General features: G+C 44.2%; 3 protein-coding genes across 8 annotated transcripts; 1 reads left to right on the top strand and 2 right to left on the bottom strand.

The window, feature by feature from the left end:
- Window positions 1–5,420: 5,420 nt before the first annotated feature.
- On the bottom strand, window positions 5,421–48,852 carry IL10RB (interleukin 10 receptor subunit beta). 4 transcript variants are annotated; one of them, XM_034948197.3, is made up of 7 exons: window positions 48,302–48,479; window positions 46,323–46,446; window positions 38,085–38,242; window positions 34,926–35,092; window positions 31,602–31,749; window positions 26,523–26,680; window positions 5,421–9,692 (listed from the first exon to the last, which is right to left on the bottom strand). In XM_034948197.3, the coding sequence occupies exons 1-7, from the start codon at window positions 48,348–48,350 to the stop codon at window positions 9,555–9,557; spliced, it is 942 nt and encodes a 313-aa protein (XP_034804088.3). In that variant the 5' UTR covers window positions 48,351–48,479; the 3' UTR covers window positions 5,421–9,554. The 4 variants fall into 4 exon arrangements, with proteins under 4 accessions (XP_034804088.3, XP_008975953.4, XP_003824037.4 ...); XM_008977705.5 differs by lacking the exons at window positions 5,421–9,692; window positions 48,302–48,479 and adding exons at window positions 20,667–21,700; window positions 48,641–48,852; XM_003823989.6 differs by lacking the exon at window positions 5,421–9,692 and adding an exon at window positions 20,667–21,700.
- On the top strand, window positions 48,614–49,239 carry LOC130541119 (uncharacterized). Its single transcript, XM_057300952.2, has 2 exons — window positions 48,614–48,753; window positions 48,914–49,239. The coding sequence occupies exons 1-2, from the start codon at window positions 48,666–48,668 to the stop codon at window positions 49,237–49,239; spliced, it is 414 nt and encodes a 137-aa protein (XP_057156935.2). The 5' UTR covers window positions 48,614–48,665.
- On the bottom strand, window positions 49,122–84,763 carry IFNAR2 (interferon alpha and beta receptor subunit 2). Of its 3 annotated transcripts, none has more exons than XM_034948193.3 (9): window positions 84,081–84,735; window positions 72,819–72,910; window positions 71,103–71,144; window positions 69,743–69,866; window positions 67,927–68,099; window positions 65,957–66,102; window positions 61,967–62,135; window positions 54,070–54,200; window positions 49,122–52,015 (listed from the first exon to the last, which is right to left on the bottom strand). In XM_034948193.3, exons 1-9 carry the CDS (start codon window positions 84,113–84,115, stop codon window positions 51,305–51,307), a joined length of 1,623 nt encoding a protein of 540 aa, XP_034804084.1. In that variant the 5' UTR covers window positions 84,116–84,735; the 3' UTR covers window positions 49,122–51,304. The 3 variants fall into 3 exon arrangements, with proteins under 3 accessions (XP_034804084.1, XP_034804085.1, XP_034804086.1); XM_034948194.3 differs by having other exon boundaries at window positions 84,426–84,735; XM_034948195.3 differs by lacking the exon at window positions 49,122–52,015 and adding an exon at window positions 52,052–52,249 and having other exon boundaries at window positions 84,081–84,763.
- Window positions 84,764–108,534: the final 23,771 nt, after the last annotated feature.

The raw sequence follows: 108,534 nt of genomic DNA, 5'->3' as shown, positions 1-108,534 counted from the left end.
ATCATACAGAGGCATTTCACCGCCCTAAATATCACCTGTGCTCTACCAATTCACCCTCCTTATTTATTTTAATGCTCAAATTGTCCCAGATTTCGCCAGTGGCAGCCACTTCAAGCTGACTCTTTTTCCTTTTGCTAGTATGCTCTTAATTTTTTCGAACACTTCTTTACTTTCTAGCACAAGATGTTCCAAGTTCATCTTATATTTTTCCTGCTCAGCCCTAAAATCAGCCATTTCTTCAAGGGGCCCTGCTTTTTTGTTGTTGTTGTTGTTGTTGATGTTTTTATTGGGGGATGGTATTTAGAAACCAATATATGGGCACTAAAACTTTTTGTTTTAATTAAGGAAGTAAATTACTGTTGAGTATATATTTTATCTTTCCCTTTTTGGCTAACAAAGAAAAAGTCGTTCCTTGGGTATTTCACTTTTTGGAAAAAGACATGTTAGAAACATCTGTGCTTTAGAGCATGTTTCCATATGATTACGTGGCAGATTTCCCACACTGTGAAATTGAACTCTTGTTTCTTCGCATTGTCAGCCGTATTTGCTATACATAGTCCAACACTATTGCTGACTGAGGAATGTATTTTAGTTTGTCATATTGTAGAAAGAAGAACAAGGGGCATGTGGCTTTTTGTCTTTTGCTATTAAGAACCCCCAAAGCAGTTTCTAAACACTGTCACCAATTACGAAATTTTGTAAAGAACCAAAACGAATGAGTATCATATGACTTTAAACACTCTTGGAAAGAAATTGTGGGGGTTTGCTTTTCTGGAAAATGTCTTCCTAATGTGATGGCTTCATACTGTGATTAGCTAATATGTCAAGGCTGCTGTTATCTTATTCACTTGTGTATTAATAGTACTATCTTTAATTTCCAATTTATTTGCAAGAATCTTGTCACATCCATTTTGTGAGCATTAATTTAGTTAAAACTAGCTAACGACCTATAAACACACATCAAGCCAAGTAAATGGCTAGACATAATCGCAAACTCCAAAAGTGTACAAACAGAAGCATCGCTGCGCATTTCCACCTTGTGAGTTTCTCACTCTGTTCTCAAGTGTGTCACACATCACTGAATGTGACAATGTGATGCTCTGGCATTTGGACCAAGTGAAGGTGCTTGTGCTAGGTTATATATCAAATATCAAAAGCTTAATTTATTTCTTATTAAAGAATGTAAATAGAATTTCACTGCACTTCAGTGGACCCTGTAATCCAACGCAAACCCCTAGGGTGGGTGCACCCTGGATTAGAAATCACTGCTTTAGAACCTTCCAGAAGAATAAATTCACTTCTTTCTGGGAGGAGAGGTTGGTAGATGAAAGGAGAAGAGTCCTAGCTGAGTAGCAGCCCAGTGGCACAGACTTTGAGGGTGTACAAACACTAGCTCCAGGATGTTCAGGAAGGAATCTGAGCCGTTCTACTCTGGAATCTCCAGAATGTCTTTCTCCTTGGTGCTTTATCATCCTATACATTTCCTCATCCCAGTAGGCAGGCAATTCAGTAAAAGATAGTAGTGAAGCTGGCACAGTGGCTCACACCTGTAATCCCAGCATTTTGAGAGGCTGCAGCAAGAGGATCACTTGAGCCCAGGAGTTTGAGACCAGCCTGGACAACAAAGTGAGACCCCCATATCTGCAAAAAATACAATTAGTTGGATGAGGTGGCAGAGGCCTGTGGTCCTAGCTACTCAGGAGGCTGAGCCTGGAGAATCGCTTGAACTCCAGGAAGTCAAGGCTACAATGAGCCGTGATCACACCACTGCACTCCAGCCTGGGTGACAGAGTGAGATGCTATTTCAAAATAGTAATAATGATGATGATGAAGCAAATGGTGGGAACACTAAACTAGTTTAGTGGTGAGGGATACACATTGCAGCAGGTGACCTGCAGTAAGAGATGTTTAAGGGGAGGCAGAGTATAAGTAGGAGATAGGAAAAGAAGAGGGAAACAGCATTCTAAATAAAGGGAACAGCGTATTTGAAGGTCTAGTCTGTGTTCACATGGCTTGAGGAAAGATTGAGTGTGGCTGCATGCTCACTGCATACTGAGAAAGATGTCTGTTTTTAAGCAGTAACATGGAAGACAGCCATACGCCTTTTCAAGTGGTAACTAAGTATCTCTTAAACAGAGACTGGCCTACTGGTTAAGAGTCTGAGTTCTGAAGTTGACTTAGGTTGCTATCCCACCTCCATCACTCTGGGATCTTGGGCAAGTTACTTAATCTTTTTTCCTGCTTCCTCATGGGGACTATAACAATATCTATATCATAGTGGTGTGATGAATTTTTAATCAGTTAATGCACACCAAGAGCTTAGTTTAGTGTCTGGCACAGTGTGCTCAGTAATTTTGGCTATTTTTTTCTGACCATCGTGGTTACTGTTTTTCCTACGTCAGGAGGGCTCAGAGGGAAGATCTAGTTTTTCTGGAGAAAACCTGAAGGATCAAATAGCCCCAATGATCAAAACTTCATAGTCTGCAACCTCAATTGAGCTGAAATTAAAAACCTACACTTACTTCACATCTCCACCCTACAGCTTTTCTTCTCATTTTCAACAGATGTTCCTCCACCCAGCTCCTAGTTTCTTGGAAAATACAGTCAACAGATCAGGTTTCAGCTCTCCATCACCAAAACTTCAAACTCACCTGCACCTGCTTCCATTCTGTCTTTCCCTGTCGTTGGGAAGACATCCTTCTTTCAGTCAAATGAAAATCTCTCTGTCTGGTTCCGTGAGCCACCCCTTCATAGGGATGGCTATCTGTTGATTATTTTTACATTTTTTCATGACTTTATCTCCTCTCTTTAGTTTCTTCTCATTAACAGTTACACATTCTCAAGTCTCTCCCAATTTAAAAAGGCGTATATGCTGCATTCACTCCAGAAGCCGTCCTTCCTGTTATTATTCGTAGCCAAATCTGTCTACATTTGTCCACAACTATCTCTGTTTTCTCACTTATGTATTCCTCAGCCCACTGAGCTTATCTTTCTGTCCCGTTTTGCTTATTCTCTTCTCACCCAGATCATCAGCTAATTTCTAGTATTCAGATCTATTAGACATTTTATAGCCTTGATTTTACTTGACTTCTCCATAGCATTTGGTATCTATCATTCCCCACGCTCTTTTTCTCATGATTCCATACTCGTTTGCTGCTACGTCTGTCTTTCTGGCCATTCTTCTCAATCTCCAGGACAACCCACTCCACTGCTTGTGACTTAAATATTAGTGTCCCTCACTGCTTTGTCCTGGCTCATCTTCTTTTCTCATCTCCTATAGTGGTCTCTTCCTCTTCTGTGAGTTCACTGACTGTCATTTATGCTCATGGCTCCCAAATTGGTCTTCAGCCTAGATTTCTTTCCTGATATCCAGATTTTATATCTATCAGCGTATTGGAAAGAGGAGGATGAGCCTTTATTCCCCTAATGATTCTGCTCCTCATTTGAGGAGTCTGGCTCCGTCCCAAAATCTTGTGCGTGATCTTTCAATCCTGACCACAGAAATTACAAAGCTTTGTCTGCCAGGCCTCATGGGGAGAAACTGTCCTCCCCATACCAGACTTGCATGTGCACTACAGTGCACTGCATTTTTCTAGAGGGATTTGTGGTTAAGGACTCAGCTTTCCCACCTCCCACACCACCTCTGGCCAGCCCTGCTCATAAGCGTATCTGCATTCCTGGCCATTCTGTAGGGGAAAAAGGAACACTGGGGTGCTGCTGCCTCTTTTTTGCTTCTTGTTTGCAGTTAATAAAGGCTTGATTGTTATTTTCAGTTCAGCTCATTGTCCTAAATACTACCTGGACACCTGATTGCTTGACACTATTCAGTGGACCCTTTCTATTTGAGGACTTGTGTCTGTCTAGCTGAAGAAAATTTTCATGTATTATTTTTGTGGCTGGGGTTTGGTGAGCTTCTTGGATCGATGGGTTTATAGTTTTCGTCAAGCTTGGAAAACTATTGGCCATTCTTTCAATTTTTTTCTTATCCTCGCTTTACTCTCCTTCAAAATGCACATATATTAGACTCCTTAAAGTTGTGTTCGATGCTATTCTTTCATTTTTTCTTGTCCTTTCCCCTGTGTCTTTCATTTTGAATAGTTTCTATCACTATGTCTTCAATATCACTGCTCTTTTCTTCTACAGTGTCTAATCAGCTATTAATCTGAATTCAGTATATTTTTCATCTCAGACATTGTACTCTTCATCTCTAGAAGTTGGATTTAGTCTTTTAAAAATATATTTCATGTCTTTCCTTAATATACTAATGCTTTCTTTCATCTTCTTGAACATATAAAATATGGTTTCAATAACCGTTTTAATGTCCCAATCTACTAAATCTATCTACTATTTCTATTGATTTACTTTTCTTCTTGTTAAATTAAATTTAGCCTAAAGCTACCTCCTTACATATTTTAAGTTTGGCCTAAAGGCTTCTTTGTACATCATGAACTGTAGCCTACCTAGATGTGTAAACAGACTGTAATTTGCTCTTGTAACAAGTAGCGGAGTCTCAGCCAATCACAGCAGCTGAGTTTTGGCCATTCACAGGTGGCCAGCTGTTTAAGCCAGCTTCAATAAGGCAACAAAACAGCTGTGATCAATCCAGCTATTTCTGTATCTCACTTCTGTTTTCTGTACATCCCTTTCCTTTTTCTGTTTAAAAATGTTATTGACCATGTGGCAGCCCTGAAGTTGCTCTGAACCTATTCTGGGGGCTGCCCAATTTATGAATTGTTCTTTACTAAATTAAACTCTATTGAATTTAATTAGTTTAATTTTTTTTTTAAAAAACACTCTCATTCATTATGGGTTGTATTTTCCTACCTTTTTTCATGGCTAGTAATTTTTTACTGGGTGCCAGACATTATAAATTTTACATTGTTGGGTGCTGGATATTTCTTTATTCCTATAAATATTGCTTGAGTTTTATTCTGGGATCCAGCTAAGCTACTTGGAAATGGTTTGGTACTTTTGAGGCTTGCTTTTGTCAGAGAGGATCAGGCAAGTGTTTGGTGTAAGAGCACATTTGCCCCACTATTGAAGTAATAGCCCCCTGAGTATGCTACCTGATGCTTCATGAATTATGAGATTTTCCACACTGGTTGGAAACTATTTTCAGCCCAGCATGAACCCTGGGGATTTATCCCTTTGCTTTTTTAGCGTGGTTCTTTCTCTGACCTCAAGTTTCCTTACTACACATAGTCTGATCAGTAATTAGCCTAATACTCTTTGCAGCTCTCTGGAGCTTTTTCTCTGTGTGCAGCTCTGTCTTATCTGGTTCTCTACTCCATGAAATCTAGCTGCCCTGGCCTCCTTGGACTCCTAGCTGCGTTTCCTCGACCCACAGGGATATGGAGTCCTTCTCTCTATGCTGAGGCCTAGAAATTCTCTCCAGTAAGTCAGCTTGGGCAATTGTAGAGATCATCTCAATTGTTTCTCTCCTCTTAGGGATCACTGTCCTGAGTTTTTCATTGTCTAATATCTAAAAATATGTATTTTAAATCTTTTGTGCTATTTTGGTTGTTTATTTATAGTTTAAGGCGAAAGAGTAAATCTGCTCCATGTTACTCCATCATGGCCAGAAGCAGAAGTCTCAAACTTGCACCGTGTTTTAAACACTTCCTCCCTTCCATTTTCTTTCTTCTTTCTTCAACTCCTATTAGTAGAAAATTGTACTTCCTGGATTGACCCTTGAGGTCTCCTAATATGTTCTCTCTAGTTTTTAACTCTTTATATTTTTGTCCTTGGTTCTGGAAGATTTACTTGATTTCTAATGAAATATTTATTTCTGTAATTATATGTTTAATTTTTAAAAGCACTTCTTTATTCTGATTTTTTAATATATAGCATCATGTTCTCATTTTATGGATGCACGAATGTGGGATCTTTTAGAATTTGGGTTTCTGTGACATTCTCTTCTGTTCCAATATTCGATTTCTTTAAGAGTCAATTTGTTCTGTTTGTCTTTTTCTTTTATTTTTCTCATTGTCTGGCAATCTTTGAGTATTTTTAAAATATATTTTAAAGGAGACAGCAGGTTGATTTTTTTTAGGTAGCTAGTATTAACAGAGTCTTTCTCAAGAAAATGAAGACATGTGTTTTTGAGGCAGAACTTATCTCTGGAAGCATCCCTGTAGGATAAGTAGGGAAGTAGGGTGTGAGACATTGCAAGATTGTGGACACCAACTGCCAGAATGGTGAACTCTTTCCTTTGGCCTACTGAAGAGTGCAGTAATATTGCCAGGGTGGTTAATTCAATTATTAAGAAGAACAGATCTATAATTTTTTGCCTAAGGGTGACTTAGACAAATGCCTGACTGCCTCAGGAAGGGGAGAGGCAGGCAGCAGAGGAGTGTGGGAAGCTTTTTACCACTGCTATTCTGTTGACTGACTTTTAATTAACCCATTAGTGTTTGGACCTCCTCGTTTTGTTTCCACCTTTCTGTCATACCTGAGTCAAGAACAGCAGCCTTTAGATATTTTTTATTACATAATTCCAGTAGGAAAACAACAACGTTGATCATGCATTCCCAGTAGGTGTATTGTTATTTATCTATAAGCTAAATATGCATATTACTGCACATATTTTTATGCACATCGTAAATCACATACAAAATAAACATTTGAAAAGGATGCCTTTTACAGACATTTAAAAAGGGATTTTAAAGGCTTTTTATGAGATGGGGTCTTGCTCTGTTGCCCAGGCTGGAGTGCAGTGGTGTGATCCTAGCAGTGGTGCAGCCTTAAACTCCTGGGCTCAAGGAATCCTCTCACTCTGTGAGAGGGAGTCTCACTCTGTCACCCAAGCTGGAGTGCAGTGGCACAATCTTGGCTCACTGCAACCTTTGTGTCCCGGGTTCAAGTGATTCTCGTGCCTCAGCCTCCTGAGTGGCTGGGATTACAGGTGCACACCACCATGTTCAGCTACTTTTTGTATTTTTAGTAGGGACAGGATTTCCCCATGTTGGCCAGGCTAGTCACAAACACCTGACCTCAAGTGATTCACCTGTCTCAGCCTCCCAAAGTGCTGGGATTACAGGCATGAACCACTGTGCCTGGCTTAAATCCTTTAAAAAAATATTTGAAAAAGAAAAATAAAAGACTTAATATTTGTTCCCACACCATGTATACTGGTCTTGAGCCCCCAAGACATCTGGTCTGTTCACATCTCTGCCTTCCTGATCACCTCTCTGCTCTCATGAAACCTACCTACTCAGAGTGCTATAACTTGTTGCTTTCTCCCTTTTTTGTTTACCATGTTCATGGAAAGCCCTTATGTGGAAATTAACGGAAAACTGTCTCTGTACCACAGAGAAGATAAAGGGAGATATCCCATTGCAAACTCTGGAAGAATTTTAAGCTTAAATCTGTCCATGAGTGGATGACATGGCTTTTTTGCAGGATTACTGTGGGTCACACAAGTCCTGTAGAGCACCTCTTGTAATGCCAATGACAATGTCAGTTTTTTCTAAGTAAAATTTCTTCACAGAGTTCATGAAAGAGAGAAAAAATCCTGGAAATGTAACACGATGCAGCAGTTATTTAAGCCCAAGTTCAATGCCTTCTAACTAGGATGCATCTTACTAAACATATATTTGATAAACTATAACACAGAAGATAGGATAATGAACAAGATAGACATGGTATCTGTATTAGTCTGCTCAGGCCGCCATAACAAAATACCACAAACTATGTGGCTTAAACAACAGAAATTTATTTTCTCACAGTTCTGCAGGGTGAGAAGTCCAAGATTAAGGTTCTGGCTCATTTGGATCCTGGTGAGGCCTCCCTTCCTGCTCACAGATGGCTACATTCTCACTGTGTCCTCATATGGTGGAGAGAACAAGGTCTCTGCTGTTTCTTCTTATAAGGACACTAATCTCATCGATTCAGGGCCCCACCCTTATGACCTCATTTAACCTTAATTACCTGCTGTAGGCCCTACTTCAAATACAGTCACATTGGGGATTAGGGTTTCAACATGTGAATTTTGGGGGTACACAATTCAGTTGGTAACATTACCTGTCCTCATGAAGTCCACTACAAAACACAGACATTAATAAGCAATGAAACATGTAATGAGAATGAAACATGTAGTAGAGGTAGTAACTCATCTGGAGGACTTAAACTGTTATTCTCTACATACTTTTTGGGACGCAGAAAGCATGCATAAGCAATACACGAAAGCAATGTTTAGGAAAGAGTAAAGCTGCAGAGGTAAACCTGTGGCTTTTGACTTGAAGATAAACCATTTACATTATATGCAGGTCACAATTTTTTTGTTTGTTTTTAGTTCAAAAGGCACTTAAAATCTTGAGCATCATAACTGATATCTTGTTTAGTAGTATAAATTGTTTCTCAGTGAAAGGTAATAAAAGATTATGAACCCACAATAGCAGGTTCTTCTGACTTCTTAATGCAACTGCTAAGACCATAGAATTGTGAGTGTTGGTCATAAGGAGGCAGTGAAGAGCAACTGAAACAAATGTAAACACTTTCTTATCTCCTTGTGATTATTTGGTAAGCTTCTCTGCTGTTTCAGAAAAAAGTCAAAATAAAACACCAACCCAAGTAGGGACTGAGTCCTCATTTGTCAATCCTAGGACCTGGATCACACACTCTCCTCTGGTCTTGCATATGCTGGTGTTATTGGTGATCCATCCATGACGCTTTGAATCTTTCTTACATGTCTATGTACATCAGCCAACATCTCCTAATGATGAACAGCTGCACTTTTGTTGGATGCAAGCCAGAAGTGGCAGATTTGTCTCTGGGACTGCTAAACCACAAACGTGCAAGGGCAACTGGAGTGCAGGTTCCAGCTGTCATAAAGAACCTTTTCAGCTGCTGTTGGGGTTTCAGATCCACTTATCTCTACTGCAATGGGGTACTTTTCTACTCCTGCAAAAATAGAAAGTCACAACAACACAGAAAACTGCAAATTTTGTACTAAATTAACATCTTATGCACCCTTAAAGGCAATGGTTTGCCAACTTTAGTGTTTACTGGAGTCACCCAAGGACCTGTTATAACATAGATGAAAATACAGACCTCTCCCTCACAGTTGCTGAGCCAGTAGGTCTGAGGCGGGGCTGGAGAGTTTGCATTCCTAAGCTTTCATGTGGCGCTGATGCTGCTGGTCTAGGAAACACACTTTGAGAGCCATTGCTTTAAAGAATCTTGATGTTCTTCTTACCCGTAGCTTAGATGATTATATTTCCTACAGTCCCTATTCTTTTTGTGGGATCTTCACATACAATATACTGTATACAGTTTTCCATGTGATTATATTGTATCTACGGGACTGTCAAAAGTTTCTTATTGGTGATGGTAGGACATTTAGAATTTTCTACTTCTATAGATGTCCTCATCAGCAGTTCTTATACCTAGCAATAAAATATTAACTTACTTCATTTAATTTTATAAAATAGCAATCTCATGCTTTTCAGATATAACAATTAATATATGCAAATATGTTACAAATATAGTACAGTTACTATCAAAAGTTGTGAAGTTTAGAATCTTTCAGGACACTTTAACATCCATGAAGTGATTCACTTTGAAGCAAAAGCTCCTATCTGTCTTTTATTCTGATATGTTGGCATCGTGTTTTCCAGAATGAAGAACAAGGTTCCTTTGGGAATTTGTGGGCCAAAGTGTTTCTGAGAAGTGGAAAAATTGATGCCAGAGAGCTGTGAAGAAAGGAAAAGGAAGCCATCAGCTGAGAGGGCACAGTATATATGTATACATAATTTCTGGGAATCTGAAAGGTAGGAAATCCTGGAATGCAATGCAGCTATCAATGAAAGGAACATAGAAGACCTGAACTCTGGGCATGAGTCAGCCATGGATTTACTGAAAGATCCCGGGCATTCATTCACTCATACATCCATGCATTCAACAAATAGATCTTGAGCCATCTATTAAGCACCAAGCACTGTTCTAAGGGCTGGGGATCCAGGAGTGAATGAAATACACAATGTCTGTGCTCTCCTGGAGCCTACAATCTAGTGTGGACAAGGACAAATGTGCGAACAAAAAATATTTGTTGAATTGAATCGAAATATTATGATGTCAAGTAATGCTACATACTATGAAGAAAAAGAAAGAGGGACAAGAGACAGCAAGGGAGAGGGCCTCTCTAAGAAAGAGACACTGGACAAAATGACACAAGGAGAGGGCTGTGTAAATAGAAAGTGTTCCATGCTTAGGGAAGAGCATATGCACAGGCTCTGAGACAGATGTGTCTCTGGCACATCCCAGGCTGTTCCGTGAAAGGGCCCTATATGCAAAAAGGCCCCCAAATGCCAAAGGAGCTGAGAAACCGAAGAACAAGGAAGACAAATTCAGTTTGTCGGTAAAGGGTGGTTTATTGGGGAACTCACAGACAGAAGCAGGGTCTTGGGCAGCTGCAAGACAGAAGGATTTCTCATGGTTACCCTCAGACCCAGAGATTATATACTAGAGGGAAAGAGGGTACATACTCCAAAGAGTCAATGAAAGACCACTGTCCAGAACAGGCAAGACTGCTATGTGCATCATAGCCTGTACTTGGTGTGATAGTATTATGGTTGCTTCGATGTCAAGGCAGGATTTGTAGCGAGTACATGTTCTTACACTAAGGACAGTAAATAAAGTAGGAATCAGGAGGACTTCAGGGACTGGGGTGAATCAGAAGTCAACATGGTGGATTAGCATCCAAGATGCAGTCACGTTTGTCTCCACACAAGCACAGCAAGGAGGCTGAGCCCCTGCAGAATGAGGAGAGAAGGGGTACAGAGGAATGGAGGCCAGGGGAGTAGTCGGTGGGGCCTGCAGCCTCTGGCAAGGATTTGGGCTTTATTCTGGGCCGGATAGGAAGCCATGATGGAGATTTTAGCAGAGGAATGACATGATCTAAATTAGGGAAAGAAGAAGTGGAAGGTTACCAGGCGCTTAGCTCCCTCCTGGCTCCCACAGATGCTAAACTTACCCGATTTTAATAATTTTTACACACTGAAGGGAACCCACACTAAATCGTTGTTTTTAAACAGCTAACAATGTTGTCGGGCTGGGTGTGGTGACTCCCAGCATTTTGGAAAGTCAAGGCAGGAGGATTGCTTGAGCCCAGGAGTTCAAGACCAGCCTGGGCAACAAAGTGAGACCCCATTTCTACAAAGCAAGTAAAAAAAATTATCTGGGCAAGGTGGCATGAACCTGTAGTCCCAGCTACTTGGAAGGCTGAGGCAGGAGGACCGCTGGGTCCCAGTGGGGTCCAGGCTGCAGTGAGCCATGATCGCACCACTGCACTCCAAACAACCCCACCCCCCAAAAACCCAATGATGTAAATTCACATTCTGCTCAGATAACTATTATATCAAAAACTAGAATTTTACAAACTAGGGTTCCTCGAGTATTTAAACAATGATTAAAAATTTAATCAATTAAACTCTTTCAAACTAAAAATGTAATGAAAATTATAAGCCAAACGGATATTTTAAAATGGTTTGAACACCTTACAAATCTGATACACATGAATATAATTGTTACAAAACTTTTCAGTATAAACCTCCAAAAACCTTTTTATAAAAATGTCAATGTTGTGGATCTAAATTTGCTTTGTCACAGTCTCTGTTCTTATATTCTTTTCTCATATTGCTTCCCTGGGTGCTGTAGGCCTTCCATCTGCCCCTCCAGATCCATTCTTCTCTGGGCCTGCCCTGTTCCATGCCCTGGGAGACTTCTTGTATAAAATGCATCAAAAATGGGTGTGGTGGCTCATGCTTGTATTCCCAGCACTTTGGGAGGACGAGGTGGGCAGATCACTTGAGGTCAGATGTCCGAGACCAGCCTGGCTAACATGGTAAAACACTCTACTAAAAATACAAAAATTAGCTGGGTGTGGTCTTGGGTGCCTGTAATCCCAGCTACTTGGGAAGCTGAGGCAGGAGAATCAGTTGCACCTGGGAGGTGGAGATTGCAGTGAGCTGAGATTGTGCCACTGCACTCCAGCCTGGGCAACAGAGCAAGACTCCATATCAAAAAAATATTAAAAATTAAAAAAAAATTAATCAGCAGAGTCCTTTACCCTCTGACTTTGGGTGGGTTCCACCAGTGGGAGGCATCAGCCCAAAATCAGAGGGTGGGGGACAATGAGGTGTGCTCTCTTCCTGCAGGGTCTCCATTAGTGGGCTGTGTGGCTGACCCCTGTGCTCTCCAGGGTAATGGCTCCTCCCCTGCCTCCCAACAGGCCTAGAGCTAGTGAGCTTCCCACTATTGCTACTGTATTGTTTTGTGGTTTCCCTTCACCCTGCCTACGCTGCTACAATAAGCATTATGTAAACATTATGCCTTTCTCAGTTACTCTGTTGGAGTGTGTCATGGGTTTCCCGTTAGGACTCTGACCTATTGATAGGTCATGACCTAGGAAGTCAGAGTGACCTTCGCTTACCAGTGTGGGTGATCAATACAGGTTAACGGTTGAAGGGCCGGGCATGGTGGCTCATGCCTGTAATCCCAGCACTTTGAGAGGCCGAGATGGGAGGATCACTTGAGCTCAGGAGTTTGAGACCCACCTGGGCAACATGGCGAAACCCTGTCTCTATAAAAAGAAAAAAAAATTAGCCTGTCGTGGTGGTGCGCATCGGTAGTTCCTGCTACTCCAGAAGCTGAGGTGGGATAATCACCTGAGCCTGGGGAGATGGAAGCTGCAGTGAGCTGAGATCATGCCACTCCAGCCTGGGTAACAGAGGAAGACTCTATCTCAAAACAACAACAACAAAAACAGTCGAAGACTTAGAACCAGGGATAGGAGATGGTACTTCCTCCCACGAGACCTTATCTACATAGAATAGTAGAATAGGCTCTTTATCTTTTTTGGACAGCCTTTGCTCATTATGTAAGGAACTGTGGAGGTTATTGGCTCTAACCAGCCAGTTTTGCTTTTTTTGTGTCCTTAGTCTTATGATCTTTAGGAAAATAATGCTGTTTGAATGTCTTATCTTGATAGTACAGCCTGAGACAAGACAATGACTAATCACATAGTGTTTGTGATGCCCCCAATAAAAGCCATTTTGTAACTGCTTGTTTGAAGAAGGAACTGGCTTGGTTTAACTGATTACAAAAGTGCTGATCAATTCAGTCAACTGAAACATCAATTTCATGTCTTCCTGGCCATTCAGACCTGCAATGATGAGGCGTCTGCTACTGTAGATCTGGCTCTGTGTATACTTGGGAGCTGGGGAACTCACAAAATCCCCAGGAGAGTGCGCATGCTCAAAGGTAGGGGGCCTTTCAGGGCAGCCCATTTGGGATCCTTGCAAGCTTTCAGGAAAACAGTATCAGTGATGCTCTGTTAGCTGGTGGTGAAGAAAGAACCAGAAGAAAAAGAAACTGCGATTGCACCTTGAGGGACGGTGTGTAATCTCTGGATGGATATTGGCTGGATCAGCGGTAATCCAGCCATCCTGCTGATGGCTCAGCAGGCCGTGTCAGCATGGCTTGTACTTTGCCGGCTGACTTGGTGTTTGAATTTCCCTGCCTTCAGGCTTTGGCTGTTCAACTGGGCTTAGTGTCAATCACTTTTTGATGCATCTTCAGGCTGGGTCCTTTTTTCCTCCAGACTGCTGTGGAAACTAGAAACAGAGCAACAATGCCAACATTCCCCCTGGGAGGGCTCTTCTTCAGCCCCCTTCCTGGCCAACAGCGCTGTGCTGTGCTGTCCCCGCCGTGGCAGAAATGCTCATTGTGCTGGGAAGGAGGAGCCAGCCATCTTGCAGACCCTGCTACTGGCTGGTCACCAAGCTGGGCACCTTGCAGCTTTTCTGTCACTGGTTTTCTAGCGGGCTCTGGCACTGCCCCATCAGCCCTCTGCCTTGTCAGGTGGGCTCACTTTCTCATTCCCCTAGGGAGCTGCTCCATCCTACTCATTTCCTCCCAAGCCCCTCTCTTCCCTCCCTTTGTTGATGACCTATACTTTGCCAGGAACATAGAAGACACCAGGCTTCCTTAACCCCTCACCCCCTTAGTGGGATCACCTGCCTGTCCCTGGCCTGTGTTCTCTCCAGTGACAACCTCGGGAGTATCCCTCCTCCTGCCAAAGGCCAGAGCGGGGGCTGTAGGTCTGGTCACTTCTCTTGTGTCCTTTCCAGGGACATCAGGCCTTCTCTCATGGGTGTCAGCAATGCATCTGTCAAGGGCTCAGCTAATCTGGAGAGAGTGGCTAATTGAAGCAATAAGCCAAAAATGAAAGTAACAGAAACACCTGTAATCCCAGCACTTTGGGAGGCCAAGGTGGCCGGATCACTTGAGGTCAGGAGTTCGATACCAGCCTGGCCAACATAGTGAAACCCCGTCTCTACTAAAAATACAAAAGTTAGCTAGGCATGGTGGCACACAACTATAGTCCCAGCTACTTGGGAGGTTGAGGCAGGAGAATCGCTTGAACCCAGGAGGTGGAGGTTGAAGTGAACTTAGATTGTGCCACTGCACTCCAGCCTGGGCAACAGAGCAAGACTCCGTCTCAAAAAAAAAAAAAAAAAAAGAAAGTAACAGTGAAGCCCTCATCACTCACTGCAGGGGCAGAAGCAAGAGGATTCCACCCTCCCCGCAACAGAGCTCCAGTCAAGAGTCAAGTAATCAGTATAGATGTGGGGGTGAAGGTCATCTCTCTGTTGAGGCTTCTGTAGTTTTATGGACCCGGGAACTAGCGGGAGGGAGAGAGGACAGGGCCAGGAGTAGGAAAGAACTGAGTCAGAGAGGATAACAATGTCTTCGTGGCTCCCCCTTCCCTACTCCCTGAGAATAAGGAGGCCTTAGTTGAGGTGCCTGAAGAAGGCCTTGGGCACACGTGCAAGGCTGGGAACACAGGTGCGCGTAAGAGCATGGCCAGCAGGGGCCTGAGACCTTGACCGCAGCTCCCTCCAGGGACTGCAGTGCACTGGCTATGCCAGTTCTGGTCTGGAGAGGGAGCCTCCCTGTGAGGCCTCCTTGGTACAGCCTTAAAGTTGCCCAGGGTCAGTCCTGAAAAACCAGCCCTGGGATTCTAACTAGGAGCCGGACTCCTCATTTCCTGTCTACAGGCCTCAGGCGACAGTATACAATGGTGGTGTAATATCACTCACCTGAAATATCCCCCCCTCGACTTTCTTCTTGCCCCTTCCAGACACTGTCACACTTCTCTGAGCCCAAAAGCTGTCCTTCTCAAAGGAGTTGGCTACACCTGCTGTCCCAGCTTCTCCACACCCTCCCGTTCACTCCTCAATACCCTGAAGTCTAGACTTTATTGTCATCACTCTGCGGCAACAGGTCTTCCCAAGGTCTCTAGATTAGGCTGAGTTCCCTGGAAACACACTCTGGAAGGAAGATTTGCATGTGGGAAATTCATCTGGAAATGCTCTTGGGGACAACACTTGTAAGGAGTGAGGAAAGTAGGATTGGGCAGAGGGAGAAGTTGGAGATGGATGATGATTCAGAGTTGCCTGAAGTTAACGCAAGGGGGCCCAGCCTTGGCACTCCCGCATGGAGCAGTCATCAGGGAACCCCCAGCTTCCATTTCCCTAGAAATGAAAGAAGTCTCCTGCCTGGCAGAAGGGGCGTGACTTATGCCTGATTGGCAGCTCCCTGGATGAGGAGCAGGGAATCGCTGAAAGTCCACATTGAGCTCCAGCCTCTTGTTTTTAGAACAGTGCCTCACCCTGTTGTTGTTGGATTGAGAACCTCGATTCCCTGTTCGTTGTTGGCTGGAGGAGGCATCCTCAGGTCCTAGCCATGTGACTTCTCCAATATGGCAGCTTGCTTCATGCAAGTGTGCTGTCCAAGAAGGCAACAGACAGAGTCTGCTGGCAAGATGAGAATTACAATCCTATGGAATCTAAGACAGCATCCTGTCACCTGTGTCGCTTTCCATGGGTGGAAGCAGGTCATTGGCACTGTCCACACTCAAGAGGAAGGGATTACTCAAGGGTGTGGCTACCAGGAGGTGGGGATCATGGGTGGCTATCTTAGATGATTGAGTCTGGAGCCAGACCACTTGGATTCAAGTCCTGGCTCTGTCACTTCTTGCCTGCGTGATCTTAGGTAAGTGATTGAACCTCTCTGTGTCATAGTTTCTTTATCTGAAAAATGAGGCAGATAATAGTATCTGCTTAACTGGGTTGCTGTGGGAATTAAATGAAAATGTAAAAGTGCTTAGAACAAGACCTGCACATAGGAAGCAGTAAGTAAGGGTTGGCTATCGCTCCCATCCCATCAGCTCCATAGGGCAGGTGTGCAATGCAACCCTCAGGGGCAGCCCAGTAGCAGGCAGGCCCCAGGCAGAGGCCAAGAGGAGGGGAACTGCAGCTGGCTTGTGTTTCCTGTTTTTATTGAATTGTTTAACCCAATTTAAAGTCTGTCCTTGCCGTGACTCCTCCTGCTCAGAGATATTACTCCCACAGCTTTAACCTTCTGGGTATCTTTTTTATCACAATCCAACAGCAATAAATTTGACCTCGTAAAGTGCCAGCCCAATAGTCAGTGGCTGTTTAATTAAGAGTTCTGATGGGCATGGAAACAAAGACATTGTTTGGTGTCTGCTTGATTCAAACAGGAGTGGTGAGGTGGTCAGGAGACAGAACCATGGACCTGACTCAGGGAGAAAAATCATGTTGAGTCTCTGAGTCTCTAGTTCATAAAATAGACTTTGCTTTTTACTTCCCGTTTGTTTTTTAAGGAAGTTGATTTGCAACAGCATTTTCTGAACTAGAGAGTTCAGGAAACGGGACAGTGATGCAGCATGCCCAGTCATTCTCAGCTAAGTCCCTTGCTGAGAAGAGTAAGATACTAAGTTCCCGTAAAATAAATCCGAATGACCCTCTGCCCATCTTCTTCCCCATTTTAGATACTAAGAAGATATTAGAACTGGTCAGGGTAAAACAACAGAGTCTTTCCTTGCTGGATTAAGTTTCCTGTGGCAGAAGTAACAAATGATCACAAGCTGGGTGGTTTAAAACAACAGAAATTGTCCAAGGAATGTAGCCCAGTAGGTTTCAGCCTTACTTTACCCAGCCCTTCTTCAAGATGGAGTCGCTCTGATTCAACCACCTCTGACAACGGCATCAGCAGATTGAGTGTCTGGTGAGGGCCTGTCCTCATAGGTGGCGCCTTCTCTGTGTCCTCACATGGTGGAAGAGATGGGCAGCTCCTCTTTTATGAGGTCATTAATCCCATTCACCACCTCCTAAAGATTTCTACATACGAATTTTGGAGAGGCACAAACATCCAGACTGTAGCATCCGGATATCCTGTACAGAACATAACTGTTTTCTTTTATTTTGCATATTTGTTTTATTTTTGTTTTTCGCTTGTATATGTTTTATGGTGATTTGTTAACTTACAGCTCTCTGTTTAATCTGCATGTATAATTGTCATGTATCCCAAGAAGGCTTTTGTTTACCTTTTTTTTTTTTTTTGAGATGGAGTTTCCCTCTTGTCACCCAGGCTGGAGTGCAGTGGCATGATCTCGGCTCACTGCAACCTCCGCCTCCCGGGTTCAAACAATTCTTCTGCCTCAGCCTCCTGAGTAGCTGGGATTACAGGCACCTGCTACCACGCCTGGCTAATTTTTTGTATTTTTAGTAGAGACGGGGTATCACCATGTTAACCAGGCTGGTCTCAAACTCCTGACCTCAGGTGATCCACCTGCCTCGGCCTCTCAAAGTGCTGGGATTACAGGGGTGAGCCACCGCACCTAGCCATCATTATTTATTATCCATTAATTCAACAAATATTTCTTTGTACCAGCTACTTAGGATTATCTTATTAGGCACAAAGAAAGGGGTAGCAACTTGGAGAATTGCTTCCCAGGTGGTCAGTGGTGAGCAGCCGAGAAGGCTGAAGTGCATGGGAAGGATGCATTCCTGGGGCACGTTTCCCAGAGACACTCACAACCCCTCAGGAAAGAAATCTTCCTGAGGAAGCACAAGGTGATGAGTGGAGTCAGTTAGCTGGGTATTAAAAGAAAGCGACCCCTTTGAAAGCCAGATAACAGAAGGTCACACCGAAGTGCAGGTAAGCACGTCCTTTCAATCTATCATAACTGCTCTGCTACAGCAGCTGTTCTCCACCTTGACTGCACACTGGAATCACCTAGGAGCTTTAAAAAATGCTGATGCAAAAATCCCTCTGCAGAGAGCTGAAATTCATTGGTCATGGTAAGGCCTGGGCATCCACATTTCTAAAGCTCTCCTGGCGGCCACAGCGTGCAGCTACGGCTGAGACCCATGGTTGTGAGAGGAAGGAACAAAGGTGCCCTGGAGGCTAAACCAGTCTGGGGATGGGTGTGGGAGGTATGTTAGGGGAGGGGCAGGAGCCCCAAAAGGAAGTGAGATATTTTCAACAAGGCGAGGCAGCCAGAAAGAGCGAGGAGGAAGGGTGGAAGGGGGTGAGGATGGCTTACACTGTCTTCCCCTCAGGGAATCTTTCAAACCAACTGGACATATGTTTTCCGCTAGAATGTCTGATTGGTGGCCCACAGATGCTCTGCTGAAACCCCTTCTGGTCCCAGAATTCTTGGACATTTTCCCACAGGTGCAGTTCTTCCCTTAGTCACTTCCTGGTGAAGTGGCATCCTTTGTCTGGGGAAATACCCAAGATTCATTGTCTTATGCTAAGGAAATTGAAGTCACAGACACAGGAAATCGAAGACATGGACACACAAAAACTGGGTTTAACAGTGGAAGTTCAATAGTTGAAAGAAAGAAGAGAGAGCTTCCTTGTGCAGAGGGAGGGGGTGCGAGTGGGTCTGAGTGGGTTTCCGGGTTTGGGGCAAGATACGGTTGGTTTTACAGACGAGCTTGAAGAGGCAGTGTTTGATTTATATAGGGCATAGTGGATTGGTTGGGCCAGCTGTGCCATTTACATAGCCCACAAAGAGGCTGGCCATCCCACCCTAATCTTTTATTCTGCAGATGGGGTCTCTACCTGGCCAGCACCATGACACCTGCACACATGACGACAAAGAGAAGGGAGGAGGAACCTCCATATTGGATGTACCTGGCTTCCAGGTATCCCTTTTCTATTGGCACAGCTGCCGCATTCACCTGTGCAAGCTTCCAGCTTGCTTATCTACGCTTGCAGCTTGATTTTTCAGGCTTGTATCCTAACCACTCATATTTTCCATTCTTTTGTTTCTCTGTACTGTGCCCTGGATAATAACTTCTTTTTTCTTTAAAAAAGTGTAAAAAGATCTTAAAATTCAATTTCAAAAATAATTTTTTATTTTATTATTTATTTATTTATTTTGAGATGGAGTCTCGCTCTGTCACCCAGGCTGGAGTGCAGTGGCATGATCTTGGCTCATTGCAGCCTCCACCTCCTGGGTTCAAGTGATTCTCCTGTCTCAGCCTCCCAAATAGCTGGGATTACAGGTGTGCACCACCACGCCTGGCTAATTTTTGTATGTTTAGTAGAGACGGGGTTTCACCATGTTGTCCAGGCTGGTCTCGAACTCCTGACCTCAGGTGATCCACCTGCCTCAGCCTCCGAAAGTGCTGGGATTACAGGTGTGAGCCACCACACCCGGCCAAATTTTATTTCTATATACATGCAGCAAACATTGAAAAAAGTTTCAAAAAAGCAATCACAGATCTACCCTCCCTATGATGGTTAATTTTATGTGTCAACCAGCTAGACTGATTAGGTAAAATGCGAGTCTTGATGTTGGTGTGAAGGTATTTTTAAAGATGAGATTAACATTTAAATCCGTAGATTTTTGAGTAAAGCAGATTACCCTCCATAATGTGGGTGAGTTTCACTTCTATCACTTGAAGGAAGGCCTTAAGAGAAAAGAAGCCTGAGGTCCCTTGAGGAGGAGTTAATTCTGCCTCCAGACTGCTTTTGCTCAAGCTGAAACATCCACTCTTACCTGGGTCTCTAGCCTGTTGGTCTGCCCTGCAGTTTTTGAACTTGCCAGCCTCCAAAGTTCCTTCAAATAAATCTCTATGTTCAGTCTATTGGTTCTGTTTCTCTGGAGAACCCTAATACCCTTCCTTTTCTCTTTCTTTTCTTTTTTTTCTTTCCTTTCTTTCTTTTTTTTGACAGGGTCTCATTCCATCACCCAGGCAGGGCCGGAGGGCAATGGCATGAACATAGCTCACTGCAGTCTTGACCTCCTGGGCTCAAGCTATCCTCCCACCTCAGCCTCCTGAGTAGCTGGGACTACAGACACATGCCACCATGCCTAATTTTAAAACTTTTTGTAGAGAAGGGGTCTCACCATGTTGCCTGGAATTGTCTCAACTCCTGGGCCCAAGTGATCCTCCCACTTCAGCCTCCCAAAGTTCTGGGATTACAGAAGTGAGCCATTGTACCTGGAGACTCCCTTTTTTGCTCAGTTCTGTGTCTAATCTGTTGTTAAGCCTGTCCCCTGGCTTTTTAAACTTCTACAACTATACTTTTTATTTCTAGTTTTTTTTTTTTTTTTTTTTTTTTTTTTTTTAATAACGGATCTGGCCCTTGACTGCAATTCTAGTTTTTGAAGCTTTAGACTGAGAGCTCCCAGATGACTGAAACCTAGTACCTAACACAGTGCCTGGTCAACAGCAGGCAGGGTCTAGGAAGTACTTGTGGAATGAGTGGACATCAAGATGGCAAACTAGAGCCTTTTTCAGTATCTAACAATGACACACAGGTAGTATCATGAACACATATAGTGCAACACAGAGTAAAACTTTAATGGAGCACCAGCAGCATATAAAACATATATAGGTAGAAAAATAAATTCAAAGTACTGCAAAGAATCCAAAAGTCCGTGTTCTGTGTAGCATTGAGCTGACCACCCTTGAGTTGAGGTCGATTTTCAGATCAGTCCATCCATAATCTGGTAGAATGTTACATCTACCAGATGTAACATCTCCATTCTTATTCCTCATTTTAAGTATTTCTGTTTCTCACAATTTTTTTTTTTTTTTTTTTTGAGATGGAGTCTCACTTTGTCACCCAGGCTGGAGTGCAGTGCCGCTATCTTGGCTCACTGCAACCTCCTCCTCCTCCCGGGTTCATGCAATTCTCCTGCCTCGGGCACTCGAGTAGCTGGGATTATAGGCATGCGCCATCATGCCTAGCTAATTTTTGTATTTTTAGTAGAGACTGGGTTTCACCATGTTGGCCAGGCTGGTCTTGAACTCCTGACCTCAGGTGATCCGCCTGCCTCGACCTCCCAAGGTGCTGGTATTACAGGCGTGAGCCACTGTGCTCGGCCCTCTTTCTCACAATTAAAACATGATCCTATTTTAGTGATATAAAAGGCTGAAAATTACACTCTCAGTGGCCAACTTCTGAAAACATCATGAAAGCCTTTATAAGGCAGTGAGTTCCCAAATGGAGTATTTTTGCCAAGACAGCCTTTAAAATGTAGCTCTCTGGTGGCTAAGTCCAGGGTCTGGGAGTTCTAGATGTGGGGCTGGCTCAGATGGTCTTGGCCCTCGTTTGCCGCCCTGATCCCTCACTGAGGCAGATGTGAGATGGAGTACGTCACTGTGCCCAGCTGAGTGTGTTTCCTTCTCAGAGCCTAGCTTTGGGGCCCCTGCCCAGGCGGGGTCCCGAGGCTGCAGCTGTCACCAGGATTCTGCTTGCCGCTCTCAGAGTCTTCTGCAATGACACTTAGCTTGTCGAAAACATCATTCTCATCCGACAATGGAAAGGAGAAAAACAGAAGTGTGTTATGATGAGGATGGCCCAAAAACTGTGGAGGGAAAGAGGACAGTTAATGATCAATTTCCTCCATTTCTTTTTCTGGGTTTACAAAGATTTTTTCACAGAACTCCTGGCTGGAAAATCTATTTTATTTTATTTATTTATTTTTAATGTTTATTTTATTTTTTTTGAGACAGAGTCTTGCTCTGTCACCCAGGCTGGAGTGTGGTGGCACGATCTTGGCTCACTGCAACCTCCGCCTCTCAGGTTCAAGCAATTCTCCTGCCTCAGTCTCCCAAGTAGCTGAGATTACAGGCATGTGCTACCACGCCCAGCTAATTTTTGTATTTTTAGTACAGATGTGATTTCACCATGTTGGCCAGGCTGGTCTTGAACTCCTGACCTCAGGTGATCCACCCGCCTTGGCCTCCCAAAGTGCTGGGATTACAGGCGTGAGCCACGGTCTCTGGCATCTTTTGATTTATTATTTATTTTTATTTTATTTTTTTACAGGTGGGGATACTCACTGCTATACAAACGAAGATTTTTTTTTTTTTTTTGAGACGGAGTCTCACTCTGTTGTCTGGGCTGGAGTGCAGTGGCACAGTTTTGGCTCACTGCAACCTTTGCCTCCCAGGTTCCAGAGATTCTCCTCCCTCAGCCTCCTGAGTAGCTGGGACTACAGGTGCCCGCCACCATGCCTGGCTAATTTTTGTATTTTTAGTAGAGATGGGGTTTCACCACGTTGGCCAGGCTGGTCTTGAACTCCTGATCTCAGGTGATCCACCTGTCTCAGCCTCCCAAAGTGCCAGGATTACAGGTGTGAGCCACCATGCCCGGCCAATCTTTGGACTTTTTTTTTTTTTTCAGACGGAGTCTTGCTCTGTCACCCAGGCTGGAGTACAGTGGTGCGATCTCAGCTCACTGGAACCTCCACCTCCCGGGTTCACGCCACTCCCCTGCCTCAGCCTCCCGAGTAGCTGGGACTATAGGCGCCCACCACCTTGCCCGGCTAATATTTTGTATTTTTAGTAGAGACAGGGTTTCACAGCGTTAGCTAGGATGGTCTCGATCTCCTGACCTCGTGATCTGCCCACCTCGGCCTCCCAAAATGCTGGGATTACAGGCGTGAGCCACCGCACCCGGCCCAATCTTTGGGCTTTTTAAAAATGTGGCTACTAGCAAATCTAAAACACACATGGCTTGCAATATGCTCTATCAGACAGAGCTGCCTTCTCACTTTTAATAGACACCAACTCTTCTCAGTTTGTGTCACCTGTAGCCAGGGCTCCTTAAGGGCAGGGACCACAGTCTGATAATCCTTGTCTCTCCGGTGCTTTGAACGATGAAGATGCCTCTATACGTTTCCTGAAATCTCTGCTGGTTTCCCACTCTCCATTCTTCATCTTCCTAGGTCCACCAGTGCTCTTAATCTTCACAATTAGACGGAGAACCTTCTGTAAAGCTTTGCATCTTGAACCCTTTCCCTACAGATGGAACCCCTCTTAGTGTCATTTCTACACTCAGCCTTCTGGTATGACTTAATGGAACCTGAGGGTAGCTCCACTACCTCCTGGCATGGACCTGTAGGGATTTTTCCCTTGTGGGTTTTGAGCAGCTGATGGAGGGTGGTGGGGTGCTCCTCTGTTGGGCCAAGAAGGAGGCTGGAGGGAAGGGGAACCTCTCTAAACTTTGGATCCAGTGGATTAATGAGAATGGACTGGAAGCTACTCTGGATTTTCCTGGGATAATGGGGACAGGAGAGATCATCAAAGGAAGGTGTATTAAATCTCAAGGAAGCAGTATCAGCTGAGTCTCCCGGTTGGACACACACACACACACACACACACATGCACACACACACACACACACACACACACACACACACACAAACTGGTGGCTGGCTCAATAGATGAGTGTAGGATGAACCTCCCTAGTGCTTTTTTAACTCAAAGTCTCCATTCCTAGCAAATCTCCCTAAACTCGAAATGATCCTCTGGGTCCTGGTTAATGGATTCTATCATTATGAGTCAAGCTGGAGAAAGTCGTGATGTGAGGACCTCGAACTGCTCCGTAGTTGCCTGGCCCTTCTCCAGCACCCTCCACTCCCGTCTCTGATTTCTCAGATCTTACAGGGACTGGCTCCACGGTCAAGTCTGCAAAGTCTTCTAGCCTTGGAGGTGAGAGCTCATGCCAGCAGGCCCCTCTACCGTTCATTCCGTCTGTTCTTTCCTGTCTGACCAGTTTCTTTGATGGTGAAGCCAGAAGCAAAAATAGCAGGTGAATAATTTTGTTTCCTTTTGGTTCTCAGTTAACACAACACTTTTTACCCAAGCAAAGGGCCCACCCTCATTCTTTGTTCTTCCTGCTGCAGCTGTGGCTTCTCAAAAGCTCATAGAGGATTCTTAGTTCATGCTGGTGCTGCAGTCTCCTTGGTACTTTTTTTTTTTTTGAGATCGAGTCTCGCTCTGTCGCCCAGGCTGGAGTGCGGTGGCGCGATCTCTGCTCACTGCAACCTCAGCCTCCCGGGTTCAAGAGATTCTTGTGCCTCAGCCTCCTGAGTAGCTGGGATTACAGGCGTGGCTAATTTTTGTATTTTTAGTAGAGACAGGGTTTCACCATGTTGGCCAGGCTGGTCTTGAACTTCAGACCTCAAGTGATCTGCCGGCCTTGGCTTCCCAAAGTGCTGGGATTATAGGTGTGAGCCACCATGCTCGGCCTGGCACTCTCTGTAGGGGGTTCTAGTCGCTCTGAAACACTTGCCTATGGTCCTGTGCCCCACTTGCCATCGAGGGTAGATGCAGTGCTATGTTGCCCAGATCCCTTTTGTGGTGGAGGCGCTTGTTCCCCCAGCCTCCAGGAATATCGGAGGCTAAAATGGCTCACAGCTGAGTCCCTTTCTAGGCTGTGCCCTTCCCAGAAGGCAGTTGCCTCGGTCAAGGCTCTGTGCCCTTGCCAGAGGCAGCCTGCATCAGCTAACTGGTGGTGCGGGGACAAGGGCCTGATATTAGCTATCACAACAATACATTAATAGGACCAGACACGCCAAGAAGTGGCAAGGCATTGGTGAGGCACACACACTGTAGAGATTCAGGGACCTGCCACATCTGTGATATTTGAGGGGACCCTTGCAGTGGGGCATGCCAGGACATCCTCTTTAAAGGACCAATTATTGTATCTTGCCCCTCCCACCACTAGGAAGGAAGCATTGTGCTGTGGAGGCCTCAGGGTTCTGGAGGCAGCATGTTCCACGCCTAGGAATACTGATTGTTCCAATATGTTTATCAAACCACACAGGAGGCTGCCGGCAGGGAGGGGCCCCAGGCAGGAAAGGGCCCTGCAGAAGGTATGGGCCGTGCAGCCTGCAGCCCTATGCACACCTCAGGACTGGTATATTACCCACCAGGGACGGCCTGTGAATCCAACCTGGGGAATGTGGGACTTCGCATATCCTTGAAGTGTCTGGGGTGGGAAAAGATGTTGGGTGGAGTTTATGGCAAATCCCAAGAGGAAAATCACAACATAGATACGAGAGTTCTGGGGTCAGGCGGGGCCATCTGCAGCAGATAATTATACTCTGTTTGAAAAAGCAGCTCCTGGGACGCTATGGGGTCCCGGCAGAGACAGAGCTTCTGACGAGGGACGCGAGGTGATGGTGCTGCCCAGAAGTGACCATCATGAGGCCTGAGACCCAGTAGGTCCTGAGATGGGGTCAGAGGGTGCATGTTGGCCACATGCAGGTGGCTCGGACTCCTGTCCCCTCTACCCCTGTCGCACCATGTCTGTGTCTGCTCACATGATGACCATAAAGGGGGATGGGTAATTATGCCTAGCAGAAGTAGGAGGAAAGGCCGGCCTGGTTTCATGGTAAGGTTAGCATGGTGTGTGGGCACACACTGAAAGTGGCCCGCTGCTGCACTTCAGCCCCAATCAGGGAGAAAGTGTCCCCACGGGCGGAGCTTTGGGCCGTGGGTCTGATCATCACCTTTATGTGGAAAGAAAAGCAGCCCAAGATCAGGCCACATGGGATTGGCTGAGGCCTCTGTCGTGGCTGTGTGACAGCTCAACCATGGGATTGGCTGAGGCCTCTGTCGTGGCTGTGTGACAGCTCAACCTCTCTCTGCCACATCTGGCTACCTTCACTCCCTTAGGGTATTATTCCCAAGGATGTTCCCCATCAAGCCTTTTGAATACAAATCTCTATCTTAGAGTCTGCTTCCTGGGAAATGAGACCAAAGTTAGTTCCTTTGGGTCCGGGCTTGGCATCTTTTCATTTTCTAGTGTCAGTGACTATCCAGAGTTTCATTTCTTAGGGCTTCTTCAGTCCTGTTATCATTAGTCAGGTGCATTGTTTCTTCTTCCTAACCCTTTTACAAATAGCCTTCCTAAAGTCCAGGAAACACTACCCAGAATTTCAATCGCTCTCGTATATTCCAAAACTGGAAATGTGCCTTTCCTTCCTCCCATTCTCTTCCTCTGGTGATTTCCTGGCATTTAGCCTCCAGTTTTCTCTTTCTTCCACACTGAGCTCTGTTTTTCGCCTCCTGCCCTAGAACCATCACCTTTGCTCCTCAGGGACCTGGGGCTTTGGGCAGTGAAGGCTGGAGAAGGGGCGATGCCCTAGGTGCAGGGAGGGCTACTGGACAAACCTGCGCCCCTTTCCTCGGGGCTGTTCCTTCACCTCAGACTTCCCTGAAATGGTTACAAGAGAATGGACCAGCACACAAGAGGCGTGTCTCTGTGTGTGTGTGTGTGTGTGTGTGTGTGTTTTCCTGGAAAACATGTTGTCTGGAATTGGGCAGCCCTAACTTGAAAGGAAAGCTCTTTCCGATCAAGGTTTTCAAATCCACATCTCACTCCATCCTACCTACCTCTTTCAGGTGCTGTGGAAGAGAATTCCTAGGGGAGAAGGCGTACTTTGTCTTCTTATAAACGCACCACAGCAAGGCGAAGCAGCCGAGGAGTGCCAGGCAGACCATGAAGACCGAGGCCATGAGGATGACGGCCACCATCCAGGAGGGGACCGTTTCTGCCAGGGGTAATGGGCATGTTACATTCTTGTCACAGGTCAGGTCACAGTGATCCCAAGAGCATTTTAACCATCACAATCCCTGAAAACAGAGCCTGTACGTTTATCTTGGGGGACGTCTCAGAAACAGCAACTGGTTGGAGGACCCAGAGGTTTTTGAAGAGTTTCACCCTTTTCCTATCTTCTCCAAAGTTTGGTTTCTGGAATTATTGCTGATATACATCAAAAGAATAACAAGCAAGAATTCTGATCCACTGTACCCACTACTGGCAGTGTAACAATGGGCCTCCCTGGTCTGGATATAACACTTCTGCCTTGACACAGCAAGTGATACTCCCCTGGACACCTGAGCCTGAGTTAAACACAGGCACCATCTCATTCTATATTGAGAAAAACAGAAACTCTGCATGAACAACTCTATCCAAACCCCTGCACTAAGCCAGGTGTGGTGGCTCACACCTGTAACCCCAGCACTTTGGGAGGCCGAGGTGGGAGGATCGCTTGAGCCCAGGAGTTTGAGACCAGTCTGGGCAACATAGTGAGACCCCTTCTCTACAACAAAAAATTTTTTTAAAAATTAGCTGGGTATGATGGCAGACACCTGTAGTCCCAGCAATTTGAAAGGCTGAGGTGGGAGGGTTGCTTGAGCCTGGGAGGTCGAGGCTGTGATAGTGAGCTATGATTGTACCACTGCACTCCAAACTGGGCGACAGAGTGAAACCCCGCCTCAAAAACCAAAACCAAAGCCAAAACAAACAAACAAACCCCTGCACTAAGAGACTTGGCCAAACCCCAGCATAGCTTCTAGCAGGCCAAGGCCACATCCTTGAGACGACCCAACCCCCTTGAATTCCTGTCTGGAAAAACCCAAGGCTGCCTAAGGAACTTACCATTTGTTCTTCCCAGCCCCTGATGAGAGGCCCTGACCTCTCTTTCGGAGAGCATTTATTAAAAAGGGCTTATAGTGGTGAATCCTTCCTCTGTCCCTTTGAGACATGTATGTATCTCCCACAACGCAGGGATATTTTTCTCAACGATCTGCGAGCCATCCTTTTGAAATCATCAGGAAGTACAGGGCCTCTGTCTCCCTGTCTCTGTGGGAGGGTAGAAGACTAGCCTTGATAAACGCCGGTTCACAGACACAGAGGGCCTCACGGCACCATCCCCTTAGCTGATTTAAAATTTTTTTCACTTCCCTGATTCTGCTCAACTCCCCATGCATTCTTTCTTTCTACTCCCTCATTCTCCTTTTATTTATTTTCATTTTTGAGATAGAGTCTTGTTCTGTTGTCCAGGCTGGAGAACAGTAGTGCAAACACAGCTCACTGCAGCCTCGACTTCCAGGACTCAAGTGATCCTCCCACCTCAGCCTCCTGGGTACCTGGGACTACAAGCATGTGTCACCATGCCCAGCTAATTTTTAAAATATTTTATAGAGATGGGGGGGGTCCCACTATTTTGGCCAGGCTGGTCTCGAACTCCTGGGCTCAAGCGATCCTCCTGCCTTAGCCTCCCAAAGTGCTGGGATTACAGGCATGAGCCACTGCACCCGGCCCTCGTTCTCCCTTTAAAACACCTCTGAGTAAATGGAACTCGGCCCTTTTCCCAACTCCAGTCATTACTGAATAAAATGTTTTGACTGCTTTAACTAGTGTCCTGCTTTGCTTATCTTTGACAGAGTCCAGGATGTCACCTGGGTTGCTCGTGGTCCCAGCTCCCCTTGTTCGGCTCCAGGTCCCTCCTCCAGCTGCCCTGGCCACCTGATTTCTCTGTGCCCATCCCCTGCCAACCAGCACCGCCCTCATGAGCAGAGCATTTGGCTCTGAGAGGGGCCAAGAGAACAAACACTGCCCATGAAGAGCATGTCGTTTTAAAGGGACACAGGGATCAAAGAGCCCTGACACAGCACATGACCCTGGAGCTACAGCAAGTGCAGTCACCTGCTGGCACGACATGGTGCTTGTCACAGTGCATGGCTCACAGCGGACACTCCTTAAACGTCTGAGGGATAGAAGTGGCATCTGTATGAGGGAAGCGGCTGGAAGGACCTGAGCACTTGTGCCGCCCCCAACCCCATGGCCCTCGTTCTCTTGTGTTTTCATTCCCGCAGGCAGCCTCCCATCTCCCCAGCTCCTGTCCTTGCGGGTTTCAGCACTCCTTATCCCAGTTCTTGGTTCTTGTTTGTTTCATGCACCGGAGCCCAGAAGCGGTGCCGTCTGGCCCACACTTCCAGCATGTTCAGCTCAAACATGTGAGTCTGCTCTTGGTGATTCCAGGGTTATACGGCAGTGAGCTGGCTGGAGCGGCCCAGTCCACACCACAGCTGGACACGTGAGGTCTCCTTGGGATTTGACATCCCAGGTCTTGAGAAAGTTCCAGGCTCCTACTCATCCATCCATCCTTCCATTAATATTTTGGTAGTTCTCTAATTTGGCGCCCAGAGACTCATTCAAACAGGGATCCATGGGCCTGCCCTGTTATTTTATTTTGGGTAATGAACCTCTGGGGCAGTGCTTGGGTCTCCTGGTGTCTCAAACTGGGGCATCTTAGCATCTTAAACAAGGACACATCTGGGTGATGGTGACATGATTCAAGGAATGCTTTTGTTACTCACCCCAGATGGAGAGTTCCACAGGGGGAAGGAGAGAGGACCCTGCTCTGCACAGGTTGTGAACTGTGGGAGAATCTACTAATCTACATCCTCTGTGTAAAGTTCTCTAACTTGTTTCAGATTCATCTGACCACACCATGAGGCAGACTACTCTTTCCTGTTTTATCCACAGGGACATGGTGCCTCAGTTTACCTATGGAATTAATCTATAGGTAGTAAGTTACAGGAAACATAACCTGGGCTTAGATGAGCCTGTGTTCTGGTTGATCCTTTTCATTTACTAGCATTTGGGCAAGTTACTTAACCTCTCTGTTTTAGGCTGTTTTTGCACTGCTATAAAGAAATAACTAAAACTGGATGGCTGGGCATGGTGGCTCATACCTGTAACCCCAGCATTTTGGGAGGCTGAGGTGGGTGGATCACTTGAGGTCAGGAGTTCGAGACCAGCCTGGCCAATACGGCGAAACCCCACTCTCTACTAAAAATAAAAAGATTAGCTGGGTGTGGTGGTGGGCACTGTAATCCCAGCTATTCAGGAGGCTGAGGCAGGAGAATTGCTTGAACCCAGGAGGCGGAGGTTGTGCCAAGATCGAGCCACTGCACTCCGGCCTAGGCAACAGAGTGAGACTCCGTCCAAAAAACAAATAAACAGATAACTAAAACTGGGTAATTTATAAAGAAAAGAGGATTAATTAGCTCATGATTCTGCAGGCTGTACAGGAAGCATAGCGGTATCTGTTTCTGGGGAAGCCTCTAGAAGCTCCCAATCATGGTGGAAAGCTAAGTGGGGGCAAGAGAGAGCAAGATGCCACATACTTTTAAACCGCCAGATCTCGCAGGAAGTCACTCACTATCGGGAGGACAGCACCAAGGGGATGGTGCTAAGCCATTCATGAGAAATCGGCCCCCATGATCCAATCACCTCCCACCAGGCGCCACCTCCAGCACTGGGGATTACATTTCAGCGTGAGATCTGGATGAGGGCAACATCCAAAGTGTATCACTCTCTGAACCTTCATGTTCTAGTTTGTAAAATGGGAGAAGATCCTTCTAATGCTCTCATTGAAAACTTGTGGGATTTAAATGGGATAGGTGTGTTTTAAGAAAAAATGAAAATGGTGTTTGATGAAAGCAGGTTTTCAATGGCTCATACCCTTTTGTTTTGTAAAATGTTTGGATTTTGTCAGTTCATGGGTGATTATTGGTATTCGCAAGCTATTTGAAATGTTTTCTTTTCTTTTCTTTTTTTTTTTTTGAGGCAGGGTCTCACTCTTATTGCTTAGGCTGGAGGGCAGTGGCATGATCTCAGCTCACTGCAGCCTCTGCCTCCTGGGTTCAAACGATTCTCCCACCTCAGCCTCCCAAGTAGCTGGGATTACAGGTGTGCGCCACCACACCTGGCTAAATTTTGCATTTTTAGTAGAGACAGGATTTTGCCATGTTGGCCAGGCTGGTCTCAAACTCCTGACCTCAGGTGATCCGCCCGCCTCGGCCTCTCAAAGTGTTGGGATTACAGGCGTGAGCCACCACGTCCGGCAGACATGTTTTTCTTTTTGATCAAACTGCATGCCGCATGCCATGTTTCACCCTTCCATTGTCTGAGCTTGCTGAACCCTTCACCAACATCTTTAAATTGTAGGAAGGCCTGCTGTTCGCATGCAGACACCTGGGCCACAGTTTTCACCAACACGCAACTGCAATGTGTCTGCACATAAATCTGCAGTGTTTAGGCCCATGGGAACCTTCTCTCTTTCCTTCTCCCGTTCCTTCCTCCAAGCTAGAAGTGGTCCATATGGTGTGTGAAGGACTGTGTTGACATCCTGGATTCCTGCATATAAGGGGCCCTGAATCAGGCAGCACTGGCTGAAGACGGTGGTCAGATTTCCTGACACTTGCTTCCCATCACGTGTCGGCAGGGGCTGGAGATGTGCTGCCTGGGGAGGAAAGACCTTTGGGGTATGTGACAGGGCTTGAGCTCTGCTGGTGGTCTTGGGAGGACTGATGAGCCTTGCTTTAGGGAGCCTGGGATGGTAGAATAAGTACTGCCAAGGGGGGCTCATGGAGGCAGACCTCGCTCCACCAGACAGAAAAGGTTTCTAGCAACTCCTTTGATCTAAGAGTGAATGAGCTGCCTCAGAAGCGGGTGTGGTCTCCTTCCTAGCATGAAGCTGAGCAGTCAGGGCTGAGAGATAATGTCAGGGCGATAGATTTCTGAACTGAGCTGGAATTTGAGTTGGCTGCAATCATGTCTAGGGCAGGTGTCTATAAAGCTGTTTAGGATGCTTAGCGGAGGTGCATCTCAGGGCTTACCGTCATGGGTTGTTTGCTCACAGACAGGCTCACTCCATTCCCCAGCTTTGTTCCGATCAGGAAGAAACCCTCGAACTTGAACACAATAAGTTGTCCATGGCTCCAGGTTTCTGAGGACCTCAAAGTCATACTGGGGAGTAATTTGAAACTAGTAATGGAGACAAAAATAAGAACATGACTAAGCAGTGGAAGGGCACCACCTTTTTTTTTTTTCACATTTATCAGTGATAATAGCCGTTTTAGACTTAAAATAGGAAGGAGCAGGTAGCAGGTGCTCCTCTCAGTTCAGGGACCCTGAGGCCATTCAGGGGGTGCATCAAGGACTGACAGTGGTGCCCACAAACCATTTTGGTTCCCGAATTCTCCAGCTTAAATGACACACAAGCCATCACTTCTTTTTTAAAAAAGATAAAGCAGGCCGGGTGTGTTGGCTCGTGCCTGTAATCACAGCACTTTGGGAGACTGAGGAGTTTGAGACCAGCCTAGTCAACATGGCAAAACCCCATCTCTACTAAATATACAAAAAATTAACCGGGCGTGGTGGCGCACGATAATCGCTTGAACTTGGGAGGTGGAAGTTGCAGTGAGCCGGGATCACCCCACACTGCACTCCAGCCTCGGTGACAGAGCGAGACTTTGTCTCAGAAATAAAGAAAAAAGTAAATAAATAAATAAAATAAACTGGTCTTTTAATTATTATTATTTTTGAGATGGAGTTTCACTCTTGTCGTCCAGGCTGGAGTGCAGTGGCACGATCATGGCTCACTGCAACCTCCGTTGCCAGGCTCAAGCAATTCTCCTGCCTCAGCCTCCCGAGTAGCTGAGAATACAGGTGCACACTACCACACTCAGCTAATTTTTTTTGTATTTTTGTAGAGATGGGGTTTTGTCATGTTGGCCAGGCTTGTCTGGAACTCCTGACCTCAGGTGATCTTCCCACCTTGGCCTCTCAAAGTGCTGGGATTACAGGTGTGAGCCACCACACCCAGTCGCAATTGGTTATTTCTTTTTTGGGGTTGGGGTTGTTGACAGCATGCCTATATTCCTTTACTGCATGAGGAGCTAAGCCCATGGAGGTCAATAATTGGATTAGACTTATGGAATATATGAAGAAAATGGTTTAACTTCTAATAAGTAAATTAAAAGACCAAAAGCAAATCAAAGCAACAACTGAAAAAAATGGCGGGCTTGCAGTTCCAGAAGTCCAGGGCCTCTAAAACCTTACAGTGCAAATTTTTTCAAAGATTAAACTCAGAGGCAAGCAGGTAAGGTGGTGGCATAGTAGTAGAGGGACCTTCTCAATCCCTGCTGGGGCTTTTTCTGCCCTTTCACGTCTGGGCAACTTCTGGTTTTATCTTCTCACTTTCTCCCAACAGGAAGAAAGAATTCTCAAAAGCCCTTCATGCTGTGAGTTTAGGGACCTAGTCTGGCACCGCCTCAGGAATCTCTACATTCTAGAGGGGAACCATATAAGCCTGTATCGATACAAAAATTAGCGGGGTGTGGTGGCAGGTGCCTGTAATCGCAGCTACTTGGGAGGCTGAGGCAGGAGAATTGCTTGAACCCAGGAGGCGGAGGTTGCAGTAAGCTGAGATTGCACCGCTGCTTTCCAGCCTGGGCAACGACAGACTGTGACTCTGCCTCAAAAAAACCCCCAAAAAGCCTGTATTGGTGGCATCACAGGCACCTGTGAGAGTAGCAGTGCAGCAGGCAGCCTTTCCACACTCGGTAAGTCACACAGAAGGTTGCCACACAACTGGCCGAAGAGAGAGGACAAATGTGTAACCAGATGCCCATGTTGTGGGCATGTGTGAGAAAAGAAGCTAAACAGTAAGTGGAGTTTGCATTCACACTTGCCTCAGGAGGCACCTGACCCTGCTTACTGTAAAACTAGATCCTTAATTGAGGTCTGTTGCTAGCTCCCGGAGGGGAGCAATCTGCTCTTATCTTTATACCCCAGGGCTTAGCAGAGATGCCTGCATTTGATCAGTGATTGTGAGTATCAGAATTCATATGCTGAAACTTAACTGTCACTATGATAGGACTCAGAGGTGGAGGCTTTCAGAAGTGATTAAATAATGAGGGCAGAGCCTTCCTGAATGCCATTGGTGACCTTAGAAAAGAGCAGCAAGGGAGCTGTTTACATCCTTGCCCTTTGCCTTCCACCATCTAGGAGGCAGAGCACGCCAGTGCTCACCAGACACTGAATCTGCTGGTGCCTTGATCTTGGACTTCCCAGCCTGCAGAACTGTGAGAAATAAATTTCTAGTGTTTATAAGTTACCTAGTCTGTGGTATTTTGTTGTGGCAGCAGGAATGGACTTAAGACACTGCATCATTTAATGGAATATTTTTTGGGGAAAAAAATTAACTTGAGATTTTTTGGGCTATGCAGTGTGTGTATATAAATTTAACTACATCATTCCTAAGATAATAAACATGGGTGATCCCTTCTTCCCAAACACTTTGAGAATTAAGTGGTAAAGTCAACATTTAATGTGGAAGGGATAACATATATGTAATATGACATACATAACATATATATGTCAGTTTAGGACCATGAATGGCATTCAGCTCAGAAGCATTAGGTATCAGAATAAACCTTGACCAAGGATGAATAAAAATAACCTTAACATGTTTAGCAAAGAGGAAGGAAACCTCATGTACTGATGTACTGACCATATATACATCATTCCAGGCAATGGGATGAGTTTATATTTTCTATTATTTCATTAAATTCCCCAACAATCTTATGAAGTAGGTTATTATCCTTGTTTTATTAATAAAGTAAGTTATTATGCCCATTTTGCAGACTTGAGGAGGCTGGGGTCAAGAAAGTGACCAATGGCACATGGTGGCACGGGTGATATTCCGATCAGATCTTTTGACTCCAAGCCCATGTTTTTAAAGAAATTGTCCCCTGAAGAATAGAGCAACAAGGGGCTGTCTTGACCACGGATGTCCCTGATTTGCGGTGTGTGTGGGACACAGGGGTTGATGTCATGGGACAGTTGTCAATTTGCTGATCACCTAATTCAGCCAGCTCCAAGTTCCCTTAGCTAACTCTGACTCAACTGTGCCTTCCCCTGCAACTGCCCTTCGGGGGGGGAAAGGTCTGCTGTCACTGTGCAGACTTTGTCCTGAAAGTCTGCTCTACACATATCCCTTAGGAGTCTGGGAAGCTTGAGCCAGAGATACCAGTAACCCCTCAGTCTGGGAAGCTCTTGGCTTACAGAGGACCAGTCCATAAGGTGCTGCCACCTTGCAAGATTCTGTAAAGAATATGAAAGCCTACTACCTCTGAAATGCAATTAGCCAACCTTACCTTTTCATCAGTACCGTTTTTCCAGTATTGCACATTATAAGTCCATGAGTTATACACATTCTTCATAGTCCAAGTTTCGTATTCATTCTCAATTTTAGGGGCTAAGAAACGCATATGTAAAGAATCAGCAAGTACTTCTACTTGCATTCCAGGGGGTCCAATAATGGCTAAGCAGAAGAACAAGCAAAATGACAATCAAAAATCACATTTTAAAAACTTCAACATTAATTTTTCATAACCATGCAGAACAATTAGTCCACGGAAGTACACTGCTTTGATATACTATTGTCATGACATTGATTGACATGGCTAAGAAGGATAGTTGGATTTAGTTTCTTTTAAAAAATCTGATAATCTTTGTCTTTCTTAATGAAGTTTAGTCCACTTATGTTTATTGTGGTTTCTGATACATTTGGAATTATTCCAGCTACATTATTTTGTATTTTCTATAAGGATTTCTTTTTAAATTTCTATTTTATGTTTTTGGTGTCTTCTCCTCTTTTATTCCTGCTTTTTGTTGGCTTGAATTTTATTTCCTTTTTCAGGATGGAAGCTACAGATGGCATCTCTATTATTTTTAGTGGCCACCTTTACATGTTTAACATATATAATTAACCATATATATTTCCAACAATGTCTAAAGCTGTTTCCCTTCTGAATGCTCTTTTACTAGATATTCATGTGGCTGGCTCCTTCACTTCATTTGGGTCTCTGCTCAAATGCTACTTCCTCAGAGAGACTGTATCTTACCATTCTATGTAGAAGCGCAGCTCCCATTACTTTCTGTCCTATTGCCTTGCTTCAGTCTTCTTAAGAACCATAGTCACTACCTGTCATGTAATATGTATCTATTTATTTATTATCTGTATTCCTGATTAGCACATATATGCTCCATGAGGTATTTTGTCTCGTTCATTGTTGTAGCTTCAGTGCTCAGAATGCAGCTGTTACACAGATGTACTCAATAATAACTATAGAATGATTCATAAATGGTTCCAGGCAATCATGGTGTTTGAGTTATGTCCTGTATTCTTCTTTGGCTGCTGTTACTTTTTCAGGGCTGTTAATGGACCTGCTTCTATCATTCTAAAGTGCTCGTCTGAAAACCAGACAAGAAAACTTGTTGGAATACTTTGCCAAAGCAAGTATAAATAGGTTATGCATGATGCCTGGAAACACTTTCCTATCACTAAAATACATAGACTTCAAGAGGCAAATCTCCAATATTGGGTAGTAGTTGCTAAGAGCACAGAAGCAAGAGCCTGGGTCTGAATCCTTGCTCAGCCACTCATGACCTGTATGACTTTTTGACAAGCTGCTTAACCGTGTTGTACCTAGGCTCTAAAGGGAACTTCCGTGGATGGGAGCTAACAGAATTTGGGACAACTTAGGACCTGGTAAGCCAGTTAGCAATTATAGGAGCAAAAACTTGTACTTTTAACTATTGTGAAACTTACTTTTCCGTTCATCTTTCCTTTGTTTTTGTAAAGGTACCATTAGAAAATATAATCTAACTTTGATAATTTATGATTCCAAAAGTAAGACGTTTTTACCCAGGCTTGGGATGGAATTGGGAAAGGGAAGAAAGGCATCCTAGCCTCATTCTCTACCAGGGAGGATGTAACTGTGGGGGTCATGGGGGTCCAGAGCAGGGACTGGCATAAAGACCACTCCCCATATAGAGACAGTTCTTTTTTTGAGATAAGACTTCACTCTGGTCACCCAGGCTGCTGGAGTGCAGTGGTGTGATAATGGCTCACTGCAGCCTTGAATTCCCAGGCTCAGGTGACTCTCCCACCTCACCTCCCAAGTAGCTGGGAGTACAAGCACACTCCACCATGCCTGGCTAATTTTTTTTTTTTTTTTTTTTTGGTATTTTTTTTGTTTTTTGTAGAGACAGGGTTTCACCATGTTGCCCAGGCTGGTCTTAAATTCCTGGGCTCAAGGACAAGCGTGGTGGTTCATGTCTGTAATCCCAGCACTTTGGGAGGCTGAGGCAGGTGGATCACTTAAGGTCAGGAGTTCAAGACCAGCCTGGCCAACATGGTGAGACCCCGTCTCTACTAAAATTACAAAAAAATTTAGCTGGGCATAGTGACAGGCACTTGAAGTCCCAGCTACTCAGGAGGCTGAGGCACAAGAATCATTTGAACCCTGGAGGCAGTTTGCAGTGATCTGAGATTGCGCCACTGCACTTCAGCCTGGGTGTCAGAGTGAGACTTTGTCTCAGAAAAAAAAAAAAAAAAAGAAAGAAAGAAAAAAAGAAAATTCCTGGGCTCAAGTGATCCACCACCTCAGCCTCCCAAAGTGTTGGGATTATAGACGTGAGCCACCATGCCTAGCCAGAGACAATTCTTTTAGTGCTTTTCTCTATGTGAGTTTTGAAGGGCTGTATGTGAATTTTGTGAATCAGGTTCTTTTAACCTCTAATCTTCTTTACTCTCTCAATTGCTAATATATGGTTTAATTAGTTTTCAATTCCTGATATTCTAAATATGCTCATCTCATATTTAGGGGACTCTGGTGGTCACCATGATCCTCCAAATCTAACCTGGGAACAATATATATATATTTTTTTGAGACCAAGTCTCACTCTATTGCCCAGGCTGGTGTGCAGTGGCGTGATCTCGGCTCACTGCAATCTCCGCCCAACCTGGGAACAATTTTTGATGCTGACCAACCAGTCTGACCCAACCCACCTGCCATCAGCCCTATCCCTCCCTCTGTCCTTCGCTCTGGGCAAGCTGGCTGTCTGCATCAGATTTTCCATCTCTACACCTGCCTTCATTCTTTTGCCTATCACGTTATATTTCTTTGTTTAAGTCATAATTCCATACTGACTTTCTCCCAGAAAATTCACCACAAGAATCCTTCCAGAACTTCTCCTCAACAGCACGGGCCCCAACATAGTCACATCCTTGAGGCATTGAAGGTGTTAGATTTATATTTAATTGTTGCATTGATGATATGCCTATCTTTTTCTGTCTCTCCCATGAATTCTTTAGGGATACAACTCTCTTTATTATATTCCTTAAGCTCCTTGTGCAAGGCCATCCATTTGTGGGCCCTCAAAGAATTCTTGTTGATGGACCAACCAATGTGGAAAAAAACAAGGCAAGATGATGACATTACAAAAAAAGGGAAAACAAAATGGCTTACTGTCATCCACAGGACAGAAGGTGATGTTTACCCAGTCTGAATGCTCATCTGCAAATTCAGCCCTGACTCTCAAGGTGTGGTCACCATACTTGGAAAGACTTGAGAAATCACATTCCGTCAAGGTAGTATTCATGCATTTATCTTGGAATATCCTATAACTACACAATCAAAAAGATAGGTCAATCAGGAGAGTTCTAGCTTCAGTCTCCCTGAGGCTGACTGGTACTTAATTTGGAGGGGTGGGGCGCAGGAGTGGAAACTGTGTTAAACATAGAAATACGTGTCTTCAAAACAGAACTTCTCAGAGACTTGAACATCTTAATGACTACGTGCCTCTCCAAGGGGTTGAGTATTCAGCATACTTGACCAAGAAAGCTTGCTTCCTTGATTACGTATTTTTGAAAACAGGGGCATGTGATTTATGAGACATTGATTTACAAAAATTTACCAAAATAAAGATATTACAATGATTTTCAATAAAGTCATGTGCTGCATAATGACATTTCGGTAGATGACAGACCACATATACAACGGTGATGCCCTAAGATAATGATACTGTATTTTTACTGTACCTTTTCTATGTTTAAATACATTTAGATGTACACATACCTCATTTTATTGTGATTTGCTTTACTGTACTTCACAGATATTGCATTTTACAAATCGAAGGTCTGCAGCAACCCTGCATTGAGCAAGTCTATTGGTGCCATTTTTCCAACAGCACATGCTCACTTCATGTCTTTATGTCACATTTTGGTAATTCTCGCAATATTTCAAAACTTTTCATCATGATTATATGTGTTATGGTGATCTGTGATCAGTGATCTTTGATGTTACTGTTGTAATTGTTTTGGGGTACCATGAACCACACCTATATAAGACAGTGAAATTAATCAATAGATGTTGTGAGTGTTCTGACTTCTCCACCCACTGGCCACTCTCCTGCCTCTCTCCTTCTCCTCGGGCATCCCTATTCCAAAAGCTGCAAAGGATTAAGCTTAGTGAGGAAGGCATATTGCAGGCCACAACAGGCCCCTTGGGCCAAACAGTTAGCCAAGTTGTGAATGCAAAGGAAAAGTTGTTGAAGGAAATTTAAAGTGCTACTCCAGTGAACACATTAATAATAAGAAAGTAAAACAGCCTTATTGATAATATGCAGAAAGTCTCAGTGGTCTGGATAGAAGATCAAACCAGCCACACCATTCCCTTAAGCCAAAGTCTAATCCACAGCAAGACCCTAACACTCCAATTCTGTGAAGGCTTAAAGAGGTGAGGAAGCTGCAGAAGAAAAGTTGGGGCTGGGTGTGGTGGCTCACGCCTGTAATCCCAGCACTTTGTGAGGCTGAGGTGGGCGGATCATCAGGTCAGGAGTTCAAGACCAGCCTGACCAACATGGTGAAACCCCCATCTCTACTAAAAATACAAAAAAATTAGCCGGGCTTGGTGGCATGCACCTGTAATCTCAGCTACTCAGGAGGCTGAGGCAGGAGAATCACTTGAACCCGGGAGGCAGAGGTTGCAATAAGCCGAGATTGTGTCACTGTATTCCAGCTTGGGCAACAGAGCGAGACTCCATCTCAAAAAAAAAAAAAAAAAAAGAAAAGTTGGAAGTTAGCAGAGGTTGGTTCATAAGGTTTAAGGACAGAAGCCATCTCCATAATATAAAAGTGCAAGGTGAAGCAGCAAGTGCCGATGTAGAAGCTGCAGCAAGTTATCCAGAAGATCTAGCTAAAATCTAGCTAAAATGATGAAGGTGGATACTCTAAACAACAGATTTTTAATGTAGATGAAACAATCTTCTATTAAGATGTCATCTAGGACTTTCATAGTTACAGAGGAGAAGTCAATGCCTGGCTTCAAAGCTTCAAAGAACAGGCTGACTCTTGTTAAGGGCTAATGTAGCTGGTGACTTTAAGTTGAAGCCAACACTGGATTACCATTTTGAAAATCAGAGAGCTCTTAAGAATTATGCCAAATCTACTCTGCCTGTGCTCTACAAATGGAGCAACAAAGCCTGGAGGACGGCACATCTGTTTACAGCATGGTTTACTGAATATTTTAAGCCCAGCATTAAGACCTACTGCTCAGGATAAAAAGTTTTCTCTCAAAATATTACCTCTCATTGACAATGTACCTGGTTCCCCAAGAACTCTGATGGAGATTTAAAAGGAAATTAATGCTGTTTTCATGCCTGCTAACACAACATCCATTCTGTAGCCCATGGGTCAAGGAGTTATTTCGACTTTCAAATCTTATTATTTAAGAAATATATTTTGAAGCTGGGCACAGTGGCTCATGCCTGTAATCTGAGCACTTTGGGAGGCCAAGGCGGGCAAATCACTTGAGGTCAGGAGTTCGAGACCAGCCTGGCCAACATGGTGAAACCCTGACTTTACTAAAAAAAAAAATACAAAAATTAGCCTGGTGTGGTGTCACTACTTGGGAAGCTGAGGCAGGAGAATCACTTGAACCTGGGAGGTGGAGGCAGCAGTGATCTGAGATCATACCACTGCACTTCAGCCTGGGCAACAGACTGAGACTCCATCTTAAAAAATAAAATAAAATGAGATAAAATAAAATAAAGAAATATATTTTGTAAAGTTATAGCTGCCATAGATAGTGATTTCTCTGATGGATCTGGGCAAGGTAAATTGAAAACCTCCCAGAAAGGATTCACCATTCAAAATGCCATTAAGAACATTGGTGATTCATAGGAGGAGGTCAAAATATAACATTAACAGGGGTTTGGAAGAAGCTGATTCCAACCCTCATAGATTACTTTAAGGGGTTCAAGACTTCAGTGGAGGAAGTAACTGCAGATGTGGTGAAAACAGCAAGATAACTAGAATTAGAAGCGGAACCCGAAGATGCGACTGAATTGCTCCAATCTCATGATAAAAGTTGAACAGATGAAGAGTTGTTTCTAATGAGTGAGCAAAGAAAGTGGTTTCTTGAGATGGAATTTATTCCTGGTGAAGATGCTATGAACATTGTTGAAATGACAACAAAGGATTTAGAATATTACGTAAACTTAGTTGATAGCAGGGTTTGAAAGGATTCCAATTTTGAAAGTTCTTCTGTGAGTAAAATGCTACCGAACAGCATCTCATGCTACAGAGAAATCTGTCATGAAAGGAAGAGTTAATTGATGCAGCAGACTTCATTGTCATCTTATTTCAAGAAATTGTCACAGTCACTGCAACTCAGCAACCACTACCCTGATCAGTCAGCAGCCATCCATATCAAGGCAAGATGCTCCACGAGCAAAAGGATTATGACTTGCTGAAGGCTCTGATGATTGCTAGCATTTTTCAGCAAGTAAATATTTTAAAATTAAGCTGTGCACATTTTTTTAGACATAATGCTATCGCACACTTAATGGACTACAGTATAAACATAATTTTTAGATGCACCAGGAAACAAAAAAATTCATGTGACTCACTCTATTGTGGTTTTAGCTTTATTGTGTTAGTCTGGAACCAAAACTGCCTTATCTCTGTGATATGCCTGTATACAAATACCATTGTGTTACGATTGCCTACAGCACTCAGTACAGTAACATGCTGTACAGGTTTACAGCCTGGGGCAATAGGCTAAACCACATAGCCTAGGTGTATACGAGGCTACACCATCTAGGTTTGTGCAAGTACACTGCATGACGTTCACACAGCAAAACTGTCTAATGATGCATTTCTCAGAATCTACCCCAGTTGTTAAGTGACCCGTGACTGTCCTGTCCTATAAATGACTATCATTGCAATTACTCTGGAAAAATTATAAAACAATTCATCAGTCTCAGTCAGAACACCAGCCCCGACAGCAACCGCTAAAGGGAACATGACAGAAAGTGAAGTGGAAGAAAAGAGATGACATTTGGACATGCCTGTTGGATGCTAGGGAAATACAATCTCCTGAATCTAAGCTCGCAACAGCCAAGGAGGTGTAATTGGCTCCACGTGATCAAAGGAAGCCCAGGCTCTCATCCTGCAAAAAGTGAGGAGCTGGCCCGGCTCAGTGGCTCACGCCTATAATCCCAGCACTCTGGGAGGCCGAGGCAGAGGATCACTTGAGCCCAGGAGTTTGAGAACAGCCTGGACAACGTGGTGAGTCCTTGTCTCTATAAAAAATAAAAAAATTATTTGGGTATGGTGGCATGCGCCTGTAGTCCCAGCTACTCAGTAGGCTAAGGAGGGAAGCTCGCTTGAGCCTGGGAGGTGGAGGCTGCAGTGAGGCGTGATTGCACCACTGCACTCCAGCCTGGGCAACAGAGTGACACTGTCTCAAAAAATTTAATTTAATTTAATTTAAAAATTTATAAAATAAAATAAAAAAGTGAGGAGCTATCTGATTGGTCCCCCAAGGCATCTTCTGGTGCCAAAACCAATTTGGTTGCTCCCAGAAGTGATGATGAAAGTGATGGTGATAAAAATAACAACAGCCAACATTTATTAAGTACACAGGGGTCAGGCGTGGAGAGCCTAAGAAATCTGCCCAACTGAACTCAGATCTGTTTGACTTCATAGTCTAAGGTAGCACATCACATCTCACAGCATTCTTAGTGAAACCTAGAAAAATCCCTTGCAAAAAGTAGATAGAGATCATTGGGATCATGCTATTTTTTCACTTAATATACCACAAATATTTGTCAATCAACCATTTCTTCACGGCTGCTTAACATCCCATCATTTGGAAAATCCAGCGGTCATTTCATTAAGGGGGTTTTCTCACATGTGGCCATATTTTTTTTCCTCCCTACCTTCTTTCTTCCCTTCCGCCTTCCTTCTTTCCAACTCAAGTCCAGCTAATTAAAAAAAAAAAATTGTAGAGACAAGGGGCTGCTATGTTGCCCAGGCTGGTCTTGAACTCCTGGCCTCAAATGATTATCCTACCTTGGCCCCCCAAAGTACTGGGATTACTGGCCCATTTCCTTCTTTTAAACTAATGCATCAATTGTCCAGCATGTGCAGTATTTCAAAAGTTGTTTTGCAATAACGTCTTTTTCACTAGGTTTTTTTTTTTTTTTGAGATGGAGTCTCACTCTGTCACCCAGGCTGGAGTGCAATGGTGCAATCTCAGCTTGCTGCAACCTCTGCCTCCTGGGTTCAAGTGATTCTCCTGCCTCAGCCTTCTGAGTAGCTGGGACTACAGGTATGCACCACCATGCCCGGCTAATTTTGTATTTTTAGTAAAGATGGGGTTTTGCCATGTTGGTAAGGCTGGTCTCGAACTCCTGATCTCAGGTGATCCACCCACCTCGGCCTCCCAAAGTGCTGGGATTACGGGCATGAGCCACCGCGCCTGGCCTTCACTAGGTTATTTTTATTGCATGTACAAATACTTCTCCCCGCATTAAATAGGTAATATGACCCATTCCTCATATTTACATCTAATTGTTTTGGATGTTTTTATATTAAAATCACCAGTACATCCTCTGAAGTGCCCCCTGCTCTGGACGCCCTGCCCCAATGCATGCAAACAACAGAGAGTTTGTGCTGTGCAATTGCTCATGCTAAACTCTAAACAACTCTTTTGTAGAGCCACATGAGGCAATCACATCTTTAGGGATCAAATATCTTCCCCAAGGACACGGCCAGCACATATTTTGTTTTCTCCAGCACATGCCATACTCACTCTGTAGTTCCACGCGGGGGAGACCTGGAACCCAGGTGTGGATACCCTCATGAAGTCACTTCATGAAGTCATTGGGATCGCTAACATAAAAGATAAACATGCAAAGCCAAGTGCCTCGACTATAATGGCAAAAAAGCATGGCATGGGCTGGGTGTGGTAGCTCACGCCTGTAATCCCAGCTCTTTGGGAGACTGAGGCAGGTGGATCACTTGAGGCCAGGAGTTCAAGACCAGCTCGGCCAACATGGTGAAACCCCATCTCTGCTAGAAGTACAAAAATCAGTTGGGCACGGTGGCATGCGCTTGTAGTCCCAGCTACTCAGGAGGCTGAGGCAGGAGAATCGCTTGAACCCAGGAGGTGGAGGCTGCAGTGAGCAGAGGTCGTACCACTGCACTCCAGCCTTGGTGACAGAGTGAGACCCTGTCTCAAAGAAAAAAAAAAAAGGCTGGGCGCGGTGGCTCACGCCTGTAATCCCAGCACTTTGGGAAGCCAAGGCGGGTGGATCACGAGGTCAGGAGATCAAGACCATCCTGGGTAACACAGTGAAACAGTGTCTCTACTAAAAAATACAAAAAATTAGCTGGGCGTGGTGGCGGGCGCCTGTAGTCCCAGCTACTCGGGAGGCTGAGGCAGGAGAATGGCGTGAACCCGGGAGGCGGAGGTTGCAGTGAGCTGAGATCGCACCACTGCACTCCAGCCTGGGCAACAGAGCGAGACTCCGTCTCAAAAAAAAAAAAAAGAAAAACAAACAAACAAACCCAAAAGCACAGCACAGAACAAGAAAAACAAACTACAGGGAGACAGACAGACAGAGAAGAAATTTAATTTTCCACAGTAAAATCTCTGTGGCTATTCAGACTGAGTAGAGAAAGCACAGAAAGCAAATGATAAAGCCAATCAGTACTAGAAAATGCACATCAGGAAAAAAATTAATTATAGAGTATGCCCTCCTTCAATCCTTGGGACAGCTGACAGTACTGGACTATGGACTGTAAATTAGATACAAGTATTTTATGAATGTAAAAGTTCCTGAGCTTCTCACTGTACTATGTGATGTAAGAGATTATCCTTGTTCTTGTGAAATACACAGTGAAATATTACAGCACAAAGGGCATGAGAGAGAGAGAGGAAGGGAGAGAATGTGACCAACATTAAAAATTGGTGAACCTGGGCCGGGCGTGGTGGCTCACGCCTGTAATCCCAGCACTTCGGGAAGCCGGGGTGGGTGGATCATGAGGTCAGGAGATAGTGACCATCCTGGCTAACACGGTGAAACCCCGTCTCTACTAAAAATACAAAAAATTAGCTGGGCATGGTGGTGGGAGCCTGTAGTCCCATCTACTCGGGAGGCTGAGGCAGGAGAATGGCGTGAACCTGAGAGGCAGAGGTTGCAGTGAGCCGAGATCGCGCCACTGCACTCCAGCCTGGGTGACAGAGCGAGACTCCGTCTCATAAAAAAAAGAAAAAAAAAAATTGGTGAATCTGATTGTAGGCTATCTGGAAATTCTTTGTATTCTACTTAAAATTTTGAAATGTTCTGTTAGTCTGGAATTATTTTGAACTAAAAGTTAAAAAACAAAAGCCAGCAATGCACAGACGAGGACTATCTTATTCATCTTTCTACTTCTTCTCTGATGTAGCAGGCCTTGGGGATTTTTGTGAAATGACAGCTGGATCTGGGAACAAATTTCCTCCTGCCTCACTGAAGGACTTGTCTATCTTCGTATGTTTCTGAGTCACGTAGAAAGCAGGTGTGTTGGCTTGTCAGCCTTGGGCCTCCTGCTGCTGTTTGCGCCTGGCCTAAAGGTGTGTCACCTGCAGTCCAGCATGTGGCGTATGGTGGCAGGCTGCCAAGGGAGTGCTGGCACTGACTTCCTTCACCAGGCATAGGGAAACACTGACAGGCAGGAGAGGTAGAGGGCGTTCAGATCACCGCTGAGATGACCGTCTAGGGTGACACTCACTCTTCCTTCACAGCCCCTGCTGTTGTCAGAGAATGGGGTTTTTAACAGTCAGTAGCTGTCTTACTTTTAATTTCAGGATGGAACCACGGAGAAACTGAGCACTCATTATGCAAATTATGTGCATCGCGCATGGCACTGGGGCATGATGTTATAATCCATTGGAGGGGAACAGGTGATATATGGTAGCAAGGGGCTTCCTGACCGCTTTGCATATCTCAGTTTCTTGGGTAGCATCCACTCAACATTGTTGACTTCCAGCAATACTACTCATACCTAGAGATGACAGCAGTGGTATTTTTCTTTTAAAATATATCAACTGTGACAAACAAGCTGGGATGGGCACAGCATGAGGTTACCACTATGGCTGATTATATCTACATACGCATGATAAAATGTCTGTATCTGCCAGCAGCCCTGTGATTAACAGTCAAATCGTCAACCATCACAACTAGAAAACCTAAAAGAGAAAAGGTGGCCACGAGAATTTCCCAGACAGAAAAAGCCTGGCAGGGAGGCTCCCTGAGGGTTGTCACAGTCACACGGTGACCGTAGTCAGACTCCCTTCCTCCTGTGGCCCAACCCAGTGACCAGCCCAGGGCTGGCTCCTCCGGTGCGTTCCTGCCAATAGTGAGGCCAGACCCACCTTAGGTACTGAGCTGTGAAAGTCAGTTTCCCTTTGGCAAAAGCAGGTGACTCCCACTGTAGAATGTTCTTGAAATTAACAGAATTCATTCTGACATTTTCGGGAGGTGGTACCATTCCCAATGCTATGAAAATAAGACAAAAACATTTACAACCTTTTTCCTCAAAACAGATGCCCATGAAAAAGCCCACATCCAGCACTTGGTTCTCCTCTATGGCTCCATGTCTTCAAAGGCCACGTGGGTGAGGGAGGGAGAGACAGGCTGGCTGTGCTGAGGAGTCTAGATTTTCTTTGAACAGCCGTGAGGAGAAATTTCTGGAGGGGCAGGAGTAAAATGGGGACAGACAAAGGAGCCTTGGATTTGTGTGGTGGCAGAAAGCTATGAGGGGGTAGGGTGGGCACATGGATTTCAGATATATTTCCAGACGTAAAAACAAACTGGAGACTTCCTGATACATTTGATGCATAAAAGCTGAGGTCAATGTCCATTTTGGGCTTAAGCAGCTGGTGCCCCGATTGGAGCTCAGCTGGGGAACTCACGAGTCCCATTTGAGCTGCATTAGGTTGGAGATGCTGGAGAGAGGCTGAAGTAGGAATGTCAGGGAGACAGCCAGATGAATGAGCCCAGAGGTCACACCAAGAACAGATGTGGGCTAGAGACAGAAATTATTTTCAAACCTTTTAATAGAAAATTCGAAACCTGGCCAGGCATGGTGGCTCGCGCCTGTAATCCCAGCTCTTTGGGAGGCCGAGGAAGGTGAATCACCTGAGGTCAGGAGTTCGAGACCAGCCTGGCCAACATGGCGAAACCCCATCTCCAATAAAAATACAAAAATTAGCCAGGCGTAGTGGCACACACCTGTAATTCCAGCTACTCGGGAGGCTGAGGGAGGAAAATCGCTTGAACCCAGGAGGCGGAGGTGGCAGTGAGGCAAGATCAAGCCACTGCACTCCAGCCTGGGCCACAGCAACAGAGCAAAACGCTGTCTCAAAAAAAAAAAAAAAAAAAAAAGGAAGAAGAAAGAAAGAAAAGAAAATTTGAAACCTACATGCAAGTAGAAAAGTAGAAGACTATAATAAACCACCACCCATCACCCAACTGGTACCAAGAGAGATATAAATGTGCGAGTCATGGGCCTATAGCCCGTGTTTAATGCCAGGGTTTGGCTGAAATCCCCCAAAGGAACAGTGCCAGGGAAGGAGAGAAAAGGCCTTGGGCATCACAATTAGCTACATAGAAACCTGACAGAGCAGGAGGGTCCCAAGCAGAGACAGCCTGACAGGGCGGGAAACCGGAGGGGGATCCCGGAAGGCCAGGGAAGAGTTCATGAGAAAGGAAGGAGGTGACCATGGTGTTATTGGAACCTAGGCAGTCAATTTAGAGGACAGAAAAGGTTTCAATGGATTTAGGTTTAGAAGCCATGGAGCTGGGGCGCTGGGGGACAGAATCCAGATTTCAGGGTGCTCGGGCCTGAACCGGAAGGAGGGGAGGTGCAGCGGGTGATGGGAGGCACATCTGTAGGGAGGGCTGGTACTGAGGGGGCAGACTTGGGGTCAGGGAGGGCTGTCAGGGCACTCGGGGACTGGTGGGGGCCTCCACTTGAAATGATAGTCTCCAGAAGGGTCAGATGACAGCCACGGTGGGATCTTGGGTCTTTTGGGGAAGCTACTTTATTTAGACGCCCGCCAGCAGAGAGCTGCAGGAGGACAGGGAGTCAAAAGACGCCGGGAGTCTCCCCCTGAGTTTAGGGCCCAGACGGTCTGTAATCTGGGCGCGGATGGGGCTTTCTCCTGTTACAGAATCGACGGCAGCAGCAGCCTAGTTGCGTCTCAGCAGCCGGCCGTGGCGTTTGCATCTTCTCTCCCGAGGCCCCGATGGCTCTTAAGTCACTTGCAGGGCGCCCAGAGATGGGATCAGGGGCGGCATCTCGCGGGGCCTCCCGGTTCCCAAGCGCGCCCCCTCCCCGCGGACCCCTCACCTGACACCAGCAGGCAGCCACCCAACCAGCTCCCAAGGCTCCACGCCATGGACGGACGCTGGGGGTTCCGCGGCTTCCTCCAAGCACACGACCCCCGCCCGCGCCCGGGAGAGCTTGTCCGCGGTGGCTTCCGGGAACCAGCGGAGATGGGCGGGGCGGGGTGGGGAGGGGCCGGGCGACCGGGCTCCCACCCCGCTGCAGGCCCCGCCCACCAGCCCGGGTCCGCCCGCGAGGCGCGGGGCACAGGCTTGGCAGATGCACACGAGGAAGAGGAAGGGATCCTCGCAAGCTTTGAAAGGCGCCGTCAAGTCAAATAAATAAATGCCCTACAACACCAACCCAGGACTGAGATCTGGATGCTGGAATGACGGTGGTGGTGGTGGCTTTCAGTATTCCCCAGGTTTTGTCCGGAGCACCGGCACGCCCTCTCTTGAAGTCCGCTCTCCGCACAGGTGAGTTAAAAGCACTTCAGCAGCAAATCCAGTTTGAGGGTCTTCTTTACCCTTCTCCCCAGGGATACACAACACAAAACCAAGTCCTCTTTACGCAAATAACTAGTTTCTTTCAGAGACTACTAAGAAAGCGTTAATTTCCTCTTTTTAACTTGATTAGTGGTTAGACGGGAAAATCCGGAGCTGTCCAGTGTCTTGGGTAATGCACGGCATCGCCTGATGTCTGACGCTAGTCAAGCAGAGGGAAGTGAATGCGCCCTAGGCCCCTGCAGGCCACCAAGAAGAGCTAGAGGGAGTTGGTGCAATCCTAGAGATGCCGGCAGGTGCACCAATCTGTGGCACACGTACGCTCTCCAATGGAAGACAACTCAAGACCACACCAAGTTTGTATTAAAAAAGTACTGTTGTGTTACTTTTTACCAACCTCCAATCATTATACAAAATGTTAAAAAATACACAAACACACACACACACTCACAGCCATAGAGGTTATCGCAAAAGATCAACCCAGAATCTTTCAGAATACGACAGATGCACTGAGAAGGCAGATAAATTGATTCCATATACAAAAGGCCTCTTTCCTATGGAATTTCATTAGATTAAATAAGGTGTTCCCTCCTCACAGCCTCCTTTTGAGCAATCATATAATCTATTTAAAGTCCTTGAACTATAACTTGTATAATTTTTAGTTTTCCCCCTTTGAAGGGGCCTAAGAGAAAGGTTTGAGAAACCAGCTCTTGAGGGGGGCAGGGGTGAGGGGTAAGAAGGTCCTGTGCCTTTCATTCATCCTGGGAGCTTCTCAGGATTGCAGCATTTCCACCTGAGTGTTCATTCTTGTACATTTTCTCATCTTTCTCCTGGGTTCCTAGGATCTTGGAGATTACCTAGTCCAATCCTTTTATTTCAGAAACAAAAAACCTGAGGCTCAGAAAGGCTAAGTCAAATGCCTAGGGTCACACAGGGAAACTGTGGGAGTTGGATCCCTGAGTCCCAGTCCTTAAACTGGTTGCTACATGACATTCTAGAGCCTCTCCCCACCAACCCCCTTTTAAAAGACAGGGTCTGGTTCTGTCACCCAGGCTGAAGTGCAGTGACATGATCTTGGCTCACTGCAACCTCCGCTTCCTGGGCTCAAGCCATTCTCCCACCTCAGCCTCCCAAGTAGCTGGGACAACAGGCACATGCCACTACGCCCAGTTAATTTTTCTAATTTTGTTTTGTAGAGACAGATTTGCCATGTTGCCCAGGCTGGTCTCGAATTACTGGCCTCAAAGCGATACGCCTGCTTAGGCATCCCAAAGTGCTGGGGTTACCGGCAGGAGCAATTGCTCCGGGTCAGACTTCTCTTCCCCCGCCCACACCCCCCCAACCCGGCCTAGATCCACAGGCACTGTAATCACAGCTGACACACTTGACTCGGAATCAGCATAGAGAGCACTCTGAAAATTGTCAAATAGGGTCCCTGAAACTTGTACACCATACTTCTCCTGAAGATCTTGAAGCATCTTTGTGTTTGCTTTTTTTTTTTTAACTTAAAATATGGCATTCAGGTTTTATCCCTCTCCCCGACGCCATGTTTCCTTTCTGTATTAGTCACACACGTGATCCTAAAGTCTGTCTTCCCCACTTTAACTGGGGAGGGCTGGACAAGGTGGAATTCCAATTGCAGGAGACAGGATGTGACATGGGTGAGGTAGGTGCCCAAGGCTCACCGACTGAAACTCCGATGGCTCTTCCCTGTTTCCTTGTGCAGGGCCCCCCTTCTCTCCACTGCTCACCTGGCTCTCCTCCTCCCTTCCTGCCTGCTTTGCAGCTCTTGCTACTATTTTCCTTTTCTTTCCCTGCTCCCACCCTGGCCCAATTTATTTCACAGAAATATCACAGGGCCAGCCAGGCACAGCGGCTCACCCCTGTAATCCCAGCACTTTACGAGGCTGAGGAAGGCAGATCACTTGAGGTCAGGAGTTTGAGACCAGCCTGGCCAACATGGTAAAATCCTGTCTCTACTAAAAATACAAAAATTTGCTAGGCATGGTGGCAGGCGCCTGTAATCCCAGCTACTTGCGAGGGAGGCTGAGGCAGGAGAATCACTTGAACCTGGGAGGCGGATGTTGCAGTGAGCCAAGATCACACCATTGCGCTCCAGCTTGGGCGACAGAACGAGACTCTGTCTCAAAAAAAAAAAAAAAAAAAAAAAAAGAAAGAAAAGAAGTATCATAGGATCCTGGACCACCTCTGAAACCGTGGGGAACCCTGCTCCCTGGTAAACATGATACAGAAACATCCTAAGTGCATTAGTGTAAAGGAAAGGTGCATACGTGCTTCCTTCAAAGTGCACCACTTTGAATATGTAAACAATGTACTGAATGATACTATGGTCCCCATACTGGGAATGTGCATAGGTGATGTCACCTGGAAGAAGGGAACACTCTACAGTTTCCTCCTCCTTCCCTTGGAGAACATTTGCAGACGGTAAGGCAGCAAGTTAGGATGCAGGGACAGAGAACCCTGTAGGTGCTTGTCTGTCCAAGTTCATTCAATAGTTTTGGAGTCATCTCATTATATAACCATCCCCAAGGTCAACATCTGACTCAGAAGTGTCACTTTGATCAGATGGAGCATCTTCGGACCACAGGCCCTCTGAAGAGGGGCTGGGAAAGGTTGGCTGTGTCCCTTCCCCGCTGGCCAGCAAATGGTTTGATTGCACATTATCAGGATCCTCTGGGTCAACCATCTCTTCCAGATGAGACGATAGCATCAGAGGGGCTTCTTCTAAGTCGTCACTGTCCTCGTCATCAAGAACTCTCAAAAACACAGAGTTTAAATCCACATTGAAGGTAATTCTGCCCCCAGACCCCTCCGTGGAGCTGTAGTCCTCTTCGGGAAAAGGGTCCTGGAGTGGACTCTTTCTCCTCTCACAGGGCCCACTCAAGAGTTCCAACTGCTGAGGGCTGTCCTTTGGCATCGTGGGGAGCTCCACATCAACCTCAGGCAGGTCAGGCTCCTCCTCGGACTCCGGGTCTATCAACTGGGATTCTGTAGAGGTGGCAGAGGCCTGACCCAGAGGCCTGACAGTCAGTCCATGCATGGTATAGCCACCGCCACTTGTCCTGGGCGCTGCCTCAGTATCGCTATCACTTTCATCATCATAATTATAATCCCACACTTTCTTCTTTCTGTTGATGTAAATGACCTCCACCATATCCATGGCTTCCAACGGTGGCAGGTTAGGAAATGGCCAGGCTAAAAAGTTATGAAAATTCTTAAAAAAAAAAAAAAAAAAGAGAGAGAGTCCATATCAGCTGTAACTGTTTGCTCTTTATTTTCTACATAATAAAACTTAATCACTGGGGCACAGGGATGCACGCTTGTAATCCCAGCTACTGGGGAAGCTTAGGCAGGACGATTGTTTGAGCTCAGGAGTTTCAGACTGTAGTGCATTATGACTGCGCCTGTGAATAGCCACTGCACTCCAGCCCTTAGCGAGACCTTGCCTCTAAAAAAATAAAAAATAAACTTAATGAGATTGAATGATGATGCAGTTGATGATGATAACAGCAATAATAACAGCTAACAGTTACACCATGCTTACTATATGCTGGGCATGACTCTTGGTGCTTTATATATAATTTACCTTTCCCTTGCAACTGCTCTATGAGGTATGCTTACTATTCTTTTTTTTTTTTTTTTTTGAGACGGAGTCTCGCCCTGTTGCCCAGGCTGGAGTGCAGTAGTGCGGTCTTGGCTCACTGCAACCTCCACCTCCCAGGTTCAAGCAATTCTCTGCCTCAGCCTCCTGAGTAGCTGGGATTACAGGCGCCCGCCACTATGCCCGGCAAATTTTTGTATTTTTAGTAGAGAAGGGGTTTCACCATGTTGGCCAGGCTGGTCTTGAACTCCCGACCTCGTGATCTACCTGTCTTGGCCTCCCAAAGTGCTGGGTTTATACGCGTGGCCACCGCGCCTGGCCAGGCTTACTATTCTTATGCCCACTTTACAGATGAGAAAATGAGGTGCAGAAGTTAAGAAACTTGCTCAAGGTTTGTGACTAGTGAGTGGGAGCAGCTGCCTTTCAAACCAGGCAGGCTGCTGGCCACATAGACTATGTTCTTACTCCTCTTAACTTCCTCTCCTTTGGCTGCTTCTTTATATTTTTAAGATATTTATATATTTTTAGAGCTAGGGTCTCACTCTGTAACCGAAGCTGGAGTGCAGTGGCGCAATCACAGCTCACTGCAGCCTCCACCTCCTGGGCTCAAGCAATCCTCTCACCACATCCTCCTGAGTAGCTGAGACCACAGGCATGTGCCACCACGCCTGGCTAATTTATTTTTATTTTCTCTAAGACAAGGTTTCCTTATATTGCCCAGGCTGGTCTCAAACTCCTGGGCTCAAATGATCCACCCGCCTCAGCCTCCCAAAGTGCTGAGATTACAGGCGTGAGCCACTGTGCCTAGTCCTTTTTAAATCTTTTTATAGGATAAATCCACTTTGAGTATATGTTCCACTGACATAATCCAAAACAAAAAGACGATCCATATAAAAATGTTTATTGTACTATTCATCATGACCAAAGAAAAGAAAAGGAAAAGAAATCCAAATGCCCTTTAGCTGAGAAATGGTTAAATGAAAAATGGTATGTTAATAATAATGAAATTCTACCTGATCATTATAAATTATGTGATGAAGTATAAAAACAAAACAAAACAAAACATTGCTGAGTGCAGTGGCTCACACCTGTAATCCCACAACTTTGGGAGGCCAAGGCAGGTGGATCACTTGAAGTCAGGAGTTCAAGACCAGCCTGGCCAACATAGCAAAACCCCATCTCTACTAAAAATGCAAAAATTAGCCAGGTGTGGTAGCACACGCCTGTAGTCCCAGCTACTTGAGAGGCTGAGGCACGAGAATTGCTTGAGCCTAGGAGGCAGAGGTTACAGTCAGCTGAGATCACGCCACTGTACTCCAGCCTGGGTGACAGAGTGAGACTGTCTCAAAAAAAAAAAAAAAAAAAAAGGAAAGAAAACATAAAATGCACAGATACACTTACAACTGCACATGTATATATATGTAACTAACCTGCACATTGTGCATATGTACCCTAAAACTTAAAAGTATAATAAAAACAAAAACAAAACAAAAACCCTGCAAAATATACATTTATAGATATGGAAAAGAACTCAGAGTGAGAAAGCATTTTGGTGTTTACAGAAAATGAGATTTTCTTCTGTGAAAATATTTATATAAATACAAATTCTTAAGTTAAAATAAAAAACAAAGATAGAAAAAACAAAACAAAACAAAAAAACTACCTACCAAGACTTTGGGGAGGCTGTTTCTTAAGCATATATAACCAATCCATTTCAGTGTCACTATGGTGCTTGTCAAGACCAATGCTATCAAAAACACAGTAATTATTCCTCCTATTTTGGCAGATTCTGCTGATTCTGTTGATGAAAAATTAAATGAGTTTATTTCAAAAAATGCAATAAACAATTGCAGATGGAAATAAATGTACATTGGCCTGGTGTTACAAGATGATCAAGAAACCAAAGATTTGAAAAAAGTTTTATATTGAGAAATACCAGAGACTGGAGAATAATCTAAGTGTGCATTTTTTAAACAATAAAATAGACTTAGCTTTTAAAAGTAAAATTTCCTTCAGTTTATGTTCTATAACTGCACTGTACAGTGGAGTAGCCACTGGCTGCAGCTGGCTGAATTTAAATGATTAAAATTAAACAGAATTAAGAGCTCGGTCTCTCAGTCACATGAAACACATCTCAAACGTTCGGTAGCCACACTGGTTAGCATGCGCTGCGGGCAGGAAGAAGTGGGGAAGGAAAGTTTGCTTGAAAACAACCAACTGGGTCATTCTGAGGCTGGACTTTAGCCACGCTGGGGCCACAAGTCAGGGCTCTGCAGAACCTGCCTTGCTCTATTAACAGTTCCCCTTAGTTTCTCATCAAAATTCCTTTTGGAAAATTTCAGCTTTTTGACTGACCATAGTTATTTTCCTGAAGTGCGACCGGACTGAAAAATCAGTAGTTATATCACTAAGGCTCTCTTGCACTTCCAGAAAGGTCTTCATTAGTATTAATCCTCGAACTACAGCCTCAGGCAAAAATAGATAGAGGGGAGAAAAAAGGAAATCAAAATGGATTATGTACTCTAAGTCTTCCAGAAGGTTAAGGAATGAATAGAAAGAAGTTCAGTAAAAACCCTTGATAGTTCAGTAAAAACACTGTTAGATAGCACAGGGTTCAAGAATCCACTCTCACCTCCATCAAGAGTGTGAAGGATTGGATTGTCATATCAATGACAGTTCCAGAATCAGATCTAGCCACAGAGGCACGCCTTTAGGATACAAAATTCTGACATGTATAGCGTTTACATTCTTGAAAGGGGTACTGTAAACCAAAGTGATTTCACTGGTGAAGGAATGGCATAATACAGAGATTGTGACTCATGTACCCATCCAACTTGCATATAGCAGCTACAAAGCACTCTATGTCCAAACCAAATTGTGTAAATTGTAGTTAATATGCTAGGATAATATTCCTCAATTTGGGGTATTCTCATGAGTCTGAGAATTCTTTAGGAGAACTTAGAATTTTTCTTTGTTTTCAGCTTGATGATAATCTAAAAAATACAAATCTCACTTGGGGTCATGACAATTATACATGCATGCTATTTTTAAATATTCATATTTGAAAAGAGATGAATCCCATCAATGTTCTGACTCAGAAAGGAGAAGCTGTGATTGAATGTTACTGCTGTTAACTATCTTCTTCATGAAAGATGGACCAGATCAACCCATCTTGGGAAGGAGAGACCAGGTCGTGTCTTAAAAATTTGGCCTTGGACAAACCTGTCTGTCTCTGGATTCACTGTGGAGATATTTTAAGCAAAAAATAAGAAACCTCACAAGCAGAGGGCTGAACTGAGCAACGGGGTTGGTAATATCTGATCACAATGATCTTTAATGGAAAAGATAAAGAACTTTATGAAAAGACTGGCGATGACTAACATCAGTCTCTTATAGTTCCTCCTGTACTTACCTCTCTGGAACAAGTAAGACCGCCTCTCCCCTGGGTGACTGCAGTAATCAGCCCAGGGGTCACCTGGCTCCCACTTCAAGGCATGTGGATGTTCCCTTTACATCCCAAGTCAGATCACGGAGAGCAACCTGCTCACAACCCTCTGAGGGCCCCCATCTCTTGCAACGGCTTCTAAGTTCTATGTCATTCAGGCTCCTCCATCTTTTCTGACCCGAACTGTTACTATTCTTCCCTCGTTCAGTTCACTCCTGCCGTGCCGTGCCAGGCATATCCTGCCTCGGGGACTTGGCACTTGCTGAACCCCGCATATGGAACTCCTTCCCCTGATAGGTCTGCATGACTCACTCCCTCACCTTGTGTTTGTTTCCCATTGCCACCGTAACAAATGATGCAAAGTTAGTGTCATAAAACAATATAAATATATTATATTAATAGTTCTGGAGATCAGAAATCCAAAACGGGTTTCACTGGGATAAAAAATATCAAGATGTTGGCGGGACTGAACTCCTTATGGAGGCTCTAGGGGAAAACCCATTTCTTTGCCTTTCCCAGCTTCTAGAGGCCACTTGCATTCCTTTGCTCATGGCCCCCTCCTTCATCCTCACTTTGCGACCTCTGCTGCTGCTGTGAGAGCTCCTTCTCTGCCTCTGAGTCTCCTGCTTCTCTTTTTGTTGAGACACAGTCTTGCTCTGTAGCCCAGGCTGGAGTACAGTGGTACCATCTTGGCTCACTGCAACCTCCACCTCCCAGGTTCAAGAGATTCTCCTGCCTCAGCCTCCCAAGTAGCTGGGACTCCAGACGCATGCCACCACGCCTGGCTAATTTTTGTATTTTTAGTAGAGATGGGGTTTTACCACGTTGGCTAGGCTGAACTCGAACTCCTGACCTCAGGTGATTCACCTGGCTCGGCCCCCCAAAGTGCTGGAATTACAGGCATGAGCCACTGCGCCCAGCCAAGATCTTCAATTTCATCACACCCACAAGCCCCTTTGGCATAGAGGTTAGCCTGTTCACATATCTGGGATTAGGATGTAGACATCTTTGGGGGCCATTATTCTGCTTACCACATCTCCCTTGGGTCTTTATTCAAATGCTACCTTCTCAGGAAGGCCATCTGTGGCCATCTGTGGTGGATGCTGTGGGTGGCCTGCCCATGTCCCCTTTTCCAGTCAGTGCACACCCACTACTGCTGCCGCACGTGTCTGCTGATCTCTCTCAGAGCTGATCCTTCTCTAAGTGAAAGGTGAGGCCAGCTGGACTTCCTGGGTGGAGTGGGGACTTAGGGAACTTTCTTGTCTTACAAGAGGATTGTAAAACACACCAGTCAGGGACTTTCCTGTCTCACAAGAGGATTGTAAAATGCACAAGTCAGCACTCTGTAAAACGCACCAATCAGCACTCTAAAACGCACCAATCAGCGCTCTGTAAAATGCACCAATCAGCAGGATCCTAAAAGTAGCCAATCACGAGGAGGACTGAAAAAAGGGCACTCTGATAGGACAGAAAGGAACATGGGAAGGGACAATAAGGGAATAAAAGCTGGCCACCTCCAGCCAGCAGTGGCAACCCGCTCAGGTCCCCTTCCAGGGTGTGAAAGCTTTGTCCTTTTGCTCTTCACAATAAACCATGCTATTGCTCACTCTTTGGGTCTGTGCCATCTTTAAGAGCTGTTAACACTCACCAGGAAGGTCTGCGGCTCCATTCTTGAAGTCAGTGAGACCACGAACCCATTGGCAGGAACCAACTCCGGACACATAAGGAACTGCCCTTGCCCAAAAGGGGGCTGCCTCATCTGGAGGCCATGCCATAGATCACCACCAGTAACTGACTGGCTGCTGACTTGAGGATACGGTTCACGCTTCCGAGAACCCCTTGGGATCAGGCTCAGCTGAGAGCCACATGCCTGCTTAATTTCTCTCTCCCTGTACCTACCTGTTTCCTCTTTCCCCTTCTCCTAAGATGCCCCCACCAATAAATCACACTTGAATATGAATTCACATCCCAGGCTCTGCTTCTAGCAAATGCAAATAAAGACACTATCCTATTAAAAACAGCAACCTGCTCTCCTCAACCTGACATCCCCCTCACCTCCTTTCCCGCATAATTTTTTTCCATGGTACTTACTTAACATACTGTCTATTTTACATGTTGATCTTGTTTATTCTGTCTCCTACTGCAATGTAAGCTCCACAAGGTGAGAAGTTTTTAATCTGTTTTGTTCACTGCTAAATCCTCAATATCCAGAAAAGAATCTGGCTCATAACAGGCCCCCAATAAACATTTGTCAAATGAATGAATAGAGCTTTTCCTTAGGGCCTTAATATTAATAAAAGAGACAAACAATTAGTTTTAGGGCTTGACAAGGGGAAGGTGTTTCTCCAGATCTCTGGGCTAAAATCCCCCCATATCAGTCTGCCCTAGGATTGGGTCACAGTGCTTACTGCTGAGCCTATGTTAATGCTGGTCTCAGGCTATCCTTCCAAGACCCCTCACCATCCAAACCTGTCTGGTTTCTGAGTTTGGCTGGTTGAGGGCACGTCAGATGGCAAGCAGATAGTGACAGAGGCCACGTTATCTGAACCTATTTGCTTCCTGAGTTTCAAACAAGAATTTGACATCAGGTACAGTATTTGGATAATTAAAGAGAGCGGTACTTGACCTATCTTGGGTAATAATCAAAGAATGAGGGCTGACTTGATGTGCAACATGACGCATTCACGCCAAGTAAAAATGGAATGACCTGAGAGGATGTTGTTACATGAACATCTCTTAGTAGGTGAAATGGAAAAGAGTCAGGGGAGAAAGTGAGTCATCACAGAATTCATCAACCTCCAAGGAGCTTGTGCCTTCTCATCAGCAACACGTTCACCTTGGAACTGGGGACTGAGTTTCAATAAACCACCATCTGTCTGCCAGGTCACTAATTTCAGTTTTTATTGTCTATAAGAGTTTCGTTGGTATGTAAGATCAATGATATAATAAAATATACATATATATCCAGTCTTTGTCCCTAGTTCCTGGAGCAGAGCTTCAAAAACCTGTGGAATTTCCTGAACGTTAGGAGTGTCTTTTGTTAACAAGCCCCTTTTAGGGGCCATATATGAGTTTATGCTTGTGAGGTGATGGGGCAGGGTGTGGATAGCTTCAGGATGAGGGCTGGTCCCTAGAAAAACTAACCACATGATCAGACGGTTGGAACTTCCAGCTCCCCCATTTGACCTCTATCCAAGGAGGGGAGTGGGCTGGAGACTGAGTTCAATCCTGCAGCCAGTAATTTAACCAGTCACACATACATAATGAAATCCAATACAAACTGTGAACACCAAGGGTTGGGGAGTCCCCAAATTCATGAACATATGAATGTACAGAGAGGGTGGTACACCCTGACTCCCCAGGGACAGAAGCTCCTGCACTTGGGACCCTTTCAGACCTTGTCCTGTGCACCTCTTCAATGGCTGTCCATCAATTCCTTTATAATAAAATGGTAATCATAAGCCATAACACTTTCCTGAGTTCTGTGAGTCGTTTTAGCAAATTATCAAACCTAAAGGGAGGTCATGGGAACTCCTGAATTTGTAGCCAAGTCAGATGGAAGTGCAGGGAACCTTGTCACCCATGACTTGTGGCTGGCATCTGAAGTGGGGGCAGGCAGTTTTGTGGGACTGAGCCTTTAACCTGTGGGGTCTGTGCTAACCTGGGGTAGTATCAGAAATGAATGGAATCATTGGACAACTAGTTAGTGTCAGATAGCTGGTGTTAGAACAAAGACATGCACATTTATTTTGGATGTATATTTTTGAAAGAGCTATAGTCAGAATCTATATGCAGTTTTAAGTTTGCCTGTATTTGCTGACATAAAAATAACTTACGCTAAAGGTGTTTGACATGTTTTTTCCTTTAGAACCAGCCTGTGCATCATCTGGTCTTGAGGAACACTACAGAATCAAATCATACTGCCCTGTAGTGAATCCAACACAGAGCACCGTTATGTGCCAGGCAACGTTCCGTGGCTCACTTCATTCACAAGTGACCATATCACTTTGTCAATGAAAAGAGCCAAAGTCAGTAACATACTTGAAGAGATTCAGTCTGAGTCAAATATGAGTGACCAATGGCCCATGACACAGCCCCAGGAGATCCCGAGAACCCTTGGTCAGGGTGCAGCTTGGTTTTACACATTTTAGGGAGACATAAGGCATCAATCAATGCATGTAAGATGTACACTGGTTCAATCTGGAAAGGTGGGACAACTCGAAGTGGGGGGGCTTCCAGGTCATAGGTAGATTCAAAGATTTTCTGATTAAAAACTTGGAATTAATAAAAGGAAGCATCTGGGTTAAGACAAAGGGTTGCGGAGGCCACGGTTCCTATTACGCAGATGAAGCCTCTGGTAGCAGGCTTCAGAGAGAACAGACTGTAAATGTTTCTTACCGGACTTAAAAAAGTGCCAGACTCTTAGTGAATTCTCTCTTGGATCAGGAAGAACACCTGGACTGGGAAGGGGGTTCTTTATAGAAAGCAGATTTTCCCTGCAAGAGACAGCTTTGCAGGGCCATTTCAAAATATGTCAAAGAAATGTATTTTGGGGTAAAACACTTTGGTTTCTTTTAGGGCCTGCTATCCATCATGCTGGTATTAGTGCTACAAAGCATCTTTTTGTCAGTCTTAAGGTTTCTGTTTTAATATTAGTGCTGGCCAGCTGTGCCTGAATTCCAAAGGTAGGAAGGTCCAGTGAGGCACGTCTGGACCACTCATTCCCATCATGGCCTGAACTAGTGTTTCAGGTTTACTTTACTTTACTCGGCCCTTGGCTGAGAGGAGGGATCCATTCAGTTGGTTGGGGGGGCTTAGAATTTTATTTTGGTTTACAACTAAAGTAATTTCTTTATAGATCCTACCTTATTTTTATTCTGGTAAATCAGAACATTAAAGATACTTCCATTGGTGTCAGAGGCATTTGAGTCAGAGCAACTCCATCTTGAGCTGGGTAAAATGGGGCTGGGACCTATCGGGCTGCATTCCCAGACAGTCTAGGCATTGTAACTTACAGGATGAGATAGGGGGTTGGCACAAGATACCGTTGGTAAAGACCTTGCTGATAAAACAGATTGCAGTAAAGCCGGCCAAAACCCACCAAAACCAAGATGGTCGTCCTCACTGCCACACTCTCACCAGCACCATGAGTTTACAAATGCCATGGCAATGTGAGGAAGTTACCCTACATGGTCTAAAAAGGGGAGGCATGAATAATCCACCCCTTGTTTAGCATATCATCAAGAAATAATCATAAAAATGGGCAACCAGCAGCCCTCGGGGCTGCTCTATCTATAGAGTAGTCATTCTTTACTCCTTTACTTTCCTAATAAACTTGCTTTCACTTTACGGACTCGCTCTGAATTCTTTCTTGCGCAAGATCCAAGAACCCTCTCTTGGGGTATGGATTGGGACCTCTTTCCCCTAACATTGCGGTTGGGACATTTAGAAGGGCTTCTTTGAGGGAGACTTGCATAGCTTCTCACTTTTGGTAAAACAGGTGGAAACTTGGCTACTTCCTGAGAAAACAATCAGCAGGGAGTTCCGAGGCTTCATTGTTCTCACTCCAAAGGGGAAGAAGGTTTGGGATCACACTGTTTACTGTTCTGATGTCTGTGTAACAGAAAGGTGTTCAGCCTTCATCAGTGATTTTCTCGTACACCCTGGCAAGGGTTCCTTTCATCTATGAGCGAGAGCTGATGCCAGATCACATCCATGAACTGCACCCAACCTCGCTGCTTCCGCCTTTTCACCCCTTAATGCCACTGTATACCACTGTCTCAAGCAACTCCACCTCTTCTGGCATTTGGCTTCAGCAATGGCCACACAAAGGGCACACAGCGCTGAATTTAATCCTGACTCCCTGAAATAAAAGCGTTTCCATTTCAAGATTTCTGATCTCATCGAGTAGTATCTGATTGTTTTTTGGTATGACAACATAAAAGTGACTCTACCAGATCATACACACGAACCAACAGAAAACATCTCTGTGAGGTGCTTACTGGAAGAAAGACCTTTAGTGCTCCATGAATTCTTTTCAGATTCTTTTCTTTAAATAGGCTTGCCCTCAGAGTAAAAGCATGAATACTCAAAACATGAATTTAAAAAAATGAACATACCTGATTCCTGGCCAGGTGGAAGGAGGGTGCATTTTAAGGGAGACTTTATTACTGCTTGCTCATCACTGTGCTCTAAATAAACAGATACACAGTAGTTCGTGTTTGGAATTAACTTGTCAATGATATAGGTGAAATTTCCACTCAGGTTCCCTTTTATTTCGGGTTTATGCTGTAAACATAAGCAAAAAATCAGTAAGACTGAGAATTTCATTTACAGGCAGGCCTTAATCTCTTTTGGGATTTGTCTTCAAATCTCAAACAGGGTTAGATTTATCACAGGCTTGGTAAGAAAAAGGATTTATAAGTCATCTGGAGCAAGTAATTTATCAGAAAACTACACCTACATGCACTTTTAATATACACCTGCACACATACATATTTTATAACCATGACATCTAGTCTAGCGCCTTCATTTTACAAATGAGATAAAAGTCTTCAAAGACGAATGAAAGTCTCTGTGACGTCATTTTTACAAGATTATCTTCTCTCATGGACAGTGTGTGTCTACTTTACACTTGAGAAAGTGCCTTCATAAACATTAACCCTTTTGACTTTCAAAACAGTCTGCAAAATAGGCATTACCTCCATTCAACGGATGAGAAAACTGTAGCTCAGTGTGGCTAAGTAACTTCTCCAAGGTCACAGAGCTTGTCTGTGACAAAACTGACTGATGTCTAGTTTCTCATCTTCTCCCTTTATCAATAGACAGATATAGATAGATAGATAGATAGATAGATAGATAGATAAGATAGATAGATAGATAGATAGATAGATAGATGGATGGATGGGGTCTCACTCTGTTGCCCAGGCTGGAGTGCAGTGGCATGATCTTGGCTCACTGTAACCTCCACCTCCTGGGTTCAAGAGATTCTCTTGCCTCAGTCTCCTGAGTAGCTGGGATTACAGATGCCTGCCACCATGCCTGGCTAATTTTTGTATTTTTAGCAGAGATGGGGTTTCACCACGTTGGCCACGCTAGTCTTGAACTCCTGACCGCAAGCGATCTGCCTGCCTTGGCCTTCCAAAGTGCTGGGATTACAGGCGTGAGCCACTGTGCCCAGCCATCTCCCTTTAAACACCTTGCCTCTTCTTTCCTGTAGTTGCATTTCACTTCAGAATTTAAAAGATGATATGAAGGCTCTTTCATGAATAATAACTTTTGTATCATGTTTTACAGTTTTTAAAATACATTCTTACTAGCAGTTTAATAAATGAGGATTCCTAGCAGCTCAAATACAGCCTTCAGTAATGATGTTTTTCTGTAAATTTCTGTTTGGGAGGAGGAGTTAGTAAACAAACAAACTTACGACCCAACAAACTAAAAGCTTCCCCTCCAGTGGCCAGCACACAATCTCCTTCCCTGTTTGGAAAAATTCCTTGGAAGAATGAGCTCTCTTCACTGTCTCCAATTTTTCTCCTCCCACTCTTTCTTGAATCTACTCCAACCAGCTCTTTGCCCCTAACTCTATTAAAACTACTTTTATCAAGGACACAATGTTGCTAAATCCAATAGTCAGCCCTCTTCAATTGTCCCATTTACAGCACTGGACTCAGTAGACCACTTTCACCTTCTGGAAAGTTCTTCTCTCAGCTACCGGGACATCACTCTCACCTGCTTCTCTCCCTACCATGCTGGTTGCTCTTTCTCAGTCGATTTTGCTGTTTCTTCCTCATTTGCCAGATCTCCAAATTTTGGAATGTTCCTGGGTTCTGTCACTGGATGTCTTGTCTTCTGAGTGTCTATTCCCAGGTGACCTCATCTGGTCTTAGGGCATTCAACATGCACCAAGAAGCCAGTGACTCCCAGGCTCTCTCTCTAGCTGCGGGTTCTCCCCTGGACAACAGACTGGCACATCCAGCTCCTTCCCCACGTCTCCTCCTAGATTCCTTACGGACACCTGGAATTTAACATGTCCCAAACCCTCTAACCCTATCTAACCCTCACCTGCTTCATTCATCATCTTCCCCATCAGTTAATGGGGAAGTTAGTCTTGCTCCACATGCAAAATATATGCAGAATTATGAGCTGGGCATGGTGGCTCATGCTTCTAATCCCAACACTTTGGGAGGCTGAGGTGGGTGGATCGCCTGAGGTCAGGAGTTCGACACCAGCCTGGCCAACACAGTGAAACCCTGTCTCTACTAAAAATACAAAAAATTATCTGGGTGTGCTGGCGGGTGCCTGTAATCCCAGCTACTAGGGAGGCTGAGGCAGGAGAATGGCTTGAACCCGGGAGGCGGAGGTTGCAGTGAGCCAAGATCGTGCCATTGCAGTCCAGCCTGGGCAACAAGAGCAAAACTCCATCTCAAAAACAAACAAACAAAACCCAAAATATATGCAGAATTTGATGGCTTCTCACTACTCATTACCCCTCTACTATCAAGGTCCAAGCCACCACCATCTGTTGCTTAGATTATACTAGTAGCTTATTTTTTTTTTCTTGATTTAAAGGCTAATTTTCCTTACGAAGAAGATGCCTATTAACTACAGTTTTTCCTCTTATAGAGTAGTCAATATCCTAATAAGCATCAGTCTCTTATTTTAGGAATCATAATCTAAAACACAGAGTTAGTTGCTTATGGGGTGAACACAAACGAGACATGATTGAAACAGATTTAATGACACTCCACATAGTCCTTAGGCCACATAAACTTTTCACCCATTTTTGCTCCTTTTCCTAGAGTACTGATTATAATCCATGTCGATATTAAAAGAAAAATATAATTTGTTACTGCCTCTTAAGTGACTGCCACCCTGGATTGTGTCTTAGTTGGTCTCCTAACTCCCATCTTTGCCCCTGTGGTCTATTTTTAACAGCCCAGCCAGGATGCTCTGTTAAGCCTTGGGTTCCACAGGCTTCCATCACACTCAGAAGACCCAGACCCACAAACTCCTACCAGGTCCAGCCACATTTACCCTCTGACCTCACCTCCTCTTCATCTCCTGCCTGGTCACTCCAGTTCAGCCACCTCTCCCCGCTGTTGCTGAAATACACCGGGCCCACTCCAGCCTCAGAGCCTTTGAACTTCCTGTGCCCTCCGCCTGAAATGCATCTACCCTGATTATCTCTCAGGCTGGTCTCACTTGCAAGGGTTTTATACTTGGCAAAGGGCTCTACAGACATAAGCTGCTGCTACACCGGTGAGAGCAATTTGTCCATTTCCACTTATTCCAGCATTTGGAGGGCTAGGGACAACAAAAATTGAAGATGCAGGGCTGTCTGATACCAGATAACCCTGAGGTTACTGAGAGTCAGGTCCTTTGCAGAAATTAGGAGAGGACAGAACCTGCCAGATAAGCCACTTCCTTACTGTGTGTGAGGGCCAGAGAGGCAGCGACAGATGCCTTTCATGGGTGGCTCAGCTAAACCCTCCTTTTCAAAGAAATCTCTCCAGGGTTCACTGAAATTTGGCTGTACTCTGCATCTCCCTCCCACACCCTCTCTCCTGTGTGTTCCTTGATGTTGTGCATGTGGCTTCTTTTTTTTTTTTTTTTTTTTTGAGACGGAGTCTTGCTCTGTCACCCAGGCTGGAACACAATGGTGCAATCTTGGCTCACTGCAACCTCTGCCTCCTAGGTTCAAGCGATTATCCTGCCTTAGCCTCCGGAGTAGCTAGGATTACAGGTGCCTGCCACCACATCCAGCTAATGTTTGTATTTTTAGTAGAGATGGGGTTTCACCATATTGGCCAGGCTGGTCTCAAACTCCTGACCTTAGATGATCTGCCCGCCTCGGCCTCCCAAAGTGCTGGGATTATAGGCGTGAGCCACCAGGCCCAGCCGTGGCTTATTCTTTTAAAGAACACTGTGCTGCAGGTTTAGATCAATAGTGAATGAACCATAGTGACTTCTTCCCTAAGTCGGACCATACTGAAGCCTGACGTTTTAGTTTTAATTGTTCAACTGCAAATTTCCTTTCAAAAGAGACAGTCAAGTGCATTGATTGCCCACTCAGAACTGTTTTGATCCTAACAGGAGAAGCCACTTACCTTCTTAACAATTCCCTCTGACTGTTCTTCAATGACGAGAGATAAATCAAACTGTAATTCTTCCTCAACAATAGATGGAAATTTCACCATCACATTAATGTGGTTGGTAAAACCAACAATCTCAAACTCTGGTGGTTCAAAAGACACTGTGCAAAAAACAAAAACAGACAGGAATATGTCACAGAGACCATATGTGGCCCACAAAGTCTAAAGTGGTTCTTCTCTGGCCCTGTATAGAAAATCTGCCAAGTCCTGATTTACATCATAATTTTTCATTGCTAATGCTATTCCACTAAGTGACTGTATCATGATTTAACTGATTCACTCTTTTGAACATTTAAATTGTCTCTGATTTTTATTAAAGACTTAATGTATCATGGGATATTCTTGGAACTAAATTTTTGCATTTGTCCTTAATAATTTATTTCTTTTTTTCTCTTTCTCTCTCTCTCTCTCTCTCCCCCTCCCTCCCTCCCCCCCAACTTTCTTTCTTTCTCTCTTTCTTTTTTAATGTAGACATAGGGTTTCCCCATGTTGCTCAGGCTGGTCTCGAACTCCTGAGCTCAAGTGATACACTGGTCTCGGCCTCCCAAAGTGCTGGGATTACAGGTGTGAGCCACTGTGCCTGGCCTTAATAATTTCTTTGGGACAAATTACTAAAGAATTCTGGATTAGAGTAAGCACATGTTAAGGTTTTTAATACATGCTGTCAATTACTTCAGATGGACCATGCCAAAGCACACTCTTTGTATTCCCTCTAAACCTGGATATTTATGTATTTTTCATATTTATCATTTGAGTCATGAAACATATCTCACTGTTACTTTAATATGCGTTCTTTAACAACCCAAATACCATGAACTATAAATTCTGATTTTCTTTCTTTTCTGTGTGTACACACAGATGTCTGTTTATACACATACGTAAACATGCACACAAATCCAGCAAATGTCATATCCGAATTGTTTGCCACAGTGGGATTCAGTTATCCTTACCACTTTGCTAATCATGTATGAGCACGTGCACACCCACATAGCCTACAACAGGAAGCTGAGACCAGATGGTTCTCTTGGAAACTCGTTGTAAAGTGGGAAATTGAAAAAGTAACAGAGCTGGGGCTGTTAACACAGTGCGTTAGGGAACTGACTTGAGTCACAGGGAAAGAAAGAAGGGGTAGGCCTGTTCTTGGGGTCTAGTCTTCTCCTCTGAGCTTTGGGTACTAGGTGCATGCACACTTGGTGTTCACACACAAAAGAACATTGGGTTATAATGAGGGGGTGGAGATGCTGTATTAAGAAAACACTGGGGCCAGGTGTGGTGGCTCATGCTTGTAACCTCAGCACCTTGGGAGGCTGAGGCGGGTGGATCACTTGAGGTCAGGAGTTCGAGACTAGCCTGGCCAACATGGTGAAACATTTCTACTAAAAGTACAAAAAATGAGCCAGGTATGGTGGTGTGTGCTTGTAATCCCAGCTACTCTGGAGGCTGAGGTGGGAGAATCGCTTGAACCTGGAAGGTGGAGGTTGCAGTGAGCGAAGATCGCACCACTGCACTCTAGCCTAGGTGACAGAGTGAAACTCCATCTCAAAAAAAAAAAAAAAAAAAAAAAGAAAGAAAGAAAGAAAGAAAATCCTGGGCCAGAGAGATGAGAACGCTAGATCCAGCCCACCTGAACCTGGCTCCAGACTTCCTGTCAGGCTGTGAAACCGAAAAACAGCAGCTCCTACTGCCTTATACAGGCACGGGGCAAATCTGCAAAGTACAAATTATCATTCCACTTTTCAGATTTAGAAAACCAAGGCTCAGAGAAGCAAAGCAGTCCACGGTTACAGAGCTAGGAAGTGGCAGGGCCAAGAGGTGAGCCCAGCCCCAGGTCTAAAACACCTTTGTAGACCTCCTATTTCATGGAATAGCAAATAATAAAGATCTTGATGATGGGGACGACGTGGAGAAACAGAGATAAAACTCACTGTCTATGGCCAGCCAGAAATTGTGTGAGCAACTGAACAACGTTGTGTTCCCGCTGAATCCTTCTAGGATGGTGACATAGGCCTCGTGTGTGCTTCTCCACTCATCTGTGAGGTCACAAAATGATCTTGTGGTATTTGCACAGTTCTTAACCACCTTCAAATCTTCTGGTTTACTTTGGAAAGAAAAAAATGGAAAAAGGAAATTGTTAGCATTGATGTAATGAGAGTCTATTTTTGGGCACCTTACTTCATTGTTTCCTTTAGGGCTCTGCCCAAACATCATTGTATTAAGTGATCTTCCCCAACCATCTTACTGAAAATGGAACATCTTATGCCCTCCCCACCCCTGCACTTTCAATCCCTCTCTTTTCTTGATTGTAGCATTTACCCACACCTGTCACATTATACCTTTGTTTACTGATGTCTCCATTTACATAATGTCTGCTCCAGGAGGGCAGGGACTTTGGTTCACAGTTGGACCCCCTGGCATGTAGTAGGTGCTCAGTAAAATTTGCCAGAGGAGCCGGGTGCAGTGGCTCACGTCTGTAATCCCAGCACTTTGGGAGGCCAAGGCGGGCAGATCACGAGGTCAGGAGATTGAGACCATCCCGGCTAACATGGTGAAACCCCGTCTCTACTAAAAATACAAAAAATTAGCTGGGCGTGGTGGCGGGCGCCTGTAGTCCCAGCTACTTGGGAGGCTGAGGCAGGAGAATGGCGTGAACCCGGGAGGTGGAGCTTGCAGTGAGCCGAGATCGTACCAGTGCACTCCAGCCTTGGTGACACAGTGAGACTCCGTCTCAAAAAAAAAAAAAAAATTGCCAGATGAGTAAATGAATGAATGAAACTTGGGCCCTCATGGTGGAGGCCTCAGATCTCCCTCCCTCTATGGGACAATTATGAATGCCTTCCCTGAGACCCCCTCCCTCTCTGGCTAAGACTAGATGATCCAGTCCTAAGTCAGACCTGGGCTATTTCAGGGACAATGCAGATATCTCATCTACCAAGCTTCAGTTAGTTGGATGATACATGTGACCACTCAATGCAGAGAAAAACTTTTTAGCAGGCACCGAAGAGAAACTCACAAGAGGTCTCCCACTGGCTCAGTCAATAAGCAGTAGCAGCAGCAGCTCTAGGCCAAAGAAATAACCAACAAAAGGACACTCCAAGGGGCTGCTGGATCAAAGCAATGACTTCTAAGGGTGATTGGTAGGTGTGGGAAGAGAAAAGACAAGCAGGACTCCATCCATTATGTCATGAATCCTTGCAGCAACCCCTCAGCAGAGGCATTAGCTTAGGGGCTGAGGTCCGTGCCAAGTGTCAATCTGGTTAGTGACCAAACCAGACTATGGACCCAGGCCTGTCCCAGACTAGGCCAGGCAGCTTTCTGGTGTCCCACCAGAGTAAAGAAAAGTGAACGTAAACCATCAATACGGTCAATAGACTTTTGGATTCCTGTCCTCAGATAATAGGACTTTTAAACATTCAGACTGACTGAATTAGAGAAATCATTGCCTAACCCATACACAAGAATTATTTTGTATGTGAGGTTCTGACCTGTAGAAATTGGCTTTGATGACACATACAAGCTTTGTCAAAATAGATTTGGATTATTAAAGTATTCAACTGAATTAAAAATGGATGTGTGATGGTGTTTTGTCTTTGGCTTTTTAAGGCTCTGAATAAGAAACGCAGAGAGAAGGAGAGGTAGATAGGAAAAGGGAGAGGGAGAGACAGAGAGAGAGAAAAGATCACCTCTCCCCATATAACAGAACAATAATATGTTTACCAAGAGAAAATGAAATATCAAACCAACCTCATGATTGTATACAGCAATGTATAGTGAGTTGGTACAATGGAGTGGTTTTTTAATTCCCATGATAAGATGGACCGGAAATTTCGCAATGATATCTTGAAAGTGCAAGATTCATCTGTGTAATCTAAAGAGAAGAAGAAAAAGGGCATTGAAATTTGGAATCCACAGTTGTATTCTGGCCACTGTTCAGTCATTTCTTGGGATCTAGAACCCACACCTCTGGCAGATAACCTCTCCAGAGAGCCCTGGTGTCTTGAAAACAGGAAGTCTACAGGACATGGGAAATAAATTAGTAAGTTAATTAACGAGCAACATATTGTCAGGGCAGGCAAGCATGGGAAACAGGAACTATGCACTCTGTAAGGAGAGTCTGGACAGAAGGGCTTCTCCAATGCCCTTGGACTGTCCCTCCATGGTTCACTGGACCAAAATAACCCAGGCCATCCCAGCCCACATGATGCACTTCCTTTCACTCTCCCCTACCCATTCTCCCTCCCCAAGCCGTTCTCTCAACTCTGCTCCCAGCTCCTCCATGAAGTCCTCCTTAAGTAGCTCAGCCCACTGCAAATTTTCCTTCCTCTGGATTCCCCAGCTCACTTATTCCCTGGATCACAGAGAGCAGGGGAGTATAACATGAGCCCAGACTGGCCCTTTCTAAGCATTTAAGCCCCAAAACAATGCTGAAGTAGGCACTATGAAAAGATTCATTTTACAGACTGTGAAACTGAGTTGAATTATACAATGTCATGTAGGTGGGAAGTGGCAGTGATAAATGAGACACTAAAGTCAGACTTGCCAAATTCTGCCTTATATGGTTAAATTTTTAAAGATCACCTAAGTTTCCTGTGGTTAGGACTCAGGCCTTTGTTTCTCAACTGCCAACTCTTCACCCCCAACCAACACTTAGCACAAGGTTGGACACACATTTAATACTTAGTGAAGTTTTGTGGACAGATTTATATACGTAGGAAGAAGTTTAGTTAAAAAAAAATTATTGTCCTTTGTCTGGAATCATCAGGGTGGAAGAATGTAAATTAAAGAGTAAATATTTCTGGGCCATTTTTTATTTGGCACAGTCTGTGTCTCCTCATTCTTTTATTAGTGAGATTATTAAGAGTTTGAATATTCTTTAAAGAAGTTTAAAAATGATCTCTAGTGTTCATTTCTTAGACTAGTTTTGTATCTCTCAAAAAACCAGAGTTAGCTCATTTTAGCTCCTTTTACAGAGAATGAATCCCAATAAAACAGGCAACAGATGTACAATCAGAAATCAAATCTCCCACATTTTATACCTCTGAATGGTTGCCCCAACACTTTCACTCTTATACAAAATTTAGTGAAGCCAAAAAACATCTCTTACCAGGCGAATCATGTGAAATACCAAACACGAGGCTGATATACACTAGAAGGAAGAAAACACATTAGAGAGGCAATAGTTTTATCTGGGCTCAACTTGCAATGATTACTCTAAGTCTGGCATTCTTTAACACACATTTATTGGTATCAGATTGAGACTTTTCTTGTGCCAAAAAAATGCCGACATAGATGGTTTTTACTCTACATTGGTGCCAGCAGCACATGGTGCAAGGACTGTGATCTGAGCTAAAATAAGATCCATTTGGGAGCTGACACTAACAACAATATGTACGGTCCCTGTTCTGCCCTGCTTTTTCCACTTAAAAATATATCTGGGGCCGGGCGTCGTGGCTCACGTCTGTAATCCCAGCACTTTGGGAGGCCGAGGTGGGTGGATCACACAAGGTCAGGATTCGAGATCAGCCTGGCCAACACGGCAAAACCCTGTCTCTACTAAAAATACAAAAAATTAGCTGGGTGTGGTGGTGCACACCTGTAGTCCCAACTACTCGGGAGGCTAAGGCAGGAGAATAGCTCGAACCCAGGAGGCGGAGGCTGCAGTGAGCTGAGATCGCTCACTGCATTCCAGCCTGGGTGACAGAGGGAGACTCTGTCTAAAAAAAAAAAAAAATGGCTGGACACAGTGGCTCATACCTGTAACCCCAGCATTTTGGGAGGCCAAGGCGGTGGATCACTTGAGGTCAGCAATGTGAGACCAGCATGGCCAACATGGTGAAACCTTGTCTCTACTAAAAATACAAAAATTAGCCGGGCGTGGTGGCAGGTGCCTGTAATCCCGTCTACTTGGGAGGCTGAGGCAGGAGAATCGCTTGAACCCAGGAGGTGGAGGCTGCAGTGAGCTGAGCTCACACCCTGCACTCCAGCCTGGGCAACAGAGTGAAACTATGCCTCAAAACACACACACACACACACACACACGCACACGAGATTTTTTTTTTTTTTTTTTTTGAGACAGAGTCTTGCTCTGTCAGGCTGGAGTGCAGTGGCTCGATCTCGGCTCACTGCAAGCTCCGCCTCCTGGGTTCACGCCATTCTCCTGCCTCAGCCTCCCAAGTAGCTGGGACTACAGGTGCCCGCCACCACACCCGCCTAATTTTTTGTATTTTTTAGTAGAGACGGGGTTTCACCATGTTAGCCAGGATGGTCTCAATCTCCTGACCTCATGATCCACCTGCCTCGGCCTCCCAAAGTGCAGGGATTACAGGCGCGAGCCACCGCGCCCGGACACACACGAGATCTTTAACATCAAAGAATTTCCTTGTTTTTATTTAAATACTTGGGCTGGCTGAGGGAATGTCCTCAGAGGCAATTGTCCATCCTAGAAATATTCACAGAATATGAATAAGCATGTTGCTAATTAATCAACTTTAGAGGTAAAAGACAATTATCAAAGATTGGGGAGGAAGAAAGGGTGTTAGGAGAAATTACTCTTCAAATGATGGCGAGGATAGTCCTGATTATTATTGCCTTAAGTCACTCATTTGTTTTCCTAAAATTAACAACAGGACAGGAATCTACATTGAATCTAAACTACTAGTGTAGGTTTCCTATTTGCTTTCCACTTAACTCCTGACACTAGGCAGGGTGGTACTGGGTCCTCTAGTCAGGGAAATGAGTTTGCGACTTCCTGCCAGTGCTCTCAGTGAGGATGGCATCACAGCTTGCTTCTATAAGAGCTAAGATAAAAAGCAGCACTTACCCATGAGAACCAAATTAAGTGATCTGACGATGAAGGCATTCTGGCTCAAAAGCATCTTTGCTATTTTTAGAGTCTTCTCTTGACTTTTACATCTGAAATCAACATTAGGTGATCAAAATTCTGAAGTGTCTAATTAAATTGCAAATATAAAAATGGGAGCAAAGACAAGATAATGAGAGACCTGTAAGGAATAGTAAAATTCCTAGTCATTTACCCCATTTATTCAAGTGAGCCTGGTCTCAGCTTCTGGGCCCAATCCCCTACCTAGTCTGGGAGGAATTTTAAATTTAACTTTTGAACAGGCAACAGTCGTTGGGTTCAACAATTTTAAGCATTCAAAAAAAAAAATTGTGAAAAGTCTTGCTCCCTTTAGAAAACTTCTTTTTCTTTTGTGAATCCTTCAGAGTATCTTCATGTATAAGCAAAAACAAATACATATTCCTAATTTCCCCATCTTTTAGACAAGAGATAGCATGTATAGTCCCTGTTCCACCCTGCTTTTTCCACTTAAAAATATGTTTGGAAGATCTTTCTATCCTTGTTTTTTAAATAGCTGGATACAGTTCTACTCTATAGACACACCATTATTTATATAATTAGTACTCCTACTATAGACATTTGAATTATTTCCAGTCTCTTCTGCAAGGAAATCTCTTTCATTTTGCACATGTGCCAGTTTAAGTGTGGGAAAATTTCCAGAAGTAGAATTGCTAGACAAAGGACATATCAGTTAGGGTTCTGGCAGGAAACAGCTCATTCAAATTAGGATAGACGCTTTTTAAAAAAATAAATTTAAGGGGTACAAGTGCAGTTTTGTTAGATAGATATATTGTATAGTGGTGAAATTTGGGCTTTTAGTGTATCCATCACCTGAATAGTATACATTATACCCATTAAGTAATTTCTCATTCCTTAACTCCCCACACCCAATCCACCCTTCTCAGTCAGTAATGACTATTATTCCATATTATATATGTCAACGTGTGCACATTTTTTATTAATAGCTCCCACTTATAAGAACATGTGGTATTGACTGTTTCTGAGTTGTTTCTCTTAAGATAATGGCCTCCAGTTCCATCCATGTTGCTGCAAAAAACACGATTTCATTCTTTTTTATGGCTGAATATACTGTGTGTATATATATGTAACTTTTTTTTTTTTTGAGACAGGGTCTTGCTGTGTTGCCTAGCCTGGAGTGCAGTGGTGCAATCATGGCTCACTGCAGCCTCAACCTCCCAGGCTCAAGCAATCCTCCCACCTGTCCCCCTAAGTAGCTGAGACTACAGGTATGTGTCATCACACACCGGCTAATTAAAAAAACCTTTTTTTTTGTCGAGATAGGGTCTCACTATGTTGCCCAGGCTGATCTCAAACTCCTGGATTCTCGCCTTGGCCTCCCAAAGTGCTGGGATTACAGATGTGAGCACCACACCTAGCCACATTTTCTTTATCCAATCATTTGTTGATGGATACTTAGGTTGATTCCATATCTTTGCAACTGTGAACAGTGCTGTGTTCTGAGAAATTCATTGTTAGGCTATTTTGTTGTATGAACATCATAGAGTATACTTAGACAAACCTAGATAGCATAGCCAACTACACATCTAGGTTATATGGTATAGACTATTGTTCCTAGGCTATAAATCTGTGCAGCATGGTACTGTGCTGAATACTGCAGGCAGTTGCAACACAGTGGCATTTGTGTATCTGAACATATTTAGACACAGAAAAGGTACAGTAGAAATATGGTATAATCTTATGGGGCTATCGTCATATAAAGGGTCCATCTTTGCCCAAGACATCATTAGGGGTTGCAGGACTATATTTACAAATGTGTGAGAGGGCTGTAGGCAAACCAGAAGGGAGAGTATAGAATCTGCAGCTCACAACATTGAGGCCTGTGACCACTCTGGGGCCCAGAAGGGAGACTCCAGAACCTGTAGCTCACAACATTGAGGGCTGTGACCACTCTGGGCCTGCAGAAGGGAGAATATAGAACCTGTAGCTCACAACATTGAGGGCTGTGACCACTCTGGGCCTGCAGAAGGGAGAATATAGAACCTGTAGCTCACAACATTGAGGGCTGTGACCACTCTGGGCCCCAGGAGGGAGAGTACAGAACCTGCAGATCACAACATTGAAAGCTGTAGCTCACAACATTGAGGGCTGTCACCACTCTGGGCCTGCAGAAAGGAGAGTATAGAACCTGTAGCTCACAACATTGAGGGCTGTGACCACTCTGGGCCCCAGGAGGGAGAGTACAGAACCTGCAGCTCACAACATTGAGGGCTGTAACCATTCTGGGCCTGCAGAAGGGAGGGTATAGAACCTGTAGCTCACAACATTGATGGCTGTAATCACTCTGGGCCGGAGGGGGAAGAGAAGCCAACATTGCAATTTGTAAGGAGAAACTCCTGTATGAGCAGCTATGACATGAGACCACTGGACACAGCCAGACCAAGAGGACAGTGCAGGCAGGAAGCTGAGGGATAAATATCACTCACGGTGTCCCTCCCTTCTCTTATTTGGGGCTCCCCATCGGCTGAACACAACCAGAAGCCATAGGGCAAGGGGCCTGGAGTTGTATCCTTACCAGACAGGGTCCTGGGCCAACTAAAGAGTGGGGAGAGGGGAGGGTGGGTCTGAAGAAGCAGACAGAAGAGACCTGGCAATGAAACTATGCATCTGTAATTTGGATAGAAACTGTCACACTGACCACCCTCGGGGCTATACCAATTTACTTAACCACCTGCAATGTGTGAGAATTTTCGTTTCCCTACCGTCTCTTCTTAGAGGTATATCATCAAGTTCTTGGATTTTTCTCAAATTCATAAATGAAAAGTTGTCTTTCACATTAATATTAATTTGTATTTCTCTTACTCTTTGTGATGGAACATCTTCATCTTTTCATAGGTTTAAGAGCGATTTGCATCTCCTTCTCATTAACTGTTTGTGCCCTTGGCAATTTTTCTGTTGAGCTGTTGCTATTTTCTTACTGGTTTGCAGGAGTTTTTTTTTAAGTAGAAGGGAAACTGTGATATGAGTCACATCTTTTTATTCTCTCCCCAGTTTGTCACTTGCCCTTTGAGTTGCTTGTGCTGTTTAAAAAAACCAACCCCCCCCAAAAAAACACCCAGAAGTTTTTGAGTTTTATGTTTTCAGATTTAAAGGTATTTTCTTTCTTAGCTTCTAAATTTTGAGTCATAATCAGAAAGTCTTCCCTACTCCAAGGTGAGAAAGGAATTCTTCAAGAATAATTTTAAGGAGCCCCAGTAGATCTTGTTCCTTCTCTCTCTCAGATATTCTGTCCCCATCCACGTGACTAAGACCTATAGATTGTGGGCATTCTTCTGTCCCCCAAACACTGGGGAAATATCATCAAAATAAAAAAAGACCATGAAATCGCAGACTTGTCATGGCTTGTGGCGAATGTCTGTGGCTGGTGACACAGGAGTAAGAAGAATTTACCATGACAGTTTAGGTCAAGAAAGGCAGATTTATTAGAGAAAGTAGGAAAATACATTGCAGGGGAGCAATGGGCAGGTCAGTAAGAGAGGAGTTGACTGCCAGGAGACAAAGTCTTGCTGGGGATTTTATAAAATGCAATTTGAGCTGAAGAGTGCTATGTGGAGGACTGACAACGCCAAGGTAGCAGGGAGCTAACTTGCATTCTTCTGTCAGCCGAAATGTTTGATGATAAGTTGAAGCATTTGATGATACGCAGGAAGATTGTGAGTTATGTGTGCAGGAGGGTCGTATGTCCTGGGCCATAAAGAAAGGCAGACCTATAGCTTATCTGCTTCTTCTTTTTGTTTGTTGTCCTGGACCATGAAGCAAGGTAGACCTATGGCTTATCTGCTTTATCTCTTTGCTTTCCCCTAGACCCCCAGCCTGACTCCTCTTCCCTAATTAGGACTTCACAAGACGAAGTTCAAGCTAAAAACAATGTAATTTTTAAGTCTTCTCTGCTGCCACAGTAACACGTCCAACCTGGGGTATTCTCTTAGAGAAATCCAAGTGATTCCAAGTCAAAATTTCCAGCCTTGCTACAGACTCCACCACCCATGAGATATCCAAGCACGACTGCCTGGAACTAATCCCATAATACTGTACCCATTGAGAAACATCTGCTGAGATACCTTGATGTGTGATGTCATCTCCCATAATCAATCCACAGCAGAGGTGTTGCGAGTTGTGAACATTCCCCTAGATACCACCACATCCAGATTGTAGAAGGGCAACTTCTTTATTTTTTGAGACAGGGTCTCACTCTGTCACCCAGGCTGGAGTGCAGTGGTGTGACCTCAGCTCACTACAACCTCTGCCTCCTGGGCTCAAGCGATTCTCCCACCTCAGCCTCCCAAGTAGCTGGGACTACAGGCATTTGCCACTACACCTGGCTAATTTTTGTATTTTTTTTTTTAGAGATGGGGCTTTGCTATGTTGTCCAGGCTGGTCTTGAACTCTTGGGCTCAAGTGATCCTCCGGCCTCAGCCCCCCAAAGGGCTTGGATTATGGATGTGAGCCACCATGCCCAGCCAGGGCAACTCCTTTATATTTGAACACCTGACCTGACCTCTGACATGTGGCCTCTGGTCCCCGTTTGTCTCCAACGGTGGCACATCTTCATCTTTGTTACATATCTGCAGGAACACTCAGTCTCTTCAGCAGCCAAGAAAACACACACACACACACACACACACACACACACACACACACACACACACACACCATTCTCCCCCTCTGGGCCAGGGGATGGCTTCCTTCCTTGCTTTCTGGTGACTTATACTTCACTTGGAACCATACGCCTGATTACCAGATTCTTCTAGCTTGGAAAATATAATATCCCATCTTGGCATCCTGCCTAAATTGTTAATGGAGCTCCTTAAAACTCTTGCTGACTACAAATAGATCAGTCTTCCTAAAGCATGGCTCCTGTCAACAGGGCTAGTCTCAGTACCCCCAGGCCCTGCAGCTAGAAGGATCCTACACTTGGCTTGAGGTTCTCCTGTGGCTATCCTGAAATTCTTAACCATTTTATCTTTCAATGTGTGTTTTGTGCTAGGAGCCCCAGCTCACACTTGGATCCTTCCCCATCTCCTGCAGGTTAGGCTCCCAGCAGAGGAATCCCAGGCCCTGTCTGGCTTCAATCTCTATGCCTAACAACTGCTGCTGCTGCTGTTGGCATGGGGCGTCAACTGGGACCACATTCCGCTGAAGCCCTCCTGGTGCAGATGCTGGAGAGGTCAGGGCCAGCACTCCAGCCTCGCCCCATGGACTGGAGTCAGAGGGTGACTGGCTGGAGGTTGGGTCTGGCAGGGATGAGTCTCTGGGTCACTCTTGACCCAGGTACCTAGCATATCTGAGGCAGAGATGTAAAGACCCTTGGACGTGGCCACTACACTGTGGGTTAGGATGGTAGGTGCTTGGGAAAGGGAGATGCAAGGCTTGACTTCCACAGAGCCTGCCCCAGGCTGGATTGAGGGGAAGCTAGCAGGAGGGGGATGCCTAGAAGTCAGGTGCAAGTACATGCATCCTAGAGTCACCAGGGCAGAGGGGCCCCAGGGACCTGTGTGAATCTGCTCTGGCTCCCTCAGTATCCCTGAGCCTGAGGGAGGGCTCCCTTGGGTGGCTCTGTGCCTGGTGGAGACCCTCTCTTCCTCTTTGCAATCTTCCTCTGTCTGGCTTCAGTTTGCTTCTTCTGGCTAGTTCAAGGGAACCTCCCAAGATGTGCTGTAAAGTACTAATGGTATAACTTGGCAATTCCATATATGAATTAAATGCTCTTATTTAAATCTGGTTTTGCATAATATAAAGAACTGCAATATTCATGCTAATAATTCAAGTTTTTATTTTTATTTTTTATTTTATTTTATTTTTTGAGACAGAGTCTCACTCTGTCCCCCAGGCTGGAGTGCAGTGGCGCAATCTTGGCTCACTGCAAGCTCCGCCTTCCGAGTTCACTCCATTCTCCTGCCTCAGCCTCCAGAGTAGCTGGGACTACAGGTGCCCGCCACCACACCCAGCTAATTTTTTGTATTTTTAGTAGAGACGGGGTTTCACAGTGTTAGCCAGGATGGTCTCGATCTCCTGACCTCATGATCCACCTGACTTGGCCTCCCAAAGTGCTGGGATTACAGGCGTGAGCCACCATGCCCGGCCTATTTTTTTACTTAGAATGATATTAAATAGCAAACAAAAAAACATTACGTGTTGAGAGAGAGAGACTGTGGAAGAAAAGGCTTTATATTTTAGTACCTTTAGTGGTACTTTCTCATGCATTTTTATTTGGCTCTGGGTGGGCCCTGTGAATTATGTAGTGAGCTCAGTCTGTAGCTCACTGTTGCCTGACAATACACCAAGCTCCTTAGGTTAAATTCAAGGCTATCAGCCTTTCCAGTTTTTCCTAGAGTTATTGTCCTGCTGAGCCCCAGGTGACAGGTCACCCCCTGCTCTTGTCAGAGGTGTTGGAACCAGAGTGACTCCATCTTGAGTAGCAGCTGGGCAAAATGAGGCTGAGACCTGCTGGGCTGCATTCCCAGGGGGTTAGGCATTCTTAGTTATGTGATAAAACAGGAGGTCACAAAGACCCTGCTGATAAGACAGGACACAGTAAAGAAGCTGGCCAAAGCCTGCCAAAACCAAGATGGTGACAAAACTGTCCTCACTGCTTATTATATGCTAATTACAATATATTAGCATGCTAAAGGGAACTCCCACCAGTGCCACCACAGTTTACAAATGCCATGGCAACATGCAGAAGTTACCCTATATCATCGAAAAAAGTGAGGAACCCTCAGTTCCAGAACTCCTACCCCTTTTGCAGACAACTTATGAATAATCCACCACTTGTTTAGCATATGATCAAGAAATAACCATAAGTATACTCAGTGGAGCAGCCCATGCTGCTGCTCTGCCTATGGAGTAGCCACCCTTTCATTCCTTGACTTTCTTAATAAACTTGCTTTCACTTAATTCTGTCAGCTTGCTCTTTAATTCCATCCTGTGCGAAGCCAACAACTCATGTGGCTTCCCAGGCTGAACCCCAATTTTGTCACAGGTTCACCCTGTGACACTCTAGCCTTCTCCATTCTGAAAGAAGAGCTCTACCTGCTATTCACCCTGAGACCAGACAAACCCTGCCAATTTTCAAGGCCCAGATAAAATGGATGGATTGAGTGAAGTGATTATTTGAATTCCAACTCCTCCTAGACAGACAAACAACCCTCCAGGAACTCGCTGCCTCATAGTCTCCTGGTAAAGTATGGCTGTGTCTTTCCTTCTGTCTGACATAGACTGATGCACATTGTCAAGGAGGCAATGAATAATGAATGAAGTGGATTCAGAAATGTTAGACAAAAACAATTACATATCTTTTTCTGGAAATTAGAAAAATATGAAAAAGTACAAATAAGAAAGTAACACTCATCCTTATTCCTACCATCCAGCATCAACAATTGTTAACATCTTGGCATATTTGATTCTAGCTTATTTTTCAAACATCTTTCTTTTTTCTTCTGTAAAAACTATTACTATCATTAACATTAGGCGAACATAATCCCACAGATCTTTCTATGCATAAACACACACACACACACACACACACACACACACACACACAGTGTTTCTGTTTAATGTTACTTGGGAAAAGACTAAAATAAAGTCAAAGGAGTTGTTAAAATTTAAATTTTTTTGTCCATAAGAAAGTATAATTTCCTATGATATCCCTCTAAGGTTTTAAATAAAACTTATGAAAGATATTAAAAGTTGCAGTATTATATATTCACATAGCATCTTTTAATTTTATACCATATTTACTATTCCATTCTTTGAAAGAAGAGAATATTGGTATTCTCATGTTTCCTTCCATCTTCCTCTCTGACTTCTTTTTTTTTTTGGCTGTATATTTCTGTCTAGATTAATAACAATCGCATTCTATCCTACCCACAATTTCTACAGATGTATTACTTCTATATTTAAATAGAATAAATACTCACCAAGTCTTTTTACCATTCTCTACTCTTAAGTTCTTTATTTTATCTCTTAATCTGCTATTTCCTGGATTTTATTACTCAGCAAGTTTTTGTTTTTCCAAAAACGGTTCATGGGTGCTGAATTCCCTTTGTTCTTCCGGAAAAAAAATATGCCCCTCGGAAAAGTTTCTTTCCCTTGGAACTGTTCCCTAACAACCATCATAGTCTGGCATTTAGTGCTGCACTGAAGTCTGAGGCGAGCTTGATTTTGTTTTTCCCTCCTTTACTTTTTCTTCTTAGATTCCTAAATAATTCTTTTTCTTTGAATTTAAATAGTTTAAGATATCCTAGTGCTTCCGTATTCCCACATGACATTTTCTGGAACATGACATGTTCCTTTGGCCTACAGACCATTTTTTCTTCATCTCAATAAGCTTTCTTTGGACTTATTTTTATTTGAATTTTCTGTCCCATTTGTTGACTTCTCTACATCTTGGACTTCAGTGTTCCCAATTCTTGATTGTATTTTGTCTTTCATAATAGCTTCTTTCTTCTTAATCTTTGTCCCTTTTCAGTTGAATTCACTGGGCTTCCTTACTGGGCTTTCTTCTATTAAAATACTTTTATTTTCAGCAGTATTGCTTCTGTTCTTTCTCCTGACTTATTTATTCTGTCACTATGTTTTTACGGTCTTCAATTTTCCTTTAGGTCTGCAATCTCCCTTTTCATCTCCAATTTACAATTTTCTCATCTTTGAGTTTGTTTTATTGGATTTATATTTTTATCAAGTTGTTGCACAGTGTAAGGCAATGGTAAAGAATTTCTTCTGTTCCAAGCATAATTCTTTGTTTTTAGTAAGACGTCTCGCAATCCACGTTGTTCTTTCCTTTCCTATTTTTCCCCCTTACCATTTCTGTTCACTTTGCTGCTACTAGTTTGGCTTTAGTACCTCCTACTGATATGGCAGAGTGAAACCTTGACTTCCTTTCCACAACTTTATCTGATTCCAGCTTGTTCTGTAAAGCCTGGGCAATTTCTCTAGCCCAGAAGGTTGGTGCCCAGTGAACCTTCCCCCATCTCACTCACCTTCACCCAGCATAAAGGGCCCACTGTTCCTTAGTGAGAAAAGAAAAAAGCAAAGTATGTTGTGATTCAGTTTCCTCTTTTTTTTTTTTTTTTTTTTAACAAGGACTGGATCAGTTTCCTTCTTTCCTATTTATTACAGAGAAATCTCACTATAGTTTCTGGTGGTTGAGACACATTTAAATTTTAATTTTTTTTTTAAACTTGAGAATTAAAAACAAACAAATGAAAACCAATGACAATGCTGATGGATATCTCCACGTACCAGATGATAAAACCAGATGATAAAACTGGCTTGTGGGGTAACTCGTTTTCCTGTTGGGGCCAGAGAAAATTTTCGGTGGCTCTGAACTCCTCCCCATCATACATACCTCTCTTTTTCCCTCCTTTGTTTTGTCTTTTCCATACCTCTAAGTCAGCCAACCTCCTCTGCCAATTACCTGTTTTTCCTTTATTCTTCCCTGAATTGCATAGCCCCCAGTTTCATTCTTCCAAAGGAAGAAGAAGGACCCTCAGGGCCAGTGCCGTCAAGCTCTGCTCTAACTCACTAATATTTCACAAATTATAAAATGCACATTTTCTTTTAACATTTGAGAATTTCTGAAATCAGAATGCTTTCATTCTGGTGGCATGGCATAGCATGATTGACAGTGTTTTTTCTTACTTCATTACATAAAATGAAAGTGCATCTTATAAGCAATGGCATTTTAGTTTGGGTTTTAGCTTTGATAAAACGTGATGATTGAGCCTGTAATACTAGCACTTTGGGAGTCCAAAGCAGGTGGATCATTTGAGGTCACAAGTTCCAGACCAGGCTGGGTAACATAGTGGAAATCCCATCTCTACTAAAAATACAATTAGCCAGGCGTAGTAGCACACGCCTGTAATCTCAGCTACTCAAGAGGCTGAGGCAGAAGAATCGCTTGAACCCAGGAGGGGGAGGTTGCAGTGAGCCAAGATCGTGCCACTGCACTCCAGCCTGCGCGACAGAGCGAGACTTTGTCAAAAACCAAACCAAACCAAACCAAACCAAACCAAACAAAACATGATGATTGATAACAGAAGATGATACATACCACTGACTCTTGAACAGTTTGAAGGTTTATAAAGGTAGCAGAAAAAATGAGTCCAATGTGGCTTTGAGTGTGCAAGTGTGAGCCATGGAATATATATTTTAATAGATGTTTCACTTCTATGACAGTACCTCTTGGGTTATGATCCTTTTCATACTACTTTTTGAAATGACTTTTAGACAAATCACCATTGTCAAATTATGTGAACCAAAATCAGATTTTCTTTAACTTTTCAATAAATACATGAGAAACTTTAGAGGAAATATAGGTAAGAAAAATGAGTCATGTACATTTTTGATTATCTAAAATTGTGGAAAACAACTTTATGAACAATAGAACTTACAAGTTCAAGTCATTTTCTGCGACAAACAGATCAAGCCTTATCAGCTATGCCCTAATTGCTAGGGGAGTTTATCGAATATTTTCCTTAGGGTAGATTTTGATAGGGTCTCTGCTACCCCCTCACCCCCTCAAGCCTGCACAGGTGGATAGGGGGTGGGTGGACAGGATACTGAGAAACTTTGGCAAGCAGTGGGACTTAGCCCCTGGGCCAGTGAGCACACATGGGAAACTCCACCTCTCCCTGAGCCAGCTCCGGCACTTCTCACCACTGACTCGACGCCCAAGCATGCTATATTCGTTTCTAAGACCTCTTGCTAAACAAAACAAGGAAATAAAAAAAAAATGTTAAAAGAAAGGAGGTGGGAATACTCAGAGTCAATATAACCATCGCTAACCAAATAAACGGGCTGATGTAGTCAACTCGCTACTGCGTGTAACGGATTGATTTGCTCAGGATTGAAATGCAAGTGCCGATCGCCTCTCCATATTCGCGGAGTATCTTCCCAGTATCTCCCCTCTCCGACCCTGGGAGGGTGCACCCTTCTGTCTCCGCGGCCACGTCCCCTCGCCCCTTCCCCCTCCTGCCTCCACGCAGCGGATCCGGAGGGGTGTAGGCCGCTCCAGCCCCGGCTGCAGTCTGTGACCCTGACGCAGGTCGAGGGGGGCTAATCCCAGGGGACCTCAAGGGGGCGGGCTGGAGATCCCGAACCTGAGCACCCGGCTGGTGAGCCGGCTTTGCAAGGCGGGGTGGACCTGGAGGAATGTGACCCTCAAACTTAGCAATGACTCACATCTTGCAGTGGCAAGTGCCCGGTATCCTGGGCATCCTTGGTGGGGTGGGGTGGGACGCGGAGGGGTGCAACGAAAGCGGACTCCCAGCAGGGGCGACACGTGGAGGGCGCAGGACAGGGCCCGGGAGGGGTCCTGGGGTCGCAGGTGCGGCCCCGGGAGAGAGGAAGGGCGCACTAGCCGTATACTCAAGACGCGGAGGGAGGGAGGGCAGGAGGAGGAGGAGGAGTCGGGGAGAGCGAGAGGGAACCGGAGGGGATTCCGGGAACCGCTGCAGGGAGGCGGCGTTTTCCCTCCAGTCAGCTGGCCACGCGCTCCGCTCCCGCGTCCCCGCCACGCTGCGTTACCTTTGCAGCTCTCGCCTTGCGGCTCCCGAGAGATGCTAGCCTCGGGCCCCAGCCGCGCCCGGCTCTGGGACCGGACGCTCGCGGTCGGGATGCGCCTCGCGGGCGGCCTCTCGGACAGAGGCGGCGGGCGGGGGACAAAAGCGGCCCGTGCGGCCGGGTGGTGGTCCGCGGGCTGCGCTCGGGGAACTGTTCGGCTCGCCGGCGGGATTCCTACCCGCCAGGAAGAAGCGTCTTTAGTGCGGGTGCGGGCGCCGAGCCCCGGCCTACGAGGAGCGCTGCGGAAGCGCGGGCGCCGCGACGCGCCGCGCCGCCGCCGGCGCGGGGTCGGGGGCGGAGCCGGGGGCGGGGCCGGAGCCAGGGGCGGGGCCTGGGCCGCTGGCGGGGCTGGAGCAGGGCCGGAGGCGGAGGCCGGGCCGGGGGCTGGGCAGGAGAATAGAGAAAAGGTCCGGTCATTTACAATCGTCTGCTGCCGATTGTCAGCTCCTAACCAATCCCGCCTTCGCCGAGAAAGCTCCATAGGGGAAGAATTTGGGACTGTTTTGTTTACTGAAGTATCCTTAGGGGTTAGAATAGTGCCTGGCATTTAGAAGACACCCAAAGATGTGTTGACTGAATGAATGAATGAATGAACTAAAGAGTGAATGGGTTCTCTCCTGGCTCCCCCACTTGTTAATTGTATAAACCTGCATGATATAATTCTCCAACTAGTAAAACGAGGATAAAAATGCCTACCATTGAGTAAATGTTGTAAATATCTACAACATTATCCGTTGTAGATTCTCCCCTCTTCTCCGCGGGTCTCTTCTCCATACTCCTACCCTTCCCTCGACCCCCCACTGATCAACGTGTTTCGGGATAGGCAGAAAGACAGATGTTCTTCATTAATTTGTCTACTTGTTATTTATAGCCTGTCAACTTCTAAAATAGACTATGAGGCCGGGAGCGGTGGCTCACACCTGTTATCTCAGCACTTTGGGAGGCCAAGGCAGATGGACCATCTGAGGTCAGGGCTTCAAGACCCAGCCTGACCAACATGGTGAAACCCTGTCTGTACTAAAAATACAAAAATTAGCTGGGCGTGGTGGCGGGCGCCTGTAATCCCAGTTACTTGGGAGCCTGAGGCAGGAGAATTGCTTGAACCTGGGAGGTGGAGGTTGCAGTGAGTTGAGATTGCACCATTGCACTCCAGCCTGGGAGACAAGAGCGGAACTGTCTCAAGAAAAACGAAAAAAAAAAAAAAAATCCAAAACCAAAATAGACTATGAGGCAGCTTTCAAGTAAAATGTATGTATATTCTAAACATTACAGCTACTAAAATGGAAATGTTAATATCTTTTTGAAGGAGAGGGAAAAGATACACTAACCACCTAAATTGTTTTAACTGAGTATTTAATCTCTCGTTCAGCTTTCTGGCCTCCTAGGAAAGGGAGGAGGAGGATGTTTCATACTTTTTGTAGATGGGAAAAATGAGCCTTTTAATCTATGAAGTCAACCAACATTTGCTGATACTCCTTTAAGGCTAGGCACAAGGGTGATCATAAAGAGGATGTCACGGTCCTGCCTCTTATGTGACCCTTGGCAGAATTCCCACCAGCCCCATACGATCTGAAGGGAACTTATCTAGGATCCTATTTCTTATAAAAGACATTCAACATTGAAAATATTTTCAGCCACAGTTTTAGAGAATTTGCAGAAATAGCCTCTGCAAATGGGAGAAATCCAATACCAAACTCCATGTGCTGCATGCACTCTTTTATATAAACATATATATTAAAAATAAAACTATGTCAAAACCTTAAATATGACATTGCAGATTGGATGATAGTAGGTGATTTTAATTTTGTTTCCTTTCCAAACATTCTGCAGTAAACATCCTTACTTATATAATTGGGAAAAAGATTTTTTAAAAAACAAATGCAGTCCTGGCTAACACGGTGAAACCCCGTCTCTACTAAAAATACCAAAAAAAAAAAAAAAAAAAAAAATTAGCTGGGTGTGGTGGCGGGCGCCTGTAGCCCCAGCTACTCAGGAGGCTGAGGCGAGAGAATGGCGTTAACCCAGGAGGTGGAGCTTGCAGTGAGCCAAGATTGCGCCACCGCACTCCAGCCTGGGCGACAGAGCGAGACTCCGTCTCAAAACAAGCAAACAAACAAAAAACAAAACAAAACAAAAGCAAATGCAGTCTATGCCAAGGTGTGAAGAGCTTGAAAGCTGTCACTCCACTCCCCACAACAAGAGAAAAGCTGAACAAATTGAAGATTAACAACTCTTCTTATTTCAGTATCAGTGAATTGAGTCACAGGGCAAACTGCAAAAACTGAAAGACAAATGCAAAGAATCACAGTTTACAGGGACCAGAAGCCTCTGAAATCATAGCAAAACTTAAATTGTAATTGACCAATTGCTGGAGACTGAGTGTGGACTAGCTTGAGAATTAAACACTGTTGGGTACTCAGTCTTAGAGGGATGCTCCCCAAATTGTTAAAGGTTTACTCCAAGAAGCTCTACCAAGTTCTCATGGTAAAGACCACAGAAAAATTCCTGGCTGGCCGGTGGGAGGGGAAAAGTAAACATTTTGAGACATGCCCAGAGTGTTCTGTAACAAAAACCTGTCCTCAGGGGAATTACGTTACTGGAGCCTAAACTGACCTAGCAGAAGGGCAATTAGACAACTCAGCCCCCTCTAGCCTTCCTGTCTATCATGACTGGAGGAAAAAAGCAAAAGTTAAGAAACTTCTCGGAGGGTCATAGCCCAGAGACTCAGGCCCATTAAAGAAAACTCTGGGAATTAATCATAAGATTGTAGAATGTTTTGCCTCCACAGTATCTTACCACCACATCAACAGGACTCTGTAGTATAATAACGGTGGATTACAACTCCATTTAAGAAGGCATTTCTAGGAAAACCCAAAGACAATGGAGGAGACAAAAATGAGGACACTAAATAAAACTGAAGCCTCTGACACGTACAACTACAGCAAACATTTAACACAGCCTAACTCTTAGCCAGATAAACCTAACACCTTATCCTAAAGGGCCATTTATCTCAGCTCCCATGACCTGATATGTTATATCTAGTTTTTAACAACGAATTACAAGGCATGCTGAAAGGCAGACAACACCAAGCACAATTGGAAGAGACAAAGCAAGCTTAGAAATAAGACTCGGAGATGGCAGAGAATTTGCAAATCAGACTAGGAATTTAAAATCATGATGATTGCTATGCTAAGGGTTTTGTTTTTTCATAGAAAAATATATGGTCTGGTTCCTGCCCAGAGCTCCTAAATCCCCTGCAATTTCCTGAGTAATAGGGGTGATAGGCGTTATAACGAGGCTACTGTTTTTGTTTTTGTTTTTGTTTTTTTTTGAGACCGAGTCTCGCTCTTTTACCCAGGCTGAAGTGCAGCTGCGCGATCTCGGCTCACTGCAAGCTCCACCTCCCGGGTTCACACCATTCTCCTGCCTCAGCCTCCCAAGTAGCTGGGACTACAGGCGCCCGCCACCACGCCCAGCTAATTTTTTTTTTTTTTTTGTATTTTTGTAGAGACGGGGTTTCACCATGTTAGCCAGGATGGTCTCAATCTCCTGACCTCATGATCTGCCCGCCTCGGCCTCCCAAAGTGCTGGGATTACAGGCGTGAGCCACCGCGCCCAGCAATGAGGCTACTCTTGGTGAGCCCCTGGATAGCTTTTAGATGGAGGCTGGTCACCAAAAAGACCAAGCCCAATAATCAATAAAGCCTGGAACTTTCGGCCCTACCCCCTCCACCCCAACCTCCAGGAAGGAGAGAGGGACTAGAGACTGAGTTAATGATCAATCATGCCTACATGATGTAACCTCCATAAATAACCCCTGAGCAACCAACAGAGTTTGAAGAGTTTCTGGGTTGGTTAACACATTAAAGTTCTGGGAGGTTGGTACACTTAGAGAGGGCATGGAAGCTCAGTGCCCCTTTCTCCCATACCTTGTCCTAGGTATCTCTTCCACTTGGCTGTTCCTGAATTGTATCTTTTATATAAACCGGTAATAGTAAGTAAAGTGCTTTCCTGAGTTCTGTGAGTAGCTGTAGGGATTCTGTAGATGTTCTTTATCAGGTTGAGAATAACTGTCCAAATAATAATAGCAGCAACATATTGGGTGATTATAGCTTATGAATAAGTGAAATGTATAATAGCAATGTTATAAGGGTTGAGAGGGAGAAATTGGGAATACTCTTTTCTAAGATACCTGTGTACTACCCATGAATTAGTGTATTGTTATTTGAAAATGGACTTAGATTAGTTATAATGTATATTGCAAACTCTAGGGCAGTCACTAAAGATTTGTTAAAAAGAAGTATAATTAACGTGATGGTTAATAGTGAGTTTCAACTTGATTGAATTGAAAGATGCAAAGTATTGTTCCTGGGTGTGTCTGTGAGGGTGTTGTCAAAGGAGATTAACATTTGAGTCAGTGGACTGGGAAAGGCAGACCCACCCTCAATCTGGGTGGGCACCATCTAATCAGCTGCCAGCATGGCCAGGATAAAAACAGGCAGAAGAAGGGGGAAAGGCTAGACTGGCTAAGTCTTCTGGCCTCCATCTTTCTCCCATGCTGGATGTTTCCTGCCCTCAAACATCAAATTCCAAGTTCTTCGGCTTTTAGACTCTTGGACTTCACTCCAGTGATATGCCAGGGACTCTCAGGCCTTTGGCCACAGACTGAAGGCTGCACTGTTGGCTTCCCTACTTTGAGCTTTTGGGACTTGGACTGGCTTTCCGGCTCCTCAACTTGCAGATGGCTGATCGTGGGACTTCACCTTGTGATCATGTGAATCAATTCTCCCAATAAACTCCCTTTCATATATACGTCTGTCCTATTAGTTCTGTCCCTCTAGAGAATCCTGACTAATACAATTAATGTGCTAAGTGAGGGGAGAATGGAATCATATAAAATATTCAATTAAAACCAGAGAAGGGCTGGGCATGGTGGCTCACACCTGTAATCCCAGCACTTTGGGAGGCCGAGGGGGCGGATCACGAGGTCAGGAGATCAAGACCATCCTGGCTACCATGGTGAAACCCTGTCTCCACTAAACATACAAAAAATTAGCCAGGCGTGGTGGCAGGTGCCTGTAGTGCCAGCTACTCAGGAGGCTGAGGCAGGAGAATGGTGTGAACCCAGGAGGCAGAGCTTGTAGTGAGCCAAGATCGTGCCACTGCACTCCAGCCTGGGGACAGAGCAAGACTCTGTCTCAAAAGAAAAAAAAAACAAAAAAAAAACAACAACAGAGAAGGCAGAAAAAGAGAAGGAAGAAAAACAATAACAGCAACAACAATAAACATAAAAAGAACAAGTGCATTGAATAGAAAACAGTTACAAATATGGGAGATATTAATCTAACTATCAATAGTATATTTAAGTGAATGGTCTAAGTGTACCAATTAAAAGACAGAGACTAATAGAGTGGATTTAAAAATAAATCAAGGGCCAACTATATATTGTCTACCAGAAACCCACTTTAAATATAGAGACACTGATAGATTACATTTTTTAAAATGCCAACCTGACCAACATAGTAAAACCCTGTCTCTACCAAAAAAACAAAAAACAAAAAAATTTTAGCTGGGTGTAGTGGCAGGTGCCTGTAGTCCTAGTTACTCAGGAGATTGAGGTGGGAGGATCACTTGAGCCCAGGAGTTCAAGGCTGTAGTGAGCTATGATTGTGTCACTGCACTCCAGGCTGGGCAACAGAGGCAGATCCAGTTTCAAAAAAAAAAGAAGAAAAATGGAGAAATATATGACATTCTAACATTAATCAAAAGAAAGCTGGAGTAGCTGTATTAATTTCAGGCAAGCAGATTTCGGAACAAAGAAAATTATCAGGGGTAAAAGACAATTATATAATGATAAGAAAGTCGGCTTTCCAAGAAAGCATAACAGTCCTTAGTGTATATGCACGCAACTCCAAAGTGTCTAAATATATGATGCAAAAATTAATAGAACTGCAAGGAGAAATAGACAAATCCATCATTACAGTTGGAGTTTTCAATATCTGTTTATCAGTAATTGACAGATTGAGCCAGCAGGGAGAGAATCAGTAAGGATATAGTTGAGCTGACCAGCACCATCAATTAATTTGATCTAACTGGCATTTATAGAATATGTCATCTAACAGCAGCAGAATACCCATTCTCAAGTTCTTGTGAAACCATTAATTAATAGTTTCACAAGAAACTATTTCACAATTAATAGTTTCACAAGAAACTATTTCACAATAGTTTCCAAAATAGACCACATTCTGGGCCATAAAACTCATGCTAACAAATTTGAAAGAATAGAAATCACACAAAATATACTATTAGATCTTATGGAATTAAACTTGAAATCAATAACAGATAGCTAGAAAAAGTCCCAAAATATTTGGAGATTAAACAATAAACTTGTAAATAACACATGGGTCAAAGAAGAAGACTTAGGAAGAATTGGAATATTTTAACTGAATAAAAATGAAAATAAAACATCAAAATTTGTGGAATAAAATGAAAGCAGTGCTTAGAGGAAAATGTATGGCATTAAATGAATACACAAGAAAAGAAGTGTAAACCAAAAAATATAATTATAAGCAGCCCCTGCCCTCCCCCCAACCATCTGAATGGATCTGTCCTCTCTGCCAAGGGCATTCCAAAGTTAACCTGAAAAATTTGTTCAGGCCATGATGAAAGGTGGGGTCAGACATGCCTCATTATACCCTCTTCCCTTGTGGAATTCAGGAAAAGCTGACCAGCATTAATATCAACACAGACCTTAAGTCTGATAAGAAGCATTTACAATCTATCCTCTCTGAAGCCAGCTACTTGGAGGCTTCATCTGCATGATAAAACCTTGGTGTCCACAATCCCTTACTGTAACCCAGACATTCTTTTCTATTGATAATAACAACAAATTGCCAATCAGAAAATATTTAAATCTACCTATGACCTGGAAGCCTCACCCCACTTCGGATTAACCCACCCTTCCAGATCTAACCAATGTACATCTAACACATATCTGAGTGATGTCTCATGTCTCCCTAAAATGTATAAAACTAGGCTGTGCCCTGACCACCATGGACACATGTTCTTGGGATCTCTTGAGGGCTATGTTAGGGGCCATTAGTCACTCACATTTGGGCTCAGAATAAATCTCTTCAAATATTTTACAGAGTTTGACTCTTTTTGTTGACAGAACACAGACCTAAAATCAAAAACTAAGCTTCTACCTTGGGAAACTAGAGAAAGAAGATCAATGTAACCTAAAACAAACAGAAGAAAAGAATTAATAAAAATTAAAACAGAAATCAAAGAAATTGAAAACAGAAAATGAATAGAGAAAATCAACCAAACCAAAAGCTCATTCTTGAAAGATCAGTAAAACTCATAGACCTCTAGGTGGGCTAACCAAGAAAAAAAAGAGAGAGAAGACACAAATTACCAATATTAGAAATGAAAGAGAGGTCATCACTACTAATCCTATGGACATTCAAAGGATAATAAAGAAATATTATGAACAATTTCGTGCCCACAAATTTATTAACTTAGATGAAATGGGCTAATTTCTTGAAAGACACAATCTATCAAAACTCACACAAGGAGAAATAGATAGTCAAAATAGTCCTATATCTATTAAAGAACTGAATCAAGGCCAGATGTGGTGGCTCACGCCTGTAATCCCACCACTTTGGGAGGCTGAGGCCAGCGGATCACCTGAGATCAGGAGTTCAAGACCAGCCTGGCCAACATGGTGAAACACTGTCTCTACCAAAAACACAAAAATTAGCCATTGCAGTCCTGCTTGGGCAATAAGAGTGAGACTCTGACTCAAAAAAAAAAAAAAAAAAAAAAAAAAGAACTGAATCAACAATTGATAACCTTCCAAAAAGAAAACACTAGGCTCAGATGATTGTACTGGTGAATTCTGCCAAATATTTAAGGAAGAATTTATAGCAATTCTCTATTATGTCTTCTAGAAAATTGAAGTAGAGGGAACACTTTCTAGTTTATTCTGTGAAGCCAGCATCACCCTAATGGTAAAACCAGTAAAGACAATACAAGAAAGGACAACTATAGACCAATATCTCTCATGAACATAGATGCAGAAATTCCCAACAAAATATTAGTAAGCCAAATCCAACCATATATAAAAGAAATTATAGGCCATGATTAAATAAGATTTATTCTAGTTACACAAGGCTGGCTCATCCTTTGAAAATCAATTAATGTAACCCATCATATCAACAGGCTAAAGAAGAATAATCACCTATCAATAGATGAAGATAAAGCATTTGACAAAATCTAACATTTGTGATAAAAACTCTGAGCAAACTAGGAAGAGAGAATGTTCTCAACTTGTTAAAGAACGTCTACAAAAAACCCTACAGCTGATATTATGCTTTATTGTGAAAAACTGGATGCATCTTCCCTAAGATTAGGAGGAAAGCAAGGATATCCATTTCATTAGTCTTATCAACATTGTACTGGAAGTACTAGGTAATACAATAAGATAAGAAAAAAAAAGATGTACAGATTGGGGAAGAATAAATAAAACTTTTAAAATTTGCAGATGACATAATTATCTACGTAGGAAATTCCAAAGAACTGATTTAAAAAAAAAAACCCTCACAAATCACTCCTAGAAATAGTTAGTGTTTTAAATGGTAATAAGTTTGCAGGATACAAGATTAATATACAAAAGTCAATTGCTTTCCTATATATCAAGAATGAACAATTAGAATTTGAAATTAAAAGTACAATACCATTTACACTAGCACAGAGTGACAGAGAGAGAGAGAAATCTAACAAAATACGTAGAAGATTTGTATGAGGAGAAATATAAAACGTTAATGAAAGAAATAAAAGATCAAAAAAAAAAAATAGAGGGATAGTCCATGTTAATGGATAGGAAGACTCAGTAGTGTTAAAATGTTAATTCTTCCCAATTTGATATACATTTAATGGAATCTCAACCAAAATCCCAACAAGTTATTTTGTGAATAGCGACAAACTGATTCTCAAGTTTATGTGAAAAGACAAAGGACCCAGATAGCTAACATAATGCTGAAGTAGAATAAAGCTGGAAGACTGATACTATCTGACTTCAGGATTTACTATAAAGCTATAATAATCAAGACAGTGTGGTATTGGTGAAAAAATAAGCAAATAGACCTAAGAAACAGAATAGAGAGCCCAGAAATAGACCCATAAAAATACAGTAGACTGATCTTTGACAAAGCAGTAAGGACAACCCAATGGAGAAAGAATTATCTTTCCAACAAATGGTGCTGGAACAACTGAATATGTGAAAAGATGAATTGAGACACACATCTTTATACCTTTCACAAAAATTAACTTGAACTGGATCATAGACCTAAATGTAAAAGGCAAAACTCAAAAAATTCTACAAGATAACAAAGGGGAAAATCTAGGTGTCTCTGAGTTTGGTGATGACTTTTAGATCCAACACCAAAAGCACAATCCATGAAATTAAAAAAAAAATTGGATTTTATTTAAATTAAAAAGTTCTGCTCTGTGAAAAACACTGTTAAGATAATGAAAAGACAAGCTACGTATTGGGAGTTTACACCCGTGTTTTCCTTTTTAAATACTGAATAAATAGAAAATTTGATGAAGAACAATACATTTATATAGTCTCAAAGTGTCTCATCACAAAAATGCTTATTAATTACAAAGGGGAAAAGAATAATTTTACAGTGGCAAACCCTGGTGAGGTCATCTTAAATGGTAAAATTGAACATCATCAATAATGAGACAAAGCAGAACTGTGCATCATGCAACAGGAAGTGATGAAAACAAGGCAGCACCTCATGTGTGATGCTTCCACCAAAGGTGCATACCAAATTGGCCCAGGGCCCAGCCCTCAGCCCTCTTCATCTGTTTTTTGTTTCTGATTTTTTTGTTTTTGTTTTTGTTTTTGAGATGGAGTCTTGCTCTGTCGCTTGGGCTGGAGTTCAATGGTGCGATCTTGGCTCACTGCAACCTCCACCTCCTGGGTTCAAGCGATTCTCCTGCCTCAGCCTCCCGAGTAGCTGGGACTACAGGTGCCTGCCACCACTCCTAGCTAATTTTTGTATTTTTAGTAGAGATGAGGTTTCACCATGTTGGTCAGGCTAGTCTTGAACTCCTGACCTCAGGTGATCCACCCACCTCGGACTCCCAAAGTGCTCGGATTACAGGCATGAGCCACCATGCCCGGCCTTCGTGTGTTCTTTAGGTGACTCCTGCAACTGGTGGCTTAATGTTCCAGCTCTATGTTGATGATGCACAAATATATACTTCCATCTTATACTTTCTATGGAGGCCTTTACATGGGGGGAAGGAAAGGATGTCCATGGAAGCCCATCATAGACATCCTACGAAATAACTGGCCTGTAGTCTCCATAAGTGTCAAGGTCTTGAAGGCCAAAGTCTGGGCAACCATTCAAGACTGAAGGAAACTAGATACGTGACCACTACATGTGATTCATGATTCTGAACTGGATCCTTTTACCATAACAGACATGGCAGGTGAAACTTGAAGGTGGTCAGAGGATTAGATGGTATTAATGAATCAAAGTTAATTTTCTGCTTTGATGGTGGTATTATAGTTAGGTAGGACAATGTCCTTGTTTGTAGGAAATACACACAAAAAGTCTTTAGGGGTGATGGGGCACCAGGAAATAGCTCAGAAAACAACTTGTTTGTACTGTAGTTCAACTTTTCTGTGAAGTTTATAATTGTCTAAAAGTGACAATGGCAGGGTGTGTTGGTTCATGCCTGTAATCCCAGCACTTTGGGAGGCTGAGGTAGGAGGATCACTTGAGGCCAGAAATTTTAGGCCAGCCTGGACAACACAGTGAAACTCTGTCTCTATTAAAAAAATTTAAAAATTACCCAGACATGGTGGCACATGTTTGTAGTACCAGCTACTCAGGAGCCTGACACAAGAGAATCCCCTGAGCCTGGGAGGTCAATGCTGCAGTGAGCTGTGATCGTTCCACTGCACTCCAGCCTGGGCGACAGAATGAGACCCTGTCTGAAAAAAAAAAAAAAAAAAAGGTATTGAAGACATACAAAGACAGCATCAAGGAGATATACAATTTCGGGCCTCAGTGGAAAAGTATGAGGTGGAAATATAAACTTGTGAATCATCAGCATAGAGCTGGAGCCATCATTTGTATGGGTTCACCTAAAGAACAGATGAAGAGGGCTGAGGGTGGGGCCCTGGGTCACGACCATGTTTAGACATCCAGTAGAGAAGCAAGGCCAGGGGACCCAGGAGCATGGAGACTGGATGTCATGGAAGCCAAGAGGAGAGAATTTCTTGAGAAGAAGGGAGAGATCACTCTTGCTGAATGTGGCTGAGGGCTCAAGCAAGACGAGGGAGTGACCCTGGGCCTTTGCAACCCAGAGGCTGCCGGTAACCTACTGAAAAGAGCTATTTCAGGAGAGACCAGTTAGAGAAGGTGGAAGGCTGATCAATGGCCCCCCAAAATGTCCACCTCCTAATCCCCAGGATCTGTGAATATAATATCTTACATATTCAAAGGGATTTTGCGGATTTGACCAAATGAAGAATATTGAGATAGGGATGTGATCCTGGATTATCCAGGTGGGCTCAAAGTAATCACGAGGTCTTCATAAAAGGGAGGCAGGAGAATCAGAGTCAGAGAAAGAAGATGGAAGGACAGAAGAGGAGGCCAGACACTGAAAGAGGCTGTGCTGCTGGCTTTGAAGATGAAGTGTCAGGGGCCATGAACCAAGGAATGCAGGAGGCTTCCAAAAGGAACATAGCCTTGCCAGCACCTTGACTTCTGACCTCCAGAACTATAGGATAATAAACTTGTGTTGTTTAAGCCACTAAGGTTGTGATCATTTGTGACAGCTGCAGTAGGAAACTACTACAGAGAGAGGGCTGAGAAAAAAAAATTGGAGGTGAGAGAAACCAATTTGGAAGTTTTGCTGTATAAGTGAGCAAAAGAATGGGCTGGGAACCAAAGGAGGCCTTGCGGGGCAAGGGTGGATATTTTTATTTTTATATTTTGAAATTAATAGACTTTCTTTTCTAAAGCAGGTTTAGGTTTACAGAAAAATTGAGTGAAAAGTATGGAGAGTTCCATATACTTCCTCTGAACTCCCCACCCTGAGCCCATGCTGTCAGTTTTCCTATTATCAACATCTTGCATTTGTGCAGAATGTTTGCTAATATTGATGGACCCAACTGATTTAACAATTCCCCTCTTTTGGTCATTTTCTCAATTTTGAGAGATTGACCAAAACTGTAGTCATTGATGTCATTATTACCAAAGTAAGTTACTTATTTGGTCTTGAAACCCACTGGGAAAGTTAAATCAAGTTTAGCCTAAAGCTGGCTTCTTATATATTTAAGTTCGGCCTAAAGGTTTTTCTGTACATTGTGAACTATAACAAGTGGAGGTATAAACTGACTGTAGCCTACACTTGCGTCAATCACTGAATTTTGGCCAATGAGATGTAGCCAACTGTCAGAACCATGTTCAAATAAGGCAAACACTGAACTGTAACCAATCTAGCTGTTTCTGTACCTCACTACCATTTTCTGTAGGTCACTTTTTTTTTTTTTTGCTGTCTATCAAACTTTTCCCACCATGTGGAGGGGCTGGAGTCTCTCTGAATCTGCTGTGATTCTGGGGGTTGCCCGATTTGCAGTGAATCATTCATTGCTCAATTAAACTCCTTTAAATTTAATTCAGCTAAAGGTTTTCTTTCAACAACCCCAAAATCACTAAGCCAAGGGAAAGTCAAGCTGGGAACTGTGTCAGGCAAACCTGCCTCCTATTTCATTCCTAAATAAGACAGCAACAATTATTTAAAAAAAAAAAAAAAAGCTACATACTTCTCTCACACTTTGCCCACAAGGAAATTCCTTGTGTGGACATAGCACAGAACTCAAAGTGCCCCTCTGCTCACGTGAGACAAATGACTATCTGATTGTTTCCTCTGCCCTATTGTTTCGCTAAGCCAGACTATTCTTCTACTTTCCACTCATGTGTAAATTGTGTATTCAGTGAAGGCTCATCAGAGACTCAGAATAATGCAACCGTTTGTTTCTTACCTACCTATGACCTGGAAGCCCCCTTCTCGCCTTGCGTTGTCCCGTCTTTCCGGACCAAACCAATGTACATCTTACACATATTGATTGATGTTTCATGTCTCCCTAAAATGTATAAATCCAAACTGTGCCGTGACCACCTTGGGCACATGTTGTCAGAACCTCCTGAGGCTGTGTCATGGATTTGTCATGGGTGTGTCCTTAACCTTGGCAAAATAAACTTTTGAAATTGACCGAGACCTGTCTCAGATATTTTGGGCTTACATGCTCTTAACAGGAAATATGTGGCAATATTATCTGCGGAGAGAGGATCACGAAGGAGGTTTGTGGACAAAGAACATTTTAAACATGGAATACTCTTGTGTATCAAAGACTGCCTGATGGAAGGTGACTCAGTGAAAGCATTTCTCTGGGCTGGAGAGACTACTAATGTGGGTTTGATCCTTCTCTTCATAAAATCCATACCCCTACAACTTTCTAGTCTCCCGGGGGGTCAGGGGAAGGAGTGCCAAATTAGGAGAACCGAATCTAGCCCCGACTCTGGCATGAACATCTCATTGGTCACATTTGCTTGTGAGGCCAAATATTCAACTCTGGCTTCCTCTTGGGAGGCCCTGGCTGAGGTTCCAGATGGCATTGTTCATGAGAAGCTATGAGGTCAACTTCAAATTTGCACATGTGAGGACAGTGGGGGCCAGTTCCCTCACTGAGTCTCTGACTGAGAAACTGCAGACTAAAGTTTGACCACACGTAGCCTCTGTCTTTGCCAGCTGCCCTCCTTAGCCACCCCAGGCAGGTGGAAGGAAGTGAGTGGGGAGGGACTGCTTCTTCCTGCTCAGCTGCTACATGTTGCTACAGGTTGAGCGACTCTAATGTAAACATCTCAAATCCAAAATGCTCCAGGAGTTCCACTGAGTGCTCAAAAAGTTTCAGATTGGCCGGGCGCGGTGGCTCACGCCTGTAATCCCAGCACTTTGGGAGGCCGAGGCAGGCGGATCACGAGGTCAGGAGATCGAGACCATCCTGGCTAACACGGTGAAACCCCGTCTCTACTAAAAATACAAAAAATTAGCCGGGCGTGGTAGCGGGCGCCTGTAGTCCCAGCTACTCGGGAGGCTGAGGCAGGAGAATGGCGTGAACCCAGGAGGCGGAGCTTGCAGTGAGCCGAGATCGCGCCACTGCACTCCAGCCTGGGCAACAGAGCGAGACTCCGTCTCAAAAAAAAAAAAAAAAAAAAGTTTCAGATTATGGAGCATATTGGATTTGGGATTTGGATGCTCAACCTTTACTAATAGGGCATTGCAGCCTTGGCAAGCTCCTGGCTTTGTAAGATTGAGAAAGACCTCACAGCTTCCAGCACACCCAACTTTGACTCAGTGACTTAACCACATGCACGTGACCTGGTTTCTCCACCTCTGATTCTCAGAATTGCTCATTGGCTTCCTCTTTCACTCTCTTTTTAAGCTAGTGTCACTAACTTGGGCTTGGTTCTGCCCACAGCCTCACCCCACCAGCCTTCTCACAGGGAAGGTGCCAGGGCTCTGTGGCTGCCACAGTCCTGTGGTGTCCAGACCATTTCTCAAGCTTGCTTTAGATTGTGGCAATGAGTTAATTTTGCATAGACATTATTGAATATCATTTAGTGAGTTACTACAGAAATGTAGATTCATAAAAAAACAACAACAACCCAAGTCTCATCAACTGTTTCTCAAGTTTCTTGGGTCTCCCAATGACCCATGGCCATCTGCTGGGAGATCTCTGTGCATGAGGACCTGATGGATTTGTAGGAGATCCTGCTCTTCTATGGGAGTAGCCCCAGTGGGCACGCTGCTCAAATGAGGCTGGTAAGGGCTAATGAAGGTGCCTAGACTCAATCTTAGGTTTTGGGTATAGGACCCTTCGATGGTCCCCAAACTCACCCCAGGGAGAATGCAGTCAGTGTCCCCCACAGGGAGAGCTGTAGGAAACTCACAGAAGAATGCTGTAGGGAATCCTGCCAAAAGTGCAGTTCTGGAGAGCTCCAAACCACAATTTGGGGACTCGAATGATCTATGATGCTGGCAGGGAGCGAACTTGCACTTGAAATTTCAATAATTTCTCTGGGTGTGAGAGAAGAACCAAGTAATGTTTCCAGGATCATTTTGTTGCTGTCCAGACCTCTTCCTGTTCATCCCTCAGGCAGGTGTAGCCAGGAAAAGTGAGGATGACATTTATTTGCAAACAATATTTACTGAACCCCTCGAGTTCAGAGCCCAAATTGGATTATATTGTTTCTGATTAACTGATTGGGGAGTGATGAAGGAATTTCCACTGGCTCTGGAAATTGGGAAGGAAAAAAGGTGAGGATGATAAAGTCAGCAAAAGAATAAGCACTCAGGGTTGGGCATGGTGGCTCGCACCTGTAATCCCAACACTTTGGGAGGCTGAGGCAGGCGTATCACTTGAGGTCAGGAGTTTGAAACCAGCCTGGCCAACATGACGAAACCTTGTCTTTACTAAAAATGCAAAAAATTAGCCCATGTGGTGGTGCATGCCTGTCCCAGCTACTCTGGAGGCTGAGGCAGGAGAATTGCTTGAACCCAGGAGGCGGAGGCTGCAGTGAGCTGAGATCATGCTACTGCACTCCAGCCTGGGCAACAGAGTAGGACTCCATCTCAAAAAAAAAAAAAAAAAAAAAAAAAGAATAAGCGTTCAGCAAAAATCAGCATTCAGTAAGAATGCCAAAGCTTTAGGGGGAGGGTTCATGATGAATGACTCTGGAGTAGAGAGTGCCGTGGTAGGAAAATGGGATTCCTGGCTAAAGGACTGAGATATGTGATTAGAAAGTTGGGCTTGAGCTACATGTGTGGGTTGGGGTTAGTGGTAGAAGTCCAGTGGTGGGGTATGTTCACACCCCGGAGGCATTGTGGAAAGTTGTGGGATCAAAATTGGTTATCATGATGATGGGCAGGTGCTACTGGCACTTGGTGGGTCGAGGCCAGAGATGCTAAATATTCTGTAATTTCAGGATGGTCTCCCATGTTGAAAGTAGTTCTGAGCTCTTCAAGACTCTTGAATCCATGGTTAGATCTTTATGTAGGTAAAAAACAAAAACAAAAACAAAACATGTTTCTAATGAGTTGAGCTTAGAACCTAACTCTGTTTTACATTTTACCATACTTTCTGAATCGTGACCCCTCAAATTCATATGTTAAGGTCCTAGCACCTGATGTGATGGTATTTGAAGGTTGAACCTTTGGGAGGTGACTAAGTCATGATCATGAAGATGGAGCCCTCACGATGAGATTAGTGCCCTTATAAGAAGGGACAGGAGAGAATTCTCACTGTCCCTACAAGTAAGGACACGGCAAGAAGACGGCCATCCACAAGCCAGGAAGAGAGCCCTCACCAATAACCAACTCTTGATCTTGCCCTCCAAGCCTCCAGAACTGTGAGAAAGAAATTTCTGCTGCTTAAGCCACCCATTTGATGGTATTTTATTACAGCAGCCATGCAGACTCAGATAGTAGGGTTTTAATATCACTGCATTTTCCAGAATTGTAACTGCTGTGTAAATTGAGAGAAGATTGTACTCTGTTTTGTTCAGAAATTTACCACGAGTTCTTCTCCATTTTGGAAAATCACATACCAATAACACTCATGATGTCTGAGTCAATGAGAGATCCCACCTGTACCAGACTGTGTGACAGCTGTGGCATTTGCGAGGAATCCAGATGATGTAGGAAATTCAACATGATCTGATTCACAAGTTAACAAGCTTTCTCTCTCTTTTGCTGTGTCTAGGAAAGATCTGGAGAAAGTAAGACTGGAAACTTGAGTGCAGCGAGGATACTCTTGTAGCAGTTCAGATGTAATAGAGCCCTGGACTAGGAGGCAGTGGGGGTGGATGAGAAATGTTGAGGAAGAGGAGTACATAAAATTTGGTGCTAGATTGGCTGTGTGAAGTTTGGGTCATATAAGGAACTGAGGCAAACTCCCAGGATCCTGGATTAAGGCATCTGTTAGACGGTGGAACCATTTTCTAAGATGGTATGTGTGATGGTTAATTTCATGTGTTAATTTTGCTGGGCCACAGTACCCAGTTGTTTGGTCAGGCACCAGCCTAGATGTTGCTGTGAAGGTATTTTAAAGATGTGAAAACACGTACCATGAATAAAGCAGATTATCCTCCATAATAGGGCCTGGCCTCATCAGATCAGCCTCAGGAGAAAAGACTGAAGTCCCTGAGCAAGAGGGAATTCTGTTTCTAGCTGCCTTCAGACTCAAGCTGCAACATCAGCCTTCCCCTGGGTCTCCAGCCTGCTGGCCTGTCCTGCAAGTTTCAGACTTGCCAGCCCCCACAATCTTATGAGTCAACTCCTTAAAACCAATCAGTTTTCCTCTCTTTCTCCCTCTCTCCCCTTCTCTCTCCCTCTACACACATACCTCATTGGTTCTGTTTCTCTGGAGAACCCTAATATAGTATACAACAAGAAGCAGCATGCTGAGGGTGAAAGAAATGATTCATTCAACTGAAGGCACAGAGAGGTGGAATTGCTAAGGGCATTGCAGAGGTTTCCTGGAGGCGGCTGCTTCCATATGTCCAGAATGAGACGATTTAGACTGCGAGAATGGATCTGGAGACCAGCAGTGTCTGGCAACAGTTGGTCCTGTGAGTGCAGATGAACTATTCCAGAGAGATTGGAGAAAGGAAACTGAGGATGTGAGGGCAGAGCTACAGGCAACAGCGAGCAGACGAGACAGAAAAGGAGCAGAGAGATTATAGAAAAGCCACCAGAGCGCCATCACAGCTGCGAAGACAAAGGGTTCTGGGAGGAGGTGGCTGACAGAGTCCAAGGGCACTGAGATATCAGGAGGATTAAGTGCTGAGCAAGTCACTGGTGACTTGGTTGAGTGCAGGTTTTGCACAATGGGGAGGGGACGAGACAAGAATGTAGAGGACTTGTTATCGACAAGTTTGCTAGGAAGGCAAGGAAGGGAGATATGTTGCAGCTGGGGGCAGATGTGGGGGAGGAGAGGGGTCCTGCTTCATTCTTTCTTTTTTTCCTCCCCCAAATGGGAAAGTCTTGAGTGTGTTTATTTTTCTATTTTTATAAATAAAAGAATGTTTTTTTTGAATAGACACCGGGTCTCACTATGTTGCCCAGGCTGGATTCTAATTCCTGGGCTGAAGTGATCATCCTGCCTCCGCCTCCCACAGTGCGCCATTAAGTGTTTTTAAATGCTGCTGCAAAGGAACTAGTGGTGCCTGGGCGGGGGTGGAGGAAACAGGAGTAAGAGGCCGACTGAGGTCTGAGGGGTGACAGTGCCACCTGATTATCCTTAGTATTTTCTGACTAGGCTTCTCCAAGAACAAATAATAATTTCGATTTACATTTTGGAAGTTTTCCAGGGAGAGAGGTTTGACCTGAGGAGACAAATCCCTTGGCGCTTCTTTGGTGCTATCTGGAAACCAGGCTGCTTCGCCGGCCCTGGAGGGAACACATTTTGTAATTCCATAATATGTTCTTTCATTTCTCAAATCTTTTTAATCTTTTTTGTTTTCCTAATCTTTTTTTTTTTTTAGACAGGATCTTGCTCTGTTGCCCACGCTGGAGTGCAGTGGTGCAACCACAGGTCACTGAGGCCTCAAACTCTCAGGCTCAAGTGATCCTCCCACTCAGCCTCCCCAGTAGCTGGGACTGCAGGTGCACCCCACCATGCCCAGCTAATTTTTCTGTATTTTTTGTAGAGACACGGTTTTGCCATGTTGCTCATGCTGGTCTCAAACTCCTGGGCTCAAGTGATCCACCCCCGTTGGCCTCCCAGAGTGCTGGGATTACAGGTGTGAGCCATCGAGGCCGAACTTCTTCATTGTTAGACATCAGGTGCACAGAATAGGAAAAATCATAATCATTCATTCATGACATTCTCTTCTCATTGGTCCATATTTCTCCTGCTTTAATTTAGTTAGTTATTCATTAGTTATTTTAAATAGTATAATGGCATCTATGAACCCACAGACCCCTCCTCCTGCTTCCCCCAAATCTGGGCAATGAATTCAGAATCCAGTTCCTCTCCTTCCTTTCTTTTTTATATTGCTTTATATTTTCTATATGTGTTCCTTAAATGTACTTTTAAAATTTTAGTTGTTTTAAATTTACAGTCTTTTGGGTCTATATTTTCTATATATCAAATTGCCAAGCCTCATCCTTTTGTTGAAGGCAGCTATCATCCACTCTACCTGACTGCTGTGTAATATTTCACTGTGTGAATAGATCATTGTAGGACGCAGAATTTGAAGATGGCTGCCAAGATTCTGGGCCTTGGGGAACATACAGTGTTCAATCAAACTTGAATCTAGGTGCTACTGTGATGGGTTTTGCAGACATAATTAATGCCCTTCATAATTTGCAGACATAATTAATGCCCTTCCTTGATTAGATCAAGGAAGGGAGCTTGATCTAATCACATGAACACTTTAAACCTGGGTCTAGAGTCAGAGACAGGCAAGTCAGACATCCAAAGTAGCAGTGAAAACCTCCTGCCAGCCTTGCAGAAGATAACTTTCATGTCGTGGAAAGGACCATGGGGCCAGCAACCTCTAGAAGCTGAGAATGGCTCCAGCTGACAGCTAGCAAGATGGTGGAGACTCACTCCTTCACCCTCTAGGAACTCAATTCTGCCAACAACCAGTGAGCTGGGAAGAGGGCCCTCACCTTCAGATGAGATTGCAGCCCTGCCAACACCTTAATTTCAGCCTGGTGGGCCCCTGAGTAGAGAACCCAGCCATGACATGTCCAGACATCTGACCTATAGAACTGAGATAATAAATGGGTGCTGTTTCAAGCCGCTACGTTTGTCATTTGTTACGTAGCAATAGAAAATGAATACAACCATAGTTTATTCTTCTCCCTTTTCTTGATGAGCAGTTGAGTTGTTTCCAGTTTTTGGTTATTGAGAACTGTGGTGCTATGAACATTCTTGCATGTGTGCAAGCATTTTAGGTATAATTCTTAGAGTGAAATTGTTATATCATAAGATATGTGAATTTTTTTTTCTTTGCTTTTTTTTTTTTTTTTTTTTTTTGAGACGGAGTCTCTCTCTGTCGCCCAGGCTGGAGGGCAGTGGCGTGATCTCGGCTCACCGCAAGCTCCCCCTCCCAGGTTCATGCCATTCTCCTGCTTCAGCCTCCCGAGTAGCTGGGACTACAGGCGCCCGCCACCCTGCCTGGCTAATTTTTTGTATTTTCAGTAGAGACGGGGTTTCACCGTGTTTGCCAGGATGGTCTCGATTTCCTGATCTCATGATCCCCTGCCTCGGCCTCTCAAAGTGCTGGGATTACAGGTATGAGCCACCGCACCTGGCCTAAAAATGTATCATTTAAGTTTTCGAGGCATAACTTTCTGTATTCATTGGGTGAAGTTCAAATCTTTTACATTCCTGCTGAGTTTTTTTGTTTACTTGACCCATTATTTACAATGGTATGCTAAAATCTCCCACTGTGAAGGTGGATTTATCAATTTATCTGTATATTTCTATCAATTTTTGCTTTATATATACTAGGGGAATTAAACTTTTTATCATTTTGGGGGCCCTCCTCATCCTTCATATTTTCTGATCTATTTTATATACCATGACTGACCATACGTCCTGATTTGCCTGAGACAGTCCTAGTTTACTTTGTCTTTTCCTGATATAATTCTTAAATAATACCTTTTACTCTCAAAGGTATTCTGATTTAGACAATTATATATAGTAAATCTAATTTTATATAATTTAACATTATGACACAAATATTCCTGATCTATACTTTTAAGTCCGGGCAAGTGTAAGTCTCTTTTTTCTTGTTCATTGGTCTTAGAATTTTTTTTTTTTTAAAATCAGAGTCTCGCTCTGTCACACAGGTTGGAGTGGAGTGGCTTGATCTTGGCTCACTGCAACCTCCATCTCCTGGGTTTCAGTGATTCTCATGCCTCAGCCTCCTGAGTAGCTGGGACTACAGGTGCACACCACCACATCCAACTAATTTTTGTATTTTTAGTAGAGATGAGGTTTTGCCATGTTGGCCAGGGTGGTCTCAAACTCCTGGCCTCAAGCAATTCTCCTACCTTGGCCTCCGTAAGTGCTGGGATTATAGGCATGAGCCACCACACCCAGCCTGGTCTTAGAATTTTAAAAATTTGTTGTTCACTACAACCAACTTTTGTAAGGTATTTGATTATTTTTATTTGTTTCTCCAGCAAATCTTTGATTTGTTTCTCTACTTATTCAAGTTTTGAGGTCTTATATGACTGAGAATATTTGTTTCATGCCCTGATACTTAATTAAAGGGCAGTTTGGCTGGATGTATATTTCTAGGTTCTAAGGTCATATCCTTCAGTACTTTGCTGATACTGCTCCATTGTTTTCCTGGATCCACTGATGCTGTGGGGAAATCTGGTGTCAATCTCGATGTTGGTCCTTTGTATGATTTACTCTTTGCAGAATTTTCTTTGTCTTTCATAGTCTCATATTTTACCATACAGTGTGATATATTTTTCTCTTTCTTCTCTTTGTCATTCTGTAGGCCCTTTCATTCTGAGGTATTTCTTTTTTTCTTTTTGAATTCTAGGAAATCTAGCTTCATTATTCTTTCAAATACTTCCTTCTTTTCATTTTATTCCTCTGACTCTCTGAGCCTTATCATATGGATGTTAGCATTTGTATGTAAATACTCCATTTTTTTAGCTTTTCTCTAATATTTTCTATTTTTTGTCCCTCATTTGAAGAACTTCCTCAGTTTGAACTTCCAACTCACTAATTTGTCCTTGAGTTTTATTCATTCTACTGTTTAGTCACATTTGTGAGTTCTTTCCTTCAACTACTATATTTTTTATTTCTTATGCGTGGTTCCTTTTTAATGTTGTCTTAGTATTGTTTCATTTCTCTTTATTTCCTATTAAGCTTATTAGGCTAATTTTAACTTCTTGGACTTTTCCAACATTTCCTCTTCCAATGGAATCTATAATTCAATTTTTAAAAAATGGTTTACTTCTCAACTATCTTGCTATTTTGACCTCATTCTCCATGGCAGTGGCGAGGTCAGTTGGCTTCTCTGTTAGGCAATATCTATGGAGCAATGGGGTGGGGACAGATCAGTCCCAGACAACTGCGCCACCCTCAGTTACTCCACACCCAGCAAAACAATGTTTCAGGTCAGTGCTCCATCTTTGGTCCCCAGGGAGGAGTGGTTTAGAAAGGGGCACTTTTTGGTTCGCAGTTCCCCTGGCCTGAGGGTTTGGAAGGGGTGGTGTTAGAGAAGGAAGCAACTGCCTGGGGTTTTTCTTCCCACCTGTTTTTTCCAGCTCCTCACAGGCACAGGACTTGTGAGATGCCTGAATTTTACTCCTGGGACATCTGGACACAGGTCTAAGTCAGCATCAGGGTAGGGGCAGGCACTGTTTGTCCCTAGCATTGGTGGGGGAAGGGGCAAGGGCAGACACCCATAGTTCCTTTTCTGTTTTACCCTTTCCACAGCCACCCACTGATCCTGCTCCTGGCCAAAGTCCCCTGGCCCTTTCCCAGCTGTTTCCCTCCTGACACATCCCATGGATTTTCTCAAAATTTTGTCAGTTCTCTCTTTATAGTTCCTCCAAGGTTTATCTTAGGGGAATCGGCACTAGATATTTACTGAATGTCCGTTTGCAAGACACTGTGCTGGGAGCCACAGCACCCATAGTCAATGAGGCTGGCTCATTCCTTGTCCACAGGGCTGCTTACAGAGCAGTGAAGATGGACATTAAATACTTTTGCAACTAGGTAATTCATGACATTTGTGGTCAGTTCTAGAAAAGAGACAGTCTAAGCACTTTGAGAATGCACAGGGATTTATCCAGGGGCCTGGGGAGGCTTCCTGGAAGAAGCAGTGTTGAACCGATGGGGAAGAGTGTTGGAAGAGCGATGGAAGAGTGTTAGGCATCAGCCATGGGAGGGAAGGGCAGGTGGGGAGGAACCTCTCAGGCAGAGGGAAGGGCATTCATTAAGGTGGGGTGGTGGAAGGGGAACAGAGCCATTGCGGAACTGGCAGGAGGTCAACGTGGCCAAAGTAAGGGGAAGTGACACTGGAAAGGAAGGCTCCGGAGACGCTGCAGGGCTGTCCTCAGAGGCAGGGCTAAGGATTTGGGCTGTAGTCTGAGAGGAATGGGAAGCCACTGGGGAGTTTAAGCCAGAGTGATAGGATCAGAGCAGCTGTTTTGAAGATGACGTGTTGCAGTGAGGATGGGGGCTCTGAAACAGGCAGGAATGAAAGCAGGGAGACCCGGGAGGGGCTACTGCAGGAGTTCAGGTGGAGATGACAGTGGCCAAGATTAGCGTGCTGGCAGTGGAGGGGAAGAAAAGTGGATGGGTGTTGCAGAATTTAGGAGCTGGATTGGTAGGATTTGGTGATTAGGTTGGGTGTGGAGGGAGAGGCAAGTACAGTCTGCCCTCCATATCCGTTGGTTCCACATGTGAGGATCAACCAACTGCTGATCAAAAAAATTTGGAAAGAAAGCCCCGATAAAACAATACAAGAATAAAAATAATACAAATTAAAAATATAGCATAACAACTATTTACATAGTATCTACATTGTATTAGGTATTATAAGGAATCTAGGGCTGATTTAAAGTATACTAGGCTGGGCGCAGTGGCTCATGCCTGTAATCCCAGCACTTTGGGAGGCCGAGGCGGGCGGATCACGAGGTCAGGAGATTGAGACCATTCTGGCCAACATGGTGAAACCCTGTCTCTACTAAAAATACAAAAATTAGCTGGGTGTGGTGGTGCACGCCTGTAATCCCAGCTACTCGGGAGGCTGGGACAGGAGAATCACTTGAACCCGGGAGGCAGAGATTGCAGTGAGCCGAGATCGTGCCACTGCACTCCAGCCTGGCAACAGAGCAAGACTTCATCTCAAAAAAAAAAAAAAAAGTATACTGGAGGTGTGCATAAGTTATATGCAAATACTATGCCATTTTGTATTGGGTTGGTGCAAAAGTCATT

Source organism: Pan paniscus, chromosome 22 (assembly GCF_029289425.2).
Source record: "Pan paniscus chromosome 22, NHGRI_mPanPan1-v2.0_pri, whole genome shotgun sequence".
NCBI classification, from domain to species: Eukaryota; Metazoa; Chordata; class Mammalia; order Primates; family Hominidae; genus Pan; species Pan paniscus.
Note: the sequence above shows the minus strand (reverse complement) of the source record. Positions and strands in the feature narration are given on the sequence as shown.

Bases quoted from the DNA above. Each gene is read 5' to 3' on its own strand.
- LOC130541119 (XM_057300952.2), top strand. From the start codon at position 48,666: ATGACGGTGGTGGTGGTGGCTTTCAGTATTCCCCAGGTTTTGTCCGGA. The intron at 48,754-48,913 runs GTGAGTTAAAAG...TAACTTGATTAG, and splicing joins GAAGTCCGCTCTCCGCACAG to TGGTTAGACGGGAAAATCCG.
- IL10RB (XM_008977704.5), bottom strand. From the start codon at position 46,501: ATGGGCATCTGTTTTGAGGAAAAAGGTTGTAAATGTTTTTGTCTTATT. The intron at 31,750-34,925 runs GTAAGGTTGGCT...CTCCATTACTAG, and splicing joins AAAACGGTACTGATGAAAAG to TTTCAAATTACTCCCCAGTA. The intron at 26,681-31,601 runs GTAAGCCCTGAG...TACCCCTGGCAG, and splicing joins TGAGCAAACAACCCATGACG to AAACGGTCCCCTCCTGGATG.
- IFNAR2 (XM_034948193.3), bottom strand. From the start codon at position 84,115: ATGCCCAGGATACCGGGCACTTGCCACTGCAAGAT. The intron at 71,145-72,818 runs GTAAGTGCTGCT...TCTTCCTTCTAG, and splicing joins ACTTAATTTGGTTCTCATGG to TGTATATCAGCCTCGTGTTT. The intron at 52,016-54,069 runs GTAGGTAGTTTT...TTTTTTTTTAAG, and splicing joins ACAGCCTCCCCAAAGTCTTG to AATTTTCATAACTTTTTAGC.